The 144,179-nt window shown below is 46.2% G+C and overlaps 1 protein-coding gene across 1 annotated transcript; it reads right to left on the bottom strand.

Annotated features, from left to right (window-relative positions):
• Positions 1-33,463: 33,463 nt before the first annotated feature.
• Positions 33,464-100,554, bottom strand: LOC147698824 (uncharacterized). Its single transcript, XM_086936275.1, has 3 exons — positions 99,571-100,554; positions 39,885-40,127; positions 33,464-33,898 (listed from the first exon to the last, which is right to left on the bottom strand). The coding sequence occupies exons 1-3, from the start codon at positions 100,552-100,554 to the stop codon at positions 33,464-33,466; spliced, it is 1,662 nt and encodes a 553-aa protein (XP_086792401.1).
• Positions 100,555-144,179: the final 43,625 nt, after the last annotated feature.

A 144,179-nucleotide genomic window follows, 5' to 3' on the forward strand; every position in this document is an offset into this window, starting at 1 on the left:
TAGATTTTTGTGGACCTTCGGGAGTAAATAAAATATAGGTAACTTGGGGTAATCACGATTGAGAAAGCAAAATTCATGCCAAGAGAGTCGTCCCTCTATTTGCCAATCATGCAGTTTGTTCCAAGTCTCCTGAGATGCTATTATGGTACTCAATGGAGTTGGACCTGGTATAAAAAATAATGCCCTCCAGTTGTCTTAGAGCTTCCTTGACATATAGATCTCTACCCCATTGAACAATATTGCCTCCCTTATCTGAGAGTCTCAAACACTATTGTTTTATCATCAGATAAGGAGAAAATAAAGTCTTGTTCTTGTTTGGATAGGTTTCTGTTCCAGTGGTCTTTGTTGTGCTGTTTATGTTTAAGTTTAACAAGTTCTTTACTGACCACTTCCTGGAAGGTATCAATAGGGTCATGTGGCATAATGGGATAAAAAACTGATTTGGGTTTAAAACCAGTACGTGCTGCCTGACTCATGTTAGTCTCCCTCACACCCACAATTTGATCATCCTGTTGACTCTCAGTAGTGACTTCACCCAAAACATAAACGTCCCGTATCAAATCACAATCATTAATAGTAAGTTCAGGTGGGCCCATCTCTACTGCAGGCACGTTGCCTAGGATTAGCGGGAAAAGAGACGGGTGGTAATTCAGTGATAGAATACCTATTACAGACTTGGATAAATCTACAAACCCGTAATACTCTTACCATATCCCTCGGGAGAACGTGTTAACTATACAGCATCAGGAACTGCTTATCGAAGCAGGTAGTGCGTACAGCCCTGTTAATATACGATTCTACGGTGAAGCATACCGTCATTTTCCAAAGAGTAACCTACGAGTGCAACTCTCACTTGTGAACACATGCTATAATTACAGAGAGATCATTGAATTACTGAAATAAAATATGGAGGAAGAAGATGAACGTAGAAGAGAGGCAGCCACATTGTTTGCGAGGGGACCAGGTAAAGGTGGAATAGGTCCTGTGGTTTTTGAAAAAACTGATGGCAGTTCCCTAACATGCCAACTAAGAAAGTATGAAACGTTGAGAAAACAAGAAACCTCAAAATGGTGGGAGGCTACTTCCCTCCAGGACTATGTGGACAAGAATATGATACCACGGGGTTTAAGAATCTATATAGCCCCATCACATGAATCCCCAAATGCTAGAATGCTAGAAGAATGGTCAGAAAATTCAGCCTCTATCAGTAAAAATATGCTCTGCATTCTAATAAAATATGCATGGGAAGATCGTGAGACAATACTTAAACAAATAAAAGAGCTTGAGGAAGAATTTAGCACCCACCCTAATCAAGACATGATAAACAAATTCAAGGATGATCTGAAGGGACGCCTCAAGAAAAATGAAGAAGACATCAAATACCGCAAACAACGTAAGCTGCACAGAGACTGCGGGGATTATGACAGTGGTTGTATATTAACCTACAGCCCCAAATACGATTACTTATATAAACAAAGCAACATAGCCATGGATACATCTGAACCCCAGGAAGCTAGAGGGGAAAACACACCCACAGTAATTGCAAGTGAACCCGACTCAGACGCGTCACGACAATCTACCAGTACGGCTTCGGATACAGAGATCATCAAGAAACCGGCGACTTTTTTTAGAGGAGTTCAGGGTCCTGAGAACAAGAAGGAAGAAGGAGGCGGAAGCACAACAAAAACAATCATCTCAGAAAACACCAACGCGGGGCAGACCGAGAGGACAAGCAAGAGGAAGAGCCGATCACAAAAGAGACGACTCAAGTTCCAGCAGAGAAGACGGAAAGAACACAAAGCCAATGGGATCCAAAAGGGGAGGCTACAGAAGAAGACGCTAACTATGGATGATGAAACGGTAAATAAAACCATTATTAACTTGTCTTCTAGAACACTTACCCTCAAAGAGAAACGCATTCTCTGCTTAGGATTGACTTTTTGTCCTAACGAACTGTTTAGCTATTCTGGTACCAGGATAGACATCTATAACTTTGTAAGAAAACTTAAGCTTCAGAAATGGCACACACTCAAACCCAAACAATGTAGCGAAGTGCCTGCAGTAGAGATGGGCCCACCTGAACTTACTATTAATGATTGTGATTTGATACGGGACGTTTATGTTTTGGGTGAAGTCACTACTGAGAGTCAACAGGATGATCAAATTGTGGGTGTGAGGGAGACTAACATGAGTCAGGCAGCATGTACTGGTTTTAAACCCAAATCAGTTTTTTATCCCATTATGCCACATGACCCCATTGATACCTTCCAGGAAGTGGTCAGTAAAGAACTTGTTAAAATTAAACATAAACAGCACAACAAAGACCACTGGAACAGAAACCTATCCAAACAAGAACAAGACTTTATTTTCTCCTTATCTGATGATAAAACAATAGTGTTGAGACCCTCAGATAAGGGAGGCAATATTGTTCTATGGGGTAGAGATCTATATGTCAAGGAAGCTCTAAGACAACTGGAGGGCAATATTTTGTATACCAGGTCCAACTCCATTGAGTACCATAATAGCATCCAGGAGACTTGGAACAAACTCCTCCCAGTGCCTCTGACCCAGTGTCTTATCTGGACTAGGTGGTGGTGTGAGCATCTTGTAAATTTCTGAGATGAGATGTTTGTCTGTGTCCTTAGTGATAAGCCACTTCTCGAAAGTTGTCATTGGGCGCCCTACCAGTGTAACAGTGGGAGGGGTGTTGAGCCAGTGTCGAAGCTGAAAGTATTGGAAGATGTGGGGGTCTTCTATTCCGTATCCTCATTTAATATCGGAAAGGGGGACAAAACCCTGTGTGTCAAAAAGATCTCCGGCGCAGCGACACTCGGTACTGCGCCATTGTGAGAATGCACGTGGATCATTGCCGGGAGGAAATTCCGGGTTGTCTAATAAGGGAGTGAATGGGGACGGGAAGGTCATCAGTTCCCTCTTGAGGGCAACACTATCCCAGACCGTCAAAGTCGTGCGGGTAATAGGGGATTTTAATAGGTAACTTGGCCGGTGTTATTTGGTAAGGAATGGGATCCTCCAAAGTGGGGTTTGAGCCATGGCCATATCCTGGAAGAGCACTCTTTTCTCCGATTCTGGCCTGTACCACTCCACAAAATAGCGGAGCTGAGAGGCTTGAAAATACGGCAGCAGATTCGGGATGCCAAGGCCCCCCTCGTCCATACTCCTAAATGCTAGCTGTTTATGGATACGCGCTCGCTGACCTTTCCAGATGAAGTTGTGGAAATCAGCCTGTAGGTCCTTTAAGGTGCCTGCAGGGGGCATGACCGGGAGGGTCTGAAAAAGATAGAGAATTCTAGGCAGAATGGACATTTTCACCGCCGCAACCCTCCCTAAAAGAGAGAGAGGTTGTTTTGACCAGCGTGCGAGATCTGTCCGGATCTGGGTTATCAAGGATTTGTAATTAGTAAGGACTGTGGAGTCCGTCGAGGAGGTAAGGGTGATTCCCAGGTATGGGATATTTGTGGAGAGTTGAAGACCACTTCCCCCGGCAATGGCGGGGTCATTGGACTGCGCGTTCTTTCCCAGCGGTAATATCAGGGATTTCCCTCTGTTAACGCGGAATCCCGAAACGGAACCAAATTTGTCAAGTTCCTCCATAAAGGCGGGTATAGAGCGGGCAGGGTGGTCGAGGGCTGCTATGACGTCATCAGCCTAGAGGCTGATCGTGTGGGGCTCATGGCCAAAGGTGATGCTGTGAATGTCGGGGTTATCCCGGACCTTCTGTGCCAGAGGTTCTATGTATAGGGCAAACAGAAGGGGGGAAAGGGGGCACCCCTGTCTGGTGCCGCGCTGGATCTCAAATGGGTCAGAGCGCAAGCCGCCTACTCGTACCCTGGCTTGGGGATGGCAATAACAAAGACTTGTGCTTTGATATTGCTGGGTTGCATGTTGGTTTGACACACTTGGAGAAAGCCGTTCCATGGAGAAGAGCTCCGCTGTTCCTATGATGTAAACCTTACATCCAGGCTTTCAGGTATGGGGTCCGCTGTCAAAGCCAGAGATCTTCCTTTATATAAAATCAACTTCTTCTTGTCAAGGAGAGGGTAGTTAGGCCTTACAGCCCTTTTTCCACAATCTTTATATAATGACTTCCCTCTTTGTACTCTATGGAATTGTAACAATGCTAACCGTGCTGAGTTTATGCATTTTGCTGCTGGTATAGCTCGTATACTATATTGTAAAGCACGATAGTTAAAATAACATTTTGAGCTATTTCAGTGACTCTGCCAATTTTTATTGTGGACAAGTACGAGTGAGTGAGCGGAAGAGTATGTCTTGCTCCCGCGATTCCTGAGAGAGTCGGGAGTGTTGCGTTCTGGGTTGTCTAATCATATGCAACTTTGTGATATTTGGAGGAGAACAAATGAGACGCTATAGCTAGTCGGTTTGAGGATTTTGGGTACTAATGTGGTAGGTTGATCCACCCGTATACACTGAGGTCCTGTTTTCCTGCATATAGTTCTGTGTAGGTGCAGAATCCCTGCAACATGGCGCTGCCAATGTTTAGTCTGGTTTTTATCTACGAGTCGCTTGAGTAGTGCTTGTGCTTGGCGACAACACCCTCACTTCTGTTTCCGGAGACAGCTGTGATGTGTAACCACCTATATTTAAGTTTTATAGGTTCTTTTGAGCATGAAGTTTTAAAAGGTTGTTTCTCTATATTCTTAACCCGTTATTGCGCTGCCGCACTTTAGGTTGTTCTTCGTTTTTCGTTATGGCGATTGATATTCCTCCGTATAGCCACATCCTACTCAAGGCATTTTTGACTAAATATGGAGTTCCTGATGTGGGAGCCGCGCTTATATTTGTGGTTGAAGCTAATCCAGTGTTCCGCTTCGAGGTGTTTTATTCTTGGGTCGCCATTCCGGCGGTGGATGGAACAGATGATTTGTTTCATGAATATACTGCCAAGTCCCTTCCTCATGCTTATAGGGCTCTTGAGGTACCGCTCACAGCTTGGCAGCACCAGATTTGGTTTAATGGCGCACTTCTTCACCCAATAATGCTGGTCCGGTTAGGTCCTTTATCGATAGATGGGGCCATGTGGCCCATTTTGGCTGGGTATACCCCACACCGATGCTTGCAGAACTCCACGTGTTACATACGTCCTTGATACAAGTGCATAGAGATGTTATACAGTTCATCTTGTGCAACTTCCAGGTGGGACCAACAGGCGTTGATGCGCTACCTGCTGGACCAGTGGTGTGACCATCAGTCCCCTTAAAGTTAATTTAACCAATCAATCAATGAGGGTCTCAAGGCACTTGGGGAACGGGGGCGTCTCCGGATCAGTCAAAAAACTAGTCAAAAATTCATTGATGGGCAAGCGTCCACAGAATAAGCGTTAGTTCCCTTATTGGCTTGCTTAATCATTTGGACAACTAAAGGCTGTTTTTTCAAATGCCTCTTCTGTGGAGAAACACAGGATATTGACTATTAGTTTGCCTAAAGACTTACTTCCTGAGTTAGCTGATTGTAACACCTGGCGAAAGGTGTTTGCAGCAGTATATTCAAAGTGTTTCGGCACACCCTCCATGACTGTGCTCCCCTCTGTGATTAATTGTGTTCAAGATGAACCCGGGACCGAAGCGGCTGTTGAGTTGAGGATGTTTCTTGTGGGGGTGTTCTACGTGGTTGCTGATATGATCTTTGAAAATGTCAAGGACGATGCGATAAGGTTTCAAGAGGCAAACCTCTTGGAGGCTGTCCCAGATGCTGACAAGCCCAGATAATTACCAAAGATTATTGCAAAAGTTTATAAGACTATAGGCCGCAATAGTCTGGGAGTTAAGCCTTTTACTCACTGACCAGCAGAGTCACTGTCCATGTCCAATCCAGGAGTTACGTTCTCACCGCCTGAGGCATATCTCGCTGTTAAAGCAGCAACTTTTTTCTTCTGAAATGTGGGTAAAAAACGAGGTAGATCCTCTTGTTTTCCTTCAACGTCAAACTGTCCAGGTTGATCTCGTACCTGTGGCGCAGGTTGACTTTTGCCATGATCTTGGCGTTCCCCTCCATCGACTTGAAGCCTGATGTGTCCTGTAAAGAACTAGGAGAGCGCAGATCAGGGACTTGAAATCTATCAGGAGTCTTTTTGCACGATGCTCAGAAGACTCAGGTGTCGATGAACCAGCACACGAACCTCGCTTCTGCTGTTGCTGCTCCTGTTTTTAGTCCGTCCAGTTCTTTTTAGGAAAGAACGGACGCCCATCTTTATCAGTCTGAGCTTTTTGTTGAGTCTGAGTTTGTGTTTGCGTTTGAGTAAAAGGCTTAACTCCCAGACTATTGCGGTCTATGGTCTTAGGAGCCTTTGCAAAAATCGTTGGTAATTCTCGTGGCTTGTCTGCATCTGGGACTGCCTCCAAGCTGTTTGTCACTTGAAAGCTTACCGCATCGCCCTTGACATTGGCAAGGATCATATCAGCAACCACGTCGAACACCCCCACCAGTCTCATCCCCAACTCAACAGTCTCTTCGGCCCCATGTTCATCTTGAACACGCGTAATCACAGAGGGGAGCACGGTCATAGAGGGAGTGCCGAAACACTTTGAATATACCGCTGCAAACACCTTTCCCCGGGAGTTACAATCAGCTATAACAGAAAACAAAAAACAACGACCTAAAGTGCGTCAGCACAATAACGGGTCAAAAATAAAGAAAAACAACCTTTTACAACTTCAAGCTTGAAAGAACCTATAAAACATCAATATAGGATGTTACACCGTCAGAGCTGTCTCCGGAAACAGAAGTGAGGACAGGCACTACTCAAAGCGTCTCGCAGATAAGAACCAGACCAAACGTTGGCGGCACCATGTTTCAGGGATTCTGCCCCTACACAGAACTATGCGCAGGAAAACAGGACCTCAGTGTTTAGGGGTGTAGCTACCTACCACATTAGTACCCAAAATTAAGCATCGTCTGGGACAAAGTAGCCTTGAATTCCACGGTCCGACTGAGGTACTTAAAGTGCCATACGTGTTTTGCGTCTCATTAGGAGATGTGGTAACATTCGACGATTGGGATGTTGAAGCAGTACATGCATTTTCAGATTTGAAATATTATGCTGCTTTTGATGCTGGAAATTTGTATTTAAATTCTGCCAATTATGGTGATCTCTTTTGCTTTCAACATTATGGGCATCATTTTTTGCACAAAACAAACACTTTAAGACCTGTTTTTAATTACTCTCAATGGGAACATTGGGCCTGATTCACAGAATGAACTTAAGACTCAATCCTAAACTTACTACTATTTTGGTATTCACAGAATGCACTTACTACTTTTGGCATTCACAGAATTAACTTACTACTTTTGATATTCACAGAAGTTAGGATTTTGTCTTAAATTTGTCTTAAGACAAACTTAAGACAAACTTAAGACAAAATCCTAACTTAAGTCTGTCTTAAGTCTGTCTTAAGTTTGTCTTAAGACAAACTTAAGACAAAATCCTAACTTCTATGAATACCAAAAGTAGTTAGTTCATTCTGTGAATGCCAAAAGTAGTAAGTGCATTCTGTAAATACCAAAATAGTAGTAAGTTTAGGATTGAGTCTTAAGTTCATTCTGTGAATCGGGCCCATTGTCCTACACCCGTACACGGGAATTCTAAAACTCTTAGAGATAAATTCACTTATTTTACAGATCATGACATTTCCAATCCGAAATCCTATTTTTTAAACTTCAATCGTCTTCACAATCCAAATTAATGTTGACCCACACTAAATTGATTGACGCCAACTTGTTTAGAACTGAATTGGCTACACAGGGTTATGATCACTGGAAAGAGACCGTTGATTTAAAATCGATCTGGGGCACGAAGCCCTGGCAGGTTGAGGGAACTGAGGCTCAAATTATATTTTTGAATGATACAGTGTACCAAACCACTTGTTTTGGCCTAGCAAGTGTCAAATTATACTATTGAGGCATTGCAATCTTTGCTTTTAAATGACACTTTCAATGTCTCTGAACTTGATTCTTCAAAAAAATGTCAAATGCATGCCAATTGCGTTTTTATAATGTTACACCTGGTTTCATTCAGACTAGACCTGATCCTTGTTATCCCTTACACATTTGGTCACCACATACTCCGTGGGTAAATTATGCAAAACATGGTTGGGACAGGGGGGCGGGGCCCAGCCTGCAACTAAAATGGCCGCCCGGCTCTGAAGGACCGTCCGGCCTTCCAGCTAAATGGCGTGTTCCTGTAGCAAACACCGACATCACGGGACGAGCACGATGTAACGGCTAGCTAAAACAATACTGATCCTCCGGTGCAGGAACAGGACCGCTAGATTCCCAAGAACGTCCGCAATGGCGAAGTGTAGGCCTGCGGTGCAGTCTTTCCGCCGCAGGCCCGTCTCCCAGCCCTTTCCTGCACCCTTGGCCGACTTTCCCCGGAGCAGCAATCAACACAAGACACCAGTGAGAGCTGCTGCGCCCCCCCTTGCACTGTGTGCCCGCTGCCCCTCCAAGTTACCGCAGATGCCATGACAGCTATCGGCACCGTAGTCGAGACGCACCTCGATCTTAGGTGCGGAGCCTGCCGGGGGGAGGGCGCGTGCTACAATCCGCGCGCCTCACGGCTTCCGTCTCCGATACTTCTCCTGCCTCCGTATAATCGGATAAAGGCGTGACTGATACTGCATGAGGTGGAGATGTGAAGCGCCCCGTGGGATATTCTAGAGGACAGCGCTGGCTGTATGACCCCGGCCCTTATGCCCTGATCTGCCACATGACGCCGACGCCTTCTGCTAGCGCAACATGCTCTCCTACACAGTGGGAGTCGACCCATGCAAAGGGCCCAGACATTGCGGCCTAACCAACTCCTGGATCAGGTGCCTTACAAGACGATCATAGACAAGGATCTCACCCATCACCCCTATCCCCTGCACAATACATCACCTTCGCTCCCCCTGATGCGTTTGGGTGTCTGCCCCCGCCGTCAACTAAAGTGGCCTTGATAAAATCAACGTGATTGCAGCGATCTCTCCATTATTATTTGCGCAGGCAATCGAGGTGGTGCCTTCCCGGATACTCGCTGCATGTGGCACCTCCACAACCTTATTTCTCACCGGCAGGCCTGCTAGCGCCACTTGACGTGTTCCAAGCCGTTACAGGGGTGGCCGTCCGAATCACTGACAGAATTTCGACCTCAGAAATATCGACCTACAAGAATATCGAGTCAACAATATCGAGGGCAAAAATATCGACATCCTATCTACAACATGGTAAGTACAGAAATATCGAAAAAATAATATCGATGTAAAAAATATCGATGTTAAAAATATCGATTTTATTTTTTAATATATAAATGTAAAATTAAGTATATAAGACTAATAAATAAAATAAACATATTTAAAAGTATCTAATAATGTTTAAAAGTAATAAATAATACATATATAATAAGAATACATTAATTAATTATATACAGTAAATATGTAATATATATGCACTGAACAATAAGTATTAATAATTATTTTACTAATTTATAAATAATGAAATATATTCTAATTTACTAACACATTTACAAACATAAAAAAATAACATAAATAAAATATAAGTAATATAAAAAATAAAATAAACATTTGATATTTTAACAATTAATTAAATAAAACGTTGGATAGCAAAAGGGTAAACATTTCTATTCCTACTCCAGAGAGTGCAACAGTAGGGAAAACTGACCCTGAACTCAAAAAACACCCCTTTACCCAAGAACTGAAAACTGACCCTGAACCCTAAAAATACCCCTTTACCCAAAAACTGAAAACTGACCCTGAACCCAAAAAATACCCCTTTACCCAAAAACTGAAAACTGACCCTGAACCCAAAAAATACCCCTTTACCCAAAAACTGAAAACTGACCCTGAACACTAAAAATACCCCTTTACCCAAAAACTGAAAACTGACCCTGAACACTAAAAATACCCCTTTACCCAAGAACTGAAAACTGACCATGAACCCTAAAAATACCCCTTTACCCAAAAACTGAAAACTGACCCTGAACCCTAAAAATAACCCTATACCCAAAAACTGAAAACTGACCCTAAACCCTAAAAATACCCCTTTACCCAAAAACTGAAAACTGACCCTGAACCCTAAAAATACCCCTTTACCCAAGAACTGAAAACTGACCCTGAACCCTAAAAATACCCCTTTACCCAAGAACTGAAAACTGACCCTGAACCCTAAAAATACCCCTTTACACAAAAACTGAAAACTGACCCTGAACACTAAAAATACCCCTTTACCCAAAAACTGAAAACTGACCCTGAACCCAAAAAATACCCCTTTACCCAAGAACTGAAAACTGACCCTGAACCCAAAAAATACCCCTTTACCCAAGAACTGAAAACTGACCCAGAACCCTAAAAAAAACCCTTTACCCAAAAACTCAAAACTGACCCTGAACACTAAAAATACCCCTTTACCCAAAAACCCAAAACTGACCCTGAACCCTAAAAATACTCCTTTACCCAAACGTAATTAATATTATTTAATTAGCAATTAATTATTAATTAACAATAACAAATAAAGTAAATATATTAGCACATTAGCTGTAATTAATATAATTTAATAATTAATATAATTTTTCCCCAATTAATTAATTAACAGTAACTAAAAATTATATATATAAATAAATTACTCTAATTAATGTAACTAATTAATATTATTTAATTACCAATTATTAATAATTTAAAATATGTACAAAATTATATTAATTAATTAACTAATTAATATTAATTATTTCCCAATAAATTAAATATACATTTTTAAAAACATATATTAATTAATTAATTATTATTAAATTACTCCCCACCCCATTCCCCTATAAACCCACATCCCGCTACAGAAAATATATATCAATTAATCAATTAATTTTTTTCCCAATTAATCAATATTAATTAGCAATTAATTATAATTAATTAATTAATCCTACTAATTATTAATCAACTTACCGTAATTAAATTACTTCCCACCCTATTCCCCTATAAACCCACAACCCACTACAGAACATATATATCAATTAATAAATTAATTAAAAATATTTTCCTATTATTTTCACATAATTACCAATTAATTATAATTTATTAATAAATCCTACTAATTACTAATCAATTTACCATAGTTAAATTACTTCCCACCCTATTCCCCTATAAACCCACAACCCGCTCCGGTACAAAAACATAAAATTTACTTATAAATTTATTTATTATTATATAAAATTTATACACATATAATAGTAATTATTTTAAATACTTAAATTAAACATATAACACATACATAATAAAAAACTATACAATAATACAAATATCGATATTAGTGTCATCGAAATTAGTAACATCGATATATATGCTATCGATATTACTAACTTCGATATTACTTACATCGATATTAAGTATTTCGATATTACTTACCTTGGGTCGATATTCTGTCCTACGATATTCTTGCCTTCGATATTATGCTCCTTCGATATTTCAGACTCGATATTATGGTAGGTCGATATTTCCTACTCGATATTTTGACTGTGTACCGGCCGTCCACCCTGAAAACACCAGCTGAGGCCAGGTGAACTGCGGCAGACTCACTCTGCGCGACATGGGCCGCAAAGATCCTAAGCAGAGAACGCTCCCTTTTGAAAAGATCACAGACACTACCCCCGCTCAAAATTCCACCATGGCGGCATCTGTACAGAGCCTGGGCCAAGGAGACGGATCCTCAGACCCAACACATTCCCTGCTCCAGGAGATGAGAGACGGTTTTAAAGCATTAGATAGCCACTTTGACTCCCTTGATAAATCCATTACCAGCCTTGGCGCCAAAGTTCAATCTCATGACAGAAGATTGGATGTGGCTGAGGCACGCATTTCCAACATTGAGGATGGGACTGCACAATCCGAGAAATGTCTAGAATGCATTTAACGCATTTTGAAGGAGGTAGCTATTAAAAATGAGGACTTGGAAGCACGCAGTTGCCGAAATAACGTGCAGATGGCAGGACCCGCATCTTTGATAACCCGAATCCTCAAACAAAAGAACAACCCCTAGGTTAGATCGGGATCCAGATCCTCTCCCCCACACAGCAGCTCAGATGCAAGTGCAGAACTGTTTTCCAGTGCTAGCACGGGATGATTGGAACTCTTCATATTCCATGTACTCATGTGTAACTTTGCAGGAGCAAGTTAAGCAATTCTACATTGATATTGCAGTTAGCTGGAGACAGGCTGGGGCGTTGCTGCCTCCCATGGTGTATCCTTTGTGTATGGTTTGTTTCACTATGGGGAACTGTTTTTTTGGAACGTCAATTCAATGTAAAGCAATTTGGTACTTCACGTTCCTTAACATTTGGGATGTGGCCCTGCCCTGGATGGGGTATGGCTAGGTGGGGGTGGAGGGAGGGTAATTTCATTCATATGTCAATTTTCCGTCGTACATTCAAATCATTCTAGATTGATCACTGTTGTTCATGGTAGATTGTCTGCTTTATTAGAAATGCTACACCAGCTGGATGGCCAAGTTCTGTAATGTAGAAGGTCCATCGAGCCTCACCCTACTCTCATGGAATGTGAGGGGCTTGAATAATACTCGGAAACGTAGACAGATCATCTACTATTTAATAAGACACAAGGTAGACATTGCCTACTTATAGGAGACACATCTCCCCCAGACTGACAGGGCAATTTCGGGGCTAACTGGGGTACAAAAAGATATTTTGCAAGCTACAGCAACTTACCCAGGGCGACAGCCATTTGAATACACAACAGGGTCCCATTCTGCCACAGTTCCATTCTCCAAGATTGCCAGGGAAGATTTCTGGCAGTATCCGGGACTTGGTAGGAAAGTTACACTAGTATGCATATAAGCCACCAACACGGACAGCCCAGAATTTTTTCACACTCTGTTGTTACACCTGGATAAGCTGGATCCGCAGACTCTGATAATAGGCGGGGATTTTAACCTACTGCCCGACCCCATCGTGGATAGTACCTCTGTGGCACAAGATTCCAAACCCCGGGCCTGCCAACCACTCCAAGAGCTCTGTGACCGGTTCACCTTACTAGACGTTAGGCGGAAACGCAACCCCACCACTAAAGAATACACACACTATTCAGGCCAATATAACACGTGGATGAGGATCAACTTCTGGCTGATCTCCCCCAATATTTCTGGCTGGTGCTCATTGGTTGAGACACTCCCTAGGACCTATTCTGGTCACTCTCCAGTTAAATTGCACTTGCGGATCCCCCGCCCGGAGGGTTTCGAGCGACAATGGCGGTTTCCCATCCGAGCCTTACAATATGACGTTTTCAAGGCTAAAATACACCAGGCTATTGAAGACTACTTCACGATAAGTACTGGCTCAGTAGATTCCTGGGCATTATTGTGAGAGGACTATAAAGCTGTTCTTAGAGGCACATGTATTGCTAATCACACCGGTGTCCTGAGACATCTATGTAACACACTAACACAGCTCGAACGAGACCTAAAGACATGAGACGAGGCATACACACATCAGGCAACATCTACATATGTGAATAGATAATTGGTGCTGCTAGAGGAATAAAGAGACACTGCGGACAGGGAAATTTTATTCTTATGGAAATACCAGACAGCTAGAGATTACGGAGAGGGTGAGAGGCCTGGGAGAGGCCTTGCCCAATTACTGAGACCACCTTACCACAAAACCTACATTACTGAACTGCGGGCTTCTGACTCACATACCTACACCACCACAAAAGACATTCAGAGCAGCTTCCTGGAGTTCTTCTCCAAGTTATATTCATCTACCCTAGGGGTCGATAATGAGGCACAGGAGAGCTACCTTGACGAAATTGCATTAGTATACCTCAAAAAATATATGCAGGACTTCCTAGCTGAACCCATTTCCGTTGCAGATGTGCTTCTCGCCATAGACACCATTAGGGGATACTCAGCGCCTGGGTTAGATAGATTCACGGGGGAGTTTTACAACACATTTAAAGATATACTGGCTCCTAAACCTATTGAAGTTTATGCTGTAGCTTTAGAAACACAGACTCTACCTCCCACCCTTCTTGAAGCAGTCATAATCCTTCTTCCAAACCAGGCAAGGGTCCTTCGTAATGTGGCTCCTATCGCCCGCTGTCCCTCCTTAATTTGGATTATGAAATATTAGCGAAGGTCATCTACAATAGACTGTCCCAACTAATGGAATTTATATTCTCCTCAGCTCAATCCGATTTTGTGCCCCATCGCTCCACCTCCCTGAATCTTCGAACGTTGTTCTCGGTCATTAACAGAATTGACCCGGACACTCCGGCTGCAGCTATTCTATTGTACACAGAAAAAGCTTTTGATTCTCTCCATCATGCGCTGCATGGGCATGCCCATGGGTTGCATTGCCACGACAGCCCTCCTGTATAATCAACCGACTGCCCTTCTGCGTTTAAATGGGACACTCTCCAGTCCTTTTTGGCTAACACGCGGTAATAGGCAGGGCTGCCCTCTATCCCCTTTATTTTATTTTTTTCTCCATGGACCCCCTCATACGGCACTTCCAGGAAAGGCATTTACACTGAGGGTTGCAATTTAAAACCGGTCCCCTACTGGTATCGTTAAATGCCGATGACACAATACTCTATGTTAGGCACCCAAAAGATAACTTAAACGCATTGATTAGAGAAATTATTAGATTTTGTCGTTTCTCCGGGATGGCCATAAACTGGCACAAATCAGTCATATTCCTATTGACAAGCAGTACAAAGCCATGAGACCTTGAGTTCCCCCTAGAATGGTGCACCGAATCGGTGAAATACTTAGGAATTCACATTCACCTCGTCACAGCCCAAATAATGAGCCTAAATTATGGGCGGGCAGTGGACACACTTACCACTCAAATAGAGAAATGGCTGAAAGTCCCCTTGTCATTAGCTGGACGTGTGGCCATAATAAAGATGATAGTCCTCCCTAAATTTCTATATTTTTTCAACAACGTACCAATCCCGCTCGCCAATCACTTTTTTAGCACACTTTATTCCCTTCTGAGTCATCTGGTATGGCACGGGTCCAATGGACTATCCTTACATTACCGTACGAAAGAGGGGTTTATAATGTGAAAGATTTTCAGCTTTACTAGCTGGTGGCACAAAGTAGCTATGCATACACCTGGTATCATCCAGATGCCCGGATTCTTTATCTGAGGCCTGAAGTGGACCTGGTACTTCCTGAGCGCCGCTCGATGGTCCTTCCCACTGGTTTCCCTAGAGACCCGCTCGACATTCCAACCGTCTCCTCCACCGGCTGGGCATGGCATAAATTATGCCGGATCACTGGAACAGAGAGGTTATATTCCTCCGCCCTACCTGTCATAAACCCTCGACCAATCCCCATTACAGGTGAAAGACTGGTGCAACGCACTCTGACGAAATTTGAGCTAGCAAGACTGGGGGACCTATTTCCAGATGGCCATATTTTCTCCCCCACAGAAGATGCACGCTTTAACCCTAGTAGCATCATGGATAAATTCGTTCTGGGCCGCATCCACTCCGCAATACGTTCCACTTTCCTGACATTCCCACTGGAGCAAGTCTTGTTATCCCCTCTCACACTGGTCATATAAAATGCAGACAGCACACATCTGATCTCAAAGCTTTACACAGCATGTGCCTCAGTGAAGCCTGTACAGGACAGCAAAATTTGCAGCGCATGGGAAAAAGACTTGGGAACCACGATTACTGATAAGCAATTGGCTCACTGCTGTTCAGTCACGCAAGACGTCTCCCTGAACAACAGACACAAACTCCTACATTTTAAATTCCTGCGTCACATTTCTATCACTCCAGCACTGGCTCACAAAATAGACCCATCCAAGCCACACAACTGTCGCAAATGGGTCGGATGTTGCACATTCCTCTGACCCCAATTCCAGAAGTTGCCCTGCTGGGATACATTATTACGTTCCCCCCAAAAATGCGTAGGTTTGCTTCACTGGGTCTTTTATTAGCAAAGAGAGAAGTGGCCCTGCACTGGGGGTGAAAAACTGGCCCAAATGTTCAGGGTTGGTTGCACAGTCTCGCCTATTGCAATGTAAACAGTGAGCTCTAGGCAAGCTTGATGCCCAGTACATCTCGCCCCAAAGACATCTGGGGACCCTATATGCCCTATGTTGAGGTCCTTAGACAGGAATCTGAGACCCAGCTTGAGCATGGCATTACCCCGGAGGGAGTGGGGTGATCCCGTATCCTCATTTGGAATGATTTACTATGTATAACAGCCAGTAAGCCTCACCGAAATGCACGTTGATTTTTGGGAAGAAAGAATGTCTTTGTTGAAGATTTTTTTACCATTGTGGGAGGGGTGGATTCTGAGGGACCCTAATATGACGAACGATCATTATAGCCATTGATCATTTTACCTGGTGAATGTTTGAATATATTTGTGTAATGCATAAGACACTATTTTGGAATGATGTGACAATCTATGATGTACGGACATACATATGTATTTCTTTTGTAATGAAGAAAATGGAAAATAAAGTTTAAAAAAACATGGTTAGAACATTCCACGTTGGCCTCAGTGAAACAACATCTTTCCCTCTTGTCGAATGACATCAATCTGGCGGATTTCATCTTAGGACCTAGGAATCCTAGATCTAAGAGGTTTATTTATGCTGCTTACAATGACATTTGGAAACATTCGCAGATTGAGGCAGCTCTTAGTCTGCGCCAAATTGATCAAGCCAAATTAGAAAAAGTCCTTGCCGTAGTAGATAATAGCATCAACACACTTTCCTCACACATTTATACGCTGGATAATATTGTTTTGTCTGTTATTGATATTGTTCAAAGTGATGTTTCTGTGTTATATCATGGTCAAAATCAGTTAAGGTCTGTAATGCAATTTGCTCGGACATTGCAAAATGGAAAAGTACCTTGGGGTTATTTGCATGCCACTGCTTTGTTTTTGCCATTTAATCTAACTGATAAACATTGGTTTATGTCCATGAAAGATGCTGCATATACACTCTTACATATTGAACAACTGGAGCCCTTACCGTTCTCGGTAGCGGAAAAAGACTCTGCTGTTTAGTTCATTCATGGGGTTATCGCTCTCCCTTTTTCACTGTTTCAATTTAAATCATGCATGCAACATTTTCCGATTGGCAGTTTTGAACCACTGGGTAGTGCATTTCTACATGAATTGTGGCCCCTACCTTTGACTTACAGCTGTCTGAGGGAGGGTAAAGAAGTCTTTCTTACAGGGGAGGACTGCGATTCCACAGTAGGACATTCCCTTGTTTGCAAACATGTTAAGTTGCACGGCGCTTGCCATGTATCGGAGCCCAATCTCACTTGTTTTTTAAAGGGGACCCCAGTACCATCAATAATTCCCACTTTTACATTGCTTACGATCTGCAGTTATCTTATTTTGAACAACTAAGACTGTTGTGGTTTACGGACAGGAGTCCCGTATTTAGTAACAGTTTCCCAGCGCATAACCTGTTGTAGCAATGTGATTTTTCCACCCCCGCATGGGAGTCTAGTTAGCTCCATTTGGCCTTCCATTCCTACTTTGATAACAGATTTCAACAAGTTGAGCAGGCTCAAAGCGCTATTATTCCAACAAGAGGTGGCTCTCACTTCGGCCCGAGAAACCTTCGAGTTACAGGTGGCTAGGACTTCTAGCGAGGTACAGTCCCTTCTGAACCCCCCACTTCACTTTGGGGAGCTTATACATCAAATATTTAATGCGTCTGACACTAAAGACCTTGCACATTTTTTTAAACATGTGGGATCTGGCCTTGTGACTTCTTTTCAGACAATATTTGGAGTAATACCTTCTTTTATTCATTCTATCTTTTCCAGCGTCTTCGAAGGGTTCCCCTTAGTATTGGCGTTAGGTGGTGGAATCCTGCTTCTTCTGTTCCTGCTGCGTAATGGCTGCTCATCTTGTGGTACTGCACAGGCCAGGCCAATTGCAGCTGTACAGTGATTGAATTCAACAGGTTTTTGGATGCTTGCCATTAGCAACGAATGGCGGTAGTTATGGATTAACTTTTTGCTTTGCCTACTTTACTTGCGTGCACCCAGTGTTTTACTGTCAGTGATGCCCCTTCTATTGGGCAATGGATATATGCCTATCCAACACTTTGTGTCCAGTCCCAGATTTTAACAGAGTTGATGGGTCCCTTGGAGGCTCATGACCAGGCTTGTTCTGGGGATGGCCGCATGGCGCGTGCAGCTGCACTTGGAGTATTGGCTGAATGGGATGTCTGTGCGGCTGCACGGGCCGTCCTGCATCGGAGTTTCATTGAAAATCATGCAAGTTGCCCACTTATGCTTTTAGATGCATCTGATTACGAGGAGCACGTTTGTTCCTTTGGCTTACTTAATTGGATGGCATCCCTTTTTTCTACCACCGATAGGGATGATCTTCTGGAGGGAATTGCTTTCCTCGGTTCACACATCTTGATGAACATACCACCTCCTTCATAATAACTTTATTATCCTGGAGACAGCTCTCTTTCAATAGACCCTAAATAATGATATTGATTTAAAAAAAAAAAAATTCAATTGTTTTTAATTTGTTTTTTTCCAAACCCCTGGAACTCTGCTTGACTTTGAACTCTGTTTTAGTCCCTTGTCTATGTCCTATGACCTAACCAAGAGGAGGGTATTGTATGGCCCTTAGGGACATTGTCGACATTGCTAAGTTAGCATGAGCCTTGCTGCCATGATGCTGCTTTTGAGCACGTGACTACATTACTTTGTTTTTGCAAGACTCTGTTTGTGCCTTTCACATGAGAACGGGCTGCTTTTCGCGTTCTCTGACTTTCCTGGAGTTTTGTCTGAACACAATGTGCAAGGTCGATAAACCATGCCCCTTGTTATTCTGTTCTGGTCAGTCCCTAGTACCTAGACATAACATGCTACACACAGCTGCAATACTGAATACTCGTGTTTTGATATTACTGGGTTGCATGTTGTTTTAACACACTTGGAGAAAGCCGTTCCATGGAGAAGAGCTCTGTTGTTCCTATGATGTACACCTTACATCCAGGCTTTAAGGTATGCGGTCTGCTGTCAAAGCCCAGAGATCTTCCTTTATATAAAATAAACTTCTTCTAGTCAAGAGGAGGGTGGTTAGGCCTTACAGTCCTTTTTCCACAATCTTTATATAATGACTTCCCCTTTGTACTCTATGGAATTGTAACAATGCTAACCGTGCTGAGTTTATGCATTTTGCTGCGGGTAGTGGTTTGTATACTGTATTGTAGAGCACGATAGTTAAAATAAACATTTTGAACTATTTCAGTGACTCTGCCAATTCTTATTGTAGACAAGTACAAGTGAGTGAGCGAAAGAGTATTTCTTGCTCCCGCGATTCCTGAGAGAGTAAGGAGTGTTGTGTTCTGGGTTGTCTAATCATTTGTAGCTTCGTGATATTTGGAGGAGAACGAATGAGACTTTGTAGCTAGTCGACTTTGGGTACTAATGTGGTAGGATGGTACACCCTTATACACTGAGGTCCTGTTTTCCTGCGCATAGTTCTGGGTAGGTGCAGAATCCCTGCAACACAACCTAGGGAAAACTCAGCCTACCAGGAAAACAACCAAGGGGGGCCACTGACAGCTGTCAGTTACTCAAGCCAGGCCCCAGGCCACCCAGGGCTCTCTGATGCATGTGAATTCTCAAGGGGGTAGAGAGGGGACAGAAGCCCCAGGTGACCTGCACCCTGTTTCCACTTCACCTTCCACCAGTTCAAGAGTGGTATCTTGAGACTGGTACTTCAGTCCAGGGTCTGTACCCTTAGGCTGAACATGTGCTTGGCAAGCCAAGACCTCAATCAATCAATCAATCATTTGAGGGTCTCAAGGCTCTGGGGGGGGGGGGGCGTGGGGGGATCGCTACTGATCGAACAGCCAGGTCTTGAGTATCATCCTGAAGGTCAGCGGGTCTTGGGTCTGTCGTAAGCTCAGTGGGAGGGTGTTCCATGTCTTGCCAGCGAGGTGGGAGAAGGATCTTCCACCAGTGGCTGTTCTTCGGATGCGCGGGACGGTGGCGAGTGAGAGGTCGGCGGAGCGGAGCTGGCGGTTGGGGATGTAGAAGGAGAGCCGTCTGTTGAGGTAGGCTGGGCTGGTCTTGTGGACTGCCTTGCGTGCGTGAGTGAGGAGCTTGAAGGATATCCTCTTGTTGACGGGGAGCCAGTGCAGGATTCTTAGGTGGGGGATGTTTTGGCCGTGGCGTGGTACGTCGAGAATCAGTCGTGGCGAGGCATTTTGGTTGTGTTGTAGTCGTTTGATGAGCTTGGTCGGGGCTCCCACATAGAGGGCGTTTCCGTAGTCGAGTCTGCTGCTGACGAGGGCCTGGGTGACTGCCTTTCTTGTATCTATCGGGATCCATCTGTAGATCGTGCGGAGCATAAGGAGGGTGTCGAAGCAGGAGGAGGAGATGGCGTTGACTTGCTTGGTCATTGAGAGCGTTGAGTCGAGGATGATTCCCAGGTTGCGTGCCTGGTTGGTGGGTGTCGGGGCTGCCCCCAGTGCCGTCGGCCACCAGGAGTCGCCCCAGGTGTCAGAATCACCAGTAGCTCTGCCCAACACTGCAGAAACGACGATAACCCCAATCCTCCTCCAATACCCGTGTAGCAACCACCGCAGTATGTAAACAATGGACTTGCCACATGAGCACCAGGAGAGGGTGGGAGAGAAAAGAGTGAAGGGAAAACACTGCACCCCGTCTCAGTTCCCCGGAGACCTTTTGTAAAGAATGGACCTCACACTGCACCTATTGGGACGTAAACAAGAAGGAGATTCTCAATTACAAACAAATGTCCACCTAGTAAGTGTTGTCTCTGTGCCCATACATGTGCAATCCCCTCAGATTATAACCAAATGCCTTCTTACCCGTTTATGGAGCAGGAGACTCCCAGCACCTAGGCGTCCATTTCTTCACCGGAGCACTATGCCTCCCTCTCCGTTTGTCTTGAACGTTATAAAACGAGGGGAAAAAGCCTCAGGCATAAAAAACCCTCACTTCGTTTGTTGCGCTAAAAAATCTCTTTACTTGGCCCCAAAAGAAAAACCCAAAAAAGAAAACGATGGCCGTTCTCCCGCAAAACTCAAACTCAAGCTTAAACCCAAGAACGCTCTCATCCGACAGTGCGTTCCGTAATGCGCTCCAAATCTCCGCACAACGATGCAGAGCAGCTACACAATCCGGGAAGTGCCCCTAGATTGTACACGCAGCCGCGCGTCCATCCGAAGTCCTTCTCCTTGGTTCCAAATCGCTGCGAAGGTCCCCGCGGCCGCTACCAGACTCTTCAGGCTGTCATCAGGAAACCACAAGGGGCGAAGCCAAACAGCACCCAACACACAACTTAACAATAAAGTCCCAAAAAGGTCCAGGAGTGCAGAACAAAGCAGGTTGGTGATACCAGACTAGGAAAGAAACTTGACCAGTGCAACCGGTTTCTATTTAAAGGGCAAGCCACGATCAAATAAACCCGCCCATGCATAGACACAGAGACAGGACTAAGGCACAGGAAAGTAGAATACATCCTAACACCAGGCTGAATGGTTGAAGCCGAGGATGAGGACCTCCGTCTTGTCCGAGTTCAGCTTCAGACATCTGGTCTTCATCCAGTCGGCGACGGCCTTCATTCCTTCATGGAGGTTGGCTTTGGCGGTGATGGGGTCCTTGGTGAGGGAGAGGATCAGCTGAGTGTCGTCGGCGTAGGAGATTATGTTGAGGTTGTGCTGTCGGGCTACGTGTGCGAACGGGGCCATGTAAATGTTGAACAGCTTCGGGCTGAGGGAGGATCCATGGGGTATGCCGCAGATGATCTCTGAGGCTTTGGAATGGAATGGGGGGAGGCGGACACTCTGGGTTCTGCCGGAGAGGAAGGAGGTGGTCCAATCCAGAGCCTTGCCTCAGATCCCTGTGGCGTGAAGGCGTGCGCGTAGTGTGCGGTGGCAGATGGCGTCGAAGGCGGCATAGTGGTCTAGGAGGATGAGTGCTGCGGTCTCTCCGTTGTCCAGCAGGGTCCTGATGTCGTCGGTGGCGGCGATGAGGGCAGTCTTGGTGCTGTGGTTGCTGTGGAACCCTGACTGGGAAGGGTCCAGGATTCAGTTTTCTTCGAGGTATCGGGTTAGTGGTCTGTTGACGGTTTTCTCAATGACCTTGGCCGGGAAGGGGAGCAGAGAGATGGGCCGAAAGTTCTTGAGGTCTCTTGGGTCTGCCTTAGGTTTTTTGAGAAGGGCGTTGTTCTCAGCATGTTTCCAGATCTCTGGGAAGGTCGCGGTTTCAACAGAGACAGGACTAGGGCACAGGAAAGTAGAATAAATCCTAACAGTACCCTCCCCCAAAGGTCCTCCCTACAGGACGAGGCTTAGAGGGATGTCTCAAATGAAAGAAACGCACCAAACTTGGTGCATGAACCCCACCCGCCGGCTCCCAAGTATGATCATCAACAGAATACCCCTTGCAGTCCACAAGATAGTACAACCTACCCCTCCTCCTCCTGGAATCCAAAATGGCACGTACTTCAAATTCCTCATGCCCATCTACAGTCAAAGGGGGGGCAAAGTCTGAGTAGTCCTAATGTAAGGCTTCAAGAGGGATGTGTGGAACACTGGGTGAACTCCATACTCTTCAGGTAACTCTAAATTCATGGCTACAGGATTCACCACTTGACTGATGGAAAAGGGTCCCACATATCGGGGCTGCAATTTTCGGGACCCACTTATCCTCAAATTCTTAGAAGCCAACCAGACTTGATCCCCCACAACGTAAACTGGAGCAGGACGTCTATGCCGGTCTGCCTGCCTCTTCATATCATCCTTGGCTTTCTGTAAGTGATCTCTAGCCACATTCCAGATGTGCACCAAAGACTTACTGAAAGTCTCTACAGCTGGCACACGATCTGTAGGCTGAATAGGAATACCCTTATGGTGATATCCCATGGAACAAAAAAAGGCGTCATCCCTAAAGCAGAATGCATGCTATTATTATATGCAAATTCTGCGATAGGAAGGGCTTCCACCCAATTGCTAGTCAAAGAAGTCAATAGACATCGCAGATACTGCTCCAACGTCTGATTGGTACGTTCAGTTTGCCCGTCCGACTGCGGATGATACGCAGACGACAGTCGAACCTCCATTTGCAATGAAGAACAAACTTCGGTCCAAAAATGGGACACGAATTGAGCCCCCCTATCTGTCACTACAGCTGTAGGCAGACCATGTAGTCTAACCACATTACTCATAAACACTGAAGCCAACTCTCTAGCTATGGGGATCTTTTGGAGTGGAATAAAATGCGCCATTTTTGTAAACAGATCCACCACTACCAAAACAGCACTATACCCTGACTTCTCAGGTAGATCTGTCACGAAATCCATACATATGGTATGCCACGGGGCAGGTGGAACAGGCAATGGGAGCAGAAGGCCGGAAGGAATGGTATGTGAAGGTTTATTTATAGCACATACCGTACAGGAAGCAACAAGCACCTGTACATCATGAGCCAATGTCTCCCACTAAAACCAGCGCAAACACATCTCCTTGGTTTTAGCAATTCCTGGATGGGCTACCAAAGCAGATGAATGACACCATGTAAGGACGATGTCTCTCAACTCAGGAGGAATAAACAACCTTTCCTCATGATACAGCAACGCATTCTGAACTACAAAGAGAGGATTATTCAACCAGGGAGTGAGATCCATATCCCTCAACTTGTCCTCCACCATAGCCAAGAAATCCCCAATAGAGACACTACCCACAATCCTGTCCTCCGCTATAATAGACCTTATCTCCTTCTCGGACTCCATTGCAATAGGATCAATATGGATTCGTGACAAGGCATCTGATTTCACCTGCTGAGCAGCTGGCCAGTAAGTTATGACGAAATCATATTCATTAAAAACAACATCCAACGCAACTGCCTAGGTGTTAAGGCCCTAGCTGAACGGAAAAACTCTAAATTCTTATGGTCCGTATAGATAGTCACCGTATGACGGGCCCTCCATAAATAATGGCGCCATTCCTCACAGGACAGCTTAATGGCCAACAACTCCCTCTCGGCTACTGTGTAGTTCCTCTCAGCTGGCAATAAGGTCTTGGAAAAGAACGCAACAGGGTGCAAAAACCCTGTTTCCAAATCTCTCTGTGAAAGAACTCCCCCCACTGCACACAAAGAGGCATCTGTCTCTACAAAAAAAGGTAACATAGGATCAGGATGTGCCAAAACAGGGGCAGAAGTGAATCTATCGATTAGCTGCTCAAAAGCAGACTTAGCTCCTGACGATCAAACAAAAGGAACTCCTTTTTTCAACAATGCGATCATGGGGGCTACTACATCTGAAAAATGTGTGATAAAACGCCAGTAGAAGTTAGCAAACCCCAGCAGCCCCAGCAGGACCTGAATGTCTTTCACACAAGCAGGGATGGGCCATGTAATGATAGCTTTGATTTTCCGCGAATCCATCTTGATACCATCAGCCGAAATCACAAAACCCAAAAATCCTACGCTTGGCCCATGAAACCAGCATTTTTCCAATTTAACATACAAATGATGTTCTTTCAACTTCTGCAAAACCCGTATCATATGCAATTCGTGTTCTTCCATAGTATCCGAGAAAACCAAAATATCATCAATGTAAACAATAACATTCAAATCCCAAAACTCCCTCAAAACCTCATTAATAAAAAACTGAAAAGCCACCGGAGCATTACACAAACCAAAAGGCATCACACAATACTCAAACAAACCAAACTTAGTCTTAAAAGCGGTCTTCCACTCATCGCCCGCGTGAACCAGAATGAGGTGGTATGCTCTCCTCAATTCCAGCTTGGTGAAGACAGTGGCCTGCTTCAGCTGATCCAATAAGACAGGGATCAAAGGGAGAGGATACTTATTTTTGATGGTGACCTTATTGAGCATTCTGTAGTCTACACAGGCGCGCAAACTCCCCTCCTTTTTCGGAATAAAGAAAATAGCAGAAGATACTGGGGAAGAAGAGGGACGAATGAATCTGTTAGCCAACATCTCATCCAAATAATCCTTTAAATGCCTTTCCTCTGGCTCAGAAAGAGCATAAATACGGCTACACGGCAGAGTAGCACCAGGCATCAAGTCAATTCGACAATCGAAAGAACGATAAGGCGGTAGTCTCTTTGCCTGTTCCTTATCAAACACATCCCTAAATATGGCATAAGGTGCAGGAACATCCACCACATCTCCTTTATCACTCCCAGCACAAGTCAATGGGGTAACCCAGTCAGTCGCAACCTGGTAACAACTTTGTAGTCAATGCACCGAGTCTAAGGTCACCGTACGTCTCACCCAATCAATCCGGAGATTATGTTTCTGCAGCCACGGAACCCCAAGCACCACACCAAAAGAGGGGGCATCGATTAAGTCAAAACGTACATATTCCGAATGTCCATTGTCACACAATAAACACAGTGGCTCTGTTTGACGTGTGATCAAACCCGATGATAACTCAGACCCATCTGTAGCACGCACCGGTTCTGGTTGCTCTTTTCTCACACAAGGAACCATCAATCTTTCCGCCAATTGAATGTCAATAAAGTTCCCCGTTGCCCCTGAATCCGGTAATACTGACAATGAGGTTCTTTGACTATTGGTAATCACTAGACATGCTGTTATAAAAAATGTCTTGCGCCCCTGTGTACTGCCCCGATCACCTCATACGCAGAGGCATGATCCATCACATCCACGAAGCCTCCTGGCTTATCCAACAAAGCCACAGTGTTTCGTGGAGTGAATTTAGACGTTTGACAGGACATTTCCGGGCGAAATGTCCACCTTTTCCGCAGTAAAGACAAAGGTTCTGACTTCGCCTCCTCTCTTTCTCCTCATTCGTAAGAGGTACTCTGACCCCCCCAATTTCCATAGGTTCGGGTGCCTGTTTTAGCTCAGTAGGAGGCTTAACCTCATTTCTCACTGACACCAATACCCGAGAAGCCTGGAAACGATATCGCTCTCCCGTCTCTCTAACAACCGGTGGTTAAGTTTCACCACAAGGTCTATAAAGGCCACACAATCACCTGGAGGATCTACTACTTGGGATACCACATCCTTCAACTCTTCACACAATCCTTGATAAAACAAAGATGTTCTTTTAGCTACAGGCCACTGCGTTTCCGACACCAACCGATTGAATGAAGAGACGCACGTCATAAGATCCTGCTTTCCCTGTCTTAACTTAAGCAACTCGGCATCACTTGCCTGCATAAAGGCGTGCTTAGAAAATAGACAGCGCATCTGCTCCTTAAAAGCCTGGTAATTATACAATACTGGGTCATCGTTATCTACCAAGAGAACTGCCCATAAAGCTGCTGTCCCGGCTAAGTATGAAATGATGAAGGCCACCTTGGCAGAATCGTCTGGAAACGCCGTTGGACAACACATGAAATGCAAGTGGCATTGGTTCATAAAAGTACTAAACTTATTGCAGTCACCTGTAAATCGTTCCGGTACAGCCAAGGGGACGGACACTGGAGTCGTTACATTAATGGCAATAGGTGTGCCTCCTACTGCCCCCTGCCCTGACCCTCCTCTATCGAACTGAAAGGTAGCAGATTGTAAAAGGGGACCCTGGCCTGAACCCCTATTTTGTTCTCTAGTCCTCATTGCCCCCAACTCCTGATGAAGCCCCACATTCTCCTGTCTTAAATCCTGCATTTGAGTCTGCAAGGTTGTAATGGCACCCATTAAGTCCTGTAAAGATGGACCATCCTCCCCAACTCCTCCATTCCCTGTTTCATTCATCGTCGCTCGGGCAGTGTATATAAGAAACGTGGGCTTGGTTTTCTGTCAGAATCACCAGTAGCTCTGCCCAACACTGCAGAAACGACGATACCACCAATTCTCTCAATACCCTGTAGCAACCACCGCAGTATGTAAACAATGGACTTGCCACATGAGCACCAGGAGAGGGTGGGAGAGAAAAGAGGGAAGGGAAAACACTGCACCCCGTCTCAGTTCCCCGGAGACCTTTTGTAAGGAATGGACCTCACACTGCTCCTATTGGTACATAAACAAGAAGGAGATTCTCAATTACAAACAAATGTCCACCTAATAAGTGTTGTCTCTGTGCCCATACGGATGTATGACGTTACAACGCATACTTTTACCACGCATACCTTTACAACTCGGTTTTTACCACGCATACCATTATAACGCATAGCGCTTTGGGGTGCTGGATAGTGAATAGTTTAATTTACTATTCCAACTCCAGTCCCCGTGGACACTAGGGTAGGTGTTGGATAGTAAATTAAACTTATTCCCTATCCTAGAGCGCCCCCCAGCGCAATGCGTTGTAATGGTTTGCGTAGTAATGGTCGCGTTGTAATGGTAGTGCGTTGTAAAAGTTTCGTTGTAACGGTTGTATACCGCCCATACATGTGCAAGCCCCTCAGATTATGACCAAATGGCTTCTTACCCGTTTATGGAGCAGGAGACGCCCAGCACCTAGGCGTCCATTTCTTCACCGGAGACTATGCCTCCCTCTCCGTTTGTCTTGAACGTTATAAAACGAGGGGAAAAAGCCTCAGGCATAAAAAACCCTCACTTCATTTGTTGCGCTCAAAAATCTCTTTACTTGACCCCAAAAGAAAAACCAAAAAAAGAAAACGATAGCCGTTCTCCCGCAAAAGTCGAACTCAAGCTTAAACCCAAGAACGCTGTCATCCGACAGTGCATTCCGTAATTCGCTCCAAATCTCCGCACAACAATGCAGAGCAGCTACACAATCCCGGAAGTGCCCCTAGATTGTACACGCAGCCGCGCGTCCATCTGAAGTCCTTCTCCTTGGTTCCAAATCGCTGCGAAGGCTCCCGCAGCCGCTACCAGACTCTTCACGCTGTCATCAGGAAACCACAAGGGGCGAAACCAAACAGCACCCAACACACAACTTAACAACAAAGTTCCAAAAAGGTCCAGGAGTGCAGAACAAAGCAGGTTGGTGATACCAGACTAGGAAGGAAACCAAGCACCTAACCAGTGCAACCGGTTTCTATTTAAAGGGCAAGCCACGATCAAATAAACCCGCCCATGCATAGACACAGAGACAGGACTAGGGCACAGGAAAGTAGAATAAATCCTAACACCAGGCTGAAGGGTTGGAGCTGAGGATGAGGACCTCCGTCTTGTCCGAGTTCAGCTTCAGACGTCTGGTCTTCATCCAGTCGGCGACGGCCTTCATTCCTTCATGGAGGTTGGCTTTGGTGGTGATGGGGTCCTTGGTGAGGGAGAGGATCAGCTGAGTGTCGTCGGCGTAGGAGATTATGTTGAGGTCGTGCTGTCGGGCTACGTTTGCGAGAGGGCCAATTTAAGTGGGCATTGTAAATGTTGAACAGCTTCGGGCTGAGGGAGGATCCCTGGGGTATGCCGCAGATGATCTTGTAGGCTTTGGAATGGAATGGGGGGAGGAGGACACTCTGGGTTCTGCCGGAGAGGAAGGAGGTGGTCCAATCCAGAGCCTTGCCTCAGATCCCTGTGGCGTGAAGGCGTGCACGTAGTGTGCGGTGGCAGATGGTGTCGAAGGCGGCAGAGTGGTCTAGGAGGATGAGCGCTGCGGTCTCTCCGTTGTCCAGCAGCGTCCTGATGTCATCGGTGGCGTCGATGAGGGCAGTCTTGGTGCTCTGGTTGCTGTGGAACCCTGACTGGGAAGGGTCCAGGATTCAGTTTTCTTCGAGGTATCGGGTTAGCTGTCTGTTGACGGTTTTCTCGATGGCCTTGGCCGAGAAGGGGAGCAGAGAGATGGGCCGGAAGTTCTTGAGGTCTCTTGGGTCTGCCTTAGGTTTTTTGAGTAGGGCGTTGATCTCAGCATGTTTCCAGATCTCTGGGAAGGTCGCGGTTTCGAGGGAGAGATTGATGACGTTGCACAGGGGGAGTGCGATGGAGATGCTTGCTCTGTTGAAGACGTGGTGTGGGAATGGTTCTGACGGAGAGCGGGAGTGGATTATGCGCATGGTCTTGATGGTATCGTCGATGCTCACACTGGCCCAGGTTAGCAGGGGGTCGTGGTCGATGGTGTGCGGAGGGTCTGTTGTGTTGCTGTGTAATGGGGCTGTCTGGGTGTTGAAGCTGTCGTGGATGTCTGCTATCTGGCAGTGGAAGAAGGTGGCGAGGGAGTCGCGCAGGGTTTGCGACGGCGGGATGTCGTTGGTGTTGGAGCTGGGGTTGGAGAGTTCTTTCACGATGTTGAAGAGCTCCTTGCTATTGTGTGCATTGTTGTTGAGGCGGTCTTTGAAGGAGGTCCTTCTTGGCCACCCTGATGAGGTGGTGGTGGTTTTGGATGGCATCCTGTGTGCTGCGTGGCTGTCCGGAGTTTGTTCACTGTGCCATTTCTTCTCTAGTTTCGAGCAGGCTTGCTTGGAGGCTAGGAGTTCTGGGGTGAGCCAGCTGTCCTTTTTGATGGTGTCTCTGTGGTGGGGTTTCTTCAGTGGGGTGAGCGTGTTGGCGCAGTCCTCGATCCAGCGTCTGAGGCTGTGGGCAGAGTCGTCGGTGTTGGAGGGTTCGGTGGGTGGGCTGACAGCGAGGTTTGCGTGTAGTTGGTCTTCTGTGAATTTGCTCCAGCAGCGGCGGGGGATCTGTTGGGTGCAGTGGTGTGTGGAGGGTTTCTGGAAGGCCAAGTGGGTGAAGCGGTGGTCGGTCCAGAGTAGTTGGGTGGTGTGGCTGACGGAGACGTGCAGGCTTGAGGAGAAGACGGGGTAGAGCGTTTGGCCGGTGGAGTGGGTGGGCATTGTGACGAGTTGCCTCATTCCGAGGTTGGCGAGGTTATCGATCAGGGTTGTGGAGTTGCTGTCGTTGTTGTTCTCGAAGTGAAAGTTCAGGTCTCCAAGGAGGATGTAGTCGGTGGAGGTCAGGACGTTTGTGCTGATCAAGTCTGCGATGGATTCGCTGAACTGGGGGCCAGTCCGGGGGGTCGGTAGACAAGGGTGCCTCTGAGGATTGAGTTAGGGTCTGTGCGGATCTGGAAATGCATGTGTTCGGTGGTGCTGAGCACGTCGTTGGTGCTAGTCGAGATCCTGATGCTGTTCTTGTGGACGATGGCGATTCCTCCTCCGTCTCCGTTGGTGCGGTCTCTGTGGGTGATATTGTAGCTGTCTGGGATGGCTGTGGTGATTTCGGGTGCGGAGGATTTGTTAAACCAGTTCTCTTTCAGGAAGGTGACGCCCGGGGATGTTGTGTTGAGCAGGTCCTAGAGCTCGATGGCATGCTTGCGTGCGGAGCGGGTGTTCAGTAGTATGCATCGGAAGTGGTTGGGGTCTTTCTTGGCGGGTGGTGTATCAGCTCTGAGGCTGGTGTAGCTGCAGTTCCGGCAGGTGAAGGGGCCATGTGTGCATTTCGGGGCGTCCTTGAAGCAGGTGTGGCTCCGTCCAGAGTTGAGAGCGTGCAGAGTGCTGGCGTCGTAGTGGTGGCGGTCGTTGTGGCGAGTGCGGGAGCCAGGGGTTCTGGGCCTGGGCGCGGTCCAGGCGCGGACGGGAGCAGATGGGTCGGGCTTGCCTTAGGCAAGCCAGAGTAGCACAGAGGGCAGAAGGGCACAAAAAACGAGTGGAGCAGAAGGCAAAAGGGGCACAAAAACAAGGGAAAAACGAGTGGCACAGAAGGTAGAAGGGCTCAAAAAACGAGTGGAACAGAAGGCAAAAGGGGCACAAAAACGTGTGGCACAGAGGGCTGAATGGCACAAAAAAACGAGTGGAACAGAAGGCAAAAGGGGCACAGAAACAAGGGAAAAACGAGTGGCACAGAAGGCAGACGGGCACAAAAAACGAGTGGAACAGAAGGCAAAAGGGGTACAAAAACGAGGGAAAAACGAGTGGCACAGAAGGCAAGGAGGGCACAGAAATACCGGAAAAACTAGAGGTACAGAGGCAAAATACAGAATACAGAAATACAGGGGCAGCTAAGAACAGAAGGCAGAACGGGCAGAGAGGCACGGGGCAACGAGGGGAACAGAAGGGAAAACCGGGCAGAGAGAGCACAGGAACAGCAAGGGGAACAGAGGGGAAAAAAAGGGGCACGGACCACATACAGGCAACGGGGGAAGACAGACAACAGCAGTCACAGACACAACAATGAAAATACAGGCAATACAATAAAAGCAATAAAGCGGAGGATGAACAAACCTACCTACGGCCAGTGCTTAATTTGTAAAATAGGAAGTCCAGGTGCTCAAATTTTTGGAGGAGGCCACACTCACTTCGCCTGACTCCACCCACTTCCTTCACTGGCTATCGAGAACACGCATGTCCACCTAATAAGTCACCAGGCTAACAAATAACTGTTCTGCCTAAGTAAATAGCATAGCTCGTTAACAAGGAACCAGTGCCCTGCATCATTCACCTTGCAGTTAGCTAGGGAGGAAAGAACTGAATGATGTAAATGTATTTTGTTTTATGGCGCAAGCTCGACCCGAATGTATTGGAGCGCTTTACATGAATGAGCTCCAGCTACACAAGGTTAGGCACGGGAGGATTTAGAGATATGCCGGGAATCACAGTGTTGTTGAGCTGACCCCGAGACTCAAACCTCTATCTCTAGCCGTGACGCCACATGTTCACCTTGTTCGAACTTAGGAGAGCCAAAGCTTCATAATGCAATTTTGTAAACATTTGCCAGTAGTTGACTTTGTGTACTTGAAAAACAACGTATAAAGTGACAAAAAAACATAAAAAAATGGTTTGAGTGTTTGTCCGGTTATTTTAACATTTCCTGCTGCACCAACCTTTTCAACTGCAAAACACAGGCGGTGCTGTGCGGAGGGGGAGCGACCTACCTGGTAGGTAGGGGAGTACCCTTATCCCCCTCAAGGGAAACACATCCTGGGCATGTGGTGCGAGAGTCTGCCTGGTGCAGGTCACTAGCCCTCTGTCTCCGTAACAGTGCATGGAGTCCTCCCAGGCCAGAGTGGCCTCACCAGGGTCAGTCGTCGGGTACTCTGATCTCAGAGTTTGCAACCACTGATCCACTGGTCCTCCCACTGTAGACTGCTTCCAATGTATGCCCCTCTATCTGGGGATCTGTACCCTCCACCGTGGAGTGGTGCCCCAGAAACCACAACTGGTAGGGTGCTTGTGGCAGCCACCCCTTCCCCCAGGTAAGGGGTGATACCCTGAACCTGGTTTTCCAACCCAGGGTCTGTACCCTGGGGCTGGACAGGAGTTAGGGGAGAGTACTTCCTCCCCCTCAAACCCCTCTATCTGGGCTTCTTCATCCTCCTTTGCAGACTGCCAGACACCAGAACTGGTTGGACTCTTGGGTCAGCCACCCCCCCCAAATTCTCCTGACACTATGGGGTCCCCCTCAGTTAATGGTTCCTGGTACAGACTAGTCTCCCTTCCTGGGGCCCCCTCGAGTTACTCTCTATGGGCCCGATTCACAGAACTAACTTAAGACAAAATCCTAAACTTACTCCTTTTGGTATTCACAGAAGTTAGGATTTTGTCTTAAGTTTGTCTTAAGACAGACTTATGACAGACTTAAGTTAGGAATCAGATTTTGTCTTAAGTCTGTCTTAAATCTGTTTTAAGACAAACTTAAGACAAAATCCTAACTTCCGTGAATACCAAAAGTAGTAAGTTTAGGATTTTCTCTTAAGTTAGTTCTGTGAATCGGGCCCCATGTTATGGGGCTGGCATAGGACACCCTGGGACTTCGCCCACCCTCACCTCACATCCTATTCTCAGAAAGGACATGTGACCCTTTGCCCACCTGACTACGCTGGGAACTGTCTGGGTTACTAACTTACTATGAACATCCTCTGCTCTCGGTTGGGGGGAACCTGAGCCCCTCCCTTTAGGATCACTCCCAAATGCCTTTCCAGACCTTCTGGAACTCACCCAGAGGTCTGCCTCCTTTACAAGTTCCCTGGGATCAGAGAACCTACATTCCAACAAGTGTTTGGGTATCCCTGGAAAACAGCAACGGAACATGTGCTCTCTGACAATCAGATTGCACAGCCCTTCAAAAGTGTTTACTGTGTTCTACCCGTCAACCCGTCTATCCAGTGCCATGCAAAAGTGACACAAAAAATCCTCAACCCCCCCCCCCCCTTCCCGGACTGGTGAGACATGGTCCTATTGTCCGTGAATCTCAACCTGCACTCTTCTCGGGTGAAGCCATATCTCTTAATAAGGGTCTCCTTAATGGTGGGATACCTCAGCATGTCTCTCCCATCTAGGGCCAGTTGGGCATTACTCCCATCACCAGGTATATGCCTCCATAGGACAGCTCCCCCAATCCTCCTCAGGGATCCTGTGTGCTACTAGAGTGACTTCATACACGTCAAACCCCCTGCCAATATCACCCCCCCCCCTCCTTGCAGTAAAGCACTAAATCTCTCGGTGTGTGGTCCTTTCCTTCATCACCGGACATGGGACGTTCGGTGCCACCACTGGACTCTACTTGCTTTGCTTTTAAGTCCAGTTCCTTTAGATTCAGTTCATGAACCCACAGAGTTTTCTTTCTTCCAAGGCTCCCTTAGCCTCAGCTGCCTCCATGGCAAGCTTTTCCTTGGCGGAGGCTCTCTCAGTCTCAGCTCTTCTCTCCTCTGCAGCCGGTTGAGCCAGCTGCAGCTGCAGGTCCCTCTTGGCCAGTTTAACCTTGAACTCCTTAGTGAACAGAATGTGTGTGGAGACACCGCTCCCAGCAGTAGATCCATCAGGGGACTCCCTCTCTGTGGGCTGCACTCTCTCCTCTGGAGCTTCTGCAAAATCATGTCTCTCCTTATCTGCTTCCTTCTTAGGGCCACTGCCCTCTTGAGGTTCTGGTTTGGGAACCTCCAGGAAGTTCCAAGGCGTTGCATCCTTTGGACTTTCAGTGAGGACCTCCCGATCTGAGACCTTCCCAGAGTCATCTGTTAGTGCTGCTAGCTACTGTGTTTCCTAATAAAGAAACAGGACTGTCTGTAGATCCTACCTTGTGGATCTTCTCTTCGCAGCCTGCTCCCTCTCTTTGCAGAAATCTTTCAGCTCCTTCACAGTGTAGATTGATAGGTGCAAGAACTTAGGGCCCGATTCACAGAATGAACTTAAGACTCAATCCTAAACGTACTACTATTTTGGTATTCACAGAATGCACTTACTACTTTTGGCATTCACAGAATGCACTTACTACTTTTGGTATTCACAGAAGTTAGGATTTTGTCTTAAGTTTGTCTTAAGACGAACTTAAGACAAACTTAAGACAGACTTAAGACAAACTTAAGACAAAATCCTAACTTCTGTGAATACCAAAAGTAGTAAGTTCATTCTGTGAATGCCAAAAGTAGTAAGTGCATTCGGTGAATACCAAAATAGTAGTAAGTTTAGGATTGAGTCTTAAGTTCATTCTGTGAATCGGGCCCACAATTTCCATTCTGACAAAGCCTCACAGGTGCAGCAGGCAAAAAGAGTTCCAAGTTGATGAAGATAAAGCCGGAGTAAATTTGGAAAAATGAGCAATTGAGAGAAAAAAAAGAGAAATTCATAATGGTCTTAGATGTGGAACGGAGTGTACACTAAATTACTGTAAGGCACCGCAGGAACACTAGTCCTATCTTCACAGCTGATCACCAGTATTAGAAATGGGGTTTCTGGTTGGCTAGGGTATGTACCTAAGCAAAGCAGAAACCACCATTCTAGTCAGTGTAAGTCAGAAACACACATACGATAACCTGTGCTCACCCTCAGGTAGCTTGGCACAGAGCAGTCAGGCTTATCCTGAAAGGCAATGTGAAACGTATTTGTGCAACATCAAAAAAAGCAGTGCAAAACAACAAGTAGTGCTTTCTAAATGGGCTCTTTTTAGAGCCTTTATGCTAATTCCAGTTCCTGAATGAGTGTTGAAAAACAACATTTTCCGAAGATGCAAATGCTAGAGTTATGGTAATCCTGAACTCAACCCACATGTTTAGAGTACAGAGAAACAAAAAGAGGGTCAGAAAATAGGAGGAGGAAGCCAAAAGGTTTGGGGATAACCCTGCAGAATGGGCCAGGTCCAACAGTTCTCCTGGCTATCTTGATAATCATCAAAGCAGGTTCCATTAGGCTATATCTGATGTCCTTTTTCCTCAGCCTGAGCCTAAGCGCAAAGAATCTTCTCCACATAGAGTTAGTTTCAGCAGAGAAATTCACTGATATGTGGATTCAAACTGCTACCAAATTGGAGAGGACCATGTTTCTTGGCCGCCTCCAAAATTTGGCGAGCCTGCTCATGTTGAATGCAACATGCCACCATCTGACGTGGTCTTGCGGGGTTTTGACCGCACCTTGAGAGCACTTGGTTGGCTCTTTGGAATCCCAAGAGTAGTTCAAATGTGAGGTTTAGGAGGGTTAGCAGAAAAGTAGTCAGGAATTGTTGCATATTGTCCTTTTCTGCCTGTTCCAGCACCCCAGACACTCGGACAATATCCCTCTTACTACCATCTTCCAAGTCAACAACATTGCAGTGGTATTTCCAAAGATCCTGACCTCAATCCGGTGATTTGTCGAGGCGTTGTTCCACATCTGGATTCCACCAATGGTAGTTGTTGGCGAAAAGAGGAAACCTCCCCTCTGAGGGATTGGATGTCTGCCGCAGTAGAGGTAACTGCTGCGTTTATGGAGAGAATCGACAACTTGATGTCTGTAAACTCCTTGAGAAATTTTGTGAAGGCAGAGTCCATTGTATCAGAAGGAGCCGACATTATCAGGTCCGGTTGCAAAGGTTTATCTGTTCTGTAAACTGCCTGTGAGTTTAACAGTTGCCGAGAAATCTTAGGCTTTGATATGTGGAGGGCACAAGGACCCAATCTCGGACCACCTGTCTCAAAGGTAGGAAGACGTCTGAGCTAAAAGATAGACAAAGGTCCAAAAATGATGGGTGAGGCAGTCTCTAAAAAGAATTAAAAGAGTAAGCAAACACTCCACTGGAAAATTATCATGAAGAGGTCCTTGTGCCAGGAAATAAAGGAAGATCAATATTGTGTGGAAACAGAGTCTACTAGTCCAAGATGGCTGTTGCCCTGCCAGTAAGCTAGCCTAGGAAGGGGCTTTGACTCATCCAAGATAGTTGACCGTAGGAAGTCCTGTTTATATGCTTACTGCCCTACAGTCCTGCTCTCAGGTCGACCAGTCAGGAGGAGTAACTAACCAGGTGAGGCTGGGCTCGCCTTATGCTCCCACTGACACCTAGCCTCTTCTTGCCTCTGGGAGTTACTGCGCACTGCACTGTCTGGGGGGCATGTTTGCGTGCCAGCGAAGGATAGTTGCGGTGTTCTTTGGTCATCCGCTCCAGTAGGAAAGCGGTGGTGCTATCGGTCAGGACGGTCGGCAGGGTAGGTCAGCAGAGTCTCTGCTCTCCCCAGCGGTGCCCGTTCTGCCTGGGCACAGCAGTCATGTGATGGCGGTATGCCGTAGAGAGGAGGAGAACGGGCACCACCATCTAAGAGGAGGTACAGAATCGGTAGCTGTGTTGTCAGGATGCAGGGACATCGGGGAGGACATGTGGGTGGCCCCTTAGTCAACACATAGAGATGTATGGCCTACTATGGTCACAGAAGGTCTACTCAGCTGCCGCCACGGTCCTCGGCGCCAAGCTCCACCTTGAGAGATCATTTTCACTGGATTGTGACTTTGCAACTTCGTTTTATTGTACAGTTTTCCAAAGAACTTTCAAAGGCTGAGAAAGAAGCCATGCAGCCTGATGCCAACACAACATGAATAGTGAATCAACATGAGGGGAATCAACCACTGAGGACTGAAATGAGCCTTTGAAATCATATGTGAGTGACTGAGTGGGAGCAGGTGGGTAAGTGTAGGAATTAATTAGAATGAGTGTGACAGAAATATGTTGATCACTGTGTGAACACAATTAATGCTAACAGTTACCATGGGGCATATTTATCATAGGGTTGCATCACTTTTACGCCATGCAACGGGGTGCAAAAGAGATGCAATTCATAAGTGCAATTTATCAAGCCATGCAAGGCCACCTTGTGTGGCCCTGAGTGACTTGATAAATCTGGAGTGACACAAATCGCTGTGTTGCGTTACTCTGCCCCAGGGAGGCATTCCATGGGTGGTGCACAGGTGTTGCCGCAACACCTATAGATTGGATTTTTGTGCATGCCCAGAATTTACCATTACTGGTAGACCTTGGAGTGCACCAAAATGCTACACCTTCCCATCTGAGGCGTAACCAGGAGAAATATCCTTATTTCTCCTCGTTTTTTGCTCATTCTGTGTGTGCCGCATTCTACGTGCTTGTTTCCGGTCCAGGGAAGGCATGGCTTGGCAGTTCGGGCTGGACTGTTCCCATGAGGCACAGGGTCAGACTGATTTGCATATGGCCATGTCTGAACTGGGGTGGTGTGGAGTGCAAAAAAACGATGGATTTAGGCCCAGATCTCTGTACTGGGGTGAATGTATGACATTGTTCTGCATTCCGTCCATCAACTGTGGTTTTTGCATTCTATGTACAGCACACATAAAAAGAGGAAAATGCCTCAGGGAATCATTTTTGAGCAGGAAGGTATCCATGCCTGCACAAAAACAATCCTGGTTACAATGCAGGCACCCTTGCTCCCTGGTGCAGGAGTGCCTGCGTTGGAGCCAGGCAGATCATTGGGTGCCAGGGCCAAGAAAAGACAGGAATGCGCCGTATAATGTTGCACTGTGTGACTCAATGATAAATATGCCCCCATGTGTGAGAAAATGCTGACATTTTGACATGTAAATTATGGTCACCGCTAGATGACATTTTCCATAATTAAATATCTGTCAGCAGAGTGTCCAGGCACTGGGTACTGCACAATGCAAACAGTAACCCTGTGATCAACAACTGGCAGGAACTGAGAACGTCAAGGATGATATTGCCATGACAATCACAGACCACATTAATACATAAAATGTAACAGTGATGCAAATAGCATGAATCATTGGCTTTATGAGGAGCACAAATGACGAGGAGTTGCTTTTGGGCAGTCCCTTGATTCATTACTTCCCTTTTTTGAGCTGAGATGTTTCTCAACCAGCTAAGAATACTTGAAAATGCCAGACAGAACCTAAATTCAATCACTGTAAATAAATGGTATGAACGTCGAATCTCCGTGGGGATGACCTAATGTTTTCAACTTCATCCAAAGACACCAACGTTAGTTAAGGCCGCCATCCCCATTTCTTCTTCAAAGGTGGATATTGCTGACCACCATGCACAAAAAGATGTCCAGTCAGAAAAAGTGGGTGATAGTGGACCTAATGGGTATGTTTCTGGTTGCTCTCCTTTCACAGATGTATTCAGTTACATTGCATACTCCGCTGTACACCATGGGTGTGCAAAACAAGCGTAATTTGCTGTAGTGTAATTATGCAAAATTGGCGAAAAATTATACCAAATGCATCTCACACTCAAAAAATTAACCAAACAGTTTGTGCTGGGAAAAACGAAATTTTTTATTTCAGTCGCTCTCATTCAAAAGACTGCCGGTTGTGATTGTGCCCGATCCTTATTATTAGAAGCTTATAAAGCGCACTTATACCCAAGGGCGTCCTGGCGCTACCCTCTTACTCACAGGAGCACAACTGGGGGACTAATCCCTAAATAGTAATGTATGGAAAGTGTTCCTCACAATGGTGTGGAGCACTTAGTATTTCTTAAAATACCCCTCACACACCAAAAGGACCCTTGGTGTCATGCTTCATCTTAGGGGTCTTCGCACCCCTCTACGGGATGCGGCGTGCTGCGACCTACCACTTCGCAGGAGCACTAATAATAGACTATGTATGGTGCACGTGAGGGTTTAATATGTGAGTGAGTGGTGGGATGGGTGAAAAATTCAAAAGTACCTGGCTCGTAGGACTCTGAATTTTTTTTTATTTGTTCCCCGGCTGGTGCTATTAAAAGAAGTGAAGTGCGAGGTGTTTAATGTAGTGATAATGTACATCACCTCAAAGTGTACGTCGACATGTTTCGGAGACTGAGCTCCTTCTTCAGTACAGGGTGCACAACTTCCCCACCTTACTCACGTTTCACTACACAAAAGAATGATGTGTAATTACAAAAAAGTGGATAATTATATATATGTATATAAATTATAGGTTACAATGTACCTACAGCGGTAATGCTCAAGAAAATGCGAATGGCAGTATTTGTCTTTGCAATGTTGTAAGCATCATGAGACTCAAGAACATCTGGGTTGATAATTGCCAATCTGCAATGAACTCAATGGGAGTTCTGATCCATGTTACCCCATACGCGGCTCCGCTGGAATGGATTCTCGTTGTTTATGTAACTTGTTTAGGGAGTACGAATCCATCTGTGATACTCTCCCTCCCTTTCCTTGTTTTTTCATAATCCCTAAATAACCACATCTTCAACCGCTTTCTAAAAGAACGGAGCTCTGAGGCATTCCTGAAATGCGCCGGCAGGCTATTCCAGGCATTCGATGCAGATAAAGCTGTTTTCCCCCCAACTTGCCTTTTTTATTCGGGGCACCGCAACTTGTATGCCTTCAGAGGAGCGCGATGTTCTCCCAGGAACGTACCATTCAAAGCACCTACTCAAAAGCTCTGGGCCACTGCCCCTCAGTGCTTTGAAGATAGTTCACAGAGCTTTAAATTGTGCTCTTCGTTTTACAGGCAACCAGTGCAGTTGCCGGAGTCCCTCTCGCACAGAGGCAAACTTAGGGATCCCCATAAGCAGTCTCGACGCCGCATTTTGTGCCAACTGTAATCTGTACAGATGTTTTTTTTCAGATTTAAGTACAAACTGTTACAGTAGTCCAAGCGTGACAAAATAAGGGCTGAGACTGCTGTGCTGAAACCGTTGGCTGGAAGATTTTAAAAAAAAATGTCTCAATATCCTCAGGATGTAGAAACCGTTCGAAACCAGTCCGCTAACCTGATCCCCAAAATCGAGTTTCTGATCCATGATCACGCCCAAATTTATTGCCTTCCCAGTGGGACCTGGTAGCTTTCCAATGTCTTCAGGCCACATAACAGGTTTCCAGATGTTAGAGTTATTCCCAAATATAATGACCTCGGTCTTCCCTGCATTCAATTTGAGGCAGTTGGAGGGCATCCAGCCAGCAATGTCTTTCAGACAGTCATGGCACCTTGAGGCCATATCCACTTGGGACCTTCGCTGTATGGATAACACAATTTGTGTGTCATCAGCGTAGGATGTGAGTTGCAGACCAAAAGATCTTATCAAAGCCGCCAATAGACTAACATAGACATTAAAAAGTGTGGGGCTCAGGGAAGACCCCTGTGGCACCCCACATGGGAGGGCAAAAGGTTTAGATTTGTCCAGCCCCAGGTCTACTGTTTGGATTCTGTCTGCCAAAAAGGATTTCAGGAAGCTCCAGGCAATGCCTCCCACCCTCGCCTTCGACAAACGATCCATCAGCACCCCATGATGGACCATGTCGAAGGCTGACGACAGATCCAGCAAAATCAGGACAGCCACCCCTCCCTGATCAACCGTAACTCCGATCTCCTCTGTGGCCTTAATCAGGGCCAGCTCCGTGCTATGACCTGCACGAAACCCGAACTGCGTGGGGTCGAGTGCCTTAGTCCTCCGAAAAAAGAGCTGAGCTGCCTATTTATGGCCTTCTCCAACATTTTAGCCGGGGGCGGGAGTCGGGATAAGGGTCTGTAGCTGTTAGGATCCTTTTTGTCCAAATTGTTTTTTTTATTAAAGGAAGTATATCTTATCCCTATTTTATCAGATCTTACAATCTATGAGGATCTCCGGTTGACTGGATCTTTTTATCTGCTAAGAAGTGTAAAACGGAGAAAACCAATAAAGTCACCTTCATCAATAAGACTAATCAATAAAGACTCGGAAAAAAAACTGACTCTATCTCAATTTTAAGGATTTTTATTACAGAGCCAAAAGCAACTGGACATACAAGTACCTCATCACGAGGTTGAAAAGATACATATGCACTAATACAAACTTCATACTCCTGATTAACCTAATTCGATGCAAAGTAAAAAGAATAAGCAATTCCAAAAAGATTAAGCTAGCAATGATTGATCCAATCTCTAGGTTGGTCTTCATCAGATTGCAGAAAGGAAAACGTTTGGTTAATTCTGTCCCTACTCGTGTCACCTTCCCGATGTTGTTATGTTACAGGAGACTCATTTGTTAGGCAACACTTGTCACAACTTAAATAGGTATGGGTACACCTTGTCAGTCCATTCGGCTTCACCACGGGGTCCTGAGGGGTGGGGGTCTTTCTCCGACGCACTTTCCCTTTCCTTCCAGACCACACGGCCACTGACCCACAGGGCCGATTTGCCACAGTTTCGGGTAAATGGGCGGGTCGCAGGCTCACTCTGGTTTCCACATATGTCCCGCCGGGCCTTCAGTCACAGGTGTACACGGACCTCGGTAAACTCCTTCTATCCCTCCCGGAGGGTCAATTTTTCGTCGGTGGGGACTTTAACGCGTTGGTTTCTGGGATGCTTGATAGACATCTGCCCAGGGAGACACCCCGGGGACAGAGATGGTTGGGAGACTTCCTGGAGACATTTGGCCTCACTGATGTTTGGCGCCTTGGCACACCCTACAGACACACAGTACACTTTCTATTCGGGCCACACCACTATTTCTTCCGCCTTGATCACATTCTCACTCCCCTGCACCAAGACACAATTGTACACACGGCAACACACCGGGCATGAGGAATTTCAGACCACTCACCGGTGCTGGTTCACATTACCGTTGGGAATCGGAGGGTGGGGTACACTGCGCCTATCCATGCCTGGCACCTCCGTAATGAGGACCTCCGTGAGGCACTGACCCTCTCCATCGCCCAGTATTTTGATAATAATGACGGTTCTGTGGACTCAGTGATTACTTTATGGGAGGCCTTCAAGACGGTCCTCAGAGGGGAGGCCCTGTCGGCGATCGCGGGTCGGCGGAAGGAGAGGGAGGCGCAGCTGGTTGCTATGGAGGCTGACCTGGGGACACTGAAGGAGGTAGCACGTACAGAGAATACACCCGCGGCGCGCCACAGGCTCTCCCTAAAAACCGCAGAATACCAGGCGACGGCCACAGAGGCAGCGAAGAAGATGGCTGCTACTAGGGAGGGCAAGATCTATGACCAGGGAGACAAGGCGGGTAAACTCCTGGCGTGGCTTGATAAAAAGCAACAGGCAAATAGGGTGGTGGTGGAGATTCAAACGGCGGACAGCACGGTAGTCACTGAACCACAAGACATAGTTAATAAAATTTGCTCGCCACTTCCGGGCAGTCTACAGCAGTGGGTCTGACCGCCCAGAGGAAGACTCGGTCGCACCTATGCATCTCCCACAAAATAATGCACGACAAAGGCCCCCCAATTCTTAGACCCCCTGATGAAACCCCATCAGTCCAACAAGCAATTAAGATCCGACTCTCTCGCCCTCGCCAGCGTTCCAAGAATAAGAAAGGCCAGATCCGGCGTCCGCTTGTTCTCTTACAACGCCCCAAAACTGTGGAACACCCTCCCACTTGCTATAGGAGAGAGCATAACCTCCTCACTTTTCGGAGACAATTAAAAACCTGGCTCTTCCCTTAACCTTCAATCTTCCTTTTCCTACTTCTTCTCTGGATCTAAGGTCATGTCAGCGCTGGGATGCCCTAGGGTAGCTACGCGCTTTATAAATCCCAACTCAACTCAACTGTTGGCTGACTTGCGAATGCCGGACCTGTCTGAGGCGGAGCACGACCTCCTTGAGGCGCCACTCACTATGGCAGAAGTGGAGCGAGCTGTAGGAGAGCTCCGTCCAGGTAAGGCACTTGGTCCGAATTGCCTTCCGATTGAGCTATACAAGCTCAAGCCGGATGGAATCAGACCCTATCTTAGGCGTATGTTTGAAGAGAGCAGGTCCAAGGGGGTGCTACCCCGTGACCAAAGACTAGCAACTATTGTAGCAATCCCTAAGGAAGGGAAGTTAAAGGAGCTGTGTGCCTCCTATCAGCCCATCTCCCTGCTAAACGCAGAACCTAAGATATTGGCGAAAGTCTTGGCCAATAGGCTCCAGCCGGTCCTCACCACTCTGGTCCATCCGGACCAATCAGGGTTCATGCCCCACCGCAACACAGCACTCAATCGTCGTCGATTAAACGGGGTGTTGGGGAGATGCCATACGATCAGTGAAGACGCCGTGGTGGTGTCGCTCGATGCCGCAATGGCATTCGATACTCTCGAATGGCCATACATGATGGCTGTCCTCCGTAAACTGGGTTTTGGCCCTGGCTTTATCTCCAGGGTGCAACTCCTCTATACAGAACCGCGTGTCCAGGTGGTCGTGAACAATAAGGTCTCAGAGGCATTCACCCTGGGAAGAGGGACACGCCAGGGGTGTCCGCTTTCGCCCCTTTTATTTGCCCTTTCCCTCGAGCCGCTGGCCACCTGGATCAGACAGGACGTTTCCCTGAAGGGGCTCCGGTGGGCCGATGGTTGGGAGGACAGGATCTCCTTATACGCCAACGACATCCTCCTTTATCTCTCGCGGCTCCCACGATCACTGGTCGTAGCTCTGGACATCTTCACCAACTTCGGTAAGAACGCCGGGTATAGTATCAACTGGAGCAAGTCTCTCCTTTATGTCCTCCACGGCAGCAATTCTATACTTCCATGTGACTGTCCCATAAAGGTGGTCACCAAGGGCTTTACGTATTTGGGCATCTTTATGTCCAAGGACAAAGCCGCCATGTACGACAGGAATTTACTCCCGCCACTCCATAGACTCAAACGAGACTCCGCCGCATGGCAGAAGCTCCCAGTCTCCCTTCTGGGCTGGGCAGCCCTTTTTAAAATGATGGCGCTGCCCCGGTTCCTTTACGCCCTCCAGAATTACCCCGATTTAGTTCCCTCGTCGTACTTCACGACTGTCGAGGCGGCGCAGAGGGGTCTCCTGTGGTCTGGGGCACCTCGAATAGCTCTGCAGAAATTGACTCTGGGGTGGTACGATGGAGGGATTGCCCCAACTGACATCCGCAGGTATTATTGGGCGGCGCATCTTTCCGCTATCAATCAAGGTACTTATTGCGACGGCAACGATCCAGGGTATGGCATGGATAGGTGGCTCCTACCGGGAGGGAACTATGAAGCAGCACTTTACTCACGGCCTGCCAGGTTCGCGCTCACGGGGCCGACCCTCCACTCTGTGCAGGTATGGCACATAGTCCAGAGGAAATGGGCTGGCACAACATGCTCACCTTGGCCACCCCGCTCTGGGTGTCCGAGCGACTTGGCCTTCTGGGTCGTACAAAGGGGCTCCGTAATTGGGACCTCATTGGCATCTCTTGGGTCGGGGATCTCTGGGACTCCGGCAGGGTCAAGTCCTTTCCATCCCTACAAGCTACATATGAGCTCGCAGACACCGAGTACTTCAGATATCTCCAGGTCCACCATTCACTGCAGAAGAATACCCCTCAGGGTACGCTGCCTCCTCAGGCTTCCCCCCTGGAGGATAGGATTTTAGATGGCCCCATACAGGAACATGCAATCTCACTCCTGTACAAGAAGTTGATAAATAACCTCCCTGACCTACTCTTAGGGCTCAAAGAGAAGTGGAAGGCTGATGGTTTAGAAATTGACGAGGAGGAGTGGAGGAGTGCGTTGGCCTCCCCTAAGGAGGTAGCTATTTCGTCTAGGCTGCGGCTCATCCACAGGGTTTACATTTCCATCACTAGGTTGAAAGGGATGGACAGGAGTGACGATGACAGGTGCAGGAGGGGTTGCGGAATGGTTGGCTCCTTCTTTCACATGTTGTGGGAGTGTCCGCTATTGCAGGCCTACTGGGTGAAAGTGACGCGCTGTATGCAGGACGTTTTGGGGGTAGAGCTACGCCCAGAGGCTAAGAGATGTATCTTGAACATATGGGAGCCGACGGACCTATCAGCCAGAGGCAGGCTCTGGGTAACACTCGGCCAGATGGTGGCTAAGCGTAACATTGCAAGACTCTGGGGGGCAGTCACGCACCCGCGACTCGCGGACTGGAAACGTGACATGGACTGGTGCATGTAACAGGAACGAACTGTGTATGTTGCCCGTGTGGGTGCCCCAAAAATGGGGAGAGATATGGGACAAATGGAACGAATTCAGGGGCACTGTATTTGTACCCCCCGAGCTTCGAAGATCGACGCCTGAGGCAGATGTTTAGATGTCCTGATGTACTGTAGTCCCACTGATATGATTCCAATGTAATTTGTTGTTCCTTGTGAGACCCACTGTACGCCTTTGCAACCCAATTGTGTGGCGATGATGGCCGATGCTTTGTGTTAGTTTCAATAATAAAAAGAATAATACAAAAAAAAAATTCTGTCCCTACTCTAACTCTAAGGTGACATCCTCTACATAACATTCTAGTAGTCAATTCAGAAAAGGTGTCAGCTTGTGAAGACTTCCTCAGAAGTGCATTTACTTTAGAAAACAAGCCAATCTTTCTAATTCTTCATTCCTAGAATCGAACCCTTCTCTCACCCTCCTAATGGCTCTCTGCTCGCTACCTCATCCGCCTCTTCTGACTCAACTGCCTCTCTGTCCTTCTCTGCCGTCCCTCCCTTGGGGCACCGCCCCTAATACAAAATGCATAACTCCTAAAACATGCCCAACACACCTCTTTTGGACGCACATCTTTGGCACGGTATTTTCCATAACTTGCTCTTCTTCCAAAAAACGGTTGAGTTATTATGGTCCCAGGCTTCTCCAGCGTGAGGATTCATTATCAAATTCCAATGCAACTATGTTTCAGGTCTCCTCCATACCTAACTCCTAAAACAATGAGCATCAGTCAAGATAACTAGGAAAATGTCCTTGCACCTGCAACGAAAACCTGAGAACAGAACAACCTTGTACATGAAATTCTACAGACTACATTCTATTGAGAGCCTTCACAAGGAAAAATAAATTTCAGGCCTTCTCGACTCTGCTAACATAAGAAATCACATACAGGCCACTCATAGCAAAACGTAAGCAGCCATTTAACACAGGCCTCTAGCCGTTTATAAACCTAGGTAAATGTTAATAATTTTCATTTCTAAACATTTCTAAATATTGCATTTCTCATGATTAAGACACTACAGTCATTCCTACATGTGCAACTTTTATGTGGCATGTTTAAACCTACTATCTACATTACACACAAGTTAATACATGGCACACTTTATATGTCGATTACATTTTCAATCATCATGAGCTAATTTAATAATGATACCTGTACACAATACATTATTACGTTTACATTTTCTAACGATTAAGTATTTCATTCAATTTATAATACATATGGGTGCGGACTAAGGGTGAATATGATGCACCTCTATAAATTTCAGAATAGTATAATGCTCTCTCAGTTCCCCCCTCTGATGACTAGTGTCATCACCAAAAAATCATAACTCCTTGGAGAAAGAACCAATCTAAACATAACTCGTGGCCACTCTTCCCCTGCGGAACTTCTCAAAATCCTTGATACTCTCATGATGACTGTTCTGCAGTCTACTGCTAGATGCACCAACACTGGGTTGTGTGGGTGTCCCCTGGGCACAGGCTCAATGTGCAGCTCTCACACTGCCAACATTTGTGTGAAATAAAGTTTATAATCCAATTTCTTCAATAATGCATTTTATTGAAATTCTTTGATTTTAATCATCAACTCATTATTCATCCAAAATATAGGATCCAAATAGGGTTCTCATTCATATACATCCATTAACTCAATCCCAATGCATTTCGGCAATTTGCCTTCATCAGGGGTAATCTGTCAAGAAATAATATATGTCACTATTAAACATATCACTCCCTAGTGGTGTATCCTTCATCGTTAGAAACAAAACTTAAATGATTAAGAAAAGCTAACGCGCGAAACACTACTTTCAATAATGCATGATAGAATATGGCAGCATAGTATAGCATTCATAGTAAATTCATTAATGCAGCATCACTTTAAACTTCTACCAAGTAATTAGTACCCTGTGTTGTACGTGAAAAAAACGATATGCATCGCTTATGTTACATGAATCACCATTCGAATGTTTATATGCCCTAAAGTTAAAAACTGTGCTAAATTTCAAATGACAGGTCGTGGACATCAATTTCATTTGAATACTAAACCCCTTTATACACGAGACTTTACGTCGCGCTCTACAATAATGCAACTACGTGATACTCATTGGAATTGTTCGCCATGACATTACCGGTTTTGTTCTATAGCGTATTTTAAATAAAACGCAGTGAAAGGGCAAATAAGTCCCCGTGTAGTGTCTATCGTTATCTATACAGTTAATTTCAGCGCTTCGAGTTTACATATGTTAAAACAATGAGTTTATCTGCTTGCGGATGTTAAAAATCGGCTATATCACGGTTTAAGCTACATATTTGAAAGCGCCGCTTACCATTAATCGGAACTCGAATGATTCGCTAAACCGTTCTGGAGCATTCCGCCATTGCTTGTGTCGGCGGTATGTGATGCATATAATCATGTGTATGTTGGGCGGAGTTACGTCAAAATTCACGAGTGCTTAAAGCCACAAGTTATAATTGTGACTAAAATGGTCGCTGAATAAAGTTACATACAATGTAGATACCACACTCTACCTACGTTCAAAATAATTGAGATAAACCCTGTTACCTCAGAATGCAGTGTAAATCACGAAAGGCACTTGTCCAACAGACTAAACCTTCAGTCTAGCCATTTGCATCTCTTGCGCAATAAGAGATCTCTCAACTTGATTCGCTCTGTACCACTGATAAGCTCTCGCAAATCCCCACAAACAAACTACACAAACCACAATGATAATGATAGGCTTCAGAATATACCCAATGATACCTTTTCCCAAACTTGCAAACCAACTTCCCACCTTTCCAAACCCATTTCCAACTTTCTCCCAAACACCTTCCTCTGTCAAATCCCCAATCTCATGATGAATCACAGAGATATTATCTATATATTTCTCCAGATCCTTACTGTTATCTGGACTCTTGAACCGTCAACATTTCACAGACTCCGCCCTCTTTTTCTAACAGAACGTCTAAAGCAAGACGGTTATGCATCACCATCGTCCTTATCGACAAAAATCCCCATCCACAAGTATCAAAGACTTGGCTGTATTTGTCGACAATCGATCCACAACAGTCACCAACTTTCTTAACTTCACATCGTTCAAAATCACTCCCAATCCTGGTATTACCGCTCTAAAAATGTCTCTAATCACCGCTCCAGCACTCTCAACTCTCCTTACTCTCAAATGCTTCTCAACTCCTACTCTGCAAGACATCACTCTACCAAAATAATTCCACAATCTAACAGACGCTCTCTCCTGTTCATACTCACTCCTTCACGAACTGCTACTTCTACCGCACCGTCACTCTCCGTCTCCATCCTCCTGTCATTCTATCATTCTGATTCCTTGCGAGTGGTTCTCACATCCTTAGATCTGACGTGGAGTCAACAAGAGACCTTGGTCTCACTACCCTTCCATCGACCTGTCCCCTTGAGGAGCCTTCAGTGTCTGGCAATGGGGTACTCGATTCGATGGGCTTTGGTAGGTGAGCTATCCCACTTACTATGCCACAACATCTTGAATCATTTCCTTCTCCTGCTATTGACTGTGCTACATTCCCATTCTTCACCCTGTCTGGATCATACACTGACACTATAGGGCCAATGATAACTGGCACTGTAAGAGCATCCGGTAATCTCATAACACCTGTAATTCTCTGTGTCTCTGTTCTCACTGGAGTCATTTTATGCCAATTTTCGAGCCACAGTATAGTATGCAATCCCACATTCGTATCCATGTAATGAGATGGGGTATCCTCAGGCGGAGCTTCTTCTCATCTTCGAGTAACCACTCTTCTATCTCCTCTACACATATCTCGTAAAACTTTGAAACAATTCATGGTGAAATCAACTCTTCCTCCTTTCGCGGTGCACTTTACTTCCTGATGAAAATTCACCCAATGCCAGTGAGGCTTCACACCAACCGACCTATCGCAGTGCGGCACCCTCTGACGTCAAACTTCCTCCAGTTGCAGCGGTTCCCCTCCTTTACAATTTCTCTCTCACACATCTCTTTCATACTCTGAAATACCTGTTTGTCCACAAAAGGACAAATAGTCACTTTTCTGACTGTCTGTCCACCAAAGGACCGGACAGTCTCATTTAATTGTCTACCAAAATCTGGCAACTGTCTGTCCATGAAACGACCAGACAATTGCACTCGACCATCTGTGCACGAAAGACCGGACGGTCACATAATCATTGACATGATCCAAAATACTCGATTATACATGCAAAATGACCTACGACCTGCGTTAGTCACTCAGACACAACTTGCCCTTCTGTGGAAGATCCAAAGCTATAGGACCATAGCTTCCCTTCACTCTAGAGATAACCATCCTACTCTGCTACCAACTGATTGCGCCCGATCCTTATCTCTATTTTATCAGATCTTACCATTTGTAAGGATCTCCGGTCGACTGGATCTTTTTATCTGCTATGAAGTGTAAAAGGGAGAAAGCCAATAAAGTCACCTATATACATATATTTTACCTACTGGCGGTCGCCAGTAGGTAGTTATAGTTAGAACCTAGTTTCCATAGGAAAAACAATTTTTGATTTGCTAATAACTTTTGCGTCGTTTGACAAATCTTCACGAAATTCTCCAGAAAAAAAGTCTATCCAGGTCAGCTCCCATCCTTAAAGGTTGGGGGTGATTGGTCAAGCAGGGGCTGATAAAAAAGGGTCCAAAAATGCGTTTTCCCCATGTTAATTTCCATAGGAATTTTTGAGACTGGCTACAGCCCGAACTGCTGAACGAAATTAACCAAAATTTGGCAAAAAGGTAGAGCTTGGTTCAGAAAGCCACCTTTTTCTTTAAATGCTGTAAATCCGTTCAGTAGTTTTAGAGAAATTCAAACAATAAGAGTTAAAAAATGAATTTCCCATTCCCATAGGAAACTTTGTGCAAGGCTACAGCCGAAACTACTGAATGGTAATACCCCAAATTTGACATAAAGGTAGTGCTTGGTACAGAAAGCGACCTTTTTTTAAATGGTGTAAATCCGTTCAGCAGTTGCTGAGAAAAAAAAAAAGTTTTGATAACTAGGGCAGCGGTGGAGTCGTGACCCTTCCCGAATACAAGCGTCATTCTAACTGGCTGCTACGACCACAAGCTTCATTCTAATTGACTATCAACACTCCAAACCAGGAAGTGTTGGCAGCCATCTTGTGACTCGGTAGAAGTGAGTCACCAGAAAACAGAGAAACAATATATAAAACAAGAGAAGAGGGCAGGGTAGAAACCGCCTGACCCCTTAGGCCTGCTCAGTGGGTCCTAGAAAGACCCTTAGGGCCAAAAAAAGCATTAACATTTTTTTTAAAAACAAATTGGTGCAATACGTGCTGGGATCACGAATTCCGCCGAAATTGTTAAAAAGCTATGAAGCGCGGGTTTTCGCGTTTTATTGTAATGAGGCCCCCGGCTGGACTAGGTCCCGGGGGCATTTAAAAAAAATAATAGCAGGTGGCCTCGGCGGGGGCCCACGCAGCCCTGGGGACCACCACGTCCCTGGGGCTTCACTCATGTTGGGAGGGGGGCCGCTAGGCCACCCTCCTAGAGCCAGTGATGGCCCTAGGGACCGCCACCCGCCAGGGCCGGTTCATGCAGTGTCCAGGGATGACACTGCTGCTTGCTATGACAGGGCGGGAGCCGCACAGCTTCTGCCCTGTCATAGCAAAATTGCTTTGGATTTTGGAAGCAAGAGCTGGGTAACCTGCTCTTGCTTCCAAAATCTAAAGCTGAATGCTTTTCCACACGGGAGGTGCATGTGAGCAGCAGCTCCCCGTGTGGAACCCAACATTGCTCTGACACCCCCCGCTACCAGCCCCTTGTCCTCCATCCCCCCTCACCCCCTCCAAACAAATGTGACAGCAACCTTAGGAAATCTGGAAAGTAGCAAATTGGCTGATGTTGCACAATTATAATTAAGAAGATGTGTAGTGTAGTTCCTATATTCCCAATCGGCTCTGCGCATTGGAATAACATATACTATAGTTTAGACGTAGGACTGAAGTCCATTAGGTCTCTATCGTATATATTAAACTTAATTGTGAGTGCCAGCTAGCTCAGAGGTCACTAGAAACTTTCTCGAATAAACAAGAAGGGATTAGTTTCTGACAACCGCTTAAACATGACAACTTTGTTTCCCAAGAATAAGAAATCAATCTCTAGAGTCGCGGAAACAATAGATAGCTATTTTACTCAGTCAATCGTGCATGCTTTGTTTCACCAGAGGTGTTGAGAAAAATAGAGAGACGGGCATTTTCAATAAAAAGTATTTATTGAACAGTCTTCTTTCTTAAGCATAAGAAATGTACTGCTATAATAGTAATACTGGTTATAAAGTACAAGGCATATAATACGAACAGTATTATAAAGTAGTTCTGTAAAAGCATGATATGGTTTCTAAGCCATAAGTTGCCTAAAATGTATAAAATACATACAGTGATAAAATAATGACTAAACGTACTCAACTGGTGCATCTAAAATACGCCTACCCTGGTGTACCTAACCTAAGTCTAGTACAAGGGAAGAAGTGAGGAGTAGCTTGAGTTTAGTAGTTCTCTGCCAAGAATCTATTCTAAGATATCTCTAAGGGTCTAATCAGCTCTGTACCTTGGTTTTAGAATGAACGAGGTCTTGTATTTCTCTCTCAGGACTCTATTTCCCAGATACCCGCAAGGGTAAGCCGGAAACACTGGAGCTGGATTTCTCTGCAGGAGAAAAGACAGAGTCTCTCAGTGCGTCAGCTGGAGGGTCGGCTTCCTTCGGCACTTGCTGCTGCAGGGCGTCGGGCAAGTAGTTAATTGATCTGCTCCAAACCACCGTCTGTTTGTCTGGGCAAATGTAGGCATATTTACACCTTAAAGGTGCCAAGTTTGACGTATGATTGGACTTAATAATGTCACTCAAAGACTCAATTCTTTGAAAACTCCAGGAGTTCTTGGATAAATCAATATTCAAGCAGGGGGAAGACCCTAGCTTCTGAAGGCGGGTCTTTCCAAGTAATCGTTGTTGATTCTCGGAACCTAGTGGAAGTAGCCATGCCGTATTTGGGCTGTAAGGCTCAGACCAAATATGGTACTGATTTCTATGCCTATATAAGGATTGGATATTGTATACCTATATAAGGGCATGAATCGGGGAAATTTACACTAGGGTCCTAGATTCGTTTACAACACCCATTCCATGATCTTAAGTTCAATAAAGCTAAACATATAAGCACTGAACATATCTAAAGCTAGTGTTTACAATCCCACCCCAAAATACATTGAAATGCACTTGAAATGGTTGCACACGAGAAAATGAGCATTTCTAAAGTACGCATTTAAGGAAGTGATGTCATTTTAAGCATAAAGTATAGTATCTGAAATGCAAGTTGAATGAATCATGTCATTACATTTATGAAATTGGCTCTTAAATACAGAAAAAAGGGTCGAGACCATTTCATAACATAATATAGCATATCAATAATTATAGTATTGAGGACAAGGCCAAATATTTTCTCTGGGAAGTGTTCAAAAATAATTTCTTGTTCTCTAAGAATAGTTCTACTGTAAGAAGATTAGTCTGTGCCAAAAAGTATAATGTTTTGGAGAGAAAAATGCAATTGGTTGTGAAAAAATAGAGTTCCAAAGTTAGAAGTCTTTGTTTTGAAAAAGTGAACGCCGAATTTCAGAGTTCATGGAACGCTGTGTGCATGAATCAAAAGTTATTCTCAGTGTCAGTAGAAAACATCAGATCGTCTAGGCTGGCAAAGAAATCGTCTACCACAGTAGGTGAAAGTGGAACTATTTGATCAAGCAGATCAAATGTGCACAGATGAAAAGCATTGCCGTCAGCGCCAGGTGCCGCATTAGCAGTGTTCATATCAGATGGTACCTGGGTGCCTGTTGTTCCTCGTATCTCACCCTCAGTTAGACGTACTGGTAAGACCTCAATGAATGCTGTCATCAGGATTGGTAGCCGTTGGGGACAACACGATGCATGAGCCGTTACCGGACCTAGCAAGGCATCGACATCTGATGGCAGGACTGATGGAAGTGTAAGACAAATGTCCAACACGCATTCTTCTCCGCAAAGCAGGCATTGTAGAACAGGTAAGATGCAATCTTGCCAGATTGGTCTGAACGAAACAAACCAGGTTGTGTTCAGATCTCTTAAACGAGCCAAGCCAAGAATCTGTGTAATTCTCTCACGATACCTCATGGCAAGGAGGGTCCCTTCCATGGTAGTCTGGGTATCGCCGGTGACTGGACTTGCCATATCGGAGCAGAAGGAATAAAAATAGAATTCCTGCTACAAGTCTCAAAATCAGAGGCAGGCCGCCAAACACAGAGTGCACGAAATTTGAAAAAATGCAGAGGACTGTTTCAAACGGTGTTAACAGTCCCGAAAAAATCGTCTTAAATACATGTGCGATGCCACTGGTATCAGACATGTTTAAGATTTGACTTAACATTTCTGCGAAATGTATTGGGCAGTTTGTTGATTGTAAGGCATGTATCTCTGCAGACGTCCTTGCTACTTGCAGATCAAACGTTTCTCTAGACGAGGTCAGTGGCACAGTCCTTTGCAAAAGAATGGCTTTTAGTCTGCTTAAAGTGTCAATTCGTATAGAAGAGATATTCAATGAAGGCCATAATGCCGTCCCACTGTCTGTCTTGCTCTTTGGATACAATACTTGCATACAACAAGTGACCCTGGATGACACACTAACGAGATAAGGTTTTCCTGGCAACATGCCACAGCAGCTGTGGTCATTGAGCATAACGTAGCTTCCATTGTATAGCTGCCTGAAAATGGGTTCTATCACTGTGGAGGGTGTCCCGTGCAGGTGGCAAGAGAGGTTATTTGCAGAACTATCGCAGGCTTCATGTAAATTAATACCTTGCCACAAAAGTGTACTACTTAGTGAGTTCTTACAATTTTTACCACTAAAGAATACCTCTTTTCCCTTATTCCAACATTTGTGTGTGTAAGGTAAAGTCCAGGTCGACTTAATGTATTCTTTACCCAACCTTTCATACAGGCCCGCTGGTATATGCTGTAGACAACACTGAAATTGGAAAATCGTCACTGGTATCATGATGGTGCCATGAATTATCCATTCAATGACAGGCTTCTCAGAAACTGTCAATGGTAATCTTTCCCGTTTTTCAATGCTCAGCACCGTATAGTCTGCTCCTCTTTGTGCCAAAGAGATTTGTTTATCTGTAAGGTTAAATACAGCAAACAATGGCGTTGTGTTGATTAGACGCCATGGCACGTAGCCTGAACGCAGATTTTGTAACGTCCAGCCTAACTGCATTATAGAACGTAATTGAGACTGGCCATGATGTAACTTTAGCAAGTCCTGCTCTATTATGTCAGTTGCAGATGATACACTGCTGTCCAAAGAATATATTCTGGAGGACAGAGTCATTAACCCATTGTCCACTACAGAGAGAGCTTTCTCTAAATTAATACAATCAATTTCTCATATTTTTCTGCAGTTTCCATTTGCATTATTTTCTAAGCTTCGATGTATGCAGCGTATATACCAGCGTATATGAAATGTTTTTGACGTGGTTTGCGAGGCCCCATTAAGAAATCTCGCAAATCATTGACTTCTTTAAGTAAGGATAAGTGTTGTTTGATTTCTGGAAGTGTGGATGTCTGTAGCCACTCAAGGCATAGTTTTCCTACATTGTATGTTGTTACTTTCCCTGGATGTTGTCTCTGGGAATATCTTTGATCTGGCCTGTTCATTTTAACCCCTGTGTTTTGTTCAGGAATCTATCATGACAGTTATTAGTGTCTGTGGGCCAGATTAACCATTTTTTCCAATCAGGATTTGTTCTGTTGTGTTTTAAAATATATGGTACGTCTACCTCCTTTTCTGTGTTATCATTACTCTCAGATGTGGGTTTAGGTATAGACGGTTTATTTAAATCTTTTATCTTAGCCAGGCCAAGACAAGAAGTATGTTGAACAGTGTCATTTAAAAACATTATTTGTTCTGGTATAATGCAGGCATAATGCAGGCAATAAGGCTTTTAAACCTTGCACCTGCCAGTCTTTCGTGCCCCAGACAGTTTTTGTCTCAATGTTGTCTTTCCAAAAGTCGAAACCTAATGTAGACAGCTGAGCATAAAAGTTTGCAGAATAAATTTCTTTAGTATTGGTCAACATTGTTTTCATTCCTGTCTTATTTACATTTTTTAAATAAAACGCTTCTGGATTTGTAACATTAAACCCTGAGAAGTACGGAAACCTTTCATAAAATGTTTTTGAGCTGCCTTTTGGAGGCGTTGGACAATGTTATGTTATGTTATGTTAGTATCATTTATTATGCGCACAGATACTCCAGCAAAGGAGCGTCCTGGCGCCCGACAAGGTAACAACACAACACAACAGAAACAAAGTGAAAGGAAGGATCTAAGGAAACAAAAAAGTTTTAACAGCTCGACGAAAGGAGAGCAAGTCCCTGAGGGCACGGATTTCAAGGGGAAGGGAGTTCCACAGAACCGCAGCGCGTACTTGAAAAGAGTGGCCGCCAGCCCGGCATCGCTTAAAACGGGGAACCACCGCAAGTTCTAGGTCCGAGGATCTTAAGGCGCGGACCGGAACATAACGGGACAGGAGGTTAGAAAGAATCAAGGCCGGGGAGCCCTTAAGAATCTTATAGGCTACACAAAGAACCTTGAACTGGATCCTTCGCGCAATCGGTAGCCAATGCAGGGCGCGCAGAGTGTTGGAAATGGGACAGAATCTAGGTAAACCGATAACAGCTCTGGCCGCTGCATTCTGTACACGCTGCAGGCGGGTGATTTCGGCCTGATTTAGCCCCACTAAGAGGGAGCTGGCATAATCGAGCCGAGAAATCACCCATTGATTATATGTAAAAACATTCCTAGGGCTTTCAGATTTATGCAAATAATGGTGACCATAATGATTAAAACAATATATTTGTTCATAATCTGAAGACCCTTCTAAATAGTCATGTTCTGTAAATTTTGAAGACATTTCTAAATCTGACATCATATTATTAATAGTCTCAAAGTCCCAATCCTCAGAAAATGTGCTGGGTGATACAAAGTCACTTAAAGAAACCTTGAACTGGTGTGGAATCTTCAGCATTTCCACCGGGCCATAGATGTCATAATCAGTTCTATCCCATGCTATACCACCAGGTATAGGAACGGCTGTGATGTTTACTGATGACAGGTCTCTTTTTTCACATTGGGATGATTTGTGAGGTTTTAGGACCAAGTTGATTTTCTGACTTGCTGTGTCCATTGTACTGTATTTTCCATCTATCATTTATCCCAAGCTTAAAACCAGAATGAGCCAGAGCAGGAGGAAAAGTACACCTAACACAATCCAAAATTCAATCCATGATGAAACCAGATAAGTTGATGAAAGAGTTCTGTTATTTTTTTCTTTGAAAGTTTTATTTACTGGCGTTTCTTCAGGTTCACTTGGATCCTCAGAAAATGTATCAACGTTGATGAAATAGCCAGAGGCAGTTCTGTTAATTGTTGGAATTGCATCAGGATTGTTATTAATCTTTGGGGTTCCTTCTTCCTTTGTCATATTGGTATAGTCAGAGGCTACATCATTGTAGACAGGTGTTTCTTGACAAACTGTTATTTGGGTCTCAAGAGGCACGAGTTCCATGGCTTTGTTACACAGTCCTTCTTTTCTTACTGCAGGTTTATCAAAGGTGATAAGTCTTTCAGTTTCAACCTCTTAGATTGTAGCAAGATTTGGTCTTCTGCTACATCTTGGGAGTCCACTGGGCCTACTACTTATTATTGGCCACATGTTGTGGTTTGACCAGGTCGATGGACACGACTTGGTTCTTCTTTTTACCAACAAGGGGCGGTAGTACTACTGATCTTGTTCCTTGGATTGCCAAACAGGTACTGCTTTTCTGTAAGAAGGCCCAAATTCCTTCTTTACCGCTATATTTTCCCTGACTAGATCCCCAATCTTTGGAATCCAGGCAGGTCTTGCTGGGACAGGTGGTTTTTCTTCAGTGGTCGTTGGCTTCTGTGTTGTGTTACTCAGACTTCTTCTTGGTTCATTTAAGTCCTGTAAAACAGCCAAGCGATCTTTGACATCAAAGGGTTTTTGTTCCACCACTGAAGTTTGACAATCGAGGTCTTCGATTATCATTCTAGTACCAAACAGTAATTCATATGGAGTGATTCCACCCTGAGAATTTCTTGGCAGATTGTTAAGACTACGTTGGACACTTATTAGATGTTTGACCCATCCATCACCCGAACCTAATACCTTAGCTGTTATGTATTGCTTTATGTCACGGTTTTTTCTTTCCACTACCGCATTACCCTCAGAATGGAAGGTACTAGAATACCGCAATGCAATGCCCAAGCTAGCCATGGCCTCTTTGTAAGCTTGAGAGCTAAACGCAGGACCCTGGTCAGAATGTAGCGTGCCGATTGCGTATGTGCCAATAAAGACTTGCAGATCCTTTATAACCGTTCTGGCGTCAGCCGAGCGCTGGGGCCACATCCAAATAAATCTTGTCCTAGTAGTTGTGGGTTCGCATCTGTCCATGGTGATGTCTGCGTGTAGATAGTCTAATGCTGTCTAACAAAGGTATCTGTACTGGGCTGGCTACACTGTAGTCAGGTATCTTGTGGTTGTCAAAGCTATGATATCTGTAACAGGTATCACAGTTTATTCCAAATTCATAAACTTGGATGCTCATTCCTGGCCACCAGTTCATCTTTTCGAATTCTATTAGAGATTCTAAGATCCTGTGATGTCTCAGACCCTCTCCAATATGTGCTTTATGTACCAAAGCAGCTCTCTGGTTCCTGTTTGGGATTACTCTGTCCCCCACTCCAGGGATTCGAGGAAAAGGAACGGAGTGTTCATCAATTATGTATGTATTACCGAGTGGATAGTTTAGAGGTCCTGCTGCATGATTGCCTTCCATAGAGGCTTTTACTGCTAGTAACGTTTCACCATCTATTTCTCTTTTCGAGCAAGCGATTGTAGCTACGGAAGCCGTTTGCACTGCTGCCTTCGTGGCTTCATCAGCCAATGAATTCCCTGCAATGTGAACGCCATCACGCTGATGACTCAGTGTATGAATCACGTGAGTCTTTTGTAGTTCTTTCTGCAAAAGAACTACTTCTTCCCAAAGCATTTTATACTTAATTGTGACACCTTTTGAATTTTTGAACCCGTTTTTAAACCAGTTCTGCAAATTTTCATTGTAAGATTCAACGCAGAAATACGAGCCGCACAGTAAGAGTGTGGGGAATTCACGATCGGTATTTTCAAGCACCATCTTGAAAGCCTGTAGTTCAACTCGCTGACCTGTACAGTCTCCGAGTGATTGAGTTTTTTTGACCATAGGTCTAAATTTGCCTTCGCACCAGCGACCTTTAACAATCGCGCACGCAGCACTATAGGCTTGTTTACCCCCAATTGCGGGGTGTGCAGATCCGTCTGTATATATTATACAGCCGTAATGTTCTAGAGGCAGAATCTCGGTCGGCAGAGGACATTCATGTTCGTATTGGAGAGATTCTTGTGTTTTTAAGTATGGGTCATACACGTATTCAACGTCTGTTGCAGCAAGAGAGTTAACCCATTGTATCCATCTTGGATGAAAGCTTTTGCATTGGGAATGCTTGCTTTTGTTACTGCTTCTAAGGCATGCACAGGTGTAACAATCATTATGCGTTTTCCCTGTGCGAGGGCTCTCTCTTTAGTTATTGAAGTTTGAACCGCTGTCAGAATTATTTCTGTAGAAGTGAATTTTATTTCTGCTCGTGTGTACAAGTGTGATTTGTAAGCTATTGGTACCGTTTCTCCTTCATTAAAGGTCAGGTACGTGAATCGGCATCTCCCTGGGATGATTCGGATCACAAGGTTGCGCACGTTTTCGCGTGTCTGTAATTGTGTTTTTGCTGACATGTCTGTTTGGACAGAATGCAGAATTTCTGTGTGTGTTTGAGTCCAATTAGTTGGTTTGAAATCAGGTTTGATTAATTTGTAGAGAAGTTTTACCCTTTCTGCGTAATTCAGAACATAAGTCCTTCCAAAATTCAGGAAACCTAGAATTGACTGTAAGTTTTTCAGTGTCTTTGGAGGTTGGAGCAGCGCACATTTTTCTAGAAAATTAGCTGCCAGGCTTTTGCCTGCACTTGATAACTCGTAGCCTAGAAATAGCACGTTGAGTTGGGCAATTCGTGATTTCTTAAAATTTAATTTATACCCTTCAGATGCGAACCCAAGTATTATGGTGTTCACTCTTTTCAAGTGTACGTCCAAATCGTTGTCTGTAAAATAGATGTCATCGACATAAGATAATGCCTCATCATCGTACGTTTGTAGTAACTCTGTTACCCTAGCTGAAAATAACCCTGGACTATTCTTGAATTCCTGGGGGAGACGGCAAAATTGTCGCTGTGTCCCCATAATTGAGAAAGGGGTCAAATGCCTGCTTTCAGGTGCAATGTTTTGACAGGAAAACCCATTAAAAATATCTAATGTGGTTTTATATTTTGCATGCACTATGTTATTCATTAGTGCTGCACTATGTGCATTTTGTACTGCAAAAGTTTTGCCACAAGAGTTTAAGCGTCTGTAATCCAATACTTGACGATATGAATTGTCTGGTTTGGAGACAGGAAACAAAGGATTGTTCATTGACGAGGTGCATGTTTCAATCACCCCTTGGTATTCAAGTTGATTTAAAATCTCCCTGACTTGTTTTTTAGCTTCTTGCTTAACTGGATACTGCCTCTGTGCAGTAGGTTGATTTTTTTACTAAATTTTATGGTGAGGAGAGTCCTCATCCCATCCCACATGATTTTTATATAATGCTGGAGCCTGGGCCACAGCCCATATTCTGGCATACGTGTATTTTTTATATGAATTGGAATGTGATTTGAGAAGGCTGGCATAGTTATCACTTCACCATGTGGGCACTCCCTGACACATTCAGGCGGCCAGTCTCGTTCAGCTAGAAGAATATCATAGCCCTTAGAGAGCTTCTCCTTATTTTTCTAGTTTTGTCCCCCTCCATCCGGAGTGTTACTTCATATAACTTGTGGGGTACACTAACTCTGGTGTCGGCAGTTTCAACTTAAATGCATTCATTCAAGTCCACTGTCTCCAGATGATCCATTAGGATCTTGCGAACTATGGTGACTTCTGCTGTGCTGTCTAGCATTGTCTGAGCCCACTCCCCGTTCTTGAGTTGTGTCCTCAAGATCCTCGGCATGTCTGATCTTGCTTGCTACCTTCTTTTTGGAAAATTAACTTTTTTACTTTGTTGAACGTGTTTTTTGTCTTTGGACTTGACGCGTTTTTCCTTGTGTTCTGACCGTCCTCTTCTTTCCGATTTCTGCGACGAAGTCTGAAAATATTGAGAGGGACGTGTATCATTATCTTGATATCTATCTGGTTTTCTTAAAGTATCCCTATTTCTAAGGTTATACCTTTTTTCAGAGGGCTCCCATTGGGGAGACCTACCTCCCCGTTGGGGAGATCTTACTCTGGACTGAGAACGTTTCTCTTTAGGAACAGTCTGTTTAGTGTTTTCCCACTTCTTTTAAGAAGTAGTGAGATTATTTTTAATAAAAACTTTTTCAGGATTTTCAGTTAGTTGGGGTTTTAACGGTCTCCCACCCAAACTATCTCTACCTAGTTCTTCATACGATTTTTCAATAATTCTAGCAAGCTCAAATGGTTGACCTGCTATACCTGTTTCTTTTAACTTTTGGCGGATTGCCACGGATGCTGCTTCACCTTTAATATTAGCTAATAGTATAGCCGAGACCTGTTTGAAAAATTTTCAGTAATTTCATACCTAGATTTAAGGACGGTTCTGGCAAAACCTTTCATTAACAATATATGGCCGCGTTAATTTGGTCAAAATGGTCATTTTGCCCAAAATAACCTATCTATTCAATGCGATCCCCTTAACATTCCAGGATAAAATCTTAAGGAAGATCCAGGGGAAGATAGGTAGCTTTATCTGGGCAAATAAGAATGCCCGGATGTCCTGGAAAAAACTGAAAAGAAGACTGATAAAGGGGGTGTTGGCACTCCCGGACATTGCGTGGTATGCTTTTGCTTTCCAGCTAAAAAACGTCCGCACACTTCTAAGTAGTCCAGACAACTCTCATTGGGGGCAGATTTTGAACACAATGTTAGATCAGGAAGGGGGTGGCCCTGTTTTTTTATATAAGTTTGGTGCGCCAAGATTTTACAAGAAGGTTCGCCTAAAGGTATTGAAATCGGCCTTGATTCTTTGGAACAGAGTTAAGGGGTATTGGGGTATAAAATATTATTCAGATCTTGCTCCTATATGGGACTCCCCGGGTACTCCGCAATGTCTCCAGGATAGCCTCTCTCTATCAGTCAAGAGAGCGGGAATAACAATCTGGTCAGACCTAATATCATCATAGGGGGTACACCCTTGGGAGGTGTTGCGGTCTAGGATTGGGGACTCCTTTTCAAAATTTAAATATATTCAACTCTGTTCGTGGTATTCCTCTGAGAAAAATAATACTGGTGGAAACTGGGACATGAGTTTGCACTGTCGGCCCCAACTCAGAGGAAGAAAGAAGTGGGTTTTTTGTATCGGAAGCTGATTGAGGCAGAGGAAATTCGAGCTCCACCATTACATCAAGTATAGAGACTTTCTATCTTAGAGGCACCCTCAGCCGGTCTATATAATTTCTCCCTTCAATATTTATATAGATTTGTTAAATCCGCTCCCCTTAAAAAGAATCACTATTATGTTATAAACAGGCTTTATTACACTCCTAAAAAAATCACAAAATTTGTCAGCTCACCCCCTGTATGCCCCAGATGTGACACGCCAGAGGCCGATGATATCCATGTTTTTTATGAGTGTCCTAGGATTGGCTCTTTTTGGGCCACCATTGAGAAGACATTGGAGAGCATCTTCAAGATGAAACTTAGTTTTAATGTTGCAAGGGTCTTCTTTGGTCTGGACATTGATCTCTTAAATATGCTAAGGGATACACAGGTGGCGTTATTTTTCACGCTTATTCTAATTGCATGTAGGGAAATTTGTAAAGTCTGTAAGGATGTCCCCCCTACACGAAAAATGGCTTCAATCTGTACTAAGAATAGCACGCTTAGAAACCAGCACAGCACACAATAGGAATAGCGCAGTATGGCAACCTTTGATGGAATGGGCCAAGGAAATGAGACTGGTAAGAAACCCGGAAATTGTCCAATGATTACACCTGGCCCCGGAATAAAGGGGTAGCCGGGTCGGCTCTGGGTACAGCAAGAACTTCAACCCGGGGTGGCCAGGATGGATAGCGGGTTGCGAGTGTTCATTTGTACGTGCCAAGGTGAGAGGAGGACAAAAAAAAAAAAAAAAGGACGGTTCTGGACCGTATTCTTTTTTTAATCTGCCTCAGAACATCTGGTATTACCGCCATGGACGGTACACCATGTGTTTTTGGGTAGATTGAAGCAAAGACTGTACCCCAAGTGTCATAGTCCTCCACATGTGGAGCTATCCCCATTGGTAAACAGATTGTCAGAATTCTTTGTTTCTCATGAGGTGTACTATCAGGGAATACTGCCTCTATTTGAGTGATGTTTTGAGCTAACCAGAACGGAATTTGTTCCCTCTTTGCAGGTAATTTACCAACGACTGATTGTATAGTCTGTGGTGTAATTTTGTTTGTGTTCCCCTGGTGAGGGGTGTGCTGTGGAATCCTTATAGCAGGTTGGACTGTTAAAGTCCGCATGACGTATTGAACCAATTGTCTATGTATTTTAATTAATTGTTTTAGCTGTATCAACAGTTCTCTACCTGGCATATTTTCTATGTCAGGATGTGGTGTATAGCTGGCTAGTACCGGCCATGTAGCTCCTGGTCTACCTAGTGGACCGAGCCTGGTGATGTGATTTTGATGTTGTAGGGCGCCATTAAACCAGAGCTGATGCTCTTGGTAAGTTAGTGGAATTTCAACGTCCTCGAAAGGAACGTATTCCACTGGAGGTTTCTCTGCTTTGTAGTAGTGGAACTCCTGTGTTACTGGATTTGCTTGTGGAAAAGTAATCCATGAATAGAATACCTCTGTCTGCCGATATTCATGTGCCTCTATTACAAATATAACTTTACCACCTCTTGATGATACTTCATTTTCAATACGTTTTATAGTTATGGTTTTCCTTATATTTGCCGGGATGATTACAGCATCCTTGTCGTTTTCATTAAACCCTGTAACGTCTAAACCCGGTTGGTTCGCATTTACTGCAGCTCCACCGGTTGCGTTGTTGTCACCGTTAACCTACATTGATTAATGAAAGTTTGCAGAACAAGTTACAAGGAAACAAAGATTAGGTGCAGAATATTTTGGAACACTGTATCCTTCAACGTTGAATAAATCAAAAACTAATACATAGGATTTTCGTCCTACTCAGTTTTGGCGGATATTAACCTTTTTCCCACTCCAGACGTCTATTGGAGTATTTTACGGGAAAAAGGGGTCTGTGTGAAAAGCACAACTGAGTTACTCTAGTATCTAGCGTTAAATTATCGCCTTACCAAACGTTGGGTGCCATGTAGTGTAGTTCCTATATTCCCAATAGGCTCTGCGCATTGGAATAACATATACTATAGTTTAGACGTAGGAATGAAGTCGACTAGGTCTCTATCGTATATATTAAACTTAATTGTGAGTGCCAGCTAGCTCAGAGGTCACTAGAAACTTTCTCGAATAAACAAGAAGGGATTCATTTCTGACAATCGCATAAACATGACAACTTCATTTCCCAAGAATAAGTAATCAATCTCTAGAGTCACGTAAACAATAGATAGCTATTTTACTCAGTCAATCGTGCATGCTTCGTTTCACCAGAGGTGCTGAGAAAAATAGAGAGACGGGCATTTTCAATAAAAAGTATTTATTGAACTGTCTTCTTTCTCAAGCATAAGAAATGTACTGCTACAATAGTAATACTGGTCATAAAGTACAAGGCATATAATACTAACAGTATTATAAACTAGTACTGTAAAAGCATGATATGGTTTCTAAGCCATAAGTTGCCTAAAATGTATAAAATACATACAGTGATAAAATAATGACTAAAAGTACTCAACTGGTGCTTCTAAAATACGCTTACCCCGGTGTACCTAACCTAAGTCTAGTACAAGGGAAGAAGTAAGTGAGGAGTAGCTTGAGTTTAGTAGTTCTCTGCCAAGAATCTATTCCAAGAATTCTCTAAGGGACTAATCAGCTCCGTACCTTGGTTTTAGAATGAAGGAGGTCTTGTATCTCTATCTCAGGACTCAATTTCCCAGATACCTGCAAGGGTAAGCCGGAAACACTGGAGCTGGATTTCTCGGCAGGAGAAAAGACAGAGTCTCTCCGTGCATCAGCTGGAGGGTCGGCTTCCTTCGGCACTTGCTGCTGCAGGGCGTCGGGCAAGTAGTTAGTCGATCTGCTCCAAACCACAGTCTGTTTGTCTGGGCAAATGTAGGCATATTTATACCTTGAAGGTGCCGAGTTTGACGTATGAGTGAACTTAATAACGTCACTCAAACACTCAATTCTTTGAAAACTCCAGGAGTTTGTGGATAAATCAATATTCAAGCAGGGGGAAGTCCCTAGCTGCTGAAGGCGGGTTTTTCCAAGAAATCGTTGTTGATTCTCGGAACTTAGTGGAAGTAGCCATGCCGTATTTGGGCTGTAAGTCTCAGGCCAAATATGGTACTGATTTCTATGCCTATATAAGGATTGGATAATGTATACCTATATAAAGGCATGAATCGGGAAAATTTACACTAGGGTCCTAGATACGTTTACAACAGATGCATGTGAGGTTGGACAAATAAGAATCACAGTCATGTATGGATTTACTTATAAAACATTTTATTTAAACAAAACAACAACAAATAAAACTAGATACAGCCATGGCGTGTCATCCCTGGACCGATTGTGAATCACAGCCTGCAAGACAAAAAGCAAAATAAGATTGTGCATCATGCATCCATCAAAGGAGAGAGAAAGAGAGGAAGAGTAAGAGAGAGGAAGAGAGAAAGAAGAGTGAGAGAGAGAGGAAGAGAAGGAAAGAATGAGAGAAAGGAAGAGAGCGAGAAAGAGAGAAAGCGTGAGATACAAGGAAGAGAGAGAGAAAGAGAGAAACTGTGAGAGAGAGGAAGAGAGAGAGAGAAAGAGTGAGACAGAGAGGAAGAGAGAGAGGAAGAAAAAGAATGAGAGAGAGAGGAAGAGACAGAGGAAGAGAGAAAGAATGTGAGAGAAAAAAGGAAGAGATGGAGAGTGAGAGCGAGAAAGAGTGTGAATAACAGAAAGGAAGAGATGGAGAGAGAGAGTGAGTGTTGACACTGTGGAGAAAATCCTTACAGCTCACCTTTCTGCCACCGGTGTGTCTCCAATCACGTGCCAGGACATAGTACAGCCATCAAGTTTAGTCATCTGAAACATAGCATAGAATCAGGTATGGCAGAGTACATACAACTGCACATGTCTAATTCTCTGTTTTGCCCTTGCGCACCCAGGCTGCTGCACCCCTACGACTCCCACAGCCCAGAGGGTTCTGCCCGCCTCTGTGCACCCAGGCTGCTGTATCCCATCCACTCCCACTTCCCAGAGGTGTCTGCCCGCTTCTGTGCACCCAGGCTGCTGCATCCCATCCACTCCCTCTGCCCGGAGGTGACTGCCCATTCCTGCGCACCCAGACTGCTGCACCCCATCCACTCCCACTGCCTAGAGGTGTCTGCCCGCACCTGTGCACCCAGGCTGAGAGGAAGAGAGGAAGAAAGCTTAGTAATGGCAGAGTACATACAACGGCGCACGCCTAAATCGCCTTCCCGCTGCTGCGCACCCAGGCTGCTGCACCTCTTCCACTTCCACTGTCCAGAGGTGTCTGCCCGCTGCAGCGCACCCAGGCTGCTGCACCCCATGCACTACCTCTGCCCGGAGGTGACTGCCCTCCGCTGCTCAAACAAGCATCTCTGCTCACCTTTCCCAAACCTGCATGTAGAAAAGAGGGCCTACCACGTGCCGCTTCAAGCCCCAAACCCAGGGCCCATGGACAGGGCAAACTCCATATCATGCAGCTCCGCAGGCCACCAGGTCTCACATTTGCTGCTGAGTCTTGATTTCACCATGGCACAGGACATACCCATGTGCACCAGTTTTTTCATCGCAGGTTGCACACTCGCACAGCTCTTGCGGTGTCACTAACTCAGTGACCAGCGAGACGATGCCAAGTGGCTGTAGGACCACGCTGGGCTCAGGCCTACACTGCGGTCCAGCATGGCACACACAACCTGAGCTGTCCAGACTGCCGGGATAGGCCAACCCCGCAGGTTGCACACCCGCTCAACAGTTACGGTACCCATTCCTCAGTGCACCGAAATTCACTGTCCTGTGTCGGTGTGCCTGTGCCTGCCACAGTGCATCCGGTGCGAGCAACTCTAAAATGGCATAGAGCACTTGCGCCCAGTCTTTTTTATTGGCAAGGCACAGGTCCTGTGACGCCTGTGCTGGTTTGGGGGTGGTGTGGGTGTATACCAGCCATGAGGGAGTGGCTGTGGCGTACTAACAACTAGGCTTGTGACCAGCAGATCACTGCAATGAAAACCTGGGCCATGTAGCGTTGTTGTCCTTCCCTGTAAGGGTAAGTGCAAAATAAGAGAATACCAAAAACTTTAAACTATACAAAAAGACAGTATAAAGATAAAGAAGAGATAAAAAACGGGGAATACGAATGAGAGGCCCATATTTTATTTACAATAGAACAAAGACTAATTTTGATCCTGCCTTATATATTTATTATGTATGGGACAAATTAGCTCAGAGATACTTATATCTTATAAAAAGTTTATCTTGACAGACATTACTATCCGCTATGCGACCATCGATTAAATGGCGATACATGCACTACATGAGTAGTCGTTAAAGAAATTGACAGTTCATTGAGTATGGATTGGAGATGATCTAGAAGAGTTTAACTAATTCCCATGATCTGTTTGTTCTAATAGTCACAGTCTTATTTCAAGTTCTACTATACTAGCATTCAGATGCAGAAATGTATAGAACAAGAAGTAATGTATACGTGAAAGGCAGTGGATAGCTCGGTTTTGAGTGCAGTTTCCACCATACTGCATACACTGCACGTTTGTGGACATCATAACCATTGGAATGGTGCCAGACTGACTCCATGCACCTGTAGAAAAACTAAACTCTTTTCTTCTCCCCCCGCACCTCCCCCCCGCCCCCAGCAACAGAGATTTTTTCTACATCAGAGGGTGCTTCTGTGAGCTGTTTGAACTGTGTTCTACTAGGGCCTGTGCACTTCGTTTTTTGGCCAGCAGGGGGAGTAAAGTTTTATTCAAACAGTATTGTTAAATTTCAAGTTAGTGAGGCCCTTACCTGATGAACTCCAAAGTGTGGTTTGAGCCTGTCTGTCTCCTAGGATATTCTGAACAGGAGAAGCAGCTTCCAACTCCCTGGCCAGCAAACCTTGTCTGAGGTCGCTGGGACCTTATATGGTCTGCTAGTGGTTGGTACATGTCTACACTGATTGGTGGTTGTATCTGGTGTTTCTATTGGATTAGGGTTAATGTCCTCATTGGTTGGGTATTTGAGGGTTCGGATTGGTTTCTGGGTCTGTGATTCAATCATTGTAGGGTTGGGACTAGGGCTAGGGTTAGGATTTCTATTGGAAGTAGGGACTAGGGCTTCCTATGTTATTGGTTGTTGGAAGTAGGGTGGGACTAGGGCTAGGGTTAGACCTTTAATTGGAAGTAACGATTAGGGCTTCTGGTGTGATTGGTTGCTGGACTAGATGTGGGACTTAGAGTAGGGTTAGGCTTTCTATTGGAAGTAGGGACTAGGGCTACTTGTTTTGGGACTACTGGTAGGGCTAGGGCCTTTATTGGACGTAGAGATCAGGGTTTTGTAACTGATTGGGTGCTTGGACTAGGGCTAAGATTGGCTGTAAGGTCCTGGTCTCCTATTGGTTCCTAGATGTTAGGGCTAGTGTTGTGATTGGATAGTGTTAGGGCTAGGGTTCCCATTGGCTGAAGGGGTCACCTGATTACTAGGGCTATAAAAAGGCCAGGCTTAGGGTGTCTCAGCCCGGGCGTCGAGGCTAAGGGCAGAGAGGACAAGGGCAGTTTCCTGTTTGAGCCTGTTAAGGGCAGAGAGGACAAGGGCAGTTTCCTGTTTGAGCCTGTTCGAGACTAGTTGGGACTAGGGCCAGAAATGCTGCCCTCTTTCTCATTTAGCAATACCCAGCCCACACCATCCACATCCACAAACAGAGCAACACACTCACACCAAATGTACACCACGCACAACACTATGCACAGATTAATGTACCAGCCTGTACTACAAACCCAACCAAACCACATCTACACACCCTACCAGGGGCGGATTGGCAAGGCGGGCATTCGGGAATGGGCCGAAGGGCCGGTGCCTCAGTGCTCTCTGTGGGCCGTTTTTTTTCTCCCCTGTCCCAGTCCACAGAGAGTGGACTAGGAAAGGGGAGAAAAAAAACGGCCCACAGAGTGCACGGAGACAGACAGAGAAAATGAAAGCAGCCTCGCTGTGCGGCCAGACAGCGATTGTCAGCTGTGGGCTCTCCTTCACCCCTACCCTGCCAAGCAATCAAGCTGAGGCTGGGCTGGGGAGGGGAGATTGTTTGCAAGAATCGGCCTCCTTGGGGGCCAGGTGTTTCTCAGGCCTTTGAGCCATCTTCGCCTCGGCCCCCCTGGGGCCCATGCAGCCCAGAAACGGTGTTAGTCTTAGCACCTCGTCCACACCCCTTCACATTCAGGACATAGTGGACGAGGAAGAATGGGTCTTGCTGTGGTGGCCAGGTGATGTTTGGAATTTTTTTATTTTATTTATTTATTTATGGGATTTTATATAGCGCGGACTTTACCCGAAGGTGTCAGAGCGCTTCACACAAGGAACAGCAATAATACATGAGGAGAAAAATTACAAGTGGACAAATTACAAAAGCAAACGTTAAGTTACATGAATCAAAAGTGACAATAGTGAGCAACCAAAATACATGAGGTAGCAATCTGTACATTACAGGAGGAAAAAGTGATATGTGTGCAGGTTACAAAAGCGTACAAAGTACAAGTAGAGGTATAATACTGCAATAAATGGCAGACACTCCATCACAAGAACAAGAACAAACGTTACGTAGGCAATGGTGGCACTTGTGCAAGTATCTAAAGCAATCAAAAGTGAGAGGTAGCATACAGTGTGATAGCAGAGAAAAGTGACATGTGCAAGTTACAAAAGGGTATCATACACAGGTACAAGGGTAATACTACAGTAAATGGTAAGCACTCAAACTGCCAGGACACACTGGGAAGGCACTTCCCATGCATCAGCTTCACCTCAGCCTCCCCCCTGGCTACCTGGCTACCTTGGATGACCCAGAAAGCTGTGTTTTGTGCTCCCCTGCCAGGACATTTTACCTCTGTTCATGTGCTCCTGAGCTGAAGGTCTGGGGAGGGCTAAGTAGGTTAGTAATAGCAGGGGCTTTGCTGCTTTTCAGGTGCTCCTGTGCTGAAGGGCTGGAATAATTTTGTGACAGAAAGGGGCCTTGCTATTTTTTTTAGTTGCTCAGCATGTCGGCCATTGACACCTTGGCCCTGTGTCCTGTGCAAGAACAGTATCCTCCCACTTTCCTTCCTTGTCTGTGCAAATAGTGTTTCATGAAAGGGCACGTCCCTTGAATGTGGGCCACGCCCCTTAAATATGGGCCACGCCTCTTGAATGTGGGCCACTTTTTTCGTCAGTGCCCGGGCCGAATTGTGATCCCAATCCGACCCTGCGTGACCCTACTATCCCAACTACCACACATATCCACCATCACCGACAAACAGTACACAACTCTATCCTATACCATTAACCAATACACTCATCACTAACACAACACCAATCAACACCATAAATAACTACATCCCATTCAGACACACTCTCCCCGCTGTAATTACACCTAACAGACCTTCCATCAGTTGTCCAACAAACACCCTCCTCTCCCTTCTACCATAATAATACTAACGCACAACACACACTGCACACCACCACACTTTGTAACTCCTGCAACTCATATACTTTCAATGTAATTATGGATCTACATATTTATCTCTTTCTTCTAATTTATCACTCATTTTCTCAGCCTATACTTAGCTCAATATATCTCTCTCATTTATCCCAAACCCCATACCACTACTATGATTACCAAAATAACCCTTTCTAGACTCTCTACTACTCTACCCCTCCTTGTATCATCGGACACCTCTTTTACTATACCGATCCCCTAAAACAAACCTTTCTAAACTCTTTCCTCTGAGTCCTCCCCTCCAAACCTCCTTTTTACTAATCCAAAAGCCTCCTCCTATTGCTAAGACCTAAATAAAAATTAAAAACATCTTTCACTCATTTATCCCTCCACTATCCTTTTCAATCGAAATTACCAGACTAACATGTTCACTTCTGTCGTAGGGGATCTCTGTGTATAGTCATAATCTGGTGAATAGTCCCGCCCATGTGCGTGGACCCTGGAGCAATCAAAAATAATCTCTTACAGTGTCGAAAAAAATGCAGAACTGCACAGACACTTAAGAGAGCATTTAAAGACAGATAATGCAGCCTATGAAACAGGCTACACTGTCCAGTACTTCAACTAGAAATTCCACCATAAAATCCACAAAACAGCAAAGCCTGTACAGATTTCCCTTGATTTAACAGCAAACACCCTCTGGAATGATAGAGAGGAGAACCTGGACAGACAAGCCCCATAGGCTGCCATTTTGTGGCTCAGAATAGGATACTGTGCCTTTAAGAGAACCTTCCAGAACTTCACAGTATCCCAGAATGCACTGCAGGTCCCATTTACTTTCAGTTCTTTTTTCCGGCTCCTGCAAGCAGGACCCTGGAGCATTGAGCGCTCCCTTTTTAAGGGTTTATTGGTGATTTTTCACTTTGTTGTTCAAGTTAAGTGCGTTTAGGTACTTTGGTGCTGTTCTTCTTGGTATTTTACTCCTTTTGAAGTCAAATATGCCAGCATTATTTGACAAATGCCCGGAGTGCTCCAGGAAGAAGGCAAAATCAGACTCCCATGAGGTGTGTATCCTGACTCCATCAGAAGCGGTCGCTCCCCACGCCCCCTGGACTCTCCTGGGTATCGTTGTTTGCTCGCATTGCTTTGCTGCCTTTAATAGAACTGGTGCCTGCTTGTGTTCCGTAGCGTTCTACCACTCATTTGTGCATTGCTCGCATTGCCTCTTGGGGTATTTTTGCCATTCTGTACATTGCTCGCATTGCCTTAAAGAGTGTCTGGCCAGTTTGTATCGTAGCGCTCGCATTGCATGATAGAATTTAAAAATAGTGCCTGATTGTGCCAGTGCCACTGCCCACAGCGTAATTCATATTTGTGCCCCAACCTGTTCCGGTTTCGCTTTTGCTGCCATTTTGTTGTTGTTGTGCCTCGGAGCCCGTCCTCTCCACCCCGCTCCCGCCTCCCAGCTGCTCCTCCCTCCCACTGACTGCTAAGGCTTGCCCCGTCTTTTGAAGCGCTGTGACCGTCCTGACTCCATCAGAAGCGGTCGCTCCCCACGCCCCCTGGTCTCTCCTGGGTATCGTTGTTGTTTGCTCGCAGTGCTTTGCTGCCTTTAATAGAACTGGTTCAGAAAAGGGGGTGGTGATGAACAGAGTGTCGGAATTAAGCAGACCACTCTTACCCAGTCCAAAGATCAGGGCTTGATCCATCACCGTTACTTATCTCACTGCACCATCCCAGCTCAGAACCTCGCTATATGCAAATCAGTCTGTCCCTGGCCCAGTGCATCATGGGAACAGGGCAGACTAAACTACCAAGCCAATTCTTCACCAGAAAGGAGACAAGCTACCGGGGACCGGTTTCTGGCATTTCAGCCGTCTTCGGCCCGGCTTGCTTGAATCCTGATGGTGCAGTGAGAAAGGGACTCATGTCTGAGTATACCCTGCCACACCTATAGTGGCCAAAAACGATTCAGAAAAGGGGGTGGTGATGAACAGAGTATCGGAATTAAGCAGACCACTCTTACCCAGTCCAAAGATCAGGGCTTGATCCATCACCGTTATTTATCTCACTGCACCATCCCAGCTCAGAACCTGGCTATATGCAAATCAGTCTGTCCCTGGCCCAGTGCATCATGGGAACAGGGCAGACTAAACTACCAAGCCAATTCTTCACCAGAAAGGAGACAAGCTACCGGGGACCGGTTTCTGGCATTTCAGCCGTCTTCGGCCCGGCTTGCTTGAATCCTGATGGTGCAGTGAGAAAGGGACTCATGTCTGAGTATACCCTGCCACACCTATAGTGGCCAAAAACGATTCAGAAAAGGGGGTGGTGATGAACAGAGTGTCGGAATTAAGCAGACCACTCTTACCCAGTCCAAAGATCAGGGCTTGATCCATCACCGTTATTTATCTCACTGCACCATCCCAGCTCAGAACCTGGCTATATGCAAATCAGTCTGTCCCTGGCCCAGTGCATCATGGGAACAGGGCAGACTAAACTACCAAGCCAATTCTTCACCAGAAAGGAGACAAGCTACCGGGGACCGGTTTCTGGCATTTCAGCCGTCTTCGGCCCGGCTTGCTTGAATCCTGATGGTGCAGTGAGAAAGGGACTCATGTCTGAGTATACCCTGCCACACCTATAGTGGCCAAAAACGATTCAGAAAAGGGGGTGGTGGTGAACAGAGTGTCGGAATTAAGCAGACCACTCTTACCCAGTCCAAAGATCAGGGCTTGATCCATCACCGTTATTTATCTCACTGCACCATCCCAGCTCAGAACCTGGCTATATGCAAATCAGTCTGTCCCTGGCCCAGTGCATCATGGGAACAGGGCAGACTAAACTACCAAGCCAATTCTTCACCAGAAAGGAGACAAGCTACCGGGGACCGGTTTCTGGCATTTCAGCCGTCTTCGGCCCGGCTTGCTTGAATCCTGATGGTGCAGTGAGAAAGGGACTCATGTCTGAGTATACCCTGCCACACCTATAGTGGCCAAAAACGATTCAGAAAAGGGGGTGGTGATGAACAGAGTGTCGGAATTAAGCAGACCACTCTTACCCAGTCCAAAGATCAGGGCTTGATCCATCACCGTTATTTATCTCACTGCACCATCCCAGCTCAGAACCTGGCTATATGCAAATCAGTCTGTCCCTGGCCCAGTGCATCATGGGAACAGGGCAGACTAAACTACCAAGCCAATTCTTCACCAGAAAGGAGACAAGCTACCGGGGACCGGTTTCTGGCATTTCAGCCGTCTTCGGCCCGGCTTGCTTGAATCCTGATGGTGCAGTGAGAAAGGGACTCATGTCTGAGTATACCCTGCCACACCTATAGTGGCCAAAAACGATTCAGAAAAGGGGGTGGTGATGAACAGAGTGTCGGAATTAAGCAATTAAGTGGTAATAGAACTGGTGCCTGCTTGTGTTCCGTAGTGTTCTACCACTCATTTGTGCATTGCTCGCATTGCCTCTTGGGGTATTTTTGCCATTCTGTACATTGCTCGCATTGCCTTAAAGAGTGTCTGGGCCAGTTTGTATCGTAGCGCTCGCATTGCATGATAGAATTTAAATAATAGTGCCTGATTGTGCCAGTGCCACTGCCCACAGCGTAATTCATACTTGTGCCCCAACCTGTTCTGGTTTCGCTTTTGCTGCCATTTTGTTGTTGTTGTGCCTCGGAGCCCGTCCTCTCCACCCCGCTCCCGCCTCCCAGCTGCTCCTCCCTCCCACTGACTGCTAAGGCTCGCCCCGTCTTTTGAAGCGCTGTGACCGTCCTGACTCCATCAGAAGCGGTCGCTCCCCACGCCCCTGGTCTCTCCTGGGTATCGTTGTTGTTTGCTCGCATTGCTTTGCTGCCTTTAATAGAACTGGTGCGTGCTTGTGTTCCGTAGCGTTCTACCACTCATTTGTGCATTGCTCGCATTGCCTCTTGGGGTATTTTTGCCATTCTGTACATTGCTTGCATTGCCTTAAAGAGTGTCTGGGCCAGTTTGTATCGTAGCGCTCGCATTGCATGATCAATCAATCAATCAATGGCATTTATAGAGCGCACTACTTACCCGTAGGGTCTAAAGGCGCTGGGGGGAGGGGGGTGCCGCTACTGCTCGAACAGCCAGGTCTTCAGCTTCTTCCTGAAGGAGAGGTGGTCTTGGGTCAGGCGCAGGTCGGTCGGGAGGGCGTTCCAGGTCTTGGCGGCCAGGTAGGAGAAGGACCTTCCTCCTGAAGTCGCTCTTCGGATGCGGGGGACGGCGGCGACGGCGTGGTTGGCTGATCGGAGGTGGCGTTTGGGAGCGTAGAAGTTGATTCGGTTGTTGAGGTAGCTTGGGCCTTGGTCGTGTAGGGCTTTGTGTGCGTGGGTGAGGAGGCGGAAGGTGATTCTTTTGTTGACGGGGAGCCAATGCAGGTCTCTCAGATGTCCGGAGATGTGGCTGGTTCGTGGGATGTCGAGGATGAGTCTGGCTGGAGCATTCTGGATCCGCTGGAGTCTCTTCTGGAGCTTGGCGGTGGTGCCGGCGTAGAGGGCGTTGCCGTAGTCCAGTCGGCTAGTGACGAGGGCCTGGGTGACGGTCTTCCTGGTCTCGGTGGGGATCCACCAGAAGATCTTCCGTAGCATGCGTAGGATGTTGAAGCACGCCGAGGAGACGTTGTTGACTTGCCTGGTCATGGAGAGGGAGGAGTCTAGGATGAAGCCCAGGTTTCGTGCGTGGTCTGTCGGTTTGGGTGCGGTGCCCAGGGCGGGAGGCCACCAGGAGTCGTCCCAGGCGGAGGGTGAAGAGCCCAGGATGAGGACCTCCGTCTTGTCTGAGTTCAGTTTCAGGCGGCTGGTCGTCATCCACTCGGCTACCTCTTTCATCCCTTCGTGCAGGTTGGCTCTGGCGGCGGCGGGGTCGTTGGTCAGGGAGAGGATCAGCTGGGTGTCGTCGGCGTAGGAGATTATGCTGAGGTTGTGTTGGCGTGCGATGGCCGCGAGGGGGCTCATGTAGGCGTTGAAGAGGGTGGGGCTCAGCGAGGATCCTTGAGGGACGCCGCAGATGACTTCGGTGGCCTCTGACTTGTACGGTGGTAGGCGGACTCTCTGTGTTCTTCCGTCGAGGAAGGAGATGATCCATTCCAGAGCCTTCTCCTGGATACCGACGTTGCTGAGGCGCTGTACTAGGGTGCAGTGGCAGACGGTGTCGAATGCCGCGGAGAGGTCTAGGAGGATGAGGGCCGCTGTTTCTCCGTTGTCCATCAGGGTTCGGATGTCATCGGTGGCGGCGATGAGGGCGGTCTCGGTGCTGTGGTTGGCTCAGAAGCCAGACTGTGAGGGGTCGAGGGATCCATTCGTCTCGAGGAAGGCGGCCAGCTGCTTGTTGACGGTCTTCTCGATGACTTTGGCTGGGAACGGGAGGAGCGAGATGGGGCGGTAATTCTTGAGTTCGGTGGGGTCCGCTGTGGGTTTCTTGAGTAGCGTTTAATTTAAATAATAGTGCCTGATTGTGCCAGTGCCACTGTCAGTGCCAGTGCCACTGCCCACAGCATAATTCATATTTGTGCCCCAACCTGTTCCGGTTTCGCTTTTGCTGCCATTTTGTTGTTGTTGTGCCTCGGAGCCCGTCCTCTCCACCCCGCTCCGGCCTCCCAGCTGCTCCTCCCTCCCACTGACTGCTAAGGCTCGCCCTGCCTTTTGAAGCGCTGTGACCGTCCTGACTCCATCAGAAGCGGTCGCTCCCCACGCCCCCTGGTCTCTCCTGGGTATCGTTGTTGTTTGCTCGCATTGCTTTGCTGCCTTTAATAGAACTGGTGCCTGCTTGTGTTCCGTAGCGTTCTACCACTCATTTGTGCATTGCTCGCATTGCCTCTTGGGGTATTTTTGCCATTCTGTACATTGCTCGCATTGCCTTAAAGAGTGTCTGGGCCAGTTTGTATCGTAGCGCTCGCATTGCATGATAGAATTTAAATAATAGTGCCTGATTGTGCCAGTGCCACTGCCCACAGCGTAATTCATATTTGTGCCCCAACCTGTTCCGGTTTCGCTTTTGCTGCCATTTTGTTGTTGTGCCTCGGAGCCCGTCCTCTCCACCCCGCTCCCGCCTCCCAGCTGCTCCTCCCTCGCTCCGCCCCGCTCCACTCTCCACTTATGTCAGATGCATTTGCGCGCAGCCTTCACGCGCAGCGGACGCGCCCTGAGCGCGCCGAAGGTGCGCCAAAGGTAAGCCCGTCTATGCCAGTCCGCGCCTGGACCGTGCCCAGCGCCAGACGCCCTGGCCCCCGCAAAACCCACTCCTCCCGCATAACGTACGACGCCGCAACCCTCTCAGCCCTTAACCCCGGCCGACCAACAAAATGCCACCAAGCCGCCCCAGGACACACCCATGGACCCTTCACCTGCCACTCCTGCAAGTTCGACTGCATCAAGACCCACACCAAATCCACAAACTCCAAACAGAGCTCCGACACTAACCACCTGAAGTGCATCCTGCTCAACACCCGCTCGGTCCACAGACATGCCATTGACCTCTGGAACCTACTCGATACCACATCGCCGGACGTCGCCTTTCTTACAGAAACCTGGATGAACGCCTCATCAGCACCCGACATCGCCATAGCCATCCCGGACGGCTACAAGATGATCCGAAAGGACCGCATCAACCAAACAGGAGGAGGCATCGCCATCGTCCATAAGAACACCATCCGCATCACGACCTGTTCCGACGATAACCTCGCAGCCGCCGGACACCTTCACTTCCAGATTCACACCGACCCCAAGACCACACTCAGAGGCACCCTCATCTACAGGCCACCAGGATCCCGCACACAATTCAGCGAAGACATCACTGACTTCATCAGTCCACACGCCCTCCCCTCCGAGGACTACATTCTACTGGGAGACCTCAACTTCCACCTGGAAAAGAACGACAGCAACACCACCACCCTTCTTGACAACCTCGCCAATCTCGGACTCAAACAACTTGTTAACACCCCCACCCACTATGCCGGACACACGCTCTACCCAATCTTCACCTCCAGCAAGCACATCTCCTTCAATCACACCACAGCTCTCCATTGGACAGACCACAGCTGCGTTCACTTCAACTACAATAAGACTACGGCCCACAACCACCCACAACCAATTCCCCGCAGAAACTGGAACAAAATTACCACTGACCAACTCTTCACATCGCTTCACCAAAACCCCCCTGCAAAATCATCGGACCCAAACCTTGCAGCCACTAACCTCACACAATGGATCACCCACAGCGCTGATGAACTACCACCCTTAATAAAACATCAAATCAAGCAAGGTAGCAAAAAAGCCCCCTGGTTCAACGATGACCTCAAGAAATCCAAGAAGTTCTGTCGCACCCTCGAGAAAGCCTGGAGAAAAAACCCAACCACTGACAATCTGGCCACCTTCAAGAACGCCACCCGCAAACACCACCAGCTGATCCGATCCACCAAGAAATAAGCATTCAAGGATCGACTCGACAACAACGCCCACAACAGCAAGGAACTATTCAACATCGTCAAAGAATTTACCAACCCCACCGCCGGCACCAACAACATCACTCCATCCCAAGACCTCTGCGACTCCCTAGCCTCATTCTTCCACAACAAAATCGCTGACATACATAACAGCTTTGAAAACCAGTCCGGAGACCAGTCCACCCCACCCACCTCTGAACTAAAACCCCCCTCCAACAACTTTTGCGCCTGGAACCCAATCACCACTGAACACACCATCTGCCTGATGAACTCCATCCACTCAGGATCGCCAACCGACCCATGTCCACACAACATTTTCAACAAAGCAGAATCCATTATCGCACCCCATCTCCGAGACGTCATCAACTGCTCCCTCAACTCTGCTACCTTCCCGGAAAGCTGGAAACATGCCGAACTCTGCGCCCTTCTGAAGAAACCCACAGCAGACCCCACTGAACTTAAGAACTACCGCCCCATCTCGCTCCTCCCATTCCCTGCCAAAGTCATTGAGAAAGCCGTCAACAGTCAGCTCGCCGCTTTCCTCGAATCCAACAATTCCCTCAACCCTTCACTGGCCGGCTTCAGTGCCAAACACAGCACCGAGACCGCCCTCATCGCAGCAACAGACGACATTCGAACACTACTGGACAACGGAGAAACAGCTGCCCTCATCTTACTCGACCTCTCCGCAGCCTTCGATACAGTCTGTCATAGCACCCTTATACAACGCCTCAGCAACATCGGAATACAAGGAAAAGCATTGGACTGGATCATCTCGTTCCTCGCCGGAAGAACCCTGAGAGTCCGCCTCCCCCCTTTTAGATCAGAGGCCACCGAAGTCATCTGCGGCGTACCACAATGATCATCACTCAGTCCCACCCTCTTCAACGTATTCATGAGTTCCCTCGCATCCATTTTTTTTTTTTTAAATATATTTTTATTGCAGAATTATAAACCACAGGATACAATTAATCAGCCAGTTCACTCGTGATATCCCCCCGTCTAATAAGAAATCCCAATCGTACACAGCCATTCAGCCCGCATCCCGGAGGCCGGGCGGCATATTACTTCATTCAATAGGAAAACATCACGGTGCACGTCCCATAGGGACCATGGTTGAAATATCGTTTTGCGTATCTGCTTTTACCCCCTCACCCACAACATCACTCCCGTCAGCCATCCCAGTGATAATCAGTGGTACCGCCCTTGTCGGGACCTGCCCTAAGCGCTATGGGTTGTCACGCCTGGCCGCTCTCCCCAGCCATTCCACACTCCACACAGTACCCACCGTCCTAGTAGATCCAAGGTGCCCTAACGAGCTACCACCTAATGGCTTCCGGCCCACCCCAAACTCCCGTTAGCCAGCCCCCCCAAAGCCCCCTCTCCCCTGGCAACTGCTAAGGTGTGTGCCTCGTCCTGTCGAATTGGATGGATCCACTACAGTGCGTGGTACAATACTTCTGTGTTCGCCCCGCGGTGTCCATCGGCTTAGTTCTCACCATCCTCATCCTCTACCAAAGAATCATGCAAGGCCTGTACCACTAACTCCCACGCACGCGCCGCATCCAATGCCTTCTCATTCCCCATCTTGACAGCCTGCTTCATCCGGAGCACACTCTCGCAGTCAGACCACCGCAGCAGTTCATTCTTCCATCTACGCAGTGAGGGTCCCCCCCTGGACTTCCAATGCCACGATATTTCCCTCTGCGCCAATATCAGACCCAGGTCTATGAATTTGCTTGTCACCTTGGTGTGTTTAGTATGCGGGAACCAGAGCAGCAGGCACGCCGCCATATCGAATTCCACCTCCCTATCAGTCACTTCATTCAGGAGTTCCTCTACCTCCGCCCAATAGGTCCCCAGGTGTGAGCACCCCCAAAACAAATGGTCCATGTCCGCTCCCAGAGACGAACACCGTGGGCATCGAGCATCCGGCACCTGAAAGTACTGCTGTAATTTCTCAGGAGTTAAATAAGCCCTATGAAGCACATAGAAATGTACCTGCTGAAAGCGCGCATTCCTCGTGCCCTTCCACGTGCGCCGCAGGATGTGGCCCCATGCCGTATCCGGTATGGGTCGGCCTACGCTCACCTCCCATTTAGCCTTGAGCCCTTGGAGTGGTTCCAGTCCCTCATTCAGCATCCTATTATGGAGGCACGTCACAGCTTTGAACGTACCTGCCGCCATCACCACATATTGGCACGCCATAGTCGTTGAGCTGTATGGCAGCCACCACTGCCGCGTGTAGTAGGAAACCCCCATCAGGCAGCCCGAACTGGTCCCGGAGCGCTTCGAACGGCGCCAAAGCCCCGTCTATGTATAAGTCGCCCACTACCTGCAGTCCCGCCTCTTCCCAATCCAGCAACGGGGACCAATCTCCCCCGTGCGGCAAAGCCGTCAGCATTCCGATCGGGATCTCCGGTGCATAAGGCCGCAATGCCCTCGCTCTCCGAAGGCTCCTCTGCCAGCACAGCCGGAGCGTCCGCTCTTCCATGGTGAGGGCCCGTAACTCGAGCCTCTGTTGCATGATGATGTAGGACAGCACGTGGCGTTGTATCCCCCGATCCCGGTCCTCCTCTGGACCCCGAAACACCCTAGCTACGTTCTGTGTAAGGACCTGCAACTGCGCCGCAAGATAATACAGCTCGAAGTCGGGCACAGCCATGCCCCCTTCTAGCTTGGGGCGAAGTAGCGTGCTCAGGGCCACTCTACGGCGGCCATGCCCCCATAGGAAGCCAATAATCATTGACCGCAGGTCTCTAAAGACCCCCTGGGGAATCCAGACAGGCAGCGTTCGGAAATAATAGAGGAAGCGGGGGAGCGCCACCATTTTCAACAGTGCAATCCTACCCAGAACCGTCAGCGGGAGGGTCGACCAGAAAGACAAGCTGCCCCGCAGTGCCCGGACACAGCGACCAATGTTGCCCTCCAATAGGTCCGCAGTCGCGTGGTAGATGCGAGCACCCAAATAGGTGATGCAAGAGGGCTCCCACACCACACCCAAATCGCTGCCAGGGACTGGCGATCCCGCTCGCAGCGGGAACACACAAGTCTTCGCCCAATTGACCTTAAGGCCCGACAGCCGGCCGAACTCAGACAACAGATCCATCGCTCCGACCAATGCCCCCGAGGTGTCAGCTAGGTACAGGAGCAAGTCATCCGCATATAGCGATATATAATGCCACTGCCCGCCGCTGACTATCCCCGCGTACCTGTCACCTGACCTCGCATGGACCGCCAAGGGTTCCATCGCCAGAGCAAACAATAGGGGGGAGAGAGAACATCCCTGTCGTGTGCCCCTGCCCACCGGGTACGCCGCAGACACTAGGCCGCCCAAACGCACTCTCGCCGTTGCCGAGGTATATAAGACCCTCGTCCACCTGCGGAACCCCTCGCCCATGCCAAACCTCTCTAACACTCCATCCAGGAAAGACCATTCCAAACTATCAAAGGCCTTCTCGATGTCCACGGACAGGACCGCCGGAGCTCCCTTCCCGTCCAAGATGGCGTCCATTATTCCCACCAGGCGGCGGATATTCAGCGCCGTGCTCCTCGTGGGTATAAACCCGGCCTGGTCCTTGTGTACCAGGCCCGTCATATGTGGGGCCAGCCTGGTGGCTAGGATTCGGCTCAGGATCTTATAATCTACCGTCAGCATGGATAGCGGGCGATAAGAGCTCACATCCGCGGCATCCCGGCCAGGCTTTAGGAGCGGTAAAATCAAGGCCTCCCGCATGGACCCAGGCAATGCCCCCGCCTCGAAAGCTTCTGTATACACCACCAGCAGCCTGGGAGCCAAGCTGTCCACATACTGTTGATAAAATTCAATCGGCAGTCCGTCCACCCCGGGCGTCTTGTTGCGGGCCATATGTTTGATGGCCACCCGTATTTCCATGAGCGTGATCGGGCTACCCAGCTCCTTCGCGTCCTCCTCGTCCAGGACCGGAAGGTGCCTCTCCTCCAGGTATTCCGCAATGTCCTGAACCCCCACTCCCAGCTGACTCTGGTATAATTCCTCATAATACCCCCTAAAACGTTCCATAACCGCTGCCTGGGAGTACACCATTTCTCCCTGCGCATTATTAATGCTGAGGATCGGGCAGCCCCTAAGTTCCGGGTTAGCTAGTCTGGCCAAGAGGGTACCCACCTTGTCCCTTTCTGCATGTGCCCTGATGATATACTGCCTGTAGTCATATTACCTTAAACGTTCCGTCTCGGTGGCAACCACTTCCTTCGCTTCCAATAACTGGGCCTGTAAATCTGGCCTAGCCGGCCTGCGGCGCTCCAAGTCCCTCAAAGTTTCTTCCGCTTTCATTAGGTCGTTCAACACAGTCGTGCGAGCATTCGAGAACCTACCCAAACACACCCCTCTCACCACCACTTTCATTGCATCCCATTCAGTGGACCTACTCGTGGCCGTGCCCTCATTCACTCCGAAATAGCTATCAATGCCTTGCCGAACCGCGTCGCTGAACACAGAATCCTCAAGCGTCTCCGGCCGAAGCCGCCATGTTGGTATCACTGAGCGCTCTCTCTGCCACTGAATGTGTACCAATAGGGGGTTATGATCGGAGATAGTCCTAGCCAGGTACTCCGCATGGGAAATCAATGGGGCTAGGGATCCACCGCAGAGCACCGAATCAATCCTGACATGCAGATCATGGAGAGCAGAATAAAAGGAATAATCCCTGGCTCCCCTGTGCCGCTCCCTCCAGACATCCAGCAACCCCCATCGTTCCTGCCAGTCCTTCCTGTGCGCGGCCAGCCTGCGCACCGGGGAGTCCACCAGGGGGGGATGGGACCTATCCAGAGCTACATCCGTGATCGAATTGAAGTCCCCCCCTAACACTATCGGGCCCGCCAGGAAAGAGGCCAAGGACCCCGAGAGGCTATCAAAGTATCGGGCTTGTTCAGTGTTCGGTGCATATACACAGCAGAAAACCACATCCCGTCCATATAACCTCCCCTCCACCGCCACAAACCGGCCATCCGGATCCACTACTTGATTCAGCACTTGAAAGGGTATCCCCGCCCTCACCCAGATCAACACCCCCCTGGCATACGCTGAGTAAGTGGTGCCAAACACCTGGCCCGCCATCTTTTCTGCAAGGCAGCGCACTCTTTTTTGGTGAGATGCGTCTCCTGGAGCATAGCAATCTGAACCCCCCTGCGTACTAGATATGCATGTACTTTGTGACGTTTCACCATAGTCCGTAGCCCCCGGACATTCCACGTCAGGCATTTCAAATTAGGTAATGTCCCCATTCCAACTTCGTACAGTCCGATTCAAATAACGAAGGTTCATAGCCCCCCCAATGCAGTTGCCCCCCCCCCCGAACATTCCCAAAACTGAAAAACTTCCCAAACCCCACTCCCCAGGACAGAGCACACGAACCCAATGGCCGCCCCCATCCAAACCTTGAACCAACTTCTCGCACTCTTACCCTGTGGTCTCCACCACAGTCGGCCTTAAGGGCCCAAGGGGGGTGAGTCACCGCCGACCCCAGCAAGCGGAGCCCGCGCCCCGCGCCTTCATCCCCTCCGAAGCACACAGCTCCCCCTCCCGGCAACCCGCCCTCCATCAACAGGATACCACCCTACCTTGAAGTCTCGATCTAGTCCAAATTCTATCTCAGCCGCAGAAAATACCATCCGATGTCTGTGGGGTCACTATCGGCCCCTTCGAGCTTTCCGCCTCTGAGAGTTCCTCTCCCGTCCTGCTGCCTTCCCCTCCCGAGTCCGTTTCTGCCCGTTGACTGTTCTGTTGCGACCCTGTAATGGCCGCCGTCGCTGCGAGCGCATCCCTCTTCTCCGCCGCCATTTGAGCCTCCCGTTTCTCCCACTGGCGCCTGTTGCGGGATCTGATGCGTTGTGACTGCCTCACCCGGGGCTGCTTGGGTTGGTCGCGCCTACTTTTATGCGATCTGTCCGTCCCCGCTCTATATGACTCCAGCCATTGCCAAACTTCATCCGGAGTCTGAAAAAAGTGCGTAGAGCCATCCATTATGATCCGCAGCTTAGCCGGGTAGAGCAAGGAGTACTGGATGCCTTCCTCCCTGAGCTCCTTCTTCACCGCGAGGAACGATGCCCTGTTCTTCTGGACCGCTTGAGTGTAGTCCGGGAAGATCGTAACCTTACTGTTCTCCACCTCATACGGGCCCGACATCCTGGCCCGCTGGATGAGGAGATCCCGGTCCTTGTAGTGGAGGAGCCGCACCACCATCGGTCGGGGGGGGCGGCCAAGCCCCGGCGGGCGAGCAGGCACTCGGTGAGCTCGCTCCAGGGTGAAAAAAGGAGTAAGCCCCTCCGGCGCTACCACAGTGCGGAACCAGTTCTCCATATAGGCCACCGCATCCTCCCCCTCAATCCGTTCCGGCAGGCCTACGACCCGCACGTTGTTCCGTCTATTGCGGCCTTCGGCATCCTCCGCCCTCCGCTCCAGTGAGTCCAGTCGGGCCAAAATGTCCGTGATCCTGTGCTCCGCGGTCACCACCGATGGCTTCAGGTCCAGCAACAGTTGGTCATGGTCCTTGACCCTATCCGCCAGCTTCGCGTGATCCGCGCGTAGCAGCCCCAGGCCCGTGGCCACTTGGGCAATGTCATGGTGCAATGCTTCCTTAGTTGAGGTGATCGCATCAAGTATGGCATCCAAATGCCGGTTCAGCCGCTGTTCTTGGTCAAGCTCCGGGGAGGGACTCTCGCTCAGCCGAGTTGATGTCGCCGAGTCCCCCTCAGCGCGACTCCCGGGCATCGGCCCTCCGATTGCCGCCATGCCAGGGTGCTGCGTCACAGGTCCAGGCGCCCGTTTTGCGTTGGCGCCCGTGGTTCCGTGCCAGTCTCCGGGCACCGGGCAGTGCAATGTCCCCACCGACGCTCTCAGGAGCAGTGACCAGTTAGACGAGCTCCGTTCCGTCGCCCCCCTCCGAAGCCTGAGGGGGGAAGGATGAGTCTTAGGGCGGTGGCCAACGAAGGTCCCCAAGCTCCTGGGCGAATCAGGTCAGCGTCCCCTGGTCTCAGGACACAGCACCGCCGATCCTAGTGCCTCGATCAGCCGAGTGCAGGATCTCTTGCCAGTCGGCGACAACTTGGCTCAGGGCTGAAGTTCAGGGCCGTCCGGCCTCCTCGCCGCCATTTTCTTCGCACCCTCGGCAACACCTCGGCCGCCTCTTCACTCGATCTTCTCGGGGCCAGCAGTCCCCCAGCGACTCTCCGATTGTGCCCAGCTGTCCCCTTACACTTCAGAGGGCAGGAGCGTCGTCTTCGGGTCGCCTAGGGTCCCGAAAACAGGAGAATTAGCGGGATTCCGCGCGGAGCTGCGAGCTCACGCCGCCATCCCGATCGGCGTCCAAGCCACGCCCCCTTCCCTCGCATCCATCGCGCGCCAACACAACCTCAACATCATCTCCTACGCAGACGACACCCAGCTGATCCTCTCCCTCACCAAAGACCCAAACACCGCCAAAACCAACCTACACGAAGGGATGAAAGAAGTAGCCGAGTGGATGAAGAACAGCCGTTTAAAACTGAACTCTGACAAAACGGAAGTCCTCATCTTAGGTTCATCCCCCTCCGCCTGGGACGACTCATGGTGGCCACCGGCCCTGGGAAACGCACCCATAACTACGGACCACGCACGTAACCTGGGCTTCATCCTGGACTCCTCCCTCTCGATGACCAGACAAGTCAACGCCGTCTCATCATCATGCTTCAACATCCTACGTATGCTCAAAAAAACCTTCCGTTGGATCCCCATCGAAACAAGAAAGACGGTCACCCACGCACTAGTCACAAGCCGACTGGACTACGGAAACACCCTTTACGCCGGAACCACAGCCAAACTACAGAAAAAACTCCAACGCATCCAAAATGCCTCAGCCAGACTCATACTAGACATCCCCTGCCAAGCTCACATTTCCGGTCACCTGAAAGACCTCCACTGGCTACCCGTCAATAAGAGAATAACGTTCCGTCTCCTCACCCACGCACACAAAGCCCTCTACGACTTAGGACCCGAATGCCTCAATACGCGCCTGTCCTTTTACACCCCCACCCGTCAACTATGATCGTCCTATCAAGCCATCGCCGCAATTCTACGCATCCATAAATCCACCATGGGGGAAGATCCTTCTCCTACTTAGCGGCCAAATCCTGGAATTCCCTCCCCACCCACCTCCGCCTCACACAGAACCACCTCTCCTTCAGAAAACAACTAAAAACTTGGATATTCGACAAATAAAATACCCCCTTCCCTCAAGCGCCTTGAGACCCTCTGGGTGAGTAGTGCGCTATACAAATGTTAAACTTGAACTTGAACTTGAACTCTCTGTGCCAAGTCCCACAACATCGCCAACATGGAAAGTACGGGGAATCACTGACCCTACATTTATCCATAGTTCCACACATGGAAGATGGTAGACATGACACATCTGTGTGGCTATGAATGTTTATTGCAAATTCAGTGGAGTGTTGCAGCTGTAGCAATACAAGGCCATGGAAAATTAAAGTTTCAGTTTTTGGCACATGGAGGGCAGCCAATTAACGTCAAGCTTGTGTTTGGGGTTAGGCTGCGCCAACATATGTAGTTATACAATCACTCCGCTAATCCCCAAGCACTTATAAATTCACTATTCTTTATTCATTTTATTTATTTATTTAATGAGTTTTATATAGCGCTGGCTAGACCCGAAGGTATCAGAGCGCTGTACATGAGCTTCCACGAAGTTACAAAAATTATTTCAGGAAATAGATTACATCAGATTACTAGTAAAACATTTAAAGAGTATATAAAATGAGATAAATGAAGCATAGAAGGGTAAGGGGGTAGGGTAAGGGGTAAGGGGGAGATACGACGGCAAGACGAGGGAAAGGCTGCCCCAAGTCCGGCTGGGTAAGTGATGGCCTAGGGGGAAGTCCACGGCCCATCTCCTCTTTAGCTATCAGGTAGCTCCACCGGGCATCGGCCATATAGCAAGGTCTCGGCTAAAAAACATATATAAAGAGCACTCTCCTTGCAGTACTCTAATGATCCAATCTCTACTTACGTACTTGTACAATGACCGAGGCAAAGTTACATAACCAAAGTTTTCCCCACTGCCAGCGTGAACATGGTTGCACAGTACAATGTAATGTGGTAGGGCCCAGGGGCAGCATCTTGCATACATAGTGAACACACGGACACAGATAGATAGTGGAACTAGGTTTGGGCACATGCGCTTGACTCCTTTTTATTACCAGGGTCACGTGTCCAGTGACGTCTGTGCTGGATGCGTGTGGGGTGAGTGTAAACCATCCCCCGGGAATGGTTAGTGCTGGTAACAGCGACCTCTCACTAAAGGCACAAGTGGGCCAGGTGGTCTCCAAGTGTTTCTACCAGCTAAAAAAAATCAGGAAGGTCCGGCGACTACTAACGCTAGAAGCTATTACACAGGTTGTGATCGCCACTGTTCTGTCCCATCTGGACTACGCGAATGCCATCTACTTGGGTCTCCCAAGCTATCTACTCAAGCGTCTCCAGATGGTACAGAACTATGCTGCTAGGATGATCTTGAAGCAACCAAGGTGGCAGGCAGCGACCCCCCTTCTCATTAAACTACACTGGCTTCCGATCATATAGCGCTGTGCCTTCAAAGCAGGCTGTATGATTTTTAAATCACTACATGGCAGAAGCACTAAATTCATTAATCAATTAATCACCAGATATGTTCCCTCCCGCAACCTTCGCTCACTCCACCTAGGCCTTCTTCAGACCCCCCCTTTCAAACTTAAACGCTCTGGTGGACGTAGGTTTGCAACACTTGCACCCTGCTTATGGAACACTTTTCCTCTGGAAATCCGGTTCTGTCGAGATCTTCTACCTTTTCCGAAAGCACTGAAGACCTGGCTCTTCAGACAAGCCTTTTAATCTACCTTCCTTTTACCTTCGTTGTGTTACTGTCTTAACTTAGCGCCAAGAAACTAATCAGTGTTAGTGCGCTCAATAAATGATTTAATAACATAACATAACATAACATAACAAGTACAACAGTAATCATTGGATCAGACACAGAGATTCAATCATAAAGGGTCAATGATTTGTGCTGCACTAAGGTAGGGGCAGCAGATGTGAACTAATACACAAAAGATTCTATCGTAAAGGGTCCATGACTTGTGGTACACTAAGGTAGGGCAGCAGATGTGAAATTATACACAAAACATTGTACCATAAAGGGTTCATGAGTTGTGCTGCATTGAGATAGGGGCATCAGAAGCATTCAGCGTGTGCGCAGCTAGCGATGGTGCATGGTGCGAGCGAGCCGCACTGGGAGCAATATCTGTTGCCTACTGGACTGCGTCACCTGCAATTGTGACTCGATGTGAATTGTGAGCCCTGCTATCCGTGGTGTAGATCGAAGGCAGTAGTCAGCACAGACATCGAGGAATGCTTTTTATCACATCCTCTTAACAAAATCTGAGGAAATAGAGCACAATTCTCTCTGTAATTATTAAAACAAGACTGAATTCAAATTATGAGCTCGGCTGACCGCAGTGTAGGCGTATGGAAGAAAACACGAAATATGTATGGAATACATTGTCGAAATATGTAGGTTTCAGGGACGTTATAGTACACATTGTGAGCTCTGCTATCCACAGTGTAGACTGCCATTCGGTGTTCGTTTGGACGTGCAAGATGAATATGGTCATTGTAGTAAAGCTATAACTGATATAAAACAAGTTCTTGAAGCAAGGATACTAAAAGGATATTATGTAGGTCTTAGGAACGTTATACTTAGTTGCCTACTGGACTCTGCAATTAATGAATTAAGAGTGAATTTGAATTATGAGCCTTGCTGACCACAGTATAGGTCGGAGGCAGCGGTTAGCAAGGGCCCACATTCACGTGGCGTTGAGTTGATCTGCACAGTTAGTGGCATCTGAAGCAACCAGCATGTGTGGAGCCTGCGAGGATGCATGGTCTGGGCGGGCCGGACTGCTAGCAAAGTCTTTTGCCTACTGAATTCTGGTTTAAGAAGGCTACGTGGCGATAACTTGTGGTGCACTGAGTTAGTGGCATCTGAAGCACTCAGCGTGTGCGCACCCTGCGATGATGCGTGGTCCGGTTGGGCCACACTGGTAGCAATGTTTTTTGCCTACTGAATTCTGCCTTAATAAGGCTATGTGGTGAGGACTTGTGGTGCACTGAGTTAATGGCACCTGAAGCACTCAGCGTGTGCGCACCCTGCGATGATGCGCTGTCCGGGCGTGCCGCACTGGTAGCAATTTCTTTTCTCTAATGAATTCTGCCTTAATAAGGCCACGTGGCATTGACTTGTGGTGCAGTGAGTTAGTGGTACCTCTGGCGCTCAGAGTGTGCACAGCCTGCAATGATGCGTGGTCCGGCCGGGCCGCACTGGGAGCAATGTGTCTTGCCTACTGCACTGCATCATCTGCAATCGCTACTCCATCTGAATTGTGAGCCTTCTGTACGCAGTGTAGATGGAAGGCAGTAGTCTGTACAGACATAAGTCTGTGGTGCTGTGCCGCTTTGTTCGCAGGGGGCCTGTGTCAAGGAGGCCCACAGTCATGGCGGCGGTCACGTGGCAGGGTGAGGGCCCCGCTTTGGCAGACTCGTTGGTCTTGACAGAAGTGAACCACACCCAGAGCCCTGGCCTATTTATTCACACTTCTATGCTGTTGTGGCATACGTTGGAATAGCCCACTGCGCTTCCGCTTACAGGGGGGACAACACAGATACATGACTGAGATGTTCCCCACTGCATGAGGTAACATGGTTGCGTCTATTGTCCACAGCACTACAAGCACCAGCAGTATATGTACACATGGAGAGCTTTGTGCTCTGCATAGTGAGGTCTGTCCAGCACATCACCGCTACACTTGTCATTGTGTACATTATTATTGATGGGTGACTTGTGTCCTTCACACATACTTGGTTGCCACATCTCCCAACATTCAGCTATTGTATGGCTGAGGGACCATGCCGTATTTGGAAAATCATCTGTCCTGTTCTGCGCTGCCTCAGTGGTAGTAGGGAGGGAGGGGGGTGGTCCGGGGGGGGAGGTCCTAAGGGTGGTAGCAGTGGGTGTTGTGGCCTTCTTGGGTGTCGGAGCTGCATGATCAGTAACTCTATGACATGTGTTGGTCTTTAGATGTGATTCTGGGCTGTGTTCCCTTTCACAATGTAGGCAGATGTTACATTCCTACTGCTAACGCAGGTTATCGCCTGTTTCTGGATCACACCCCAGATTTGGCTGCTCGTTGAAAATATCGGGAAGAGGTGTTTTCGTATTATTTTTGCACAGGAGTGCCTTCTCTGCATTATATTAGCGTTAGTTGTCGCTCTCATTTGTGGCGATTTTTTTTGCGGTAGCTATTGCTGGAAAACTGGCGATATCGGCTAATTTCACTAGGTTGAGAATGGAATGATAATTTAAAATCATTGAAAAAGCATAGGTTTAATGAACATTATAATTAGAAATTAGCACTAAAATCGTTTGAAATTCACTGAAAAAACCATAGGTTTCAGGGACGTTATAGTTAGTTAGACATTTTGCTCGTACAAAACCATAGAAATTCTGCCGTTATAGTTAGTTGAGCTAACTATTACTCGCGTCATGCAATGCACTGCTGATGACGTCACATATTACATCATTCATGACATGGTCAGTGACATCACTGATGACATCACTGATGACATCTCAGTGACATCACTGATGACATAATCCACGTGACAATCTGATGCACCTCCTCACACCTTAATAAAACCTTTGATACACCAACTCTAAAATACAGACTACCAGTTTCGAAACAATAGACACACCAATACCAGTTACTACGTACGCACTTACTGAATCCTAGGTCTACACACACATCCAGTCATTCACCCATACAGTCACTCATACATGCAGTGACTCATCAATACAACAATATTATAGGTACTCAAACACCTATACAAACATTCACACACACTCATCCAGAGTTACTCACACATCTAGTCAGTCATGCAAATAATCAATCATACTTCTATTTACTAACCTATACAGTTATACACACACAACCTCACTTATTCATACAGATACTGACAAATACTTACTCTCTTATACAATCACTGATACAAGTACATACTCATCCATACAGCCACTCTCACAATCACTGACTCTCACGTAAAGTCATTTATATAGTCCAACTCTCACATACACTGCATTTTAAATGTGTAGTTACTTGGACATGTGGCACTGATATATCCATTCACTCACCAACACACGCATACACACACTCACCCACCCATACAGCTGTTTCCACATATACTCCTGAACCCACACACCCAGTGAATAAAGCACTCGCACATCTATGCACAGAGTCACACACCTCCCACCCACCCACACACACACTCAGGCACCCATACAAATACTCAGGCAACCAATCAATAACCTATATAGACACTCATGTAGCCACTCACCAAGCAATGCAGCACCTTACACAGCAATAGACAGACTGATACAGACATTCACACAGTTTAGTCACTAACCCATGCATTCAGTAAGACACATTTAATCACTCACTTATACAGTCAGTCACACACCTACTAAATCCTCCATCCAGATACTTATACACCCACTAATTCTTCAATACACCTTGGCCAATATATATAAAACATATTTAAACTTTACAGAAACACACAGTCACTGAATGATGTCATCAGTGATGTCATCATTGGTGTCATTTGAGATGCCATCAGTGATGTCACTGACCATGTCATGAATGATGTAATATGTGACGTCATCAGCAGTGCATTGCGGGGGCGCGAGTTATAGTTAGCTCAACTAACTATAACGGCAGAATTTCTATGGTTTTGTACGAGTGAAATGTCCAACTAACTATAACGTCCCTTAAACCTATGTTTTTTCAGAGAATATATATATATATATATATATATATATATATATATATATATATATATATATATATATATATATTTATATATTTATATATTTATATATATATATATATTCCGAGGACCGGTTTCTGGCATTCCAGCCGTCTTCAGCCCGGCTTGCTTGCTTGCTTGAATCCAGTGGCAAAGTGAGCAAAGGACTCACGTCTGAGCATACCCTGCCACACTTATGGCAGCCAAAAGCGGTACAAAAGGGGGTGGTGATGGACGGAGCATCTGAATCAATCAAACACTCACACCCAGTCAAAAGATCCGGGTTTAATCCATCACCGTTCTTTAGTCCAGCCCGAACTGCCAAGTGTGGCAGGGTATGCTCAGACGTGAGTCCCTTGCTCACTTTGCCACTGGATTCAAGCAAGCCGGGCTGAAGACGGCTGGAATGCCAGAAACCGGTCCTCGGAAGCTTGTTTCCGGTCCAGGGAAGACATGGCTTGGCAGTTCGGGCTGGACTGTTCCCATGAGGCACAGGGTCAGACTTTTTTCCATATAGCCATATCTGAACTGGGGTGGCAGAGTGGGCTAAAGAACGGTGATGGATTAAACCCAGATCTTTTGACTGGGTGTGAGTGTTTGATTGATTCAGATGCTCCGTCCATCACCACCCCCTTTTGTACCGCTTTTGGCCACCATAAGTGTGGCAGGGTATGATCAGACGTGAGTCCCTTGCTCACTTTGCCACTGGATTCAAGCAAGCCGGGCTGAAGACGGCTGGAATGCCAGAAACCTGTCCTCGGAAGCTTGTGTCCGGTCCAGGGAAGACATGGCTTGGCAGTTCGGGCTGGACTGTTCCCATGAGGCACAGGGTCAGACTGATTTCCATATAGCCATGTCTGAACTGGGGTGGCAGAGTGGGCTAAAGAACGGTGATGGATTAAACCCAGATCTTTTGACTGGGTGTGAGTGTTTGATTGATTCAGATGCTCCGTCCATCACCACCCCCTTTTGTACCGCTTTTGGCCGCCATAAGTGTGGCAGGGTATGCTCAGAAGTGAGTCCCTTGCTCACTTTGCCACTGAATTCAAGCAAGCCGGGCTGAAGACGGCTGGAATGCCAGAAACCGGTCCTCAGAAGTTTGTTTCCGGTCCAGGGAAGACATGGCTTGGCAGTTCGGGCTGGACTGTTCCCATGAGGCACAGAGTCAGACTGACTTCCATATAGCCATGTCTGAACTGGGGTGGCAGAGTGGGCTAAAGAACGGTTGTGAGAAGTTGGCCTGATATATGATGTTTCCAATTCTGGAACCACCTTGTATCAGTCCAAACAATCCCTTATGGTGTCTGGTTGTAAGTCAACCTTATAGACAAGCTATCTTAATGGTAGCATAGACTAAGCAGCCTTAAAGGCTAAAATCAAGAGGTCGTGTTAAGCGAGCTGTTTTACCAATCACAATTCTGTAATATCAAATAAAAGGACACCACACAAGTATATATTATAAAAATATATGTGTTTATTTCTAAAATAATCCCCAGTACTCTTTATGAGCAAAGGGGCACAAGCGTTAAATCAAAAGCACAGTATAACATACAAAGTTGCACAGTTATGGATGAGGGCGGGTGGCCACTCAAACCATATATTAAGAAAGTGGTATAAGAGATACCAATCGAACAGTGGTTAGGCCTGGGGCCTAGGGAATCGCTGGGGGCAGTCGGGACAAGCAATGCTGAAGTCGGGAAAAGCCAGCGGGATTCGGGTGCAGTGCTGAAAGTACACGCATGCACCAATGCAATGTCAATGGTGCGTAAAAGTTACACAAATAGAGTTTAAGGATAGTTCCGCTGAACCTAGATGGACAAAACTTTAGACACAGGCCCTAGAGGTGTGTACCAGTGTAGGAACACCGGCGTTGCTGAGTTACCTCCCCCACAGGAAGCGGGTGCATAGGGTCGAAGTGGCGTCGGGTTTCGTCACGCAGGTTGTTGGTGCTTGAAGCTGAAGATGCTGCAGGCGATGTGAAGGAGAAGTGTCCGGTGTGATCCAAGGGTGGATCAGAGTAGAAAAGTACCTGAAAGCAGAGGAGACAGAGTCTGGGTCACTCAGCAGTGACCAGGGTGGAACCAGGACTGAACCAGGCAATGTCGGGCGCAATCAGGTGGTTATCGAGGAGCTTCTCTCCGCTGCCACGTGGGCTCTGGGGCATCTGCGACATCCAGGAGCGGGTCACTAGCTGTCCCACGCAGGCTCTCACCGTCGGCGCTGTCGGATTCAAGATTGGAGCAAACAACACTTGGCAAGAGCAATCCACGCAGGACTGGAAGATTGCTTCTCACTCGGACCAGAAGGGTCAGAGCAGGTGCTCCTTTTCAGAGGAGCTGGTGCAAGTCTGGAGCAACCAGAATCGCAAAGCAGTTTTAGGTTTTCGCCAGCACAGGGGCCACAAGCCAGCTGGCAAGTGACCGGGCCAACGCGTCGAGCCAAAGAAAGCAGAAGGGCCCCACGCAGCACTCGTCGAGTGTGGAGGGGTGAGCTTTGGTGCAAGAGTGGCTCAGGGTTGGGGCTTCTCAAACCCCGGTGTACAGCTTCGAGGGGCACTCGTGGGCTGCACAGTCAGCGTCTCATGGTCTTTTCAAGATGGCGTGCCCCACGCTTCCGGTCGCCTCCACGGGTCTCAGCTCTGCAGGGACTGTGGATCGGGCTGTTAGAAGGCAGGCAAGCTTGATCTCGTTGATCTCTGTCGCTCGAGTTCGGTAACTGCAACAAAACAGACACCGAGGTGCTGGATGGTGCCTGTTTGCACAGGGTGGTCACTCCTTGACCACAAGGGAGATTCTTCAGTCTTCTACGTTGAGTAGGATGTCGAAGGGTCCATAGTTTCGTTTCAAATGTTTCATCAGGATAATCTGAGTGCGTTGGCACTGCTCCCATTCTTATACCAATCTAGGGGGCTGGATTACCTGCTAGGTCCCCTCCTATGGGTGGGACCCTGGAAGGGGGTGGATACACCCCTTTCCTTTGATCCAGGCCGCGCTGGGACTGGGGCTGGTCTGCCCCAGAACCGGTTTGGCCGGATTATTCAAGGGGAAGCCTTGTGCTCCCCAGGCAGTGTCTGGCTTCTTTCAAACCTCCCTGCTACAATCCACTATCTCCTGTCTGGGTTGGTGTGACACCTCCCTGCGACAGGAAAGCCTTTGTCCAGGCCTCCTCTGCTGAGTTTCGGTCAGCAGCAAGAGGTCAGACTCGTGTATGTGGCAGAAGCATCCATTTTGTGGATCTGAGGCTCATTTAAAAATCAACCGCGTTTCAGTAAAGTAACATGTATTCTCCCTCTAGAGGGGTGGAATGCTATCCCCGTTGACAGAACTGTAGAGGGGATAGTATTCCAAATCGTATGACACCTTACACAACATGTTTTGATAAAGCCAAACCAAAGTTGCTATATAACCGCGAGGATTATAATGCACTTAATAGTATATGGTATGGCATTATCCCAGATCAGCTTAGGGAGTTGTTCCCGACAGCTGCAGACAGGCTCAGCTCATGCCAGAGCACCTTCTCACATTAAACCACGCACTCTGCCTCCAGGATTGATAAGGCCTTCCATAGGAGTGGCTCACAGGTTTATATGTGTCCAGATATAGGTTTAGATATAGGTATACTATATCTAAGCAAGGGGTGATTATGCCCACTTGCCCCAGCTGAGTGATCAGCCAGTTGTGTCAATTTAAGAACCAGCCAGGGGTGGCAAAAGCTATGCTTCAGCCCCTGGTAGCCCTTGGTGGCACCTATGCCCTGAGCACCTATAGTGCATGGTACAGGGGCTGACAAGGAGTCCATTTCCAATTGGGTTATGTACCTATAGTACATGTCTGTGAATTTAGAGAGAGAACAGCAGGCTGGGGGTCTGATTAGCAGGCCCACAGCCACAGTAAGTCGAAAACCAGTGAAGCAAAAAGCAAAAATTTGGGGTGACCATAGGATAGCAGACCCTACTCTCCTACACAACCCCCCCCCCCCCCCCCCCAAACGCAGGGACGTTAAACTTAACCTTGACCAGATAAGTCTTCATGTTCTAAGTGGAAGTACCTGGAGAGACCATCTGCATTACCATGGTCAGTCCCTGGGCGGTGCTCCACTGTAAAGTCCATCCCCTGTAGGGAAATGGACCATCTGAGCAGTTTGGGATTTTCACCCTTCATATGATTTAGCCACAAGAGGGGCTTATGGTCTGTCTGAATTAGGAAGTGAGTTCCAAACAAGTATGGCCTCAACTTCTTCAGGGCCCAAACCACAGCAAAGGCCTCCCTCTCAATAGCTGACCAACGTTTCTCCCTGGGGGTCAGCCTTCTGCTAATAAAAGCAATGGGCTGGTCTTGACCATCTTGATTAAGTTGTGAAAGCACAGCTCCCACCCCCAACTCAGAAGCATCTGTCTGTACAATGAACTATTTGGAGTAGTCAGGACTCTTCAGGATAGGTGCAGAGCACATGGCCTTCTTCAGGTCATTAAATGCCTTTTGACAGCTAACTGTCCACTGAACCTTTTTGGGCATCTTCTTGGATGTCAAGTCATTCAATGGTGTCACAATGGACCCATAGTTCTTTACACATTTTCTGTAATACCCTGTCAGGCCCAAGAAGGCTCTGACTTGTGTCTGGGTAGTTGGAGGAGCCCAGTCCTGTATGGTCTGGATCTTACTCTCCAATGGTTGAACCTGACCCCCACCTACTTGTTGGCCCAGGTACACAACCTTGCTCTGAACTATCTGGCACTTGGTAGCCTTGATAGTCAGGCCTGCCTTTTGCAGGGCCTCCAGAACCTTCTTCAGGTGGATCAGGTGATCCTTCCAGGTGGAGCTAAAGACAGCAATATCATCTAGATATGCTGCACAAAAGTCATCCAACCCAGCAAGGACTTGATTCACCAACCTTTGGAAGGTGGCAGGTGCATTCTTCAAACCAAAGGGCATTACCACAAACTGATAATGTCCACTAGGGGTAGAGAATGCTGTCTTGGCTTTTGACTCTTCAGCTAACCTGATCTGCCAGTAGCCAGCTGTCAAATCAAATGTGCTCAGAAGCTTGGCAGAAGCCAATTTATCAATGAGCTCATCTGCTCTTGGAATGGGATGAGCATCTGTCCTAGTGACAACATTGAGACCTCTGTAATCCACACAAAACCTCATTTCTCTCTTTCCATCTTTGGTATGAGGTTTTGGCGCAAGGACCACTGGGCTAGCCCATGGGCTCTCTGATGGCTCAATCACTCCAAGCTCCAACATCTTTTGCACCTCAGCCTTTATACAATCCCTGACATGGTCAGGTTGCCTGTAGATCTTATTCTTCACAGGCAGACTGTCACCAGTGTCCACCTCATGGGTGCACCAGTTAGTTTGACTGGGTGTGAGTGAAAACATATGTCTGTGGGCCTGCAACACCTGTCTGCAGTCCACCTGTTGCTGCCCAGTGAGGCTGCCTGCCAAGGCTACTACATCAACTGAACCATCATCAGGGTTCTGGGAAAGCAGGTCTGGGAGAGGGTCACTCTCTTCCTCCTGATCCCCATCTGTGGCCATGAGCAAGCTCATTTCCTCCCTGTCCACAAATGCTTTCAAACGATTCACATGGAGCACCCTGTGGGGGCTCCTAGGGGTTCCAAAGTTCCATTTAATGCGCACAAAGCTGTGCGCATTAAAATGCAAATAACATAACATAACAAAGTCAACCACATAGGTGACTTCTCCCTTTTTCTCAACAATAGGGTAGGGTCCAGTCCATTTGTCCTGGAGTGCTGCTGGGGCCACTGGCTCCAACACCCACACCTTCTGCCCTGGCTGGAACTCAACCAGAACAGCCTTTTGGTCATGCCAGGCTTTCTGTAATTCTTGACTGGCCTCCAGGTTTTTGGATGCTCTTTCCATATACTCAGCCATCCTGGAGCGGAGACCAAGTACAAAGTCCCCCATATCTAGCTTAGGCTTTCCGAGAGGTAACTTCCATCCTTCCTTCACCAAACATAGTGGACCCCTCACAGGGTGGCCAAACAAAAGTTCAAAAGGGCTGTAGCCAACCCCCTTCTGTGGGACCTCTCTGTAAGCAAAGAGCAAGCAGGGTAAAAGGGTGTCCCATTTCCGCCTAAGCTTCTCTGGTAATCCTTTTATCATTCCCTTGAGGGTCTTGTTGAATCTCTCCACAAGCCCATTGCACTGTGGGTGATAGGGTGTGGTAAACTTGTAGTTTACTCCACACTCCTTCCACATTGCCTTTAAGTATCCAGACATGAAGTTGGTACCTCTGTCTGAAAGAACCTCCTTTGGAAAGCCCACTCTTGAGAAAACTGCAATGAGGGCCTTTGCCACAACAGGTGCTGTTGTGGTCCTCAGGGGAATTGCCTCTGGGTACCTGGTGGGATGATCCACTACCACCAGTATAAATCTGTGCCCAGATGCTGTTTGAGGATCCATTGGACCCACAATATTTTTCCAACTCTTTCAAAGGGTACCCCCACCACAGGTAGTGGTATCAGGGGGCCTTTGTTGTGCCACCTGACTTACCACTGGCTTGACAAGTGACACAGGAGCGACAAAACTCCTTGACATTTCCTGACATATGAGGCCAGTGAAAGTGAGGGACAAGCCTGTCCCAAGTCTTGTTCTGGCCTAAGTGTCCTGCAAGGGGAATGTCATGGGCCAAGGTAAGAAGGAAGCCCCTGAACTTCAAAGGTATAACCAACCTCCTGGTGGTACCAGGCTTGGGGTCTCTAGCCTCTGAGTAAAGGAGACCATCATCCCAATATACTTTATGGGCACCTTGAGAATTCCCTGCAGCCTCAGCAGCAGCTTGCTGTCTGAGGGGTTCAAGTGAAGGGCAATCTAATTGGGCCTGCCCCAGGTCTGCCCTTGAGGGTCCCCCTGTCCCCAGAAACTCAACCTGATCAGGCTCCAGTTCCTCTGAGACAGTCTCCTCTTGGACTGCAGAATCAGCTTCCTGTGAAGGCTGATCCTCAACCTGGGGCAAGTGGGAAGGCACAGCCTTAACCCGCTTGCTCCTTCTCTTGGGTTGTGGTTGGTCTAATGTTTCAAGATCCACCACTGGTTCAGGAAGGCACTTCTTAGCCTGAGACCTTGTCACTGCAAGGACATGAGCTGAAATCCCTAGCATTTCTGCTTGAGTCCTGTACTCCACTTCTGACCAAACTGAGCTTTCAAGATCATTGCCTAACAGACAGTCTACTGGGAGGTCTGCACTTACCACAACTTTCTTTAGGCCATTTACCCCTCCCCAGGAGAAGTTCACAACAGCCACACTATGTGTAGTAGTGGTGTTGCTTGCATTGGTCACTAGGTAGTTCTCACCTAATACAATCTGACCAGGGTCCACAAAGTCAGGTGTCACCATAGTGACACTGGCACAAGTGTCCCTGTAGGCCTGAGCCAGTCTCTCATTTATCAAAGGCGTCTGACTATACTTGCCCAGGTTACTGGGACTCACAGTAGTGGACAAAGATAAGTCCACATCATATAGGAGAACTGCCTGAGTAGGGACTCTGACTAGGCCAGATACCATCTCAGTACCCATTAACCCTACTATACCCTTTGGCTGTGTACCACCACTGCTAACTGTAGTAGGGGGTGCAGGTGCTTTTGGAGCTGCAGTGGTGGGGACAGGATTTTTCTTGGTGCATTCACTTCCCCAGTGTGAAACTGATTTGCAGGTATTACACCAGGGTTTCTTTGGGCCATCATTCTTCTTTTTCTTGTTGCCATTTTGGGAACCACCCTCCTTATTACTAGTTTGGGGGCCTGAAGACTTCTGGTCCTTTTCTTTATCTTTCTGATTCCCACCCTTCTGGTCTGTTTTCTTCTGGTCACCACCATGGTTCTGGGGTTTCTGCTTAATCCTTGTTCCGACCCATTTGTCTGCCTTCTTTCCCAATTCTTGGGGAGAGGTCAGATCAGAGTCAATAAGGTATTGATGCAACAGCTGGTTCTGACAGTTATTAAGGATCTGTTCTCTCATTATAAGATTGTACAATCCTGTATAGTCTGAGACTTTACTTCCCTGCAGCCAACCCTCCAGAGCCTTAGTGGCACAATCAACAAAATCAGTCCAGTCCTGAGTCTGTGCTTTTTGGGTGTCTCTGAACAACAACCTGTATTGCTCAGTGGTTAGGCCAAGCCCTTCAATAAGAGCACTCTTCAGGACAGAGTAGTTTTTGGCATCCTCAGGTCTAACTGTGAGGAGCCTATCCCTCCCTTTCTCAGAAAAGGAGTACCATAAAATTGCAGCCCACTGATCCTGAGGAACCTGCTGTACCATGCAGGCTCTCTCAAGAGCAGTCATCCATTTGTGGATGTCATCCCTTTCCTTGTAGGGGGACACAATTTTTGTCAGGTTTCTATTGTCATAGCTCCTGTCTTTCTCTTTAGGATTATTGCTGCCACCAGTGGCATCTAAGCCACACAACTTTCGTTCTCTTGCTAAAGCAAGTTTAGCTTGAGCCAAGGCTATCTCTTCCCTCTCTATTTGGAGTTGGACAGCCCTCATCCTGGCCCTATGCTCTTTCCTTTGGGGGGAAGTCATTCCCCTTTGAGATTCTCTTGAGACACTAGAAATATGAGAGTCCCCTGATGGAGATCTCACCCTTCTGTTGCCTGGGAGGATTATGTTATGGGATCTGGGGAGGTGCTGGCCCTCTCCATTCCCATGTAGGTCTAAGTTGGCCTGGTTAAGCCTGGCAACTACAACCTGGTCACCCCTCTGATCCTGATCCTCAGGCTCATCTACTTCTGAGCCTTCTTCCTCCTCTTCCTCCTCTTCTTCTTCCTCTTGTGGAGTTGTCTCATTCTCAGGGGTGTTCACTCCATCTCCTGCATCTAAGGGAGCTGCACTCGCCTTGTCTAAGTCATCCTTTTCCAGGATAGCTATCAGGGAGGGAATGGTGGGGTTTTTACCCCTTTTTAGCCCCCCTGCAGTGCCCAAGGCACTCAAGTCTTTGTGGCTAAGTTTGTCATAGCTTGAAGTTGCCTTGGTAGGGTCAACTGTCACAGGGGCAGAGCCTGAAGCTCTTCCTGTGTCAGACATGACTGCTAGTGAGGTGCAAGTGGTGCACTTACCTACACTAAGTGTTTTCCTACTGTACCTTGCTAGTGAGTTGTAGTCAGGGTGTGCTAATCCCTTTAATCTACAACTACTAAGTTCAGTAGAACTTAAATATGCTAAGCTTTTGATTTATATGTACCTAAGGTACTTGATGTGATCTTTCAATTTGATAAAAAGATTGCAATGGTAAAACAACAGCAAGCTCAAATCCGCACCGCTGCACACCAATGTGAGAAGTTGGCCTGATATATGATGTTTCCAATTCTGGAACCACCTTGTATCAGTCCAAACAATCCCTTATGGTGTCTGGTTGTATGTCAACCTTATAGACAAGCTATCTTAATGGTAGCATAGACTAAGCAGCCTTAAAGGCTAAACTCAAGAGGTCGTGTTAAGCGAGCTGTTTTATCAATCACAATCCTGTAATATCAAATGAAAGGACACCACACAAGTATATATTATAAAAATATATGTGTTTATTTCTAAAATAATCCCCAGTACTCTTTATGAGCAAAGGGGCACAAGCGTTAAATCAAAAGCACAGTATAACATACAAAGTTGCACAGTTATGGATGAGGGCGGGTGGCCACTCAAACCATATATTAAGAAAGTGGTATAAGAGGTACCAATCGAACAGTGATTAGGCCTAGGGCCTACGGAATCGCTGGGAGCAGTCGGGACAAGCAATGCTGAAGTCTGGAAAAGCCTGCGGGATTCGGGTGCAGTGCTGAAAGTACAGGCATGCACCAATGCAATGTCAATGGTGTGTAAAAGTTACACAAATAGAGTTTAAGGATACTTACGCGGAACCTAGATGGACAAAACTTTAGACACAGGCCCTAGAGGTGTGTACCAGTGTAGGAACACCGGCGTTGCTGAGTTACCTCACCCACAGAAGCGGGTGCATAGGGTAGAAGTGGTGTCGGGTTTCGTCACGCAGGTTGTTGGTGCTTGAAGCTGAAGATGCTGCAGGCGATGTGAAGGAGAAGTGTCCGGTGTGATCCAAGGGTGGATCAGAGTAGAAAAGTACCTGAAAGCAGAGGGGACAGAGTCTGGGTCACTCAGCAGTGACCAGGGTGGAACCAGGACGGAACCAGGCAATGTCGGGCGCAATCAGGTGGTTGTCGAGGAGCTTCTCTCCGCTGCCACGTGGGCTCTGGGGAATCTGCAAAGTCAAGGAGTGGGTAACGAGCTGTCCCACGCAGCCTCTCACCGTCTGCGCTGTCGGCTTCAAGATCGCAGCAAACAACTCTTGGCAAGAGCAATCCACGCAGGACTGGAAGATTGCTTCTCACTCAGACCAGAAGGGTCAGAGCGGGTGCTCCTTTTCAGAGAAGCTGGTGCAAGTCTGGAACAACCAGAATCGCAAGTCGGATTTAGATTTTTACCGGCACAGGGGCCACAAGCCAGCTGGCAAGTGACCGGGCCAACGCGTCGAGCCAAAGAAAGCAGAAGGGCCCCACGCAGCACTCGTCGAGTGTGGAGGGGTGAGCTTTGGTGCAAGAGTGGCTCAGGGTTGGGGCTTCTCAAACCCCGGTGTACAGCTTCAAGGGTCACTCGTGGGCTGCACAGTCAGCATCTCGTTGTCTTTTCAAGATGGCGTGCCCCACGCTTCCTGTCGCCTCCACGGGTGTCAGCTCTACAGGGACTGTGGATCCGGCTGTAAGACGGCAGGCAAGCTTAATCTCATTGATCTCTGTCGCTCGAGTTCCGGCGGGAACTGCAACAAAGCAGACGTCGAGGTGCTGGATGGTGCCTGTTTGCACAGGGTGGTCACTCCTTGACCACAAGGGAGATTCTTCAGTCTTCTACGTTGAGTAGGATGTCGAAGGGTCCAGAGTTTCGTTTCAAATGTTTCATCAGGATAATCTGAGTGCGTTGGCACTGCTCCCATTCTTATACCAATCTAGGGGGCTGGATTACCTGCTAGGTCCCCTCCTATGGGTGGGACCCAGGAAGGGGGTGGATACACCCCTTTCCTTTGATCCAGGCCGTGCTGGGACTGGGGCTGGTCTGCCCCAGAACCGGTTTGGCCGGATTATGCAAGGGGAAGCCTTGTGCTCCCCAGGCAGTGTCTCGCTTCTTTCAAACCTCCCTGCTACAATCCACTATCTCCTATCTGGGGTGGTGTGACACCTCCCTGCGACAGGAAAGTCTTTGTCCAGGCCTCCTCTGCTGAGTTTTGGTCAGCAGCAGGAGCTCAGACTCGTGTCTGTGGCAGAAGCATCCATTTTGTGGATCTTAGGCTCTTTTAAAAATCAACCGCGTTTCAGTAAAGTAACATGTCTTCTCCCTCTAGAGGGATGGAATGCTATCCCCGTCGACAGAAATGTCGAGGGGATAGTATTCCAAATCGTATGACACCTTACACAACATGTTTTGATAAAGCCAAACCAAAGTTGCTATATAACCGCGAGGATTAGAATGCACTTAATAGTATATGGTATGGCATTATCCCGGATCAGCTTAGGGAGTTGTTCCCGACAGCTGCAGACAGGCTCAGCTCAGGCCAGAGCACCTTCTCACATTAAACCACGCACTCTGCCTCCAGGATTGATAAGGCCTTCCATAGGAGTGTCTCACAGGTTTATATGTGTCCAGATATAGGTTTAGATATAGGTATACTATATCTAAGCAAGGGGTGATTATGCCCGCTTGCCCCAGCTGAGTGATCAGCCAGTTGTGTCAATTTAAGAACCAGCCAGGGGTGGCAAAAGCTATACATCAGCCCCTGATAGGCCTTGGTGGCACCTATGCCCTGAGCACCTATAGTGCATGGTACAGGGGCTGACAAGGAGTCCATTTCCAATTGGGTTATGTACCTATAGTACATGTCTGTGAATTTAGAGAGAGAACAGCAGGCTGGGGGTCTGATTAGCAGGCCCACAGCCTCAGTAAGTCGAAAACCAGTGAAGCAAAAAGCAAAAATTTGGGGTGACCATAGAATAGCAGACCCTACTCTCCTACAACGGTGATGGATTAAACCCAGATCTTTTGACTGGGTTTGAGTGTTTGATTGATTCAGATGCTCCGTCCATCACCACCCCCTTTTGTACCGCTTTTGGCTGCCATAAGTGTGGCAGGGTATGCTCAGACGTGAGTCCCTTGCTCACTCTGCCACTGGATTCAAGCAAGCCGGGCTGAAGACGGCTGGAATGCCCGAAACCGGTCCTCGGAAGCTTGTTTCCGGTCCAGGGAAGACATGGATTGGCAGTTCGGGCTGGACTGTTCCCATGAGGCACAGGGTCAGACTGATTTCCATATAGCCATGTCTGAACTGGGGTGGCAGAGTGGGCTAAAGAACGGTGATGGATTAAACCCAGATCTTTTGACTGGGTGTGAGTGTTTGGTTGATTCAGATGCTCCGTCCATCACCACCCCCTTTTGTACCCCTATAATACTACAGCAAAGTAGAAATAATTTGTAAACATCAAACCAATCAAACCCATTTGTTCTAGAAAAAATACATCCACTCACTAAAAATCGTGCTTATAATCCCATATTGGCATTGCTATTGGTTCTTTTAGTCAATTATATTTGAACCTAGGCATCAATTAATATTTCACACGATGGTTATAATATATATTTGCACCAATATGATTTAATACATATCCTTCACATGCATTGATGCCATCAGTGATTAGTATCTGACAATTATACTCAGAAAGATTACACCGACACATGTTTCGGTGAAGAGAAACTCAGGAATGGTTATGCGCCCTTCATGGGGGTACTGAACATAAAATATCGGTGGTGGTCAAAGCCGTTCAAGTTAGAGAAACAAAACATTTGGGGAGCCTGTTTCCAATTAGGATTATGTTGTATCGATATGTCGCTATATTATCTGCCTCTCCTGAAGAGGAGTATCGGAAGCCGGTGGCGCAAAATACTCCAGCCAGAGTATATTGCAGAATCAAATCCAATTACCCCATCAAAGTTAGTATATTCATTAACTGCCCTCCAAGTAGAATGAATGAATGGGAAAAATCAGGTAGAATACAGTACTTCGTGCAAGGTGCCGCTTCAATTTCATGAACAGCGCTTTACATTAGCACCAGTTACTTTACACAAGGACACATAAACTTTTATATGCACAGGGATATTACATGATTTGCAAAGAATCAGGGGCCTTATTTATGAAGGACTTGCGCCGCCGGTGCGTCACTTTTTCCCATGTTAAAAGTGACGCACCGGCTGCGCAAGTCCTTCATAAATAAGGCCCCAAGGATGTTAAGCTGACGCTGAAATTGTAACCTGTTTCCTAGGTCCATAGTCGGCAGCTCCAGACCTCATGCTACATCCTCTTCCAAGAGGATGCCACATCGTCTCCCTAGCCTAGGCCTCAGTTTCACATTTTGTGATCACTTAATCTCCCCGGGCCTGCCCGCATTTGCTGTTGGTTGCCCGTCCACCGCCCGCCTGTCGCTGCTTGCCCCTGCTGCACTCTATTGCACAGATCCCCTCCTCCACCAACTCTGTTTTTCACATATTTTTGTGTACAGTTTTGTGTAGTGCCAACACAACCCAAAGGTATCAGAGCCATGTACATAAGTACCAGTTACTCTTTCTTGTGCAGTTTTATATAGCGCCAACACTGCCCAAATGTATTAGAGCACTTTTCCTTAGCAAAAGTTACTTTTTTGTGTGTAGTTAGTTTTATTTACCACCAACACCACACATAGGTATTAGAGTGCTTTACATTAGCACCAGTTACTTTACAGAAGGACACATTCATTTTTTCATAGGTGCTGCGAGATTAAGTGATTTGCCAAAAATCAAGGATGTTACGTCACTACACGAAACGCAAACCAAGATTACCAGCTCCATAGTCGGCAGTTCTGGCCCTTGCACTATGACCTCTCCGTGAGGATGCCATATCATCTCCCTAGTCTTGGCCTCAGTTTCACATTTTGTGATTACGGATTAATCACTTAAACTCCCCATTTCTAAACACAACATGCATTAGCAAAGCCAATAGGTTTCGCCTGTGTAAAATCTATTATTTTTAGCTCTCTGCAAGACAGCGCACGTGCTGCTTGGCTAAAGAGTAGGCGAAATCACGCGGAAAAATGGGTGGTTACCTAAAGGGTTTAAATCTGGGTAGTGTAATGAAAGAGGTGATAGCCGTTATGCAGGAGAGATGAAGATGATGTTAGATAGCAGGTCCGTGCGGAAAAATCAGTTAGGCGGAGGTTGGAATTGTGAAGGGTAGTTTGAGAACATGAAAGAAGTGTTATTGGTAACGTAAACAATGAGTTAACTGGGCACGAACAGTCGAAGGGAGGTAGAGTGGGTGTGTAGGAAACTGAAGAGGTTCAGGCGCAGCTCGAGTGAAGTTGTGTTACATTAAAACTGAAGGAAGTAAGCGCTGCCAGAGTAATTTCGAGGAGTAGAGGAATATCGCATATAATGCCGTTGGTATTAAATATGGGCAATTGATGAGTCCTATTTAGATTTTTTTTTTTCGAAATGTCGAACATGAAATAAGTGAACAATATCTAATGTATGGGTTATTTGTTATTTTCAGTTCCCCCTGACGAAGGGCCCAAGAGGCCTAAAACGCATTGGGTTTTCTAAATAAACTGCTGTCGTTGAGCCCAGCGATTGTACGTGTTTTAAATAAGAGGTTAGGATGGCCCGTTTTTAACATGAGAAACCCAGGAAAATGCTCACCTTGCATGTAGATTTGAACAGAGTTATGATTTCAATGAAAACTGAAAAACTAAAGGAATAAACGGACAAAACTGAAAATATTGGAATGAGAAGTGCAAATGCAGTTTCGGCAGTGCCATTGGTATTGGGGTGAAAGGTCGCCCCAAAAATGATGTTAAACAGTGCATGTGCCATCTCGAAGAGACATGTTGGGTTCAATCTGTGGGCTTACTGGCCACCGATCTTCTATCATTTGTAAATTTCAACGTAGCTCTCATTTTAAGATTTGCTGCGAGAGAACATGGCAAAAAGACATTCACATTGCCAAGGCCAATAGCTCAGGCATTGTCGAGACCTATTGGCTTTGCAAGTGGTTGTTCTTCAAACATGAGACTTTAAGGATGGCATAAATATAGATTGCAATGCAAATTATTGCCACAGCATTAGCTATATGTAGGCATACCTAATATTCCCAATACATAACATCTATCCAGTGTGTGCCTTCAATCAGCCACTTACTCATAAGTAGATAGCTTGTTGTCCATTTCAAGTGTGTGTTCTGAGTCAATGACTTTCTTCCCTATTCTCGTTTTTTTTTGCCCCAGAACATTTAGGTCTCACAGGGTTCTGACATAGCTAAAAGACATTCACATTGCCAAGGCCAATAGCTCAGGCATTGTCGAGACCTATTGGCTTTGCAAGTGGTTGTTCTTCAAACATGAGACTTTAGGGATGGCATAAATATAGATTGCAATGCAAATTATTGCCACAGCATTAGCTATATGTAGGCATACCTAATATTCCCAATACATAACATCTATCCAGTGTGTGCCTTCAATCAGCCACTTACTCATAAGTAGATAGCTTGTTGTCCATTTCAAGTGTGTGTTCTGAGTCAATGACTTTCTTCCCTATTCTCGTTTTTTTTTGCCCCAGAACATTTAGGTCTCACAGGGTTCTGACTGTATGAGTTGTATCATTCCACTGTGTATTTGAGGGGATATTTTCTTTATTTTACAATTGCTCTATTTTCATCTGTCCTGCACCCTGCTTCTTGATACCACCTTCACGGACATCGGTAAAAATAGCAGTTCCTCTTACTTCATTGGATGGCGTTCAATCTTTCAACCTTGGAAGAATGAAATCCTATCATTGCTTACGCAGCCATCTTGCTGATAAGTCAAAATGTAAATATTATAGGGCAGATTTACAAGAAAGTGACGCATCTGTAGAGATGTGTCACTTTACCTGCGCCACCCTGGGAAACCCATGCACCATCTTTGATGCGCCGTATTTACAATACGGTACACCATGGCGCAAGGATTGACAGATGCGTCAGAAATTCTGACGCATCTGTTGGGGCAAAAGTCACGCATTGCTGAAGTCGTGTCGCAAGCACGACGCAACTGCAGCAATGCATTTTAAGGCTTATTCCCACTACACTGTAAAATATGACGCTAGACGCCGATTACACCAGGACCCCCACGAAACGAGGCACATGTATTATTTATCCGATTCGAAGTGACTTTACCTCGATATTGAAGATTATGAGAATAGATGATACCTAGTGGACATCGTCTTACAAAGGAACTTTCAAGTTATGATCATCTGAGGTCTCGCCAATACCATAGATTAAAGATATTCATTGCCCTGACGAAGTCCGTTAACTATATTTAGTTAGGACGAAACACGTGTTGGCAAAGGAAAGAAAAGAAAAAGTACTGAATGTCTGGAAAAGAAGAAAAATAAAGAAGAAGTTTTGTGAAATACACTGGATTGATTTCTTCTGACTTGTGTTGATATTTGTTGGATGCTTTTTTTGAATTGATCCTAAGATATTGCTATAGTAATTGCTCAGGAGGAGAATTGTTTAAAAATTCATTATATAGACAGAATTTTCTGCCTATTTCTACAGTTTATGACAAGGGACTGTATCTCAACCTTTGAGCAGTACTAAGCCAGATAGATCTTTCATTTAATAGGTACACTGTAAGCGCAAGAAGCCCCTCTTGTCAAGTTGTTAAATTATCTGTAAAATATGAAGTCCAGGTGCTCAAATGTTTGTCAGAGGCCACACCCACTTTTCCCGGCTCCACCCACTTCCTCTATTGACCCCACCCACATCCTCAACTCGCACTGCTAATAGTCAGATGTAATACCTCCATCCAATTCTTGGGGGGGTCCAGGCTGGAGAGTGAAACAATATCTTTAATGCCCAATGCATGTATTGTATGTGAAATCCCTGGTTCTCGCAGATGTGCAAACAAAACAGTTTTTTTCTGAGTTTGCACTGGTGACCCTTGAACCAGCAGCACATTGACTCAGCTGCTCAGCCTTCAAGGCATCTACACTAAGAGTCAGAGCACAGTTCGAACAGAGCTTCAAATGCACCTACAACTGAGTTTTACGCAGAAAACGTTTCTCAACAGGACAACATTGGAGAAGATTGTACCTCGACAATCAGAGTCTAACATACCATAAAATGCACATATGTAGCACACACGTTCGCACTAGAGAAAGCCTTGTGCCGCTACTGGCAGGCATTGGATGTTTATTGATACCCAACCCAATGATTCGGATTCCTTTTGATCTTTTTTCAGTTTTCATAAAGTGAGGACTTGTTCTTAAGGCCATTGGAGCGATTAATGCAAGTACCAGATTACATTCCACGTGGTATGTTTTTTGAGGCAGGGAAGATTAAGGGCCCGATGTAGGTGGCCAATACCGGTCGAAAACGGCCGAATTCGTCCGTTTCCGACCGATATTTGGCCTTTTGAGATGTAGGGGACCTTTTTTTGTACGATTCGGTATTTTACCAATTCGGTAAAATTACCGAATTTGAAAAATACCGAATCGGTAAGTTTACCGAGTTTTAAAATTCGGGATGTAGATGGGACTACTTTCAGTCCCACAGGCCCTTCAGATTCGGTATTTTAACACCCAATCCAATTGGGTGTTAAAATACCGAATCCAGGTGTGCATGCACATGTGTGCATGCACACCTATGCCATGTGACAGACAGACATGCCCTTAGGGCATGTCTGTGTGCCATATGGCACCCAAGCCAGTATTGGTGGTGCTAGAGGGTGTCAAAGTGACACCCCCTGCACCCTTGCAGAAATCGGTAATTACCGAATCGGTAAATACCGATTCCTTCCGATTCGGTAATTTTTAAAATAAAATTACCTACATCTGCCCTTCTCTTTTTTACCACTTCTTAAATACAGATTCGATATGAATCGGTATTTATGAAGTGGTAAAAAAAGATTTACCTACATCGGGCCCAATGTGATTTGTCCAGAATCACAAAATGAGCCGATGCTGGACTCAAACCTGGTTTCCCAGTTCCAATCTAGGCAGCTCAGGCCCTTTGGCCACATCTACTCAGAAGGATGAAAGTCTGAGAGGACACAGAGAGAGCATGAGGTTCAACACAGGCTCCTGCAGTGAATGCGCAAGTCCAGGGGGTCACCAGGTCCAGCTATACCTCAACTGACCCCGAGAGAGCTGACTCTTTATCTTCAACATTCTTAGAGCCCTGCAGTACGAAAGGAGACACACACTGCTCTGTAAAATTCCCAAACAGATAAATAATAAATACCTTGCCCCCAGACAACCCCGTCCTCACTATTCAGCTGCAGATCGCAGGAGTCCGGGCCCTCTCACAGAACGGATCACGCTTGACTTCCACTAACCAGATGTGCTTCTTCCCCAAACAACCACTTCTGCAGGAGCCTCTCAGCTGGGCAATGCCATTCCAGGGCGGGATGTGCTCTTATCCCGAAACACATTTAGCCCATATTTTTAAGAAGGCTTTAAACATTTTGTCATCTTGTTTGTCCTCTGGAATTACCTTCCCCTCCTATCAGTTTGTTGCTGGACAAGCACACCCCAGAGCCGAAAAGCCCTGATCGGACTTGCTGCTCCAGATGCAGGTTCATCGCGCCTAACAAAACCACAAAATACACACATGATTAAACAAAACATCGCAAGGCATGATCTGACATGACGACGATGCACCTCAGAGATTGTCAGTAAGTTTACAAGTCAAGATAGCTTGTGCCGATTTCAATTGACTCAGGACGCGTTCCAACAATATAATAAAAAAAAACAACAAGGCATGATGTTTATATTTTAAGATGACCGCATAATTGTGTCCACACTATTTATTACTAGAAAAGACAGGATTTGAAACCACTGAGTAGCAAATAGCAAATGGCGTCCTCAAATAAAGTGAAGTAAAGACACAGTTCCAGTAATCCTCTGTAGGCACCATGGCATGCATGCACCCATTTCATGCCTACTTTTGTCAGTCTCATTCCTTTTTAGAAGGCCCATCACCATCATCCTGCACAATGGAGTCGGAATAGTCTTCATGTAACATTCATACCAAGTTTACGCTGCAACCACGATGAAGAAAAAGCATCGTCGATTACTTTATCGTGTTCTAATCTAGGACCCCGATCAATACTGTGACCTTATGCCCCTATACGGCTATAATCCATTCATACCCCTATGATGGCATAAACGATCAAGAGCGATATTTCAGAAACTCGTCTCTGGCCTAACACGACCAGAGCCACATTTCAGAATCTCTTCCTCTGCAGCTCATTAGAGCAGATGACACAGCAGAAGCCACTATCTTAGATTCCTAGATTACACTCCGAGTTCTTCAACAAGATAAAACTCAGCAACCTGGGAAAGCCCCGCTTGCTATGTTTTGATTAGTAATAGAACTCTAATGAGCACTGAGAGAAGATCACTTCCTAGTGACATCTTTATTGACGTCTTATGTCCAAAAACTTACGTCAAACAAGGTACCTTTCAGGTATAAATATTACCAACGTTGCCTTAAGCAAACGCTGCCGCGACGACATCGATGATAGCGATGGTGTGGTGAATACAGGAGCAGAACAGCTGTCCCTTGCAGAGCCCAGCAGATGCAAGCTGCCCACGGACGTTGCCCCTCCTCCTCCTTGACACGTTGAGAGAGACGCTGTCTTTTCTCTTGCCGAGAAAATCCAGCTCTGGCGTTTCCAGCCTACTCTTGCGAGTGACTGGGATATCGAGTCCTGGAAGGAGATACAAGACCTCCAACATTTTATTTCAGAGGTATGGTGTTGACTAAACCCTTGGAGAGAATTCTTGAAGCAAACCTTGGCAAAACCAACTTAACTAAAACTGCTACTTACTCCCTCCCAAGTATTAGGCTTAGGTCAGGTACACTGGGGTAGGCGTAGTTAGAAGCACCAGTTGAGTACGTTAGTCAAATGTATATATGAATGTATATATTTTATTCATTTTAACCATTGTATGGCTAAGAAACCATATCAATGCTTTTACAGTATTATTTCGCAATCCTCATTTTACTGTACGCACTTTTTATAATAACTAGTCTTGCAATTGTGGCAATTAATTTCTCTTGCATGAGAAGAAAGACTGTTCAATAAATAATACCTTTTTATTGAAAACGCCCGTCTCTCTATTCTCTGCATCTTGGTGAAAGTAATCTGAACAACTGACTGAGTAAAATAACTGTCTATTGTTTCACACGACTCTAGAGATTGACTCTTATTCTAAGGAGCAAAGTTGTCATGTTTATGCGGTTATTGGAAAACTGAATCCCTTCTTGTCTGTACCAGGGAAGCTGATCACTTCCTATTCAGTCAAGAAAGTTTCCAGTGACCTCTGAGCTAGTTGGTAACAAACCCAATTAAGTTTAGCATAGTCAGTAGAGACCTGGAAGACCGCACTTCTACGTCTATACTACTGTTTATGTTATTCCAATGTGCAGGGCCTATTGGGAAAATAGGAACTACACTACATGGCGCCCAACGTTTGGTAAGGCGATAAAACTAACGCAAGACGTTAGAGTAACTCAGTCGTGCATTTTTCACACAGACCCCTTTCTACCGTAAATACTCCAATAGACGTCTGGAGTGGGTGAACGGTTAAAATCCGCCCGAACTTAGTAGGAAGAGATTCCTATGTAAAGCTCTGTTTTATTCAATGTTGAAGGATACAGTGTTCCAAAATATTGTGCACCTAATCTTTGTCTCCTTGGAGACCTGCTCTGCAAAAACTTTCCTGACAATAAAATGTCAGACACTGAAAACGGAATCGTTGATGCCGCAGTAAATGCGACTCAGCAGAGTCCCGGTGAAATTACTGAACCGGGTGCAATAATCATTCTGGTACATTTAAGAAAATCTATAACGTTAAAACTTATAGAAAATGGACTGACCACACAGGGTGGCACAGTCGTCTTCGTGATTGAGGCACACGAATATCGGCAGACAGAGGTATTCTATTCTTGGATAAAATTTCCAGCGGCAAACACCACAACACACGAGTTCCACTATTACAAAATAGGGGATCCACCGGAAGAGTACGCTCCTTTCGAGGAGATTGAAATCCCATTAAAATACCAAGAGCACCTGCTCTGGTTTAAAGGCGCCGTAAAACATAATGATCATATTACCAGGCTCGGTCCACTAGGTAGACCAGGAGCAACGTGGCCGGTTCTAGCCAGCTACACACCACATCCGTACATTGCAAAAATGTCAAAAGAAGAGCTGTTAGCACAGCTAAAAACATTAATCAAAATACATAGACAATTAGTCCAATATGTAATGCGGACTGCAACAGTCCAAACAGCTGTTAATGTACCACAGCTGACCCCTCATCAGGGGAACACAAATAAAATTACACCACAGAACATACAATCATGTCTTGGTAAAACACCCATAAAACGGGAACAAATTCCTTTCTGGTTAGCGCAGAAAATTACTCAAATAGAGGCAGTATTTCCGAATACTACCCCTATTGAGAAACACAGAATTCTGACCATCTGCCTTCCAATGGGGGTCGCACCACACGTGGAGGACTGTGACACTTGGGGGACAGTCTTTGCTTCCATTTACACAAAAACACATGGTGTTCCGTCAATGGCGGTAATACCAGAAGTGTTAAAACAAATTCAGAATGAATACGGTCCAGAACCTGCTTTTACTCTTGGTATGAAATTACTGAAAAGACTTCAAGCAGGTCTCGGCTATACTACTAGCCAACATAAAAGGAGAAGCAGCATCTGTGGCGATCCGCCAGAAGTTGAAGGAAACAGATATAACAGATCAACCAATTGAGCTTGCCAGAATTATAGAAAAATGGTATGAAGAACTAGGTAGAGACAGCTTGGGTGGAAAACCAGTAAACCCCAACTGCTCGAAAATCCTGAAAAATTATTTATTAAAAATAATTCAATCACTCCTAAAAAGAGCTGGGATGGAAATAAACAATCCATTCCCAAAGAAAAAGTTTTCCAGTCCAGAGGAAGGTCTCCTCGATGGAGGGAAAGAACTCCGACTCGAGAACACCAGTCTCCCCAGAGGGAGCCCTCTGAGAAAAGATTTGACCTTAGAAATAGGGATAATTTGAAGAAGCCTGATAGATATCAAAGTATTGATACACGTCCCTCTCGATCTTTTTCGCAGAAATCGGAAAGAAGAGGACGGTCAGACCCAGGAGAGCACACCAAGTCCAAAGACAAGGACCCTGTTCAAAGTAAAAAATCTCAATTTCCAAGAAAGAAGGTAGCCAGTATTAGAGTAATTGAACATGCCGAGAATACTGAGGAGTGGGCACAGACAATGCTAGACAGTGCTCAGAAATCAGCATAGCTCGCAAGATCCTGATGAGTCATCTAGAGACAGTGGACACAAATGAATACATTCAAGTAGAAACTGCTGACACCAGAGTTAGCGAACCTCATAAGATATACGAAATAACACTGCGTATAGAGGGAGATAAGACTAGGAAAATAAGGGGTCTATTTTGGGATAAACTCTCAAAAGGCTATGACATCCTGTTAGCTGAAAAAGATTGGCCCCCAGAGTTTGTCAGGGAGTGCCCTTGTGGCGAAGAAATGATTATGCCTGCCTTCTCGAATCACATTCCGATTCACACTAAATATATATATATATGCGAGGAAATGGGCAGTGGCCCAGGCACCAGCAGTATATAAAAATCATGTAGGATGGGATGAGGACTCTCCTCCTCACAAAATCCAGTTAAAAAATCAACCAACTGCACAAAGGCAGTATCCAATTAAGCAAGAGGCTAAAAAACAAGTCTGGGAGATTTTAGATCAACTTGAATACCAGGGGGTGGTTGAAACATGCACCTCTCAAATGAACAATCCTTTGTTTCCTGTCTCCAAACCGGATGATTCATATCGTCTAGTTTTGGACTACAGACACCTTAACTCATGTTGCAAAACATTTGTAGTACAAAATTCGCATAGTACTGCACTGATGAATAACATAGTTAGAAAAAATATAAAACGACATTAGACATATCAAATGGTTTCTTTTGTCAAAATATTGCACCAGAAAGCAGATACTTGACCGCTTTCTCAGTAATGGGGTCTCAGAAAAATTTCTGTAGGCTCCCACAGGGATTCAAGAACAGCCCAGGACTATTTTCAGCCAGAGTAACAGAGTTACTACAAATATATGATGATGAGGCATTATCCTATGTAGATGATATCTATCTCACAGACGACGACTTGGAGACCCACTTGAAAAGAGTGAACACCATTATACTTGGGTTCGCAGCAGAGGGTTACAAATTCAACTTTAAAAAGTCCCGAATTGCCCATCTGACAAAATTATTTTTAGGATACAAATTATCAAGTGAAGGAAAAAGCCTAGCGGACAACTTCTTAGAGAAGTGCGCTGTACTCCAAGCACCAAAAACGCTGAAGAACTTACAATCGATTCTAGGCTTCCTGAATTTCGGAAGAACTTTCATTCTAAATTATGCGGAGAGAGTTAAACCTCTCTACGAACTAATTAAACCTGATTTTAAACCAATCACTTGGACTCAAAAACACACAGAAATTTTGAGATCACTGCAAACAGACATGTTAGCAAAAACAAAATTAGAAACACGTGATAACATACGCAACCTTGTAATCCGAGTCATCCCAGGAAGATGCAGATTCACGTACCTGACCTCTAATGAGGGAGAAAAGGTACCAATAGCTTACAAATCTCACTTGTACACACAAGCAGAAAAAACATTCAGTCTCACAGAAAATACTGTAAAAGCAGTACAAACTGCAATAGAAAATGAACGAGAACTAGCACACGACAAAAGGATCAATGTCCTCACAGCGGAATCCGCCTTCGAGGCGCTATTCAGCCCAGTAAACCTGCCTACAGTGTCACTGGATCCGAAATGGATACAGTGGGAAAATTCTCTTGCTGCTGACGACGTGAAATACTATTTTTCTCCGCAATTCGAAAAACTGAATGATTTGACTTATGAAGAAGAATATCCTCTGTCAAACGAACTTCTGCCTCTCCAACAATACTCCTGTATAATCTACACAGACAGATTTGTACAGCACTACAATGTAGAAAACAAATCCTATGATGCAGCCTGTGCGATTGTTAAAGGTCGTTGGCTGTGCGGTAAATTCAGACCGAAAATAACAAAAACTGAATCAGTGAGAAACTGTTCGGCTCAGCGAGCTGAAATCAGATCTTTAAAGATGTCGCTTGAAAATGCAGAACGTGAATTCCCGACACTAATCGTGTGCGATTCGCATTTTTGCGTCAACTCTTACAATAACAAGTTACAGAGCTGGGTTAAAAATGATTACAAAGATGACACAGGTGCCACAATCGAGCATAAAATGCTTTGGAAACAGGTAGTTCTTTTACAGAAAGAACTACAAAAGACTCACGTGATACACACTCTGAGTCATCAACGTGATGGCGTTCACGTTGCAGGAAATTCATTGGCTAATACAGCCACAGCGGAAGCAACTAAACCGGCTTCCGTAGCCACAAAAAAGCGTTCAGAAAAATACATAGACGGGGAAACCATGCTGGCAGTAAAAACGTCCGTAAAAGGTGACTGTGCAGCACTACCCGTGAACTATCCACTCAATTATGCATACGTAATTGATGCAAACTCCGTTCCTTTTGCTCGAATCCCTGGAGTGGGGGATAGGGTAATTCCAAACATGAACAGGAGAGGCTTCCTACTACAGGAAGCACATATGGGGTTGGGTCTGAGACACCAAACAATCAGGGATTCTCTGAAAGAATTACAATCAGAGTACTGGTGGCCGGGAATGAGAGTAGATATTCATTATTTTGCAAAAAATTGGGAAGACTGCAACAGAGATCACAGTGGAGAACCGGCCAGCGTCGTGTCAGGAACCCTAATAGAAAGCATAAGGCGATCTATACACATAATCAAACAAGAGAAATGCGTCCCATTGTATATCATTTAAGACTAAACACACTTAAAAAATGTGGCCCCAGCGCTCGGCTGACGCCAGAACGGTTATAAAAGATCTGCGAGTCTTTATCGGCACATACGCAATTGCCATGTTCCATTCTGACCAGGGTCCTGTTTTCAGCTCTCGAGCTTATAAGGAGGCCATGGCCAGCATGGGCGTTGGCTTGCGATACTCTTGTCCATCATACCCCGAAGGGAACAGTGTAGTGGAAAGAAAAAACCGGGACATAAAGCAATCTATAATAGCGAAGGTATTAGGTTCGGGTGATGGGTGGGTCAAACATTTAATAAGTGTCCAGCTTAGTCTAAACAACTTGCCAATAAATTCTCTAAAAGGTTTCAGCCCATACGAACTATTGTTCGGAACTAAATGTACATTCAGGACTTAGATAGTCAGGTATCAGTGGTAGAAGATAAGAATAAAGACTTTGACATCAAAGATCGTTTGGCTGTTTTACAGGACTTGAATGAAACAAGAAAATCCTTAAGCAACATAAAGTTAAAGCAACAGCCAACTACCACTGATGAGGCACCACCAGCCCCAGCAAAGCCTGTCTGGATTCCAAAGATTGGGGATCTAGTCAGAGAAAAAATAGCAGTGAAGAAGGAATTTGGGCCTTCTTACAGAAAAGCAGTACCTGTCTTAGCAATCAACGGAACAAGATCAGTAGTATTACCGCCCCTTGCTGGTAAAAAGGAGAACAGAGTGGTATCAATCGACCTGGCAAAACCACAAGCATGTGGCCTATAATCAACAGTAGGCCCAGTGGACTCCCGAGAAACAACAGAATACCCAAACTTGCAACAATCCAAGAGATCCAAACTGAAAGACTAATCACATTTGATAAACCTGCCGTGCACAGAGAGCGACTATGAAATAATGTAATGGAACTCGTGCCACTTGGAACACAGATTGAATCAGTTCGTCATGAAACACCAGTCTACAATGATGTGGCATCAGAATGTGCTACCGAAAGACAAATGGAGAAAACAATTCCAACAATTGACAGAACTGCCTCTGGCTACTTCATCAATTTCGACAACTTTTCTGAGGATCAAAGCAACCCTGAAGTGATGATAGAAACACAGACTTTTAAAGAAAAAGCAACAGAACTATTTCATCAAATCAAAGAAGTATATCTGGATGCACCATTGATTGAGCATTGGATTATTTCAGGGGTATTTATACTCCTACTATGCCTAATTTTAGTTTTAATTTTAGGAAAGTTTATTACAGTTCAATGGACACAGCAAGTCAGAACATCAACTTAGTCCTCAAACCACACAAATCATCCCACGTGAAGAAAAGAGAACTGTCAACAGTAAATGTCACAGCCATTCCAATACCCGGGGGGGTAGTATGGGACAAAACTGACTATGAAATATATGGTCCGGTCGAAATCCTGAAATATCCTCACCAGTTCAAGGTTTCCCTAAGTGACTTTGTAAAACCAAGTACATTTTCCGATGTTCTGAAAGTATTAATAATATGATGTCTGATTTAGTGTTGTCAGCAAGATTTACAGAACATGATTATTTACAAGGTTCGTCTAGTTATGAACAGATGTACTGCTTCTCACATTACGGAGATCATTACTTACATAAATCTGCACAACCTAGAAATGTTTTTAAATATAACCAATGGGAACATTGTGCTACTCCACCTAAAAGCAGTTCTAAAACATTCTATGAGAAATTTAAGTACTTCTCAGGGTTTAACACCAGTGATGCAGAAACATTTTATTATAAACTGTTGGATAAAACAGGATTGAAAACAATGTTGACAAATACTAAATTGATATATTCAGAAGCATTTTATGAAAAAATGATGACATTTGGTTTTGATGAATGGAGAAATGATATTGAAACAAAAACAATCTGGGGTACAAAAGATTGGCAGGTACAAGGCCTAGAAGCATTATTTCGAGCCTGCATGATCCCAGAACAAATATTGTTCTTAAATGACACAATTCACCAAACAACCTGTCTTGGCCTAGCTAAGATTAAAGACCTTAACAAACCGTTTATTCCGAAACCAATACCTGATAATGCAACCACAGATATTGAAATAGACGTATCCAAAATTTTACATCTAAACAGAACACATCCTGATTGGAAAAAGTGGTTAATCTGGCCTACTGACACGAATAACTGTCAAGATAGATTCCTGAATAAAGCACAGGGGTTAACAATGACCAGACCAGACCAGACCCTAGATACTCCCAGAGACAACATCCAGGGATAGTAACAACATACAGTGTAGGGAAACTGTGCCTTGAATGGCTAGAATCATCCACACTGGCAGAAATTAAGCAACACTTATCTTTACTTAAAGATGGTGCTGATTTGCGCGATTTCATTCTGGGACCACGCAAACAGCGTCAAAAGCGTTTCATAGCGACCAGTATATATGCGGCTTACAACGAGGCTTGGAAAGTCACACAAATTGAAACAGCTGAAAAAATACGAGAAATTGATCGTATTAATTTGGAAAAATCACTTTCTGTAGTGGACAATGGGTTAATGACTCTGTCCTCCAGAATATATTCACTGGACAGTATTGTATCACCTGCCATAGATATAATAGACAAAGACTTGCTAATGTTACAACATGGCCAGTCACAATTGCGTTCTATTGTACAGTTAGGCTGGACGCTGCAAAATCTTCGTTCAGGCTATGTGCCATGGCGTTTAATCAACACAACGTCATTGTTTTCCATCTTTAACCTTACTGATAAACAAATCAGCTTGGCACAGAAAGGAGCAGACTATACAATCCTGAGCATCGAAAAACTTGAGAGATTACCATTGACAATGTCAGAAAGTCCTGTCATTGAATGGATAATACACAGGATTATCACAATTCCGATAACAACTTTCCGATTTAAAAATTGCCTTGAATACATACTGACTGGCCAGTATGAACGTTTGGGTAAAGGGTACATTAAGTCAGCATGGAAATTACCATATACACACACATGCTATAGTGACAGCAACAAAAATGTATTTCTTAGTGGTGAAAACTGCAACCATTCACTAAGCGGTATACTTTTGTGCCAGGGTATTAATTTACACGGGGCCTGTGAAGGAAATTCAAACAACCTTTCATGCCACCAACATGTCACACCTGCAATGCAGATAGAGCCTTTCTTTAAGCAGCTCTTGAACGGGAGTTACATTCTAATAACGGATCACAGCTGTTGTGGCCTTTTGCCAGGGAAAGCATATCTCGTACAAGTAACTTCCATGGTCAAATGCTGTATGCAAGCATTGTTTCCAAACGGCCCTGGAGACTCCGAGACTCCCATATGGCCTCGTTTGAATGTCTCTTCTATACGAATTGATACTTTAAGCAGAATGAAGTCTGTGCTTTTGCAGACAACAGTGCCCATCACGTCATCAAAAGAGACGTATGATCTCCAAGTTGCAAGGACAACATCAGAGATTCATGACCTTTTACCAACAAATTGCCCGGTGCATTTCACAGAAATGCTTAGCCAAATTCTTAACATGTCGAGTGCCATAGGCATCCCAGGCGTATTTAAGACCATTTTTACGGGACTGTTAACACCATTCAAAGCAATTCTGGGAATCATTCCCAATTTTGTCCATTCAGTCTTTGGCGGCATACCCCTGATTTTGGGACTTGTAGCAGGCATTTTGTTTTTGACCCTCCTGCTCCGATATGGCAAGCCAAAATACAGACATGACTCCGGCAGGGATGGAAGAAACGATCCTAGCAATACGCTACCGGGACCGAATAACTAGAGTCCATGGATTGGCCAGGCTGAGAGATCTGAACATGACCTGGTTTCTTTCATTCAGACCTATATGGCAGACCTGCATCTTACCTGTGCTTCGATGTATGCTATGCGGAGATGAATGCACGTTAGACACCTGTCTTGCACTTCCATCAGCAGTACCAATGGATATCGATACTTTGCTAAGTCCTGTAACGGCTCACGCATTGTGTTGTCCCCAGCGGCTACCAATCCTGATGACGGCATTCATTGAGACTCCTGTGCTACGACTAGGTGGTGACAGTGGAGCGAGAAATAAAAGCAACATCACCCAGGTACGACCTTCTGTGAGCATTGCTGATCCAGACTTTGATGATAGCAATCATTCTCACACCTGCCAAGTTACAGCGTTATCGAACTTGGTCGAACTGTCACCTGATTTTGTAGACCAATTTTTTGAGAGCCTGCCTGATATGATGTTCTCCCATGAACAGAAACAATAACTTTTGAAAAGCATTCCGACACACAGCGTTCCCATGAACTCTGAATTCGGCCTTCAGTTTTGATCAACAAAAACTACTGAAAAGCGTTGGAACTCTATTCCCCCGTTCACCAAGATTTTTATTTTTTTTAATTGAACTATTTTCCAAAATATTTACTTTTTTTTCTGGCACAAAATTCTTTGCTTAAAGTAGACCTATTCATAAAGAACAGAACTTCTATTTTTAGGTACTTCTAGATACATAATAACTTTACCTCAGCCTCTAGCACATGTTACAGCAATTGCATTTCTATGTGATGAAATTATCTCGCCCTTCTTTTCTGTATAAAGAGATATTTCATGTGTAATTTTTTCGCAAAATCGTTCATTGATTACATATGCTATAATTTTGAATGATTTCTATGCTTAAAGACGTACAGTACCAATATTTCGATGTATTTCAAATACGCCATTTCAAATGCAGATATGTATTTTGGGGTGGGCAATGTTACACATACATCTTATTGCTTTAGTTTTTAGTAATTTGATGGACATAAATTCGTGCAGTGGGTGTCGTGTTCTAATCTAGGACCCCGATCAATACTGTGACCTTATGCCCCTATACGGCTATAATCCATTCATACCCCTATGATGGCATAAACGATCAAGAGCGATATTTCAGAATCTCGTCTCTGGCCTAACACGATCAGAGCCACATTTCAGAATCTCTTCCTCTGCAGCTCATTACAGCAGATGACACAGCAGAAGCCACTATCTTAGATTCCTAGATTACACTCCGAGTTCTTCAACAAGATAAAACTCAGCAACCTGGGAAAGCCCTGCTTGCTATGTTTTGATTAGTAATAGAACTCTAATGAGCACTGAGAGAAGATCACTTCCTAGTGACATCTTTATTGACGTCTTATGTCCAAAAACTTACGTCAAACAAGGTACCTTTCAGGTATAAATATTACCAACGTTGCCTTAAGCAAACGCTGCCGCGACGACATCGATGATAGCGATGGTGTGGTGAATACAGGAGCAGAATATCTGTCCCTTGCAGAGCCCAGAAGATGCAAGCTGCCCACGGACGCTGCCCCTCCTCCTCCTGACGCGCTGAGAGAGACGCTGTCTTTTCTCTTGCCGAGAAAATCCAGCTCAGGCGTTTCCAGCCTACTCTTGCGAGTGACTGGGATATCGAGTCCTGGAAGGAGATACAAGACCTCCAACATTCTATTTCAGAGGTATGGTGTTGACTAAACCCCTGGAGAGAATTCTTGAAGCAAACCTTGGCAAAACCAACTTAACTAAAACTGCTGCTTACTCCCTCCCAAGTATTAGGCTTAGGTCAGGTACACTGGGGTAGGCGTAGTTAGAAGCACCAGTTGAGTATGTTAGTCAAATGTATATATGAATGTATATATTTTATTCATTTTAACCATTGTATGGCTAAGAAACCATATCAATGCTTTTACAGTATTATTTCGCAATCCTCATTTTACTGTACGCACTTTTTATAATAACTAGCCTTGCAATTGTGGCAATTAATTTCTCTTGCATGAGAAGAAAGACTGTTCAATAAATAATACCTTTTTATTGAAAACGCCCGTCTCTCTATTCTCTGCATCTTGGTGAAAGTAATCTGCACAACTGACTGAGTAAAATAACTGTCTATTGTTCCACACGACTCTAGAGATTGACTCTTATTCTAAGGAGCAAAGTTGTCATGTTTATGCGGTTGTTGGAAAACTGAATCCCTTCTTGTCTGTACCAGGGAAGCTGATCACTTCCTATTCAGTCAAGAAAGTTTCCAGTGGCCTCTGAGCTAGTTGGTAACAAACCCAATTAAGTTTAGCATAGTCAGTAGAGACCTGGAAGACCGCACTTCTACGTCTATACTACTGTTTATGTTATTCCAATGCGCAGGGCCTATTGGGAAAATAGGAACTACACTACAACTTACTGGGTGACGGTTACAGCCTTAAGACTAGAAGCCTGCTGCTGCACACTGGATGCATGGCACGCTGCTTCAAATAATGGTGCTGCTGTGCTGAACTGACGGTGCATGCGTCATGACTCAAGATTACGCACGCTGTCACAGCGCAGACGCACAGTCAGGACAAATCAAGCCCAATCAGTGGCCCGCCCTCCAGCAACACTGACTGAAGGGCAGGCCTTGATTTATCTGCCAAGCAAGCACTCTTCCTCGGGAAAATTGACAGAATAGAACGTAAGTCAAATTATGTTTTTGGGACACATTGTGCAGGTGTTGTTGATATAATTTGGCAAGCAGTGACACTCCGGTCTAGACCGGGCCATAAGAAATAAGTGCCGGTGCTAAGCACCGGAAAGCACCGGCACAAATTAAGCACTGATCCTACATACATTATACCTGACACAGGTATATTGTGACGCAGGGCTTTACAACGTGACGCATCTCCCTAGATGGTGTAGCATCCTGCTACTAATGACCACAGACACCATTACTTATGAATAAAGGAGCTATATTATCTGCATCCAACCTGTTTCATGTCCCTGCTCTAACTGTCGTGGTTCCTGTCACTGGCTCCTCCCGTTCCTGCTCCTCCCTCTTAACTCCACCCCAACCACTAGACTACATCATACAATCCGACATCTCCCCCCTTCTTAACAAAATGAACTTAATTTCCACAGTGTTCGCAATTCTTCAATCCACCACACGGGTTGGCGGACAGCTTGTTCTTCAAGCATCAGTAGTGTCAAATCCGTGGTGGTCCTGACGTTGATCAATCTTTCCGGTGTCTTAACCAAGACGTCCTTGACTACGGGAGTGCACTTTTGAGAATGCAACCCATTGCGTGTGGGCTGCTTATTATCCGGTTCCGCAGTTATCATGGTTCTTTCATGTTGTGTGACTGCTACTGGCTCAGCTCGGCAGTGGCAGTCTGCTTTCCTTGGTGACTTTTGTTCTATTGACGGTTGATCTCCTTCGGGAGTGGACAATGTTCTGGTCTTCTTCCGAGCTCCCACCTGTAAGGTTATTTCTCTTTGTCTTGTCAGGTTGGGAGCAGCACTGTTCTTCTGTTCACCATCAGGCATGCCAGAAGTTAATGTACTATCTGAAATGGGTGTCCTGTCTTGATTCTTGGACTCGTTTGCTGCCTCTGTTTGTCTCTCCCCCTCCCACTCATGTTTGAGACTGGCGAAATCCCCGACCATCCGGTCATGTACCTGTTTCTCTCTCATTCGGTGACAGTCTATCTCTGTCACCACTTTTGGTCCTCCTCCCGGGGTGACAGGATAATCCTTTTCCACTTGGTAGATACTGTCCCATCTCTTTGTTTTCCTTCCGTCAGTTCTTTTAGTCAGCCTCGCTGACCCCATCAGGGGTGAAGGCATATTACTCATGTCTTGAAATGGCGATGACTGATGTGACATGTTGTTCTTTGGTTCTGTTGTGCGTTCGGGTGATTGATGCCATGGACGTGGTCGGGACCAAGATTTTGTTGACCTGAATGATCGGACAGACATGTTTTCCGACTCGGAGGAGTCGTTCACCGATTCCTTTTGAGAACGTTCCTTTGAGGGCATTGTGACTGATAAGTTTATTGAGTTGGTGGTCTGGGATGACATGCTCCTGGAGTCGGAGCTATCTACGGAGCATTCCTTTGGGTACGTCTCTTCATGTGTCTTTTGTGTTGTTGCGATGGAGAGATTGTTTGCTAACCACACGTTTACTTCTTTAGTTTGATCTCGGAGCATTTGGTCTTTACCCTTTTCACGGGACATCACTTGTCCCTTCTCCGTTTTCTCATTGACACAACTGTCTTGAGTGCACGTGCCCCTCTCTTTTCGGTGTCTGAGTGACTTACCACTCTTCATGTGGTTGGTTTCTTCTTCTCGTTTGTTAGGCGTGCTGACGTCCGTGCCATTGGGGTGATATGTCTCGCTGATTGATGCTTCCTCGGACTCATCTATGAACTTTGGTGCATAGCGGGAGGATGCCAAGGGATGTTCGTGTGCCGATTTCCGGCGTTGACGGGACTGGTCCTGTCTTCTGTAGTTTGTCTTGCTTGCCCTCTTGTTGAGCAATCTGCCATCTTGTCCATGGGTGTGATCTGACCCGCTTGACACTTCATCTGCTTCATAACCATTTTCATCATCGGTTGACTGACTCCTTGAGGTTGAGTAACTCTGTGAGGTTGTATCAGTATCATCATCTGTTGACTGACTCCTTGAGGTTGAATAACTCCATGAGGTTGTATCAGTGCCGCTTTCGCAATCCGGATTCATCCTGGTCTTTTGTGATGGTGACTTGGAGTGTTCCATGACGCTGTGTCTCTTGTTTCGTCTTGGCTCTGATTCACCCGCCTTCTTTTCAGTTTTGTTTGTTTCCTGGGCCTTGCCCCCAGACATGAGGGATGTCTCTCTACAGACATCCATGTGTCTTGCATTCGAGTGCACGTCTTTCGATAAGTCTTTTGCTTTTATCCGCACTCCAACCTCGGCCCCTCTGATGATTCTCTTTAGCGACCACTGCTCCTGAAGAATCTTGCGCTTCGTGTCTGCGCTTGAACAGCCTTCGATTATCCGGAGCCGAACTGCTTCTTCATTTGTAAATGTATTGAAGTAGCAGCAGGGTACCAGACTTAGCAACCGGGTGATGAATTTCGGCAATGGTTCTCCTGGTTCCTGCCGTGCTGCATTGAAAGTGATGCAAGCATGATCCACTTCCACTTGTGCATGGAAATGGGCACGTAACTTCACTTGGAGTCTTTCATAGCTCTCTGTGTCCCTTTTGGGAAATGTTCTGATTAAGCGTCGGCCCTCATGACCGACCAGTTGAAGGAGTAGCATCAGACATTTTCTATCTCTTCGCTCACCAATTGCCTCAAGAAAATCGTCCAGTGATTCCAGCCACCGGTTCCATTTGAGACTCAAACTCTGACTGTCAGTCTGTTGCACTGGGGGTGGTACTTCAATGCAGAGATTGGACCGATGGGTTGCATTTACCCCCACCATGATGGAGGAAAGGTTTTGGCTACTACCGTCGCAGGATTGTTCACTTTGCCTCCAGTCTTATTTGCTGACCTTCTTCGCCTGAGGTTCTGTGTCGTCGTCTCCTTCGATGTTGGGAAGGTTCGCCACTCCTGGGTGACTACTGTATTCTGCCCGCCCTTAGCGCGACTGTCTCGGTAAGCTTCAATGAGCGAGGCTTGAATTTCATGATTTCGAAATTGAGTGAACTTGGGTTTCTGGAGTTCAGGCGGGGTACCACGCAGCAACCTGTGCGTGACTCGTGGCTTCCTTTCTTTAGAGTTGTATGTTAGCTGCAGTTGATTGAGGGCTCTTTCACAATGATGCCTGACACATTTGGCATCTTATACATTCATGCATCTCTTCTGGACTAGCACAGGTCCTCCACTCCCTTTGCTGATGAGAGAAGGCTTCCTCACTGCTTGTGTTTGTTGCATTCACGGTTTGTGCAGACTTGAGCTTGTTTTCAGCGCGTTTCTTGTACTTGCCAGTGTCCGCTATGTTTAGTGACCCCTGGCTCCTTTCACGTCTCGTTGCTCATTTGCATTCATTGGTTACATTTGATGCGTTCTTCGCTTATTTGGAACTGTCTTCTGCAGTTCGGTCCTCCTCTGGTCGTAATCGACGTTATCTTTGTTAATCTCGGGCACTCGCTTAGGCTTATGCATCTGCTTCTTTCGCCTGCTTGCATTTGCATGTGCTTGTCTGTGTTGACTCTTGTGTTCGCTTGTGCTTGTTTACCCGTTCTATTCACTTTTAGTTGGCTAATGCTTGTTTGTTAGTTCACATTTGCATTGGCTCATGCTTGTTTGTGTTAGCAGATTTACATTTACTGATACTGGTTTCCTTTGTCCACTTGCATTGCTCGATGCTCGTATTTTCTTATTGTCTTTGCCAGTGCTCGTTGCTAACAGTCGCTTTTGTTCATTCCTCTTCTGGTCACTTGTATTGGTGCTTGTTTTCTTTTATATTTCTTGCATTGGCTAATGCTTGTTTTCAGTTTCCAATGTTTGTTTCATCAAGCTGGAGGTTGCCCCTACCACTGCTTCTCCTGCATTTACCAATGCTTGATTGCTTGTCTCTTGCCTTCGCCAATGCTTGTTTGGTCTTTGCCAATGCTTGTTTGGTCTTCGCCAATGTTTGTTTGGTATTCGCCAATGCTTGTTTGCCTGTCTCTTGTCTTCGCCAATGCTTGTTTGATCTTCGCCAATGCTTGTTTGGTCTTCGCCAATGCTTGTTTGGTCTTCGCCAATGCTTGTTTGTTTGTTCTTTGTCAATGCTTATTTTCAAACACTGCTTGCCTGACTTAAAGATGGCCGCTCCCGATTTTCACAGGGATGTCCCATTGGCTTGCCTGACTCCAATATGGCCGCCGTCCCTGAAATGCCAGCTTGCACGAGACTTTCACTTTGCTCATTCAGACCCGGGCTGACTCAATCAGGACTCACCGGCTGCCGGTCCAAGGGACATCAGCACTTCTCCAGGTCTCCACACTGATCCACAGGTGAGGTTGGGGTGGGCTCCCGCTTCGCTGCGCTAGGGGCCGCGTCCACGTGGCGACAGCATGCCAAAACACACGCATCAGGCGTGAGATTTCTAGCGTCGGGGTCCACCCGAGCTCCAGGTCCACCGCGCTCGACTGCGCTCGCTGCCAGACCTTCTTGGGGCACTGCCCTTCACTCAGGCACTGGTCGTCTGCTTCTGGGGCGCTAGGCAGAGTCGGGGTGGGCTCCCGACCTCTGCTCTTTCTGTATGTGCTGGGGTGCACGCATCCAGCGATATTGCGTTTCGGCGCGAACTGTTCCGACTTTTCGAGCGGTCCAACACTCGTTGCTGCGGCTCCCTCTTTCCTCCCTTGGGGCCCCTGGAGGGACAGGGTCACCTGCTGCCAGCTTCTCTCTGGGGCAGCTCCATACAGCGGCGGTTTCTTCTTCTTGGCGCCGCCTTCATTCAGCAGCAGAGCTCGTTTCTCGACGCTGCGGGGACAAGGTGGTTTCACGAGGGGCTGTGGCTTGTGGGGTTTTGCTCCTCCCGCCCTCGTCGCCAGTTGTAGCATCCTGCTACTAATGACCACAGACACCATTACTTATGAATAAAGGAGCTTTATTATCTGCATCCAACCTGTTTCATGTCCCTGCTCTAACTGTCGTGGTTCCTGTCACTGGCTCCTCCCGTTCCTGCTCCTCCCTCTTAACTCCACCCCAACCACTAGACTACATCATACAATCCGACAGATGGGTCACGTTGTAAATTGGCTACATTTTCTACGCCACCGCTACGTCACAAAAGTGACGCAACAGCGGTGCAAAAGTGTTGCAAGGGGCTTGTAAATCTGCCCCTATGTATTATGCTTGTGAGGCGGTGGACAGAACAATATCTCTGGGCCCCACAGAGACAATTTATTGAAACTTATGGTAGTAATTTACGTACACAGTCAGTAATCAGACATGCAGCTGAAAAGCACTATTCAGGACAATATGTATTTTCAATGTGCATTGTCATAGAAGTGCAAAATTATATTGACATTAGTATGCATTCTCGCTTGAATGGGGGCTTATTTATTTAGCATTTTAGTAAAGCGCTAACATGAGCGGAAACATTTCGTTTTTAATTGCAGTTGTTTAAATATTTTGTGTTATTTTTAATGTGCTGCATGAGTTTGTACCTTGTTAATATATTCCTTCTTGTACCTTTTACAAAAGAAAGCACAAAGCGCCGCCACATCTCCCGTTACCCAGGATACGTACCAGAGTCTAATGAAGTGCCACTGTGAGCGCGAGAGGGAATTGATAAACGCTCATTTATCGCACGCGGCTCTTTAGCCTTCCCACGCTCTTCTCGAGACGTCATCATTGCTGGGTTCTGAAACTCACGAGAACAATGAACCCCATCTAAACAATGTTTGTTCTCACGACGACAATTGGCTCCCAGGTATCTTCTGCTACGTGGAAGTGGGAAACTATTATCACCACCAGGGAGGCAAATAACTCGAGACCACTCTGTTTGTTCGCAAGAGGTGAGAACTGTGAGAAGAGGTGGGCAAATATGAGCTCAGAGTCAACAGCTGCTAAAAGACACACAACTGGTGTCTGTGGAGCCGGCCTCAAGCTGCTGCTGATGGAAAGACTTTAAGAACAACAATTAGGGTGGCCATATTTTAAAAGCCAAAACCCGGGACATTTCACAAAATAGAAAGACTCAATTAAATATCACCTGAAGGACACAGAAGGACAGCACTCACCAGCAGAGAACCACAGACTAGGCACAAGAGCAATAAATAACAAGCATTGAAAATGCAATAGGTTGAGCCTTTGATTAAGTTAAAGCCATTTGCTTTGCTGATGGTATTGTATAGCAAAGCAAATGGATTTAACTTCATCAACCTATTGCATTTCTAGCTCAAACAGATCAAAAGTTAAAAAAACAAAAAACAAATATGGCTGCTCTGGTTCCTGCGCACCGGAGCACAGGGTTACAATTTCTAGCACAAAATCAAAGACAGAGCTGGGGCTCACATGAGCAGTGTTGTTGCATCAGGCAGACATAGGAGCAGAGAGACTAGACCGGCATCCCTCCGCATATGTGAACAAGTAAGGCCTCAAAGTCCAGCTTATTGGACAAATGGCGCATCAGGCTTCAAGGTGCTTCTCCGCGTGGAGCAATTTTTGACAGACATTGAACATCTTGAACAGAAGAGAGTGCATGAAGCTGCATCTTTTAGTGAAAGTGACCTGCCTATAAAAAGTAGTCAGGGACTGGAGGGGCAGGGTGGGTTGATTGGAAATATGTAAGTATTGACCGAAAAGAGAATGAGTGCTTGGGTCACTCTACCAGCAGACATGGTGGAGGCATGACATGTAAATGAGTTTACATAAGAGCACAAGGGCAGCAGGGGTGAAGCTGGTGACCTTATGCTTTGGCATACAGCTGGAGACAGGCAGAGGGGGCTAAAAGCCCCCATCTGCTGCCTAAGCTCACATGCCAATTGATGACGTCACTCTGAGTGCAGATGATCTGTAGCTTCTGAGTCACATATAGGCACACAAACACATACATACACACAAAGACACATGGGTGTGCATAAACTCACAAAACATTCACACATGCAGAAACAAACACACTCAAACACACACCAGAAACACAAACATATACAGACAAACAGACACACCTACATAAAACAGACTCTTGCGCACAAATACACACAGACGAGTACACAAACACACAGAGAAATACACACACACACACCAGAAGCTTAAACATATGCAGACAAACATGCACACAAACATATACATAGACACACATACACATAAACACACAGATGCAAGTGCATGCACAAACACGCACACAGAAACATGCACACACAAACATATACACAGATGCACCAGCATACAAACATACACACAAACACACAGTCGTTGAGTTAAACTGCCTATATGGTGAAACTATTGCAATGCAAGAAAAACATTCAGCAAAAGTGTATGTTCACAATCTCTGCATGTCCAACCACAGAGTACATGTGTGGTCTCTGGTGCTCGCCAGGTGTAGGAAGGTGCATTACATTATAAATCACCAAAGGAATGCCCCATTCACTAGTCTGTGCCAGCCTCTGAGCAGGGCAGGTGCAGCCTGTTTGGGTGGGCAGTGAAGGAGCAGCAACAGCGGCCAGCGACCAGGCACTCACTCTTATTTACAGACAAAACACAAGCATTGTGAATAGAGCAAGTTAAGGAGAAATCCACTCCAGGCAACCGACAGTCATGAACAGAGACAATGAGAGAGTGACAGAAACAAGGAGGGAGACAAATGGACATAAATGGGAGACGATAGGAAGAGCGAAGATCGCATGGTAAGAGGCAGACACATGAAAGGGAAGATGAAGAGAAAGATGGATAGTGGCAGGCAGACAGGGGACAAGAAGAGCAAGGAGACCTGGTAGAGAGATAGCAATGAGACAGGAAAACCAGAAGTCAATACGAGTTATGCAAAGGGAGACAGAGTAGAAGACCAAAGATATACATAACGAGGGGACTTCACGAACACATGGAGATTGCCTGCCCTTCTCTTTGTTGCTCTACTTGCCAGAGATGGAGTGGGGGACAGAGAATGCCACAAAGAGGGACAGAAAAGAAAAGGAATAGAAGAAAAGCGTGGAATGCTGCAGGCAGGTGAAAAGGTAGGTGAGAAGATCGACGCAGGTGGTGATTGAGACACAAGGAGAGGAGCAGATGAATTGGAAGAACAGTAGACCGTGGTACAAGAAGCACAATTGACGAAAGCCAGCAACACAGACGTGTACCAGGAAAGGAAATTAATTTTAGTGAGGAAAGAAGAAAGAAAGAAGGATCAGAGAAGATTGTAACAGAAGTAGACAGATAGGAATGGAGACTGGAAAACAAAAAAACTTGAAAACGCAAGGAACGTTACTGACATTCAAAAAGGGGCAGATACTGAGGGGGATGCAGACACAGGAAGAGTAGGTGGGAGGAGTGACAGGAAAACGTGTCCAACCAAAGGCAAGCAGTGAAGGAGGCAGGAAGTGTTCTCGAGTGACAAGAAGGAGGAGCAGGCAATCCAAGAACAGGAAACGGAGAACCAGTAGGAGACAGGCCTGGGGAAAGGCGCAAAGACAAGAAGGCTGACAAGAAGAGAAGAGGGGCAGGCATAGATGGAACCAAGAGCAAGGTGCAGCGGGAAGGCACAGTGGTAGACAGCAATAGTATTATAAAGGGGTAGTGAGCAGAGACACAGCAAAATGCAGGGAACATCTGGGAAATGGTATGCCTACAAGCATGTGGAGAGCGCGTAAGATTATTGAAATAGTGGAGTGAATCAGATGATCCATGCAAACACTTGAAACATGCCAGCTGAATGTTATTTGCTAATTAGATTACTTTGTAGTTTGGGATGTTTCGAGAGAATAGGCAAAGTCAGCAAATAAGCATTCCAGAGTAAACAAAGCACGTATTTGCTCATGACAGGGTTCAGCAGCATGCATGATGATCACAGAATAGATTAGTGCTAATCCAATCAGAGGGCAAGGCTGAGACACCGTCCCCGGCTCTTCCAGCTTATCATGAGGCGCGGGCTTTGTAAATTAAACTAAGGGAGCAATGCGCTCGAAACGTGTTCCAACCCACATAACGACATCAGTTGATTATCGAATGTGAGCAGCCACTGTGGGAAATGGGTTCAAATCTCGGCATCGATTCTCCCCGTGCCTACAAAAAAACCCAATTTAAATATGTGTGGCGCCTTAACAAATAAAACAATGACATACCTGAAACACATACTTCTTGTTTCATTGAGCTGAGCTATCAGCCTCCTCGCTGGCCTGCTGGCCTGTTCTCTGGTCCACACATGGTGGGCAAAAAGGTTTTAACAGATATGGCTAATATGCACACATTGGAAGAAGAGGGGGAGGGAGGGAAACCAAAAGCACGCCGCCATGTGCGCGCGTGCACATTTTGTACACCTATACATGGCAAGCTGCATAAGCGAAGTGGCATTTTCGTTCCTATGACAACGATGGCTTTGCAAGATGGCGTCGGACTGTCCACAGTCCGTACGGACACGCGCATGCTGTTTGCTATGGACAAATGACAAGAGCAGCCATGTTTGTCCATGCAGAATCGTGCATGAAAGCCCTCAGCAGAATCAATTCCAAAAGGTACTCGCAATTGAGAGAGCAGCGCATGCGCTGCTTTCGCCAGGCGAGACCTAAAAAGTCGTTTTTTAAACCCAGTATCATACGTTACTTAAATAGCTTTCTAATAAGAGCTGCTCAGTAGTAATTCGCTGTTAACACATAAAAATGTGCCTTCATTGTTTTCAGTTGACCCTCACTGAAAGCCAGGACCTCAGCCAACATTACTGAAATATACCGGGACAACTGGTAAACCGGGACTGTCCTGGCAAATCCGGGACACCTGGTTATCCTAAAAACAATGTGAAATCACGTTTGCACTGAGTTATTATAATCTTGACTGTTCATTCTCGTGCAAGAATTCTGAAAACAGAATCAAGCTGAAACGATTATGCAGGGTTTTGGTTTTCCTCTGGAATTTGTAAAAGTGGAATCTACTATTGACAGCATTACCTGTCTTTGCCGTAGCAGAAAATTGTTGTCAAACCACACAGGGCCACAAGCAGCAGTGGGGGGAATACTAGCTCTCTACAATAATGCACTGAGAATCCCTGCCACCAGAGGACCTTCACTCTGAAGAGCAGGGCTTCCGGTGCAGGGAGACCGTGCATGGCTGCTGGCTGTTTGTCTTCTCCCGCTAAGAACAGTGTGGAGCACCAACAGATAATTTCCCAATGCTATGCAGTGGAGCTGGAACAATTTTTAGAGTGGTGGTGTTGCCATCAATGTTACTGTATCACAAAACGGTGAGTCTGTTGTATTCGCATAGTATACAAAAATAACGCTGCATACAAAATTAGTTTACATAATACACACTAGAAACAGGAGTCATAAATAGCAATTTATGAAAGAATACTATTGATACTGTAGTTACAACAATTTCAAAACAAGTGTGTTCCTTGGTTAGTGCAAAACTGCTTGTGCTTTGCAAAAAAGTTTATAAAACATAGTCAAAAAGAATGCATAGACAATACTCAATAAATATTTCATAGAACAGCCTGATCAAGAACAAAGTTCAATAGAGGTCTTTATAGTTGGGATGGGTCCATTTTGATTTCCATAAAATGAGTTGGGCAAGGTTGATCTTTTTAGATACAGGCATAAATGAGAGTCCTGTAAACGTTTTGACCCCCCCCCCCCCCCCAAAAAAAAGAACGTATAGTAATGCATCAAACAGGGGCCATCTTCAGGACTGTCAAAAACAGCAAGGAAAACCATGCCTAATGAATAAACAATTGTCAGTCTCTTGTGTGCGATTAACACAAAACAGCGACAATATTGGGAGGCAAGGAAAAGCGAATCACCTAGTCGCTTTGAAATTTGACAGTGTATCATAGCTGTTCATATGAATAGATCAGGGAACAATCCCAGTCTTTCTTTCAGGTGAGGCCCCTGGATGTCAACCACTAGAAAAAAAACAGTAAGCTACAACTGGGCAAAATGTGTTTACTATTTATGTATAATAAGTTAATCCAATCGATCCAGTGTTTTGTGATACAGTAATTCTTGCCAAGGTTTTAAGGAATACAGGGTAACCCCATAGTAGATACCCACCATCGTTGTTACATCACTGAAGTGATAGGGACTGTGAAAAATTGAAGTGTCACACAAAGCCAGTGTAGCAAATGTTTTCAGCAGGAGAGTGGTAGAGATGTAACAAGTAGCTGGCGGCACATTTGGGAGCACATTGTCATAAATGTATTACTAAAGCATGGCGGAGTAGTGCACTGTCATTTATAGACAGCACATTTGCCATTGAAATAAATGTACACAGACATACAGTTTTACTGATAAAACGTTATAGCACACAAATCATGTGTGGGACTAGGGTTCCAGTGAATATTTCATGTGTGCATCGCCAAGTGTATTGATTTGTATTGATCCTATTGAAATATTTGTATTCATCACACTTCAGAATGACAAAAAATGCTTCATTTTTGTTATATTACCACTGATATATAATGATAAAGCTGTCCTGCTATTTTACAGGTATTTAAATGTTGTTGTGTGTTAGAAATAAAATGAAATCCTACAGCCTTTTCTTTCACACAGCATGTACCCCAGCAAGATTGTCACATAGTTCACTTTACAAAATCCGCTCACTTTGCAGTCAGAAAGAAAAGTAGCTGCCAGTGTCCATGTAAAAAGAATAAGTACCAATTTGTCAAGAAATTGTTTGACATTTGACATATGCCTTTGAAGCCCAGCAAATGTGACAAGATAAAAACAAATTTTTGAGACATCTTTATTGCTCATTCGCTTCTGAACTCCAGTATTGCTATTTTGGGGGTGCTGAAGTAATCCTTCATCCCATGCACCTTCCAGCACTTAGGACTCTTGGCCAAGTGGATCCTTTGGTTATTGGTAAAACCACCCTGTGAGTGACTTTTCTTTATTGGTAGGCCTTTATCTTCCGCAGTGAAGCTGTAAATTCAAAACCCTTAAGACACTGCAGACAGGCAGAACGGATTTTACGATCAGACACTACTTGACTGGTAGTATTTTGTGTGTCCAGGTTTCTTATGAACGTAATGTTCCTTAGAGCCAAAAATGGTCTAAAATTGTAATTGCAGTAGCGTTTTATCTAAACTGTTACAAGGAGGTAATAAGTCCACTTAATTTTTATCTCAAAATGCCGCTTGTCTATCTTTATAACATTATATTGGAGTATTTCAGTAGTGATTGATCGACCGTATAGTAATATTTTAATTTCTAATGGAATGTATGTTTTTAAAAATAATACCCCTGTTTATTTTTATATCTATATAAATAATTATTGTATTTTTTAAATATAAATGATTTTATCTATAAATTATTGATGAAATGTGGAAATAATTCCCCCATCCCTGTTATTTGGTATATTTGTCAAGATTGTTTAATTGCTGTGATGATGATTTTAAAATTCAATGTGATGTATTTTTATCTTATGCACTTTTATGGTCCAAAGTAGACCGAAATAAAGTATTGAATTGAATTGAAAACCCTTAATTAGACTTCCATGTGGAAAAGGCAAATTCATATTTTGCGGACCTGCACTGATGTGGGATGTTAGCCATTGTCCAAATGTCGACTGTACAACAACACTTATGCAAGGATTACCCCTTCATTGTGAAGATTAATTTCTGTGCTGTATACATTTATGTACACCAGTTGGACTAAGCACAAAAAAAGGCAAGCCTTAAAGTTGAGTTTAAGAAGTGAGGTCTCTGGGACCCAAAGCCAGGGTCACAAAGGTTGCCAAATCATGCATTTTAAAGCATATCCAGAGCAAACGGGTTTAAATACTGGTTTTAAAAACACAGGAGAGATCAAAAGTGTCCAAAACGTATTTATAAGCACTATAAATGTGGCTAGTGAAAGTTAACTGACAAGTGTTTAGCAGGTCAGTTGCAAATACAGTAGGGTAGACATTATTTGCATTGTTTAAGAAACAAAAAGCATCGAGCACATAGCGGGAGCAGTGTAGGAGATCTCATTTCTCACTTTAACATCGTGGTCTCAGTAGCAGGAACATTAACCCACTTATGTCCATGTAACTGCAGAACAAGGCTTTTCTTGATGTAGCCTTAACCGTTCTAGCTGAATACCACTCCCCAGTACCACTCTTGCAAGCACAAAGGGCCACATGCATCAAGCTATTTCCAGATCGCAAACTTTGTGAATCATAAAGAAAGGCATTTTGCGATCACAAAATAGCCCAATGCAATGAATGAAACAAATTTTCAGACCCGCTCAAAAGCACCAAAGTTTTGTGAGTCCAAAATATTGATTCAGAATTAGCGATTCTGTAATAGGAAAACGTAAATTGAGATTCGCAATGAATGAAAAATTCACAAATACAAATCTTCAAAAAATCACAATTAGCATTTCTTAAATAAGAACAAATCAAACCAGGTGGTAAGCATTACAAATTGGACAAATCAGGTGCCAATCATCAGCAAACTACTTAAACAGTCCCAGAAGGCCTTAGAATGTTTCACAATGGCAGCGCTCTACGTCATGGCGAGGAGGATGAGGCTACGAGCAGCAGCACAGAGAAAAAGGAGGATACAGGAGTGCATTTTCAGTGTGTACGTTACTTTGCTAGGGCAGGCAGAGGAAGCTATGATAAATATAGACTGAATGCTGACATAATCTATGATCTCATAGCTGAATTAGATCCATTACTGCAGCGTCAGACTTGCAGGACACATGCCATCCCCAATCATGTGCAGCTTCTATGTTCCCTGCACCTCCTAGCATCAGGTAGCTTCCAGAGAGTAATTGCCACAGCTGGAGGTGTTTCTCAAAGTGCACTATCACGCTTTTTTAATGCATTCCTTGATACCATGTTGCAGAGGATGCACCACCACATTAAGTTCCCCACACCACCACAGGAATTGCAGCAAACTAAACATGACTTCTATCAGATAGCCCAATTTTTCCCACGTAATTGGTTGCATTGATGGGACGCTTGTACCCATCAGTCCCCCCTCAGTGAATGAGTACATTTACAGGAACAGGAAATCATACCATTCATTGAACATACATTTCATCTGCAATTCCAAGAACATCATCACAGACATAGTGGCTAGTTACCCAGGCAGTACACATGACTCCTACATCTTCAGACACAATGGCATACACAGACCTCTCCTTGCGGGTGAATTTGGAGAAGGATATTTGCTTGGTAAACATATGTAATATTGTCTTGCAGACTAGTCCGCCATAGTGACACATAGCAGTGAGTAATGCAAAAGTTTTTCCTCCTGTAGGTGATAGCGCATAGGCTGTACGCTCCTTTATACTTACATCATACCTGAATCCAAGTATCGCGAGTGAGCAGCGATATAATGCCGCACATATTTCCACACGCAACGTGATTGAGCGGACATTTGATTTACTTAAATCTAGGTTCCGCTGCCTACACAAAACTGGTATTGCATTGCAGTACAAGCCAGATACCTGCTGCAAAATAGTCGCCACTTGTGCCATGTTGCACCACATAGCCACTAATAGAGGCGTACCCCTGGTACAGTCTGACAGCGAGCCTGAGTAAGACAATCAGCCAAGACAACCACCACAAGCGGCATGCGGTCCGAGTGCAGCAGAGGGGAGACAGAGATGTCTCCCCTCTGTTCGCCCTAAGTTGGCAGGGTATGCCCAGTCGTGGGTCCCTTGCTCACGTTGCCACTGGATTCAAGCTAGCCTGGCTGATGACGGCTGATTAGCCAGAAACCGGTCCAAGGATGCTTGTTTCCGGTCCAGGGAAGACATGGCTTGGCAGTTCGGGCTGGACTGTTCCCATGAGGCACAGGGTCAGACTGATTTGCATATGGCCATGTCTGAACTGGGGTGGCGGAGTGAGCTAAAGAATGATGATGGATTAAACCTAGATCAGTTGACTGGGGGTGAGTGCTTGCATTGTTCAACAATCCGTCCATCATCCCCTTTGGTTTTGCTGTGTGCAGAAATCACTCAACATTTCTTCTAGGTGGGTAATCATGAGACAACACTGTAGGTGCTCAACGGTTTAATGTAACAACATAGTGGTTGTTTTAATGCACACATACCCGGTGCAGACAACTGTAGTGTGAAGAAAGTAAATTGCATCCCATTGCAATGCCAATTACAAGTCGGACCAAATAATGTTCATGCTGCTGGTTACCTCACCAGAGTACTATATGTCCCTGTTTTCACTTTTTCCGGCCATACACTCCCGTGGGGATCTCAGTTGGCTCAGCCACATCCCTTGTTGAGCCTTCTGTGCCAGCATTGCTCCTAGTACTGCGCCTCATGGGATTTGTAACAGGTGCCAGTAGGCAACTGAGGCTGGTGGCCTCCTCACTATCCCCCCTCCAAGAACGTTGTTGCCACCAACTGCAGCAGTCTGGTGTTGTTTTACTACATTGGTGGCCTGGTTGAGACCCCTGGCCACATCCCCGCAGCAGTGGCTCATCTCCACTTGCATGCTGACAGCATGACATGAAAGTTGAGCTGTTGTTGTGCTCAACCTATTTATGGCCCTGGTGTAACCGTCTCGGGCCCAATCAAATTGTGATGCCTCCAACGATGGGATGCATGGTCTTCCTGCATGACCCTGCACAAGTCATGCATAGATTTTGTCACATTTGCATAGTTCTCATTGTTTGCCCTTTGCCCTTCCACAACAGCAGTGGTGAGCTCTTTCAGGCAGTCAAGAATGTCTCCCCTGTTTGTTGCCATTGTTCCTAGTTGGCCCGGCATCATCTTCATGTTTTTGCATTGCAGACGCTGGACCTTGAGCATCTTGCTGTCCAGCCCACTCCAGGCAGCAGCCCCATTGTCTTCTGCAGCTGTCATGATTGCCCTGGCCCTTCGCTGTGGAAATAGACGGAGGTGTGCCGCTGTGTGTGGTTGGGGTGTATGAACAGCCTGTTGTGTTTCTGTTTGGTTCTCTTCCTCACTCTCCAAATCAGGCAGTGGTGGGACTACTCTCCTGCGTCGAGTGGTTGCAGGTATGGGTGAGGATGCTGGCACTTCTGATTCCAAATCAGACTGTGCATCATGTCCCTGTGAATCGTGGACATCAGCCACATCACTCTCCTGCGCAGCTGCATCTGTGATTTGAAACAGGGCAAGTTTAGTGTTTTTTGTTGTACATGTATGTGACAAAGCGCATGCCATTGTTTAATAAAGTTATTTTGTTACTGACAGGGTCCAGTTTAGTCACTTCTTTGCTGTACACTCCTGCACTAAAGCTGTTTTGGTCCCTCCATGCCTTACCCTTACATTTGTCAGTATACTACTCCAATAATGCCTTTGGGTGTTGCATGGAAAATGTGGACTGTCACTACACTACGCATGATCTGCATTGGGGGCTATTTTAGTCTGATGTAAAATTAAAAGATATTTTGCTGTGATCTCCCCTTGTGAAGTTCCAGCCTATTCCGAGGTGTCTATCTTGGTGATGCCGACAACTGCCTCTGGCTGCAATGTAGATTCTACCATGTCCTTCAGGGGTGTGTTGCCATGTTCCACAGATGGTCCCCCTCCAGTTTTTTTAGCCTCTGCAAGATTTGCAGCCACCCTCTCTTTTGCTCGGCTGCGCACGTCATAGTAGCACTTGCCCAGGTTTGAGATTGAGTGTTGTGTGACCCCCACTGCATTTACCTTCGATTGGATAGCCAGCCAAATCTTTCTTTTTACTGACTCTGCAACCTGCAGAGACAGTTTTCCAAAGAGTTTATCATGGCTCAGCACAACTTCCTCAATGAGGATCTCCAGTTCTTTTTCGCTGAATTTCCGCTTCCTTTTCCTTCCTTCCCCTTTCTTGCACCTTTTGTCTGTAGCCATGCTGTTGTTTTCACACAGATTCTGCTTCCAAAACAGCTTGTTCCTGCTCAGCCCAAACAGTCTGCCTCCTCCTCTGACTCTCTCTGGGAACAGGTGTGTTCCTGGTTGTGATGTCATCCATGCATTAGTTTTTGCGATTTCATAATAGCGATTTCTTAAAAATCACTATTAAGGAATCGCAAAAATGAATATTGATGCATGTGTCCCTTAATGTCCTGATTTGCAAATCAACCCTTCATGTCTGTGGTTCCCTCTTTCAGCATGGACAAACTAGCGAATCTGCTATGCCTTACTGGCACTCTAATACAGTTTAACCCTCTCCAAGCACTTTCACGGCCCTCCACAGCATCTTCACAATCAGGCCATCTGAACCTGAGCACAGGGTCATCAAAATATAATAAACTCAAAGCTACATGCAACAATGTGACTTCTGAGAAACTCTGTCTATTGCTGAGCTCTGCCTTTCACTATCGTCTTAGTGATCACCTTTATATTTGTGGCATTGACCTCTCTGTTTTCCTTTGGTAGCATGTGCCTTAAGGTCTGATTTAGAGTTTGGCGAAGGGATCTCCATCCACCAAATTTAGAGTTGTCCGCAGTCCCTGCATATAACTCTCTACCTTGACCAGAATCTCTGTCATGGCAGTTCCTTAAAATGTAGTAAATTTTTTACGGATTTTACACTGGTTTGTTAAAAAGCCAGGTTTTTAGGAGCTTTCGGAATGTCAGTAGTTTGGGCTCTGATCTGATTGTGAGGGGAAGCGTGTTCCAGATCTTAGCTAAGTTATAGGAGAGTGAGCGGCCTCCACACCTAACTCTCTTAATTCGAGGCACTCTGGTGAGGTAGGAGGCCCCAGATCTAAGGTGTCTATTGGGGACGATTGATGGCGGGACCTGTTCCCCAATAGGATCGGTGGGCGATGCACATGGCCTTGAATTCAATCCTAGATTTTACTGGAAGCCAGTGGAGGTCTTTTAGTCGGGTTTTGACTGAGACTCGTCGAGTGATCTCGAGGAGGGTCCTGGCGGCACAGTTCTGGATAATTTGCAGTTTGTTTAGTGTGGACTGTGGAGCCCCGAGGTATAGGGCATTCCCGCAGTCCAGGCGAGACAGGATTAGCCCTTGCACCATGATCCGTCTGGAACGAAAAGGGAGGAGGGGAAGGATCTTACGTAACAGTCTCAGGAGCCCAAAACAGATGTCAGATAGCTTGGCAGCCTGGCGATTGAAATTGAGTGCTTTGTCCAGCCATATGCAGAGGCTTTTGATTTGTTCTTTGGGTAGGGGGGGTCAGCCTAGGCAGGGGGGCCAGATAGAGTCAATGGACTTGTCAATGGTGTTTCCCAAGAGCATAATCTCTGTTTTTTCCCCGTTTAGTTTTAGGCATGATGAAGTCATCCATTCGGCGACTGCTTGCAAACATTTGTTTAGGCCGTGGTGTGAGTTAAATTGGGGGTCCAGCGCTACCACTACCTGTGTGTCGTCCGCATAGGTGATTATTTTTACTCCAAACGGACGGACGACCTCAGCCAGTGGGCTTAAATAGACATTAAAAAGGGTGGGGCTTAGGGAGGAGCCCTGGGGCACCCCGCCATTCATGGGTTTGCTGGGGGAGGTGTAATCTTTCTCAAATACCTGGAAGGAGCGGTCTGTGAGAAAGGATTTCAGCAAAGTAATTGCCAATCCCGAGATGCCCACCCTGCTGAGACGGTGGAATAAGATATTATAGTTTACAGTGTCGAAGGCGGCACTAAGGTCAAGGAGAACGATGGCCGTCGATCCACCGCTGTCCAAGATCCTTCTTGCTTCCTCCGTCACTGCAACCAGGGCCGTTTCAGTCCCATGAAGGGGCCGAAAGCCCATCTGGGAAGGGTCAAGTATAGCATATGACTCCAGAAAGCTTGTCACAACCGAGTTGACATACTTTTCTAGCAGTTTGCTGAGCCAGGGTAGCAGGGAAATGGGTCTGTAGTTGGAGGGGTTGTTCTAATCCAGGCTCGGTTTCTTTAGGAGAGCCTTGACCATGGCTTGTTTCGACGGGGGTGGGACGGTGCCAGAGTGGAGGGAAGTGTTGAGCAGGTCCAGAATAGTGGGTGAGATGTGACTGGTGATCGGGAGGAGAATCTGCGGGGGGCAGGGTCATTAGGTGAGGCTGATTTGACCTGCTGCATGATTCTCTCTAAGTGACTGAGATCCAGAGGAGGGAGGTGTTCGAGTGTGGCGGGGAAAGATGGCACAGGATCTAGACCTAGAGAGCAGCTGGTCGGAAGGGTGGGATGCGTGAAAGAAGAGTTAGTTGTTTCTATTTTGCAGAAAAAGAATTCCGCTAGTTCGTCGCAGTGAGCCTGGGTATTGGCGTGCTCCTTGTGGTCATATGGAACACTGTAAGAGTTTTGCGACCACTTTACAAAGCTGCATGCATAGCTATTTCATAGAACATTTCAAATTTCTCGAGCATATGCTTATATACCAATTCAAGGTGCTGGTGGCATACACTTTTAACAGATAATATTTTAAACACATCAAAAAAGTTTACATTCACTTAAAAAAACGAAATAATTTTTATTTGTTGGTCAGAATTAGAGGTATCCAGTTTTCTTTTCTGCAAGTGAAATTTCAGGTTTTCACTCTTCACAAAAGTTGTGAATTTTCCTGGTTTACCGTTGACTGTGCAACATGTGTTATCCACAGTGCGAACTGTGCATTTCAAGAGTGGGTTGCTTGGCCCCAATATGGAATTGTACTCTATGTAGAATTCTTGTAAAAAAAAGACACATTACATTCTCAGAGGTACGCCTGGAAACCAGCAAATGGTGCAGCTTATAAGACATAAGCCTTTTCTACCTATGCACCCAGGATCCAGAACGACATTCCTGTATCCATTAGAACCTCCCAAACACTGCTCCAATTTAGGAGAAAGTTGAAAACTCGGGGGAGGGGAGGGGGGATATTCCCAAGAACGTGTGATAATTACCACAAAATTATCTTAATGCAACACTTCACATCACAGTCTATCGCGGGAAAATCACACTGTGTTAACATTGCATTCTCAACACGGTGGTACCATGCGATAGGCTCACAAGAACGCATCAAATGTCTGCGATAAAGTCAACGGACGCCGCAAAGATGCAAAACACAAACGCAAAAAGAGTTGCGATGAGGCCAATCGCAATACAAAAATCAGCAAAAACCAGCGAAAGGCCTGCAATTCAAACTTGTCATGCGGGCAAATGCACTATAAAAGCAACAAAAAAAACACCAAAACCAAAGCTAACTGCGTAGCACCATGGATGCACCCAGACCCGGTGCAGAGAATAACCCGAACCACACAAGCCCCACGGAGGACCAGCCAGGTACCCCGTGTACGGGGAAAGGCAAGGAGAAGCGGAAGAGGAAGACAGTGTTCAGTCCACAGGAAGACCGGATCATCATCACAGAGGTTATAGAACACTACCAACAACTGTTCATCACCTCCACTGCATCATTGGCAACACAAAGGGAAATATAGCATTCCATCATCAACAACGTTAATGCAGTTGGAGTGTCGAGGAGGTCAAGAGGCTCTGGCATGATGTGCAAAGCCATACCAAACAGAAACTTGCCGCCAACAGGAAGGCAGCAAAGGCGACTGGAGGTGGGAGTCCAGCGCTACAGGAGGAGCTGGATCAGTTTGAGGAAATGGTGGCCACAGTCATCAGTGTGAAGACAGTGCAAGGAGTTGGGGCGTGGACACAGCTCGAAATGACCTGACCCAACAGCAACAGGGTGAGTAACCACCAGGGACTGGGTGGTCGGAGGGAGATGCGCACAATGGCACGCGTGCACAATCATGTGCAGCACACTGCACACGCACAATGATAGTGGAACATGTTCCGATACCCTTGGCACACTGCAGCACACATAAATGTAAATACCAGCATTTGTAGAGCGCACAGCTACCTCCGACGGAGATGTCCTGGTGCTGGGGGCCGTCGAGAAGATTAAGCAAGCTATTGCCCAGAGTCACATGGTGCTGGGCTAACCTGCAGCCGCAGCCGGGGATCGAACCATGAACCATGTGGCCCGGAGTCAGGCACCCTGGCAGCTGCGCCACACCTCTTCCACATAGAAACACCAACTAGGCCCCCGTCTACAATTTGCACAAATGGGCCCCTTCCATATCACCAATGCCACAACCTACCCATGCACATGTGCAGAATCCAGAAAAGCAGCGGCTCCGTGAGCCACACTGACAATGCAAGTGAAGCAGCATGACTGATAGCATGGCTGCAGTCAAAATAATTGATATGGTGCACAAGTCGACATTGAGGTGGCCCAGTGTGGATCACATCCGTAAAGGAGCAGGTCACACCCTGACACATCCAAGTGCACCTACAACCCATGACGTCAAAAACACATCTACAAACAAACAATGCACAAGAGCACCAAATCTGTCCAAGAGCACAA

This window comes from Lissotriton vulgaris, chromosome 8 (assembly GCF_964263255.1).
Source record: "Lissotriton vulgaris chromosome 8, aLisVul1.2, whole genome shotgun sequence".
In the NCBI taxonomy this organism is placed as follows: domain Eukaryota; kingdom Metazoa; phylum Chordata; class Amphibia; order Caudata; family Salamandridae; genus Lissotriton; species Lissotriton vulgaris.

What these genes read in the sequence shown, in the direction of transcription:
- LOC147698824 (XM_086936275.1), bottom strand. Translation starts at nt 100,554, where the DNA reads ATGTCTGACACAGGAAGAGCTTCAGGCTCTGCCCCTGTGACAGTTGAC. An exon ending in CTCAGGACTGGACTGATTTT is followed by an intron (nt 40,128 to 99,570) that starts GTTGATTGTGCC and finishes TTATCCATACAG; the next exon opens with CGAAGGTCCCAAGTGGATAT. An exon ending in AACTCGATTTTGGGGATCAG is followed by an intron (nt 33,899 to 39,884) that starts GTTAGCGGACTG and finishes GAAACACAGTAG; the next exon opens with CTAGCAGCACTAACAGATGA.